We start from the raw sequence: 144179 nt of genomic DNA, 5'->3' as shown, positions 1-144179 counted from the left end.
ATTCACAACCGCAATCACAAAGCCATCGACTTACTTCTGTTCTTAGTCAAATGAATCTAGTTTCTACTTTATATTCCTATTACTGCGAGATCCATCTTAATATTGTTCTCACATCTGCGCCTAGGTCCTCCTAATGGTCGTTTTCACATTGGGTTTACAGTTACAACTTTGAAAACGTTTATACTTTCTTCCACTCTGGCTATATGACCTGCCCATCTGAGCCTCCTAGACTTGATGATTCTAACCATATTTGGTAAACTGTATAATTATCTAGACCCTTGTTAATGCGTTTCCTGCATGCCTGTTCCTCTTGGGTCCGAATATTCGTCCCAAGGTTTCATTCTTAAATGCCTTAAGTCTTCGCAATTCCATCAGTACATATAATCGACCACGTTTTACAACCATACAGTGCAACAGACATGCTGATCGATTTATATATTTTAAGCTTCAAATTTCTTGACAGGATTTGCGACGACAAAAGATTTTGAACTAGATAATAATACTAATTTACTGCTTTTAATCGATATTTAATTTTCTTGTGTATATAGTTTCCATGTGTTAATATTAGAAAAGTAAACACACTGCTGAACAAGACTGTATTTATTTAATAAAAACACATTTACACGCGACGTTTCGATCTTCTAGCCAAGATCCTCATCAGACGTACACTCCTTGGCTAGAAGATCGAAATGTCACGTGTAAATGTGTTTTTATTAAATAAATACAGTCTTGTTCAGCAGTGTGTTTATTTTTCTGATTTTATTTGCAAGACGTATGACTATGACTGTGTGTCAGTGTTAATATTGATCCTAGATAATTGAAACTATCCACTTTGTCGAAAATGTTTGATATTTTCAGGCATACCTTTGTTGCAGTACTACAACTCTAACGAACTTCCATGTGTTTAGTTTACATTAACTCCCATGTGTTGCTTATGCTTATGAGCACTGTTAAAAAATAAATAAAACTTCCTATTGCCTAATAAAAAATAAATAAAGCTTTCAAATACGTAATAAAATATAAACATAAACCAGTGTTAAAAAATAAACAGGACTTTCTGTGGGCTGGTAAAAAATAAACTGGGCCTTCTGAGGACTGATAAAAAATAAACAGGACTAATAAAAAATGAATAGGTGTTTCTGTGGGCTAATAAAAAATGAATAGGTGTTTCTGTGGACTGATAAAAAATGAATAGGAGTTTTTTATGAACTGATAAAAAATGAAAAGGGCTTTCTGTGGGCTGATAAAAAATAAACAGGGGCTTCTAATGCTTAATAAAAATAAATAGGGAAAATAAAAAATGAATTGTGTTTATTTAATAAAAATCAGATGAATTATGGGTAAACTATGTCATTATCGGTCCACAAACAGGTAAAAAAGTCCGTCTAAGCATATAAAAAGTATCGTAAACCCGTATATACCTGTATACCTATCCCAAGGATTAAAAAAACTTCTCCAGGCATACTGGCACCTCCTGATAATGTGTCACAATCCTACTTGATATTGTTTGCACACAGCTTAGACGTAACAAACATTCCAAGTGATGGTTGGACAATGAACTTCTCTGGTTTGATTTCGTCAGTCGCAGTTTTGGAAATAATTGCTCACACACATACGTCGAACCAAACATTGACATAATATTGGCAGCATTTCTATTCAATCGCGGAAATCGACATCGAGGGAAATTCCTATAGAATTCTTGTAAGTTTCTTTTCTGATGGAATTTCTCTTTGAATTCCTGTCGCACACTAAGTCTATAAGTTCCAACTGAACATCAGAAGGAGCGTATTCAATGTTTGTAGAGAATGGGCTGGTAAATACCCTGGAGCTCATCTCCAAACATGATATGTCCTGAAATCTGGTTTCAAACTCGTCCTTAAGGCTAAGCAGCAAACTGAGGTAATGAGTCAAGTCAAGAAGTTTACCGGACTTTTGTAAGGTGCCTAAGCTGGGAAAGTGAACCAAAATCTTGTATTCAAATTGCCGCGCCCAAAGGGATAGCTTCATTTTGAACGCTTCGACGCGATCGCACATATTTGTAATTAGCAGATGTTGACCCTGCAATGAGAGGTTTAGAGCATTGAGATGAAGAGTTATGTCTGCCAGAAATGCAAGGTTGCATCTCCATTGGTCGTCTTTCAGTTCAGGCACGGATTGGTCGTTCATATCGAGAAAAATATCAATGTCGTTTAGTAATTGAAAGAACTTGTTTAACAAGTTCCCACGGCTCAGCCAGCGCACCTCAGTATAATAAGGTATGTCTCCGTATGCACTGTTTAGGTCTTCGAGGAAGGATTTAAATTGGCAATGTCTCAGTCCATGTTTTCTGAGGTAGCTGGTGGTACGAACTACAACGTCCATGACATCGTTCATCGTTACACTCTTTGCACACAACTGTTCCTGATGCAGCATACAATGAATTCCCTTAAATAATGCGACACCCCAACCTCTTGCAGTTTTTGTTTTAGTCGCGCCACGAGCCCTGCTTGCTTCCCAACCATAGAAGGTGCTACATCGGTCGCTACAGAAACCAGTGCACTCTACACAAGGCCTGTAATATCGACACTTTCTTCAACACACGCAAGAATGTCAGCGCCCGTTTTGGTGCCCTTTATGGGTACTATGTGCAACAGTTCCTCTCGAATCTCCAGATCACTATGTACACTACGAATAAAGATAGCAAGCTGCGCATTATCTGTAACATCCGCACTTTCGTCGAGCACCAGGGAAAATGCAATGAACGTTTTCGAAAGTTCCGATAGCTGGCTCAAAACATCATCTGCAAGATGTTTTATGCGTCGCGTAATAGTCTGTCGGGAAAGTGGAACCGATTCGAACTGCTGTATTCGAGATGGACAAAAGTCTTCTGCTGATATTACTATACACTCCTTTATTAGGTGTCCGTCTGTGAAAGGGCGCAACAATCTCGCAATATGCAACGCAATTTTGTAACTCACCCGCACAGAGCCTTCACACGTTCTCTCCCCGTCTTCCTTTTCCGATGCTGCCTTATTCTCTTTCAACTTCTTCAATTCTTCTTTGCGAAGATGTCCCTCAAGTTCTCCGTATTGCTCCACGTGATAAATATTGTAGTGACGTTGAAGGTTGAACTTTTTAAATCCATGTAATGTTTTAAAGCACACTAAACATTTGGCTACACCGTCTTCATCGACAAAGAGATAATCCTCTTCCCACTGCGTGTTGAACTTAAGTGTAGGTGTAGGGCAGCGTCGTTTCGTCATCTTACCGCTTTCAACTCTTTACAACGACTATGCTCCATACTAGTCTCTATAAGCAGATGTACACAGGGGGAGTTAGTGGCTAGATAACTAACGCATTATGTATGCAGATGCCAAAACTGGAAGCACGGATGATAGTAGGCTGAGCATAAGTAGCACTAGTCGCTGTCTGCTATACACTAGTAAAGCTGTTTCGTCATGTACTTAATCTTTACTTTTGTTGCTACTACTACTACTACTACTACTACTACTACTACTACTACTACTAATAATAATAATAATAATAATAATAATAATAATGCTTCTTCTTCTTACTGTTATTATTATTACTATTATTCGGACCAAAGAGGGATGAAAATGGGGATTGAAGGTAATTCATAACGAGGAATTGCATAGTTTACACCGCTCACTTAACATTGTTAGGGTCATTAAGTGTAGAAGGCTCAGGTGGGCAGGCCATGTAGCCAGAATGGAAGAAATTAGAAACGCTTTCATAATTTTAACTGAAAACCCAATTGGAAGAAGACCACTAGGAAGACCTAGGCGTAGATGGGAAGACAATATTAAGATGGATCTAGCAGAAATAAGAGTACAGAGTGGAAACTGGATCCAGTTGGCTAAGGACAGAAGTTTGTGGAAATATTTTGTAAACGCGGATTTGAACCTTCGGGTTCCATAGGCCATAGAGTTAGTTAGTTAGTTAGTTATTATTATCTAAAAGAAATGTTCTAATGTTATTAACAGACAATTACACAGAAGAACTGAGTTCCGACCAAACACTAATATGCCAGAAGGAAATTCCAGTGAGTCCAGCCCACTTTAAGCGTTATCCGAGCAACCCACGTTTCATATTCAAGACGTTGGGAATAATTGTTCGTATCACTCAGTTGGAACGTTTCCTTCCGAGTTTACGTTGTTACAGTAGGCCTACAACATTGTGACTTTCAAAATCAGTCAGTAACTATCAAAGAAAAACAAGCGTGTAGCTTCAGTCGTTGATATGATTTAACATTCTTTTTCACTTTTACCAAGCCACCGGCAAGCAACCAGCCAGTGACAATATATTTTTCATTATTAAAAAGACACTCATTGGTAAAAAAAAAACAAAAAAAAAAAAAAAACACTAATGGTAGTCATTAATGGTCACTCTTAAATATGGAAAATCTCTTTGGCTCTCTTAATATTTTGTTTGATTCTTTGCGATCAAAGTAACTTTAAAAGTGGAGTAAGAAATACTATTCTTCCTATTGATAGTGTAATAGTGGTTTCTAATCTCCACAACCAACCCCTTGCTAAGCCTATTCGTACACACATACATGCATAAGCTAATTTTCTGGAGATAATACTTAGATAATAACAAACAAGTGCTAGAGTATTTTTTTTTGTATCAACAGATTATCTTTTTTCCTAAAAAGCGAAACAACATACCCACACTCGGATTAAGATCTTGATAAGAAAACTGGTTTTCCATTGGACAAACTAGCAAATTTTTATAAATGTAAGCGATGGTTTGGTTCCACCATATCCTTCTTTGACAAAAGGAAAGAAAAAAGAAAAGGAACGTCAATAGTTTATCATTTGATTGCTGTTACAAGTTTGTGTTGTCTATAGTTAACGGTTACCACATTGTAGAGAACACTTTACACTAAATGGCAATCAGTTACCATACATACTTTTTTTATTTGGTAAGCTAGTGATTACCGCCAAGATTGACAACACTTCCGCTCCTCTAAGGACGAAACCCGGAGATGCACGAAGTACGAACAACGGTATTTGCACGTAGAATGCTTGTGAGCGTTCATGCTCGTTCCACTATCTGCTCGCCGTGGCCAGGCCTGCTTTACACTATATGGCAGTGGTTGCCAACTTTTTTGCCTGACGACACGCTACTGAATGCTCACAACAACGCGGAAAATTTTTTGTTTTTTGAAATTAATGGCAATATAAATTATAATAATCGAACCCTTAATGTTTTTATAAAGCACGGTCGTCAATCCCACTGGGGACACCACGGACGTGTCCCCCTAAGCATTGGCGTCTCTGGTACGTAAAATTTTGGTGAGGGGGGCATCAAAGAAAGTGATTTAAATGGTACTACCTAACGCAACCTGTTTATTAACTTCGATTGTATTTGTTACCTTTCTGCTTACATTCACTGACCCCCTAAGGTATATTAAGAACCCGATTACAATCCTAGGAGCAGCGGTGGCTCAGTGGTAGAACGTTCACCTAGTGATGGGCAGTGGGAATATTCCCGGTGGCAAGGAATTAAAAAAATGGGAATATTCCCGGTTTTTTCCCTGGCCTATAAATTCCCGGGAAGGAATTTATTTACATTTCTATACTTTATCTTCTAAATTATAAGAACTATATGACTAATTACTTTATTTTATGATTTACTTCTAGGTTTTAAAGAATTTGGAGATTTAAAAAAAAATAAAATTATCTGATGGTACTTTAAATAACTAATAATATGAGTTTTTAAGTTCCATTTCTATTTGCACTAAAAAGTAAGGTAATCGTTTACTATTGAGGGGCCAAAACTAGCAAAAATATTTTCCCGGGAATTTACACATCACTACGTTCAAATCTGGTGCGTGGGGTCCCGCGTTCGATTCCAGACCCGCCAAATGAACCTTGTGGTGGACAAACATCGTGTGCGTGGGTCTCCTCGGGGTTCTTCCGTTTCCTCCCAATTTATTTATTCCACCATTTCATTCGTTACTCATCATCACCGTCTCCCTTAGCCTCACCGGCATAACCATTTAACGTAAAACTCAGATTTCAATTCATTTCATTTTTCGATTACAATCGTTTGACAACCTGAACATTATATTCCAAATAAATATAATTATTATTATTTATATAGTATTTTGTCGTTTAGTAAATAAATAAAATTAGAATAAAATATTGAATATTTTGTACTTCAAAATATTGGGGGGGACACGTCCCGCTCATTCCCTCCGCCAGATACACCCTTGACCCTAAGATTTGTAAAACGGTTTCGTCATCCCTAATATTTCAAGTATATTAGGCAGTGTTCGAAGTGGAAAAAAAGCAGAGGCGGTATGTTTTATTACAATTTTCACTCGACATACCGGTTATCTAAATGTTGAAATACAGTGAGTGTTGCCTAAAAGATTGCATTTTATTTATGTAACGACTTAAAACCATGAAAGAGCTTTTACGTAGTTACGGTACGGCGAAAGGGAGCATGGGGGTTTTTGTTCCCCGACTTTAATTTTCTGAGAAAAATAAGAAAAATATTCCGTTATGTTGTATTATAAAGAATTACACATGACAATGCTCAAAAGCGAGTTTTTGTATCAACAATTTTTAAATATTTTTTTTGTGGGATAACTCTCGGTCCCCCACTCATCTGAGGGGATTTCAGATCCCCGGAAAGTTCGCTCCCCTCCATAGCAGACAATCCCTTATTCCGCTGATGCTCACATTTTCAGATTTTATTTCAGCCATGTATGTTCTTTAAATTTGGACACATGTTATGGTTTAGTAAGATAATAAGGAAATTCAGCATAATTTGTGTCATGAGGATTAACTTTCTGATAAATGAATTTATTGGGGATGGATGTAAGGAACTAAAATCTTTTCCACATTGAAAACATTCAACTTCCATTAACTAACAATATCAGATCGAATTAAAAGCAAACATCACAAAGATCTAAATGTTATTGATACACTACACTCATGCACACGTACTCACAGTGATATTCAATTATTTGAAAAACGCAAAAACGCTCTTTGAAAATGAAAACAACAGATTTTTTCCCGCAAATACCGGACTCAGTTACGTGTTTCTTTATCATAGTAGGCGCAAAAGAAATCCCGACCAGGACTAGCTATACCATGTGTGCAACACGCGCATTTGTACGGGGCAGCAAAATCTGTCATTAGTTAAATTAAATATTTCTTGTTGGAAACAGACTTCATGATGATTATTAGTTAAATTTACTAAGCTGACCTTCTATTTGAATACTACATTAAGAAATTGTGTTTAGGTCGATTGAAGCTCGATATTGAATTTTATAAAACAAAGTTAACCATCTTTCCACTGCAGGTGTGTTTGCTAATCTTTCACTAAGATAATAGATTACTATTTAAAGAAACAAAAACTAGCGAGATTGTATTTGTAGTGTATAGGCCTTTCAGAGTGCGAGTACGTTTTCACTCCTTTTCGTTGTTCTGTTTCTCTGGAGAAAGGGGGCGGCAAATGATGCTATTGCACAGGGCGACAAACTGCCTAGTGCCGGCTCTAGTCCCGACGAACTCACAACAATCCTTTCCGATTCTAGATTAAACGAGTCGCCCCTTTTTGTTTGGATTCGGCCCATAAAGCAACACAACAAATACGAGTTCTTGTATAGGAGAAACGGGTGAACTTCTTTGTAGACATCTCATTTTAAAAACAAAAGAATGGGAAAATAACACAAAATTCAGTGTTGGCAACTTAGAAATTATTTCTAATAAGAAATTAAATCTTTGACGTGCTAAGCTATTCGTCAATTACTGTGTATAAAAATGGATTTATTAAATTTATATTAGCATCCACTTTGCAGTGACGGCATGTCTTGATCACTGAAAAACCAGAGGCGGTATGACATACCACCGCACACCGTCTCACTTCGACCACTGATCTTAAGTCAACTATGACCCAAAAGTTGTTCAACCATATATCAGTTTGCCACGTCCACAAAACAGTGTTAGCAGTGGTCGAAATGTGACGGTATACGGTGTTATGTCTCTGGTTTTTCATTAATAAAGGCATACCGCCTCTGGTATTTCAGTGATCAAAACATACCGTCACTGCAGAGTAGATGCTAAATACCTTTAATAAATCCATTTTAGTAGACAGTAATTGACGAATATCTTTGCATATAAAAAGATTTTATTTTATATGTAGAAATAAATTCTAAGTTAACAACACCGAAATTTTTGTTATTTTTCCCTATCTTTTTGTTTTCAAAATGAGATGTTTTCTTAATCTAATTTCTATTTCGATGTGCCACACTGAATTGTTTTTCTTATGTATGTATGTATATTCTTGCCTTAAAGCATATAAACATGGACGGCGATTAGGGGGGGCAAAGGGGGGCAGTTGCTCCCACCCACTTTTCTGAAGTGACCCACTGATGTATATAGTTCATTTGGAAATGTAAAGTTATTATATATATTACTGGTTCATAGAAAAGAATGATGCCATATATTTGCCGTTGCATGAGTACGTATTGGTTATTTCTCTTCCCGTGATGTTAAGAAAGCTACAGGAATTGCGTCTTAATGCCACGGAAAATGGTCCAAAATTCAACCTATTGGAGCGCAATAATTCCAGAGCACTTTCATTTCTTCTTACAATGTTGTTATTCAGCCGCTTTGAAACTAATTGAGATAACATTTCGCAAAAAAAAAAAAAAAAAAAAAAAAAGGCTTTCACAAGTTATTCTTTAATTGCATAAGAATTGAGAGTTCCTAAAATGTATTTTCTTTTTTTCTAATAGTAAGGATATTGAATAAAAACAGAGTAATAAGAAACAACTTCTACCTTTTCCATTGTTTTGCAATGTAATATACGAGTGAAGTGGTGTGTTTAGGGGTTTACGAGTGTATATACAATTAGATTTAGTGAATTCAACATAATTCTAGGTTTCAAAATTATTTTCTATAACTAGAGTGTGGAGTGATTCTAAGTATTGTTGAGTTTAGATGTATGCCAAGAAAGTGAAAACTGAACCTAATGACAACGAACATGTTTCGGGAAGCTACAAAAATATTTCTTTAAATGTCGCAACATACGCTCGTAGTATTTACTGTCTTTCTAAGAGTAATAACATACATTTAATAGCGTTGGGGAATTAAAAATATAAGTTGTTCATTAATCCCCGGTTTCAATGTAACTTTTGCAAAACAAGTCTCATTTTTCATTACTATGATTAATATTATCCTTTCCATTTATTTGTTTTGCAAATTTGTTATTAAATAATCTGATCACACAGTTTTTCAGACAGAATTTTAAGATGTTCATGAGGAATAAATCAAATCTCTTATTATACTTTTGTTGTTTAACAATACAAAGGGCTAGTGCCCACTTGCGTTACTATTGTCAATTTCCTTTAAAAAATATGAAGTACGATATACGGTATTTTAACTGAAAAAGATATTATTCTATTAGTTATACAACCTTTCGTCAAACAAAGTGTTAGCATCAACCAGGTAAACTAACATTGATAAACAAATATTCAGATCATGTCTTGCCCACCCACTTCTAACGTCTAATCGCCGCCACTGCATATAAATGTTATGTTTTGAGCATGGACGGATTTAGAGATTGTCTGCTGTGGGGGGAGGATCTTCCCGGGTTTGGAATACCGGCTCAGTCGAGTGAAGGATCCTGAAGTTTTACCACAGCAAATTAATATAAAAACTCGGTTTTTGAGCATTTTCGTGTAAATTCTCTATAGTACAACATATGGGACATTTTTTTCAGAAAGTTGTTGTCGTTGGATCCAAGTCTCGTCATGTGACCCCCGTGACTGCAGAGAAGCTCTCCAAAAGTTTCCAATCATTATGTAGACAGAAATGGAATATTTTTAGGCAACATACCCTCACTGTGTTTGAATATTTAGAAGGCCGGTATGTCGAGTGAAAACCGTAATAAAACATACCACCTCTGCTTTTTTTCCATTTCCAAAACTGAGTGTTTTGAGAAAGTGGATATAGAAAAATAGTACAAAAGTTTCTTTCCAATTATGAAAAAAAAAGGCAGTCAGTTTTTGGCCTTATGAAGGTGAAGGTGATGTAAACTGTAAAGTAACGAACTGTCTTTGTTTAGATAGCGAGTAGCAAAGCGAGTTAAGTTTAGCTTTAGAAAACATAATTTATCAACTAATTTTTAAACTACCGGTATGCATTGTTGAGCTTCATTTACAATAGTTGTAGTGTTATAAGCCTAGGCCTAAAACCTGTTTTCAAAACTTCATTGTTCGTGAGTATTCACTTCACTCTACTTTTATCATTAGGCCTATTATGTTTTTGAATTAGGGAAAGCAGAGGCAAAGTGAATATATGAGGCAAATCGAATAACGTAGTTTACAGTCAATTGAATATAGATTGGAGGAAATGGTTGACCAATCTTATGACGTCATTAGTGGAAGAAGAGAAAGACGTTAATGCCTAATGTCTACGTGTTTTTGTTTCCACGAGAGAGAAGACAATTCAAATTTTGCTTAAAAAAAATCACGGGGTAAATATTTAAAAGTATTTTCCTATTATTCCGTAGAATGTTTGAGAACATAGCATGCATAAATAGTGTGCGGTCTTATGTTTATCATCATATTTGGAAGTAATCGTAACTACGAAGTTCATGCGCTGTAGATATTCGTTTGTTTCGTGTGGCAGTGTTGTGTAAAGAGAATAATTTTAGAAGGGACAAAACGAATAACGATTCACTGCCAAGAGTGCAGAGAAGCATTTGAAGTCCACTGAGTCTACCGAAGCAGGTACTAGTACACTTTCGGTGAAGGAACTACTAGAAAAAGAATGAAATGTACCGATTAAGGTATTTCTGCAAGAAGAAATATTTTTGCTGCTGCTATAGATATACCAAGTACATCTGAAATTTCAGAGACAGTAACTTTAAAAAGGTTCAGAAGAAGACGGTAGTTACCAGTGCAAATTTAGTCATGAATATTATTCACACCCAGCTACAGAGGACTTTATGCAATGCTCTATTTGTCTGTTATGGTTTCACGAAAATTGCATTGATTGTGAGGGTCAAGACTTTTACGTTTGTGATATATGGAAACCAAGCACGTAATGTGATATTTTAATCCCTAATTTGTTTCTTTTTTCAGTTTTTTTTTTTTTTGTCACGCAGATTGTTGTAATTAAAGGTACTTTAGATTAAAATAAACTATAGACATAGAACACTGCCTATTTCATAAGAAAGTAGGCCTATATGTGCTTGAGTTCTATAAATATGTTTAGGTCTAGTGTGTATGCAAGACTTAGATACAATTCCGTATTTAATTGTATTAGACTAACACAAAACGTTAAGCGCTTCAACATTCTTGTATATCAAGCAGTTCGTTTAAGTGGTAATGCAATAGAATATATTCTTATATAAATTTATAGTTTGTATATTTGTCCCTAATAATTTACGAGGGTTAGGTTACTCTTAGGGATGAGTGTTTGTGTGTAGTTTTCTCAGAAACGATGAAGGCTGTTTTCTTCATATTTCATAAATATTTATTAATATTCCTGTAATGTTGCATATATAAGATCGCGTTGGGGAGAATACCCATAAGAGATAGTTTACTCTTGGTGAGTTTTTTTTTTAACGGACTTGTGAACTAAGATCTATGAGATTTTAATATATATATATATATATATATATATATATATATATATATATATATATATATATATATATATATATATATAATATACAAATATTTAATAAATAACTGTAACATATGACACAACTCGTTTCCTTATGGAAAAATCGAGAATGGGTAGTTTTTCGGTGGAAAATTTTCCTAAAATGCCTTATAATTTTATTAATATTTCCCAAGAAAATGTTCCATCAAAAACTTCAGCACGAAATGATTGAAAGTTAGAACCATCTAAACTGGTTTCACCTAACCGAAAGCTTTCTGAAAAACAAATTTCATTAAAACTTTTAGAAGTTATATTCTAAGATATAGTTAATGTCACTCGGGATTTTTTCTAGATACGCCTCTCAACGGGTTTTCGATCTAAATTGCTTACTGGTACTCGAAAAAGATACCGCTTTAACAGCTAAATGATGCTATCTCGATTTTTTTTTCTCTACACACCACTGAATAAATTTCCGCAAAACCACTTTTTCGTTTCCATACACAGGTTTCGAGAAAGGTTCATAAGTGTTTAGACATTCTTGAGATAAATTTTAAAAGCGAGCAAAAATTACTCATACCCGTTTCCTCCTTCAAAAGCGGAATTAAAAAAAAAATGAACTACGTATTCAGTCATTCTTAATAAAAGAGCTTATATTCAGTAACATACATCTCCGAGAGCAAATCCTCACATTCAGCATTTTATGTTTATAAGATTGTTAATGAGAACATGGCGAAAATTTCCCTTTCTTCTCATTTATGAGCAGTATAGTTTTATTGAATTTCACACCTCCAACTCAGGCCCATTAACAGATAACACTAGGGAGGGCGAGATTATGTTTGGGGAGCTGAGTTCACCATACATTCCTGAGTTATACTTCAGTTCAACATACACTCCTAGTTTCTTAAAACATATCCGTTACTTACAAAAAAAAAATGAAACTATTAACGTGGCCATCTTCTTATCTTGGCCTCATGTTTCTTGGATCTGTGAGCTCCCTCGTGCTAAGCAGTTAACGTACTCGCCTTTGGCGTGGGAGGCCCGGGTTCGATTCTCCGCGGGAGTTCATGTGGTTCGGATTCCACTTTAATCAGTAGGTATTCGTCTCATATAGCCTCGCTGCTAAAAGGGACCCTAAACTAAAATCAACTCAACTCTTGGATCTGTATTTTCTCATAATACAAATATTAATTATTAATCACTCTAAATTGTTCATATGCTTATCCTCATATCATTTCTCTTCAATATGCATTTTCTCACAAGACAAGCATTAATTCTGTGGGTGCATCCTGAAGCTGATATGTTACATTTAAAGCATTGTGAAATAAAGAGCTGTAAAGTTTTCGGGATATAATACCTACATTTATTTCTTTGATTAATACAGCACGGTTTCAGTGTTTAGTAAATGAACATAACAAACTATCCACATATCGCTGTCTTGTTATATGCGTAAACATTAAGTAACCAGTTGTTGGAAAGAAAAATGACACCTTCGGCAGACAGTTCTTAGCGTGCATGAACATGATATGTTATATGATAGTGACACTACTCTTGATTGTCACCACTTTCTTCCCATACTAGCGTTTCTATTTCGCTTTCTACGTGTACATCTCTTTCGGAATGTTGACCTGCAGAAAAACGTATTTTCTTTGCCGATGGAGTAACACTCTGATTACCTTCATAGTAGTCTGGAGGAATATAAATTAGAAGCTTTCCCAAATACTTTCGCAGCAGACAAGTTTTCGTCCTAAGTACAGAGCAGGTAAATCCTTGAGACTTGGGCACTGGCCACGCCTGATTTGCCAATTAGTTATATCAGAGTAGGAATACGCGATATGGACAATACCAGGTTTCTCTTTGGTAAGTTTAATTTGGAAGCTTTCTGTAAATGAACTGGTTCACCTTGAACACATTCTTTGCGGAAAACTAATAATGAAACAACAAGAGCACGCAAAAAGCATATTTCTCATCATTTGTGGTACTTGGAAAGATTTGGTGCTTTTTGATGTTGTAGTAATGTCTGCCTACTGATGTGGAGTGAATACTGCTGTTGTAGATCTTTTATTTTCTTTTCTTCTTTAAAATTATTCCAAAATCCCTGTCACAATATAGGAAAATATGACCAAGTAACGGAAAATTGTGTTGTACCTCATCAAAAATCCCTGGTCGTGCACTAAGTGGTACCAGAGTGTATGATATTTTTTTTCTGGCCACCACAATAACCGTACCATGCTATTAGTTTCTTCCTTCCTTGAAATACTTGATTATTATTCTTTATATAGGCCATTAGACATGTAGAAGAACAATAGAAAGAAATGCAGAGATCTTATTAAACGCTCGCAGGGACATGGGTTTAGAAATAAATGCAGAGAAAACTAAATACATGGAAGTGCGTCGGGACCGTAATATGGCAAATTGTGGATGCGTTAAAATATTAAATAATACTTTTGATAAAGTGGATACTTTCAAATATCCAGGATCAATATTAACAGACGAAAATCATATTCACGAAGAAATTAAATTTCGACTAAAAGCAGGGAATTCGTATTACTATTCGGTTCAAAATCTCCTCTCGTCGCGAATTCTGTCGAGAAATTTGAAACTTAAAATATACAAAAAGATAATAATGCCTGTTGTTCTGTATGGTGGCGAAACATGGTCGCTTACTCTGAGGGAAGAACATAAACTGAGAGTATTTGAGAACAAGATCCTTAGTCAAATATTTGGACCCAAGAGGAACGGGAATGGAGAATGACAGAAACTTCATAACGAGGAACTACATAATTTATACGGTTTACCCAACATTGTAAGGGTCGTCAAGTCTAGGAAGCTTAGGTGGGCAGGTCATGTAGCTAGAATGGAAGAAAGTAGGAACGCTTTCAAAATCTTAATTGGAAGACCAACCGGAAAATGATCATTAGGAAGACCTAGGCGCAGATGGGAGGATAATATTAAGATGGATCTCGCAGAAATAGGTTACGAAGTAGAAACTGGATCCAATTGGCTAAGGATAGGAGTCAGTGGAGAGGTTTTGTGAACGCGGCATTGAACGTCCGGGTCCCGTAAGCCATAGAGTTAGTTAGTTAGTTAGGCCATTAGACATGAGGTTACATTTATGAAACCTAGAACCATCTTACGAACCTTGGCTGGCTACATCTTCTGGCCAGTTATGCATAGATGACCTATATACGTCATGCACTCTTTGATTACATGTCCAAAGTTGCCTATAATAGAAAACAACATTTGTGGACATATTGTGGTTTAGGCAGTGCCTGCTACATATCAAAAGCTGTTGTCCATAGGTTGTGAATTTTCTTTTGCAACATGAAAATAGTGTTTCATCTGGGTTTAGATGCCCCCTAGAAAATTTTCTTCGGCCGCCCATGTCTGGAGGTACACAATTTCGCAAATCAGTGGATGCAATGTGGATGTATTCAAACTCCACTGACTTACCCATCAAATTTATATTTTATAAAAATATTCTCAGTGGATACTAACCTGAGGAGAACTACTTTTTTTTTTTAATTCGATCACTAAAGGAATTTATTTACTTATTTTGTTCACCAGGTCTCGGTAATCGTCCGGCACGAAAACTGAAGTTTCTACAAGTGTTTCCCCAGCAAATGTTTTGAGAAAAGGGCCCTCTAGGAGCGTTATTTAGGGGGTAGTTCCTGCGTTTGTTATATACATATATAGATAGAGATAGATATACATATAGATAGATATACATATAGATATACTGTATATATATAAAGATAGTAAGAGCGGGTCTTTAAAATTAGTTAGGAAAGATAATATGAAAATCTGGCATACTTTGCAAGAATCTATCTAGTCTAATATAAATAAAATAATTAGTTTGTTTGTGTGTTTGTCTGTCTGTATGCGGCATGGGGACCAGACGAGTGGACCGAGAGTTACTAAATTTTGGTCAGGGGTACCTTGGCTCAGGCCCCAGATCAATACGATTTTTTTTTTAATTCGAACCAGGTGGTCTCAGGGGGCGCTTACAGGAACATGCAAAAGTGGTAGAAAATGGCCGATATTACTGTCGAATTCATAGTTTTCGCGGTCGCTGAAATAATTGGTGAAACTCTGATCACATTAACTTCCAAATTCACTCTATTCGGGCCGGGTGTCATCGGGGAAGGGGTCGGATACCGAGACAAGTAAAAGTAATCCCAAATGACCGATATTAGTGTCAAATCCATAGTTTTCGCGGTCGCTGAAATCAATGGTGACAATTCCATTAGCGATGATATGCAAATTCAGCTATAATTGAATGTGGGACGGGAGTCAGCACGGTGATACTGAGACATGTAAAAATAATCCAAAATGACAGATATTAGTGTTAATTCCATAGTTTTCCAGGTCGCTGAGATCAATGGTGACACTTTCATTAGCGATAACTTACAAATTCGGCTACAATTGTATGCGGGACGTGAGTTATCGGGGGTGTCAGTGGGCGGTATCCGCCCCCGGTGACCCCCGGCCCGAATAGGGTGAATTTGGAAGTTAATGCGATCAGAGTTTCACCATTGATTTCAGCGACCGCGAAAACTATGAATTCGACAGTAATGTTGGCTATTTCCTACCACTTTTACATGTCCCTGTAAACGCCCCGCTGAGACCCCTGGTTGGATTCCGAGACATGTAAAAACAGTGGCGTATTTAGGGGGTGGCTTCCGGGCTTAAGCCCCCTCCGAAATCTTACTTAGTATATTTTCTAGTAAAGTAAATGAAATATCTTGCAGAAGTTTCTCATTTCCAGGCAAAGACCCTCCCAAAACAAAATCGTAAATTCGCCACTGTGTAAAAGTAATCCAAAATGATCGATATTAGTGTTAGATTCATAGTTTTTGCGGTGGCAGAAATGAATGGTAATACTTCAACAGGCGTTGTCTTCCAAATACTGCCCGCATACGAAGAATGGGTATATTCAGCTGTCTAATATAAATAAAATAAAAGTATGTTTGTGTGTTTGTCTGTGTGCGACCTGGGGACCAGACGAGTGGACCGAGAGTTACCAAATTTTGGTCAAGGGTACTTTGGCCTAGGCCCCAGATCAAGACGAGAAGTTGTGTTCAAATTTCGAACCAGGGGAGTCTCAGGGGGGCGTTTACCGGAATTGGCTTGGGAACCAGACAAATTAACCGAGAGTTATCAAATTTTAGTCACGAATACCTTGGTCCAGGCTCCAGACCAGAGTTAAACGATTTTGTCAAAATTCGAACCAGGGGATCTCAGGGGTCGTTTACCGGGACATGTAAAAGTGGTAGAAAATAACCGATATTAGTGTTGAATTCATAGTTTTCACGGTCGCTGAAATCAATGGTGATACTCCGATCGCATTAACTTCCAAATTCATGCTATGCGGCACCGGGCCGGGGGTCATTGGGGAAGAGGAGTTGAGATATCGAGACATAAAAGTAATCCAAAATGACCGATATTAGTCTCAAATCCATAGTTTTTGCGGTCGCTGAGATCAATAGGGACACTTCCATTAGTGATGATTTGCAAATTCAGCTATAATTGTATGTGAGCCGAGAATTAGCAGGGGGGGGGGAGTGTATACCGAGAGATGTAAAAGTAATCCAAAATGACCTATATTAGTGTCAAATCCATAATTTTCGCGGTCACTGAAATGAATGAGACGCTTTCATTAGCGATCTCTTGCAAATTCAGCTACCATTGTATGCAAGCCGGGAGTCAGCGGGGAGGAGGAGGATACCGAGACATGTAAAAGTAATCCAAAATGATCGATTTAGTCTCAGATCCATAGTTTTCGCGGTGGCGGAAATGAGGGTAATACTTCCTGTAACGGATGAACGATACACATATAATCTTTAAATAGCCCTCACTACCCACAGTCCTGCGAGAACGGACGTCACCCCACTTCCCCCTTTAGAATATAAGAATTTTAAAAGAAGAGAGAAAGGAGAATTCCACTCCCCCTCGGCTGAGAATAATGACGACGTGAAGAGTGAGGTTCAATACTGGAAAAGGCTTATACTGTATGCAAAATATCACTATTAAGATAATCAGGAGAATTTCTACTGATACTTGTAAATGTAAAAAATTTTCTAACAAAATTGAAAATTTTATTATAACAAATCCGAAATGTGATATATAAATAGTAATATAGAAAACATTCAACAATTTTAACAAGCAATAATATCATTAATCGAAATCGCCGTTAGCAAGTAACATTCTTTTTTACCAAAAGTTTTTTTTTTTTCCAAGTGACAAAATTTTCTGAAGTATTATTATAACCAATCGTAAATCCAAATATAGAATTTAGAAACCTATACAACAATATCATCAAAATGTATGGAACTCGAAGTTACTGCAAAGTGGCTTTCTTTGGAATGAAAATGTGGGAGGAAATGATTTCTTAAATATGGGTCAATATGCATGAATTACGAGCAATAGCTCAACTGTAATTCTATAAAATCCTTTCTTTTTTCTTTCCTTTTTCAAAGCGGACCTAAGACATAAATCATTCATTTGAAGTCTCCACTAGCCTTAATATTTTCCGTAATTTCAATATATTAAACTTCCTGACTAGCGACTTTACTTTAGTTTTATCAAGGAAAACAAGAATCAACATGTTTTAACTGAAGGCATAATTCTGCCTACACAAAACCAGTAAAATGAACTATTCAGTTAATTATTTTTACTTTCTTACTTTTCCTTTCGCAATATTTTTAGAATTAAGTGCTTCCAAATATATTGAGTAATAATAATGTCTTCTAAATAATAATCATAGTCAGGAACTGTTATAGTTCTTAAAAGAAGTTAACTAAACTAATACGATTATACGGAAAGAATATATTTTAACGACCCATTTTTTTCCATTCAAAGGACCTAACACTCTTACCTCATTTTATACACTGCGAAGCGCTTCAGTCTTAAAGCCAGAACCTCGGCTGCAACGTGACGTCATCCCGATCGACGACTCGCGCAATCCAACCGAAGGTTATGCAGTGCTTCCAACTCCAAGGGAAAGAACCAACTTAACAGTAAACTGGAGTTTCATCTCACAAAATTTTCCCTTTTAAATTTTTCATTTTATTATGAAACTTGGGTGGGTTACATAATATCCGAGGGTCGGTCAAAAAAAATTCCTAACCATAACAAATCCCAAGTTGAATAATAAAATTATTTCAATACATTACAAATCTTCTATAAATTTTCAAATGCTAACGCCTTCTTTACAAACTTCTACAGTAAATTTTCCAATTCCTTACACAACATACACAAAAGATGATGATGAGGTATTTACAAAATGAAAAGGGTTGACCTCTCACTTTCTCGGACGAGGCATTCCTGCAGGAATAAAAAAATATATACAACACAAAATTTGTTCGAACAAACATCCTAAAATATATAAATAAGTACAATATTAATAATATACTTAACCTCGATTCTCACATCAAATCATTTTTTTTTCGTGTTACCTTATGGGTTAGATTGATTAACTTGTCTCGGTGGAAAATATTTCTTACAGAAACGAACATGACGTTTTATATGAACATATGGTCTTTCAATATTTTCTAGCCAAACTGTATTTGGTGTAGGTTTAGAAATAAGGCGATATGGGCCTTCCCTCTGAGGGGCGATCTTTGGATTGAAATGTTTCTCAGCTGAAATTTTCATGAACCTTTTAACCAATACTAAATCATCAATATTTAAATTAACAGGACTATGTTTTTGACTATATACTTTCGCACTATGTTTCCAAGCGCGTTCAATGTTGTTATTTATATTGACTAATTTTTGCTCTTTATCCTGGTCATCGTCTAAAAGATCTAAATCCATTAACCATTTAACATCCAATGGATGGTAAAATTTCCGTCCCATATAAAGTTCACATGGACTGGTCCCAGTAGTTTCATTCATACTTATGTTAATAGTAAAAGCAATTTTAGATAGTAATTGGGCCCAATTCTGTTGAGACTTATTAATATAAATACGAATTAAATTTTTAACCGATCTCACCGTACGTTCGGCTCTGTTCGATTGTGGGTTATATGGGGAGAATTTTACACTCTGTATACCATAGCTATACAATAATTTTAAGAAGTAATCACTCACAAAATAAGAGGCGCCATCACTTAGGACTTTACCAGGAAAGCCGTATCGAAGAAATAATTCCTGTAACTTATTACAGATGATTTTTGAGGTTAGTCGTCTTAAAGGTTCTAAAAAGACAAAACGACTATAGGCGTCAGTGACAATTAAAATATATTCAAATCCAGAACTACTAGGCAATTTCCCCGCAATATCAATAAACCAGGTATAATTTGGGTGCATTACCTTTTTTGTAAAATATTGACCCATAGGTTTTCGATTAGAATCTTTACAGGTTTGGCATAAATGACAAGATTGTATAAAATTCTTAATGTCAGAGTATAAAGTAGGCCAGGTATACTTTTCAGCGACCTTAGTAATGGTTTTTCGATATCCCATATGCCCACCATGAATTATTGGACAATGAGAATACTCAATGATCGACTGAATTAAAGAATTAGGTATTACAATTTTAAATCCATTATTCCCTTTACCTTTTGTCTTTTTCAACAAGATCTTATTTCTTAATACATACGGAGGAACTTCTTCCTTTCGCTCTAACCTATTGATAATCTCTCTTAATTCAGGATCCTTCCTCTGGTGATCTGTAAGAGGCACATTAAACACAGGATTTTGCCAAAAATTAATGAAAGACAAATTTACTGTTTTATTATGATCTTTTACGACTTCCATTGTATTATCGTCTTTTGTATAGAATTCTAGATGGTTTCCAACCCTTGAAAGGAAATCGGCTATACTATTTATTTTTGACCTTACATGGACTATACGAAATTTAAACCTCGAGATTTTCTCTAACATAGTTCCATATCTCCTTTGTCTTTTATGGTTATTAAGTAACCAAGTTAAACTCTTACTGTCTGTATATACTACAAAGGGATTTGCCAAGTAATACTCAAATTTTTCCAAAGATAAAGAAAGAGCCTTAAGTTCTAATTCGTATATATTTTTACTCCAATCAGATTGTGGAATTGCCCGACTAAACATAGATACAGGTCTAAGATTCCCTTCCGAATCGTATTGGCTGAGAACCCCAGAAAAATGACGCAAAGAGCTATCACAATGTATTACGAAGTTGGAATTCATATCTGGGACTTTCAAAATGACCTGACTACAAAAGGCATCCTTTAATTTTTGTAGGGCTTCATCATGAACTTTAGTCCATTTAAAAGGCTTTTTTACAGATCTTAATTCTTGAAGGGGAGCAATTAACTCTGAATACCAATAAATAAAATTTTGAATAGAACGAGAAAAATGAACATATTCTGTTCACTCCTTTTCTATTCTTTGGTTTTGGTATCTCCTAGATAGCTTTAATTCTCTCAGGGTCTATTGACATGTTGCCATTTTCAAAACGAAACCCTAAATATTTAATACTAGTTTGAAATAGACAGGACTTCTTTTCTGAAATAGTAATTCCCCAATTTCTTAGTCGAGATAATACCTCCTCTAATAGAGCTTTATGACTCTCAATATCTTTGCTAAATAAAATTATATCATCAAAATATATCTCTAAATTCTTACCAATTAACCCTTCAAAGACTTTTGACATCAAATTACTTAAAACAAAAGGTGATAACACTAATCCCATTGGTACTGATTTATATCGATAGATTTTATTTTTTGTCACAAAAGCAGTAATATTTCTACTCTCTTCAGACAGAGGAATTTGATGAAAACAGGATTTACAATCAAGTTTTGAAAAGATATTATTGTCCGAAATACTAGATATTACATTCTCCATGTTAGGAGAAGGATAGCTGTTTACCATCACCTTTTTGTTCACTTCTCCGTATGAAATTACAAGCCGCCTTCTTCCGTCTGAATTTGTTACTAGAAAACAGGGTGATGTGTAGGGAGAATAATCTACTTCCTCTATAATATCGTCTTTTAAAAGCTGGGCAATAAAAGAATCTAATTCCTTTTGCTTATGCGTTGGAAGCTGATAAGGTTGCAATCGAATGGGAGTTTTATCGGCAAGTTCAATTTTGTAAGTGAAATTTTTTTACTCTACCAATTTTGTTTCCAATAACATCAGAATATGAAGTTAACAAGTTATTAACATATTCCTGTAAATTAGAATCACATAGTAATAATTGATCAGGAACCGTATAATTACCTTGAGATTCCTCCGGTTTAGTCTCCGGTGGATGCAATATGGACTGATCAAAAACGAATTCCACTCCTGGATCAAACGTGGTATTAACTCCGCTGTCTCTGGTTACTGAAGTAGATGAAGTCAAACTCTGATTGAAATTACCAAAAGATCTAGGCTGAGGTGTAGCTTTCGGACAACCAAGGTCGCATGGCGGCTTTTTCCACTCACCCCATTCCTAGAAGTATATGCAGAAGCGAGAGAAGTCTGGGCACACAAAAGTTCATCAGCTCGGATCATAGGAACCACTAACTTCCGAACTTTTATATTATATAAATTACCAGCAATGTCTATTATGGCATCGTATTTTGTATGAAAGTCATTTCCAAGCAGAAGATCAATCTCATTAGAGTCCACGATGAAGAAAATTTCACTAAATTGGTGTCTTCCAATTTTAAAATATAGTCTTACTCTCATATCCACTGTATCTTGTACATTTCCTAAGCCAATCGTCTGAACGTTCACCTTTTCTGCCTTTATTCTACATCTTTTTCTAAGTTCATCATAAAGATGTCGAGCCAAATAAGAGTTCGTACTCCCAGTATCAATTAAGCACTTAAAACGCATACCCGTAATGTAAACAGGAATCGCTAACAAATTTTCCAATTTACTACCATTTTGTTTTACGTCTAAGTTATTTTGAGTTAAGTGTTGAGATTCTAAATTATGGTTATGAGAAAATTCCGCCTTATCAAAATTTTTATAGTTAGATGGTAAAGAATTCATAGCTGGAGAAACTAAATTTTTATGCAAATTTATTGGTTCACGAGATTGCAACACTACTTGCTGTTTTGTGTTCTTCGCTCCGATAAAGGAAGATAATTTACGGGGTGGTACCAAGTCCCGTACGCTACTACCTTGTTTACGTAATCGATAATAATCTTTCCTATACCTATGCAAAGCATCATAGTGTTCTGCAGCTAAATACAATTGATTTAAATCGATAGGCATACCTCTTTCAGCTAGAAATTGATGGGCAGAAAACGTTACCATATTAGTGATTAAACTACAAATGGTGGCTTCATCAAAGGACATATCAAGTACGTGAATAACCAATAATTTATTATCTACGAACTCATATAATGAATGATCCTCCCGCATGGGAACGTAGAAAAATAATCGCATGAATTGTGTTCTACCAATAGTGGAAATAAATCGCACCACTAAATGTCTACAAACTGTTTGCCAAGGGGAAGCGTCCCCAATGAACGATTGTATAACCTCTTCCATTTCTCCTTTTGTACGAGAAAGACAAGCTACTAACACAAGATCTAAAGGCAAACCCTTACCTCTGACAATACTATCAAGTTTTAATAAAAACTGAAATGTAGACTCAGTATTGGTACCATCTATTATAGGTAGACTATTAATATCATGCAACAAAGATTTATAGATTCCTTCCGAAGCAAATTTCTCAAAATTTAAATTTAATGAAGCTGTCATATTAAATGGTCGATCTCTATATTTATTTTGAAAGCTCTGACTCCCTCCTACTCTTAAATTAGGCGAGGAATTCGCAAACCGTGAACTGTGTCCCACATTACTTTGTGGATTCACGTTATAATTTTGATCCTGAAATGGTCTACTTTGACCACTTAGTAAAGGTTCGTGAGGATTCACTTGAATATGGGCTGAAGGCCTTAAATGATCAAACATAGGATTACAAAATTCATAAGAATATCCAAGAAATTCATCCCCACTAGAACTTGAAGAATCCGAAAATCTAGACTTTACATGCGTCTCCTTTGACTGTGCCATCCTTACAAGCACACCACAAAATATTAAGCTCAGAGAAACCAAAAGAATAATTACTGCTATTTTTACAACCTTATCAATAATTATTTTCTTATTACACAATGACCTACTAAACCATAAATTTTGTATCCGACCCCGGCAACACTGTATTAAATATTTTACGTTAACATTCATATACAACATTTATATTAACTCAACAAGAAAGGCATAGAATAATGAAAATATGTTATTAAATTTAGAGGTTATTTTCACCAAAGAAATACACAAATTTTTGAATATAAAGGGGAACACCTTTTGCTGGACCTCCCCGAGCCAGACCTCGAAGCCAGCATAAATTTGCCTTTCCAGGGCAGTGTATAAAATTTTATTTTTATTTAAAAATTATATATGTAACGGATGAACGATACACATATAATCTTTAAATAGCCCTCACTACCCACAGTCCTGCGAGAACGGACGTCACCCCACTTCCCCCTTTAGAATATAAGAATTTTAAAAGAAGGGAGAAAGGAGAATTCCACTCCCCCACGGCTGAGAATAATGACGACGTGAAGAGTGAGGTTCAATACTGGAAAAGGCTTATACTGTATGCAAAATATCACTATTAAGATAATCAGGAGAATTTCTACTGATACTTGTAAATGTAAAAAATTTTCTAACAAAATGGAAAATTTTATTATAACAAATCCGAAATGTGATATATAAATAGTAATATAGAAAACATTCAACAATTTTAACAAGCAATAATATCATTAATCGAAATCGCCGTTAGCAAGTAACATTTTTTTACCAAAAGTTTTTTTTACCACAGCGAAGAATGGATATATTTAGCTAATATATATATATATATATATATATATATATATATATATATATATATACTGATCAGAAAATTAAGGAATCAGATGAAAACACATGTAAAACTTCTAACGAATAATGTGTGAACACTGTATCTTGTCTAGTTCAGATTAAAATCATGAAGGCCCAACGTGTAAACGAACCGTTTGGAACATCTGTGCACGTGATCAGTGACGTGGCGCTACCAGATATCATTTTGTAGTGTGGCACTGCCAACACATTCCAGCTCTAGGATACCTTTGTTCTCATTGTGTTTAGTGCGTTACAAATCTACGTAGTGAAATTGCGCAACAACGTGATTTGTCAGAATCGTTGGCATGGCGAGCTGTCGGCAGGTGTGATGCTGATCCGTCACAGCGGGAGGTGGCACATGCCATAGGAGTGGCACAAGGTGTGATTTACAGATTGTGGAATCGATTTCAAACAACTAGAAGTGTTCGAAGAAGACAAGGACAGGGCCGTCCACTAACAACCAAAGCCAGAGACGATCGTTATCTCTTGTTAACAGCCCGTCGAAACCGGCGACAGAATACAACTCTGCTCCCGCGAGCCTTCCGAACAACAGCAGGACGCACAATATCCACTCAAACGGTCCGCAATCGCCTTCGAGAAGGTGGTCTCTACGCACGTAGGCCTATGGTGTGTGTCCCATTAACTGCACGACACCGTGTTGATCGAAGAGCGTAGGCGGAGGAACATCTTGGGTGGGGACGCAATGAATGGGGCAATGTTTTGTTCTCTGACGAGTCTCGATTCAGTGTGGAGCCTGATAATCGACGTGTTTTCATCTGGAGAGAGTGTGAAACACTACACAATCCCATGTTTGTGCGAGAAAGATCCCAGTATTATGGTGGTGGACTGATGATGTGGGCAGGAATCAGCGTTGGTGGGCGTACTGAGCTCCACACCATCCGAAATGGCTCTTTGACGGCTCTCGGATGAGACATAGAGATAAGATCATGAAAACTCTTGTTATACCATATCCTGATGCCATTGGTGATTCGTTCCTTTTCACTTATGACAATACTCGCCCTCACAGAGCTCGGTTAGTGGATGAGATGCTGGATGCTGAGGGTATCGCTCGGATGAAGTGGCCAGCATGCTCTCCTGATCTCATTCCAATTGAGCATGTCTGGGATATGCTTGGCAGACGAATTGCCGCTAGACCAGTAAATCCAACAACCATTCCATAGCTGGAAGTCGCTCTTCTGGATGAGTGGCACAACATCCCCCAAGAACTCATCGATAATCTGATTGAATCCCTGCCACGCAGGTGCGAGGCTCTGTTGGCTATTTGAAGTGAGCATATGACATATTAAAGGACAATCAGTGTTGTTACCTTGCCTGTTTGTGAGCAGTTCGAGAGGTGCACCCATAACCGTCTTGTGTCATGAGCCATGTGAACAAAGTTTTCCGTGCCCCAACACCAGTATGTGCCCCATTTTTCTAGTCTTTCTTAAAGCATTCTTTTTCATATGATATATATGAGTCAAACACAAGCTTATTCATACACTATCTTAAGGTCTTGTGTGATATTTGAGCTGAAACTCTAATTTTTTGATCATTATATACTGTATATATATATATATATATATATATATATATATATATATATATATATATATATATAGTGGCGGATCCAGGATATGATCAAGGGAGGGGTTAAACCATAGTTTTCAGTTTTATCCAGTGTAAAGCAGGATTGAAGCCCATTTTATGAAGTGTATACTTGAGTGTGAAGGGGGAGCCTATAGCCCCCTTGCATCCGCCTCTCTCTCTCTCTCTCTCTCTCTCTCTCTCTATATATATATATATATATATATATATATATATATATATATATATATATATATATATATATATAGATAGATAGATAGATAGATAGATAGATAGAGATATAGATATATAGGTAGATATAGATATATACATGATCGAAAATGGCCTCGAATCCATACTCGCTGAGATGAACAGAAGATGCTGTTTAAATCCACAAATTCAGCCCCATTAGTACTCTAAGGGGAATGATGTAAAGATAATTGAAAATTAGCGATATTAATGTCAAATTCATAGTTTTGGGGCTCCACAAGTTCATTGGTGACAGTTTTGGTGCCCTTTGTGTCCAAACTGAAACGTATTCTCACCGTGCGAAGAACGGATATTCTGCTAGTCTGTAATAATAACAAACGGAAGTTTCACTTAATATATTTCTCGCTACTCAAATTTACTCACTTATGCGGTATATGTGTGTAAAGTAGAATTAAAACGTGTTGCTTTAAGTATTTTTCCGTTAGCGAAATACATTGTATATACAGTAGGACGTCGATAACCCTAACGTCAAAAATCCGAGCGCGGCCCTAGAAGCTTTTTACATTTTGTCTTAACGCTAGCGATAAACAAATAATAGCGTGTCCGTCGACGTTATGTGAAGTTAGTGTTTTTACAAATGTTCATTCATATGTAATTGTTTGTCATCTATTTTTTTTCTTAGGCCTATAAGTTTTAAGTGTGACTTACAAGAACAGTGTTATTTAGAGTACAAGCAGGTTCTTCAGAAACATTAAATGTAAGTAGCCTTCGTACGGTATTGTAATTACTGTATGTACTGAATAACCACTGTATCGATAGAAGAACATACCGTGCAGTATATGTAAGCCTAAATGGCATTTTCTTGGTCATTTTCGAAAATCCGAACAATTTGATAATCCGAACTACCTGTGGTCCCAGTTATTTCGGATTTTCGACTTCCCACTGTATATGTTGCCAACATGTTACAGCAAGTAAGATTACTATCATCAGGCCAACAAATAGTTTTTAAACTATGTTTTCCTGTTTTTGCCAATATTTCCGAACAAATGATTTTTCTAATGGTTTCAAAATTTCCGGAATTTTACATAGAACAATGAAGATATCTCTATGAAATATATTTGATTTAACATATTAACTAAAATGATTCTGTGATTAACAAAAATGATGCTTCTTATAATACCCAAATTTTCCGTTTTTTCCTCAGCTCGGGAAAACGGTAAAAAACTGTTTTTTGCCCAAAATTTTCGTTTTTTTCACAGGCCTTCACAACACTAGTCTGAACACACAGTGTACCGAACACTCCTAACGATGGTGAATGTTAACACCACGACAGCGGCAACTACAACTGAAATGAAAACTTGACCAACGCCACTAGACCTTGGAACAATGGCAGAGTGTTGCATTGTCTAATGAATCCCGATATCTTCTTCATAATGACGATGTGAGGGTGCGAATCCGTCGTGTTCCAAAGAGAACAGCTCCTTGACATCTGTAAAGCGGGACCGAGACAAACAGGCTGCGGTTTAATTATTATTTGGGGAACATTCAGGTGAGCATCCATGTGTCTAGTGGAGCTCGAGCAAGGCACCATGACGGCCGAGGCGTCGCACGCTGCTTGCAGACTACGTACACTCCTTCATGACGGTCATGTTTCCCATCGATAGTGGCATTTTTCGACACGATAATGCACCATGCCACAAGGCCAGGAGTGTGATGGAGTGAGTAGTAGGCCCCCCCGTTGGCCCGAATGACTCATCCTCACTCTCTTTTATGACCGGGATTTTTGAAATTTGTTCCCTTTTACGGCTAAGATGAGTGCTTTGGTATCTCGATTCTGATTGGCTGATAGAGGTCACTTGATGTTAGGCCCCGCCCACGCGGGAAATTTAAATTTCCAAGTCACGTGGTATGACGTCATGAGTCACCCTGCGGGGAAATCTCTCACCCGGGATTTTTGAAATTTGTTCCCTTTTACGGGTAAGATGAGTGCTTTGATACCTGATTCTGATTGGTTGACAGAGGTCACGTGATCTTAGACCCAGGGATATTTGAAATTCGTTCCCTTTTATGGGTAACGTGAATGCTTTGGTACCACGATGCTGATTGGTTGATAGAGGTCACGTGATCTTAGGCTCTGGGATTTTTTAAAAAAAATTCGTTCCCTTTTATGGGTAAGATGAGTGTTTGGTACCTTGAATTTGATTGGCTCACAGAGGTCACATGATCTTAGACCCTGGGATTTTTGAAATTTGGGTATCCTCTTTGATGAGTACTTTGGTACCTTGCTTCTGATTGGCTGATAGAGGTCATGTGATCTTAGGTCCAGAGATATTTGAAATTCGTTCCCTTTTACGGGTAAGATGAATGCTTTCGTACCATGATGATGTTTGGCTGATAGAGGTCACATGATCTTAAACCCTGGGATTTTGGAAATTCGGGTATCCTCTTTGATGTATACTTTGGTACTACGATACTGATTGGAGGATAGAAGTCACATGATTTTAGACCCACCACACGGTGAACAGGTTACATGGAAATCCCTCACTCATTTGTTTCCTTTCATGGGTAAGATCAATGTTTTGGTACCTCGATTTTGATTGGTTGATAGAAGTCACATGATCTTAGCTACAGTCCATGCGAGAAATTCAGAGTGCTATGACGGCGATCCACCCTAGACAGGGATTTTAGAATGTTGTTCCCTTTTTTATGGTTATCCTTAAAGTTCCCATGGAGGGTTCAACCTCCTCCTTAAATAACCCTTTTTTGGTATCATGATATTGTACTGAAGTTTACATTAAATATTATCGTTCTCTTTGACAGATAAGATGATTACCAACTTTCTTACCTTGATGGAGAGACAGCTTGCCTTATATGTTTACGTATGGAGATCATGTCCTTGAATTAGTAGCTTATGTCTCTGAAAGGAACAATGATGAAAGAGGGGTCCATTCTTGTCGCTTGTAGATTTCTTATAACACATTGTTGTGAGTTTAAGCGATTTTTTAAACGCTCAGTAAGCGCTTCATTAATGGAAATAGTGTTGCCAGATTTTCCTTACCTAAACTGCTCCGATTCTTTTCGAAACGGTTCCGCAGAGTGCAAGAAATTTTAAACTAAAATTTTTTCGAACTTAAAAAATTGTAACTAAAAAATTTTAAACAAAATTTTCGAACAAAAAATTTTAAACTAAAAACTTTCGAACTAAATTTTCAAATCAAAAAATTTTCGAACTAAAAGAATTTAAAAAATTTTCGAACCCAAAAAATTTTCGAACTAAAAAATTAAACAAAAATTTTTCGAACGAAAAAAAATATTTTAAAGTAAAAACTTTCGAACTAAATTTTCAAACCAAAAAAATTTCGAACTAAAAATTTTAAAAAAATTCGGACCAATTTTTAAAAACAAGTTTTGAACTAAAGATGTAAACCACATTTGAATATTTTCAAATCAATTTTTTTGAACTAAATTAAAAACCAAATTTTGGACACTAAAAAATTCTTTAATTAATTTTTCGAACAAAATCATGTAAACCAAATCTTGGATATATTTTCCACCTTAAATTTTCAAGATTACCATGATTTGAAAACAAGTGTTCAGGGTTTCAAGAAATAATAAAACATATTTTTTTTTTTACTTGTTGTATTTTAACGAAAGGTATGTGCTCTTCTCATACAATTTTATTAACAATAAATACAGGATCTAGTTAATGAATATTTTGGACGCGTCATCATCTTCGAATCCTGTAATGAAAAAGAAGAAACAACGGATTACTTTAAGAATTTCTTTTTTTTCTGAAACAATAAAACGAGTCAATATTGATAAGAGAGAAATAAAACTTACTCGTAAATGATGGATGTGTTTAGGCTCATCTTTCTCCTCAGGGACCAGCATTTCTTCCACTGATGGATGTTTATGAACTCTTCTGGGTACTGCATTTTTCTTGGTGTTGCTGCTTTATGGTCAAGGTTCCTCCTTGGGTACGAGATGACTACACTTCTTCCACTTACGGTGATGTTGATGGTTTATGATCTCTTCTGGGTACTGCGTTTTTGTCTTGGTGTTACTGCTTTGTGGTTAAGGAGGGGAAAAAAGGAAAAGGAAAAAAGAAATGGCGGCCTTATTGGGTATTTACAGTTTTTTCTTCATCTTCTTCTTTTTCCAGTTCCAACTTCTGTTTTTTAACGTACCCGTACGGAACCGTATCATAAGAATTGAGTTCTTTAAATCGACGTTTTGTGTACTGGATGCTGTACATTTTTTCTTCTTTGCGTGTGACGATGGTATGGTCTTTGTTCCTGCATATTTTATGGGGGATGGTAATGGTGACTTGTCCACGGCATTGATTTGTAATCATTTCCTTTAGCGTATTGAAATTTAATTGCTGTCCTGCATTGTAGTTTAATGTAAATCCTCTAATTTTACATATCTAGCTGGTGACGTTGGTATCTGGATTGTATCTTTCTAAGCTGTAATTTTTCGGTCCTCCACTGACAAATGTCTTGATGTACGCTCGTTGGCCATAAGACTCCATCTCATCCGATAAGCATCCCAAGTACGTAGAAGGTTCAATGGTTGGCTCTCCAGGCTTTTCTGTAAAAATCACAGAATCCGTGTCGAAATATAAAACACGTTCCTGCAACATTTCCAGGTACTTGTACAGTTCCAGACGTGCCTGACATGTTGTAAATGCACCTAACACGACATTGGTGTTTCGGTTTTGAACAGGCACATGTTCATTGTACTCCCAGAACGCATATAACATCGTATCATTGATGGGTACAATTTGATGGAGTTTAATGTCGGGGGAAGTGAGTTTTTCATAAAATTCTTCCGGCCGATCAATAATTGTGGTCTGGCTAAAGTTTGTACGCTGGCAAAGTTTTCCCCATAGAGAGTTAACACAAAGCTTAGATAAACTTCTTCGTGCAGGATTATTTTCAATTTTGGTCGGATCCAATGCAATACCTTCACGCTCCAGGACGGTTTGTATAAATTTTGATTTGTCTTCTTCGGTCACACAGGAACTGGGCCAGCCAGAAGCTTCCATTTTCGATTTCAAAAACGTATTGATATATTCCGTGAACAAGCCACCTGTTTTCGTGATGGGATCATATTGTTCAATGTCATAATCCCAAATTTCAAAGATCTCCACCGGTTGATATCCTAATTCTATTGCTTTCTGAATTTCATATGATACCCAAGTTCCAGTGAGGCATCGCTCTTGATCGTTGTGCGTACACGTTGCTGTAGGGTCTGGGTTCATTTCTTCGGCACATGCAGCACACAGTGGAAACAGTAGTTTCTTGTTGCATCGATAAGGCAGGAGACCATGATAAAGATGGCGACTTGGCAATATCGTCATTTTGATCAGACCATTGACTTTATTTATTGGTGGTATATTTTCATCACCCTGTAGATAAATTCTAGGATGGCCTACAGGGTATTTAGCACACTTATTTATGTAGGAATAAAGCGAAACAATATCGAAATATTTTATTACTTCTCCTGCTTTTTCGTCGACTTGGTGGTACAATTTCACGCAATTGGTCCTTCCTCCAAAAAAGCTATCTCTTGGATTTAATGGTCTGCGGTTCATGTACGGATGATTCTTGAGATACGTCGCCATTGCTGGATTTTGTTTTAAGAACTGTTTAAATTCGCACTCCCATATCTCATGTACAATGTACCCCAATTCACGCAGTCTTGCATTTTTTCGTTGCGTTCGTTCATAACGGAATTCCATGGTGTCTTCTGGATTGCCGTAGATGGGCTGATTACGGCCTGTAGTAATACATACTTTACACCCGTGATAAAAGCAGCCGGCATGCTCGTAGATGTGCTCCTCTAACGTCTCAGGATCTTGGTAGTAGCCATCAACATGGAATTCCGCAATAAACACTTCTTTTTGTCGGGCCGCATGTAAGATTTGTTTTCCTTCGCTTTTTTCAATGTAGGCCAGCCATTGCATTGCAGCGATCGATTGCGTACTTCTCCATCGGTAGCCATGTGCCGGTAGAATTCCAATGGTGTTGGGTTTGAGGAAATTCCGGCGGAATACTAAATTAGAAGCACTGGCAATCGTGATCGTCTCCAAGAAGGGATTCACTTTGGTTTCTGCTTCAAATGACGTCATAAACGAAACGCATGCTTGTCGCAGTACATTGACATCTTGAATACAATAATTGATAATTTCTTTCTGGAAATCAAACGTGTCATTGCGATGATCGGTGTACCACTGCATGAACTTGTTCCTCTCTTCGACGGCCATTTCATTTGCACCATAATACTTCGTTTCTGGAAGTGGTCCAATATATGATTGATTTTCTTTGGTGTTGAAGAAATGCGGGAAGTAGCCTTTGGTTGCGGGTAAATTGAACGCTTTTGACAATTTGCTTAATGCCATAGGTAGGAAGTTCAACGAGTCAATGAATGTCAGATTATTCAACGTTAAACTCAGTATCTTGGTCCCATTTAATATGACGTCAGGTCTCCATTGACATTGTTCTACCATGCTCTTTAGAATAAAATGTCCATCGTAGCCCTTCGAGTTGTGAGCGAGACAGAAAATCCTATTTATATTGGAACGACGTTCCCGCAAGTACTGGAGAAAATCATAAACTGGATCGTCTCCTTGGAAAATATGCTGGCGCTGACCACACGTACTGCAAGACTGCTGGATATTATTGTTTTCAACACATGCATAACATACTTGTTGTGCAACCAATAAATTCGGAACGTGTACATACGTATTTTCATCAATATTCGTGTCCTGCATAGATTCTATGTCGTAGAAAATCAACAAGGCTTTCTTTGCGTGCATGAGTGATGGAACACCGGGTTTCAAGCATTGTCGATCGGGAAGCATGAAACATTGATGTGATCCTGGAACAATCTTCTTACATACATTGCAAAAGATCTCATTACAATCATGAATGCGTTGTCCCTTCGTACAAAAGAATAAACTCTGTAGCATTTAGTACATTGCTTCACCATTTTGCATACAGGTTCCCCATGATGATATGGAGCATTACGATGATTATTAAAACATTCTTCGCCGTAAAATTGACGATTGCAGTCGTTGCACAATATCGACGTTTGGTTCTTGTCGCATAGAGGTCTCTGTAAGCATTTGGAGCATGTTACAGGACAATTTTTCACATGTTCATTACGTTTACTATACTTTTTATGGCACGCTTCACAGTAGAACTTGGTTGCAAAACAAGCAGTTAAAGATTGGATGATGTCAAAATGGCCAGCCAAACAAATTAAATTTATGGGAGTGCGATTTTCGTCGTTGGGTCCCTCGTACATGATGTCATGGCCTGTAAAACTGGTATAGACTGTAATTTTATATTCTTTGAGGTATGACTGGAATTGTCGAATTTCATTTACACTGGCACCATGATCCAAATTCACTCCTGCATTTGCACATAACGCATCGACTTCATCGTCCACAACATGTTTCCAGTGTCATGTTTCGTGCTTGGCGAAAACTCACCCAAAATGGTTTATTGGTATTGCGTGGTGATATTACCGATAAACCAACCATCGCCTCATCGTCGACATTGGCTAATAAATGGTCCAGCATTGCTTGGAAACTATTATGCACGTATTGGATAATATCGGTTCCTACGGGCGGTGCGTTAAATTGTACTTCGAGCATTCTGCCCTCAATGTTAAATCGTCCCCCCGTTGGCCCGAATGACTCATCCTCACTCTCTTTTATGACCGGGATTTTTGAAATTTGTTCCCTTTTACGGCTAAGATGAGTGCTTTGGTATCTCGATTCTGATTGGCTGATAGAGGTTACATGATTTTAGACCCGCCACACAGTGAACATGTTACATGGAAATACCTCACTCATTTGTTTCATTTTATGTGTAAGATGTGTACTTTGGTACCACGATTTTTATTGGGTTGATAGAAGCCACATGATATGACGGCGATCCACCCTAGACCGAGATTTTAGAATTACGTTCCCTTTTATTGTTACTGTACTGAAGTTTATCTTAAATATTATCGTTCTCTTTGACAGATAAGATGATTACCAGCTTTCTTACCTTGATGGAGAGACTTTATATGTTTACATATGGAGATCCTGTTCTTGAATTAGTAGCCTATGCCTCTGAAATGAACAATGGTGAAAAAAGGGGTCCATTCTTGTCGCTTGTAGATTTCTTATAACACATTGTTGTGAGTTTAAGCGATTTATTGCTCAGCAAGCGCTTCATTAATGGAAACAGTGTTGCAAGATTTTTCTTACCTAAACAGCTCCGATTCTTTTCGAAACGGTTCCGCAGAGTGCAAGAAATTTTAAACTAAAAATTTTTCGAACTAAAAAAATTTGTAACAAAAATTTTCAAACAAAAGTTTCGAACTAAAAATTTTGAAACAAAAATTTCAAAAAAATTCGAACTAAAAAATTTAAACAATTTTTTCAAACCAAAAAACTTAAACTAAAAACTTTCAAACTAAATTTTCAAATCAAAAAAGTTTTCGAACAAAAGAAATTTTTAAAAAATTTCGAACCAAAAAAATTTCGAACTAAAAAATTTGAAACAAAATTTTGTCGAACTAAAACATTTCTTAAAAACAGTTTCGAACTAAAGATGTAAATCACATCTAAAAATTTTCAAATCAAACTTTTTATCGAACTAAACTTTTTAAATTTTCGAACTAAACTTTTAAAATTTTCGAACTAAAGTTTTAAAATTTTCGAACTAGAAATTTAAACCAAGTTTTAGAAAACTAAAAAGAAAAATCCTAAGAAACGTTTCTCCGGGAATCGAACTCAGGTCTTTCGAACCAAAGACGTGTATGTTAACCGCTTAGCTATGAATGAATTCGGATTTAATCGTGCTTGGTGGGTTTCGAAAAATGGTCCTTGAAAATGATACACTTATACTTTAAGAAAATAAATCTGACAGTGTAACGCTTCCGTTCGTGGATTAAAATAAAATGCTGATATACTTCTTTGTGTTGACATAGAAGCACATATGACTGAAAATGCAAACGTCAGCGGATGTTGTATCGTATTACTTTAGTTTTACTACGAACGCGTATTATGATTCATGAAAGAAAAAAAAGGAAACATTGATATTTTCTTACGGAATATGAGGAAAATGGAATGTTGTCACAATTTAAGACAGGTAGTGACATGATCCTGGCAGAAAGCATTTTGGGATGATGTCATGATCGGAATTGCGATACTAGATGTTGTAACTATTGAGAAACATGAATGACGTCACGATCGATTGTTACACATCGTTTTGGTTCGTGATTCATGACAAAAGCAGCGTTTTGATTGGTTCGTTGTGATGTCATTTTATAAATTTCCTCGTTTCTGATTGGTTGATGATGGCGACATTTTCGCAGCGACCTAAATAAAAATCTAAATTTCATTTTTCAAATCCTACACCGCTCTCAACTGTGAAGTGAAGAAGATCTGCTTTTAAAAGTGTCTTCATTTAAGCTTTACGGCACCGACTTTTTATTCATTGAATTTGAGGTAAGTTCAGTGAGATTTTATTTTCACACAAGGTTCGAAAATCATTTTTTATTTCATATTTGTGGGCGGATCACGAATACACTGTTTTACTTTTAGTACGAAATATTTAGGCTATGTGGAATTAGTGGAATGGGAAAGTGGGAGTACGAGTCAGGAATCCCCACACATTAAAACTAAGCACGAGAAATGATATGGTTTAGCGTCCCTTCAGCTTAATGTTGAATCTGAGCGCCCGTCGGGAATTGAGCCATGGCCGGAAAATGTGTGCGCTTAGTTTTGAAAAGAATGCATTACAGAATTTTAAAAACTATGCCTGAGAATAATATAAGAATAATATAAGAATAATAATTTTAGTTTAGCGTCCCCTTCAGCTTAACGTGATATTCGAGCAATCACCTGGAACTGAACCAAGGCCAGAGGTGTGTACGTCAACCATTTAGCTTAGTTTTGAAAAGAATGCATGATAATGCATGAGAATAATAAATTTCAGAAAAGGTTTGACAGCGCCCCGACGTGGAAAGCAAACCCACCGAGGATTGAACCAGGGCCTTCCACGTTAGAAGCATGTACGCTAACCACTTAGCCACGAGTGCATGAATATTTGGTTAAAAGTTTACGCTATACAGATTTTGTTTTGACAATTACATATGCGTAACGTTAATGTTTGATGAATCTCTTCAACTTGCAAACGCTTTGTTTTAGTTTAGCGTCTATTCAACTTAACGTGATATTCGAGCAACCACCAGGGATTGAACCAAGGCCAGACATGTGTACGCCAAGCATTTAGCTTAGTTTTGAAAATAATATATGATAACGCATGAGAATAATATGTTTCAGAAAAGGCTTGACAGCGACTCGACGTGGAAAGCAAATCTACCGAGGATTGAATTTGGGCCTTCCACGCTAGAAGCATGTACGCTAACTGCTTAGCCACTATGAAAAAAAAGAGTGCATAATATTTGGTTAAAAGTTTTACGCTATTCAGATTTTGTTTTGACAATTACGTATGCGTAACGTTAATGCTTGGTGGTTCTCTTCAACTTGCAAACGCATCATTTAAAGGACGTTGTGAGTGGAAAAATGCTTACGCGTATTTTATCACATCTCAGCACTGTTGAAACATTCATTCATTTCATGCATTCTTTTTATCACTATAGAATGGTAGGTCAGTTATATGCTGATGCAATGGTCTAGAGTTTGACAGCAATAAAACACACATTTCAGTAACATAATTATTTTTTAAAAACTTTGATTTCTAGTACGTGTGCTTTCATAATGAGATTCTGAACGCCGCCGCCAGGGAATCAAACTCAGGGCCTTTACATGAATTACCTAGTTAAGAATTTATCATGAATGTTATGATTTCCTGTTTATCAGGTGATTAAGATTTTTCTTTCTTTTTTCTTTTGTAGTAAATTCACGCTGCTCAATTCCTTTTTTCCCATTACATATTTTATCGTACCTGTTTGTTTGTTTTCTCCTTTTTTTAACCATGGCCGAATCGGGTTTTACTGTTCGTAATGAAATCACTCGTCATTATAGACGATTTAACATTGAGGGAGAATACTCGAAATTCAATTCAACGCACCGCCCGTAGGAACCGATATTATTCAATATGTGCATAATAGTTTCCAAGCAATGCTGGACCATTTATTAGTCAATGTCGACGATGAGGCGATGGTTGGTTTATCAGTAATATCACCACGCAACACGAATAAACCATTTTGGGTGAGTTTTCGCCAAGCCCGAAACCTAACACTGGAAACAATGTGGGCCTCGTTTGAAAGAGTTTTACAAAGTAACAATGCATTTCTCCTGCACGAACCATTCACCGTTCATTTTCATCGTGTGGATATTCCACGTGGCTATGGCGGTTTGCGGCAAGGAGTACTTCAAAATGAAGAATTGTTACGAAGCAAGCGAGGGATTGTACTACCATGAGCAAAATAAATGACGCGTCTCTTTATTTTGAAGTTTTTTGAAAATATCTCCGTTTTCTTTATATGTTCGAAATTTCGGAAGGTTTACCCAGCAGGACAGGTTAATAACAAATCCGTTTTTAATATTTGTGTTAGATATTAGCTTAAAATAAAGAAATTAGAAGCAAAAAACATTAAATCGACAGAAATCTCGAGAATTACCAACTTTGCTAAAGTGGGAAATTTTCAAGAACGCGAGGGAATTCTGCAGTTCAACACGAAGCAGCGACATCTATGTCATTGAGAGAAGCGTGGATTAGATCTACAAACGAAAATTTTAACGAAATATTTCTAGTATGTCTTATTATATGCATTATCAGCGAACTCCAAATATATGAATCTATGCTAAGTATTAACGTATAGATAGTGCAAATAGTGGAAATTACCTATGGAAAAAGACGAATTGTTAGCCCAATCGTAATGAAAAATCGTCTTTACTGTAGAACAGGTTCAGCTTACGTAAGAGAGCAAATAACTTCGTTAGGTAAAGCAACGAGTTTGTATACCGAAGGTAGACGGTTCGAATCCCGTGGAAGTACTGTTGTCATTTTTATCACTAAAGTTATTTTATTTATTTTTTATTTGGAAAAGAATCAAATTGTAACATATGTGTAAAACTCATGACGATACAAAAAAAAGAGAGAAAATATCGTCGCATTTGCATTAGTGTCTCTAATTTTTGTTTGCAAACAGATTCGTAATTATTTCCCCTGTGCTCACTGATGCATAACGAATGTTTTCCAGTAAATGTTAATTCTAATTTGGAGAATTTTATAGTTTCACAATGTTTCTCACTACATAGTCTTCTATCTACGTGTTTGGATATTTTGATAACAGATTTCCCTATTAAATGTTTAATTTTCTCTATAAATATTTGTCTTAAATTGAAATTTTTTGAATTTACTACATAAGCAAAGTTGCCCGAAGGAGGGGAGCTCAAGTAATAGATATTCTACGTAAAAGCAACCTATTGTAGAATGATGATGCTTCTTACCTTCAGCACATAATCTTAACGTTAGAAAGTCAGAGAGAGAAAAATTCTGGTTTTTCCTCCTCTATGACCACCCATCTTAAACCTCTACACATCATTGTTCGTCTCACATAATTTCGGCTCTCCAAAGACATTCATATTTATTATTATGATTATTTTTATTATTATTAATAATAATAATAATAATAATAATAATAATAAATATGCCACCCTTACATAATGTTGTAACTTTACACATCTTAGTTTAAAGTGCTTTCTTTAGTAATAATTTGAGCAACCACGTCACAAAATTTAAAATGTATGAGGGGGCACGACGTTTTATTTCCCCTCCTCTCTTTTCAGCACCCTCCAACAGAAGGTATATAATTTCTGAGAAGCAGGGCAGACAAAATGAATAAGAAATATATTTAGAGCATCCTTTCCTCCTTCGTGAATGTAATATCACGTAGCATTTTTTATTCTACTGAAGACGACCCTAGGCCGTTATGGTTAGGTAACAAAAGAAATACCTAATATATTTATAGCGCCCCTTATCTGTAATATTACCTCTTCTTTATTTGTTCGAGGCTTCCTTACACAACCAAGGGTGACAAAAAGAATAGGAAAAGTGTCTAAAGATTACAAAAGACTTTATATTTTGTCAGAAACAAGGCAGTATATACACAACATTGCTTTCGTTAACAAGTGTTTCACCCTTGAGTCGCTTATAAAATTATGCAGAATAACTTTTGCCGATCATTGTTCTAGAGGGATTTGTCCAGGATGGTTTGGTGTCGAGCTAATAACGATAAGTATATTTATTTACATCACTGTTAAAGAAATAGCAAACTTTCTGAAAGGAACTTACTTAGGAAACAGATCTTCCTTCTACTTAGCCAGAGCCCACTCTGAAAAATTGCATCTGGCATTCTGAGTGAAAGTTCTATGGGACTATTAGAAAAATATATTCCCGTTTTCACGCTGATGGTAGAATTTCTTAAACAGTTATTGAATTACGTTCGAAGGGTAGGCGTAAATAGCGCCCCCGCAACAATGTGGCGTGGGGACCGCACAAGCTGCAAGGCCAAAAAATATACAGAAAGTACGCAGGGGCGGAGCAGGCCAAATTTTCACACGGGCAAAGTGACTTTTTGGCGGCCTTCCCCTAGTAGTAGCCTATATTTTACATTTTATCATGGTGTTTTTAATAGTTTAAACCAGGAGCGTCATTTCAGATTTTGCTTTGGGGGGGGGGCAAGACCTCTTGATATAAGTAAAATTTCGCGTTTTTCACTGATTTACTACTATTCTAATGATAAAATCTATATACATCTCAAACTCACGGGGGGCAAATGCCCCTCCCTGCCCTCCCTAAATGACGCCCCTGTTTTAAACCCATTTTCAAAAAGAAATCCATTACCTAGGAAAACTTCACAAAGAATATGGCCCGCTATAAACAATACCAACTCCACCCCCCCTGGTCTAGTGGCTAGCACGCCTGCCTTCTGTGGTACCGGGTCCAATTCCCGGCGGATTACTGTTGAACGATAAAAGTGGTTCGGATTCCACTATAATTAGTATCCACATCTCCCTTGCCCATTAAGGCATAACAGTGGAACGCTAAACTCAAGCAAACAAACAAACAATACTTAATTCCCGGCACTCTTTATTCTACATGCCATCTCTCAATTTTTCGATACAGCCCCCTTAGTACTATGAAACTCTCTTCTTCCATAGTGAAATGGAAAAAGATCATATAATTGCCACTACTTTACAAGAATATAAACCAAAAACGTCAGTAGAAAGCACATTATAAAATTTACTTTTTGAGGCTCGTTTTGGTGCCCCGGGCAGTCGCCCGGCCCTTAGTCCGCCCTTAAAAGTACGGACGCATAACTAAGGACTGCGGAGGAGAGGTTAACCTTCATGTTATGCCACTGGTTTGACGTGTTTGAAATGTTCAGTAAGTGATCAGTTGGTGAAATAATTTCGACGGTTACTGATGTTTAAAGTTTAGCTAAGACAAAGCTACCTAATCAAATACATTTGATATCGCGATGTCACAATTTGATTTTTCCTCACATAAAAAAGATAAAAACAATAGTAATAAAAACCCTTACTCGTACTGGGCTCCTAACTAACTAACAACCTAATTCTTACAGACTAGTTGCTCTGACCAACTGAGTTTCGATTTCTTACGCGAAAGAAGTCTGTTATATTAAGAGGCATGCTTTTCATTATCAAAACTGTTCGAAGTAATACGAACATGGCTTAAGAACAGGGACGGAACTGAATTACCACTCGATTGACCTTGAGGGCAAATCACCAAAGCGTAGCTATAAACGTAAGTTCAGCATGCATTTCTCTGGAGTTGTGTTCAGTATTCCTATCTGCCAGTCATGCTTGTTCGTAGGAGTAATATGTTACAAACCTAACCTTTCGATAGAGAATCAAAATTAATGAATTCTTGCCCTTGTGAACTTGGGATACCACCATGTGCAATAAAACTGTCGCGTCTTCTGAAGTGACATTTTATCGAAAATAACTCGTTTTCCTTTATATATCCGAAGTTTTTGAGGGTTTCAAAATGAGGAAACGTTACTGACAAACAAGGACGCATTTAGGGGTGGGTCCAGGTGGTCCGGACACCCCTCTGAAATCCCAACTTCTCTGTAAATTTAGCCTAAATTTAAGGATTATCTTTTAAATTTTATTATAATTTATCCTAATATTGAAGTCGGACTTCTCCCGAAATAAATTACTGCATACGTGCCTGCTGACAATTTTCAACATATTCCTTAAATAAGTAAAATAACTAAATTAGGAGCAAAAAGCTTCAACACGGGCTAACTTTTGTCCACTGCCAATATTGTTAGAACGGATATTAATAGCAGAAACTGCTAGGCAATGCTGAACCTTGGAACTTCACTCCGAACAGCAAGCTTATTATTGAGAACTACATATGAAACATTTTATGAAAACTTATATAGCTTTTACCTGGCATGAAATTATTATATACACCAAAATTCACTCTCCTAAAATGTGTATCTAAACATTGCTCTACGTATCTACGAAGCAATGAAAATTATTTATCGAAATATGTGAGCAGGGAATTCTAACAGCCAGCCATTTTATTTAAATCGTAGTAAACCCTGTAACCGGGCGTTAACGTGAAGACAAAGCTTGGTCCATTGGTAAAGTGTTGGACAGGGGCGAATCCAGGGGGGGGGGCGATCGGGGCGATCGCCCCCCCAGAAGAGGCAACATTTTTTATTTTATATATATAAATAAAACTCTCCCCAAAGTTTGGAGTCCTTAAAAGTAGCAGAATGACAACCCACCGCCCCCCCAGAAGTCGGTCCTGGATCCGCCCCTGGTGTTGGAAGAATATAAACTCAATGTTCGTAGGTTCGAATCTATCCACTCACCATAACATTTTGTTCTTATGTGTAACGATGAAATAAGAAAGAAAAAATGTATAACCGTTAAGACAAAACTTCAACCAAGTCTGAAGAGAACAATACTAAAATAGTAATACAATGACGTCAACCAAAAATTATTTCATGTAGCGTTTGGACGAAATTACAGCTGTTAACAATTGCAAAAATAAAAACAGGCTGTAATGCAGTCTAGACTTCTGAATGCATTTACTTCCTGAAAACTTCCGTCTCGTCATTGGTATGCCGTTAATCATTGTAAAACCTTTCAATTGGAAGTGAAATGACACAAACTAAAACAGTTTTAAATCAATAAATGTCTATGTGTAAAAGTAGGTGTCTTTTATCTGTAGTTCTGAGTTCCTTTTTCCTTGAAGTGACAAATGAGAGAAGAAAGTGTGGTGTTCGAAAAAAAAATCAAATTTGAGATTTCAACGAATTTACACGTATTATAGCCCCTAACACCGAAAAAGTAATTTTTCGATACATGTCCATCAGTTCGTCCGTCCGTTCGCTACACTTTTCTGTGCACTCGCCTAGAAGCCATACCTGAAGCCATACCTCGCCTAGAAGCCATACTTGAACATACCGTAAATTAGTTGAAAAATTTACGGTATGTTCAACTTATCTGCACCAAATTTTAGTTTAAGATTTTCATAGTATTTCCTATAGTTTTTTTTATTTCCCTCCTACTCCCAAAACAAGGGTAGTTTCCTGTACGATGAAAATAAAAAAAAAGATATTTTCTCATAACTGGCTCTAACGATCTTGTTTTCTTTCTTTTTTTATAAATCAATATTTAATTAGCAACCCTATTTTGTGGTATAAGGCATTTATCTAAGAAAAATCTACAAGGGGTAGTTTATACTAAGGGGGTGAGTTTTTTCTCAGTGATTTTCTCAAAATGGACTCAAATGTTTTCGTTCATATTTCATAAATAAAGATTTCATGAATAACTTATCAATATGACATAACTCGTTTGTCCTAAAAAAATGCGAGGGGTAGTTTATTCTTGGTGGAGTGTTGTCTGGGCGATTTTCTCAAAAACGACTCAAAAGAGTTTATTCATATTTCAAAAATAAATATTTCGTTAATAACCGAACAATATCGCAAAACTCGTTTGTCCTGAAAAAATATGCGAGGGCTAGTTTACTCTTGGGGGTGTTTTTCCTCCACGGTTTTCTCAAAAATGAGTCAAGCAATTTTGTTCGTACTCAGAAATAAATATTTCATTAAAAACCTAGTAATATGGAATAACTCGCTTACCCTGAAAGAATCCTCAAGAGATAGTTTATTCGGGGAGTTATTTTTCCCCTCACGATTTTCTCAAAAATTACTCGGACAATTTTATTGATAATTCATAAATAAGTATTTCATTAATAACCCTATATTTTAGTATAAGTCATTTCTATGAAAAACAATAACAACGGATAGTTTATTTTTGGGGTCAAGGTTTTTTCCCCGACAATTTTCTCGAACGACAGGCGATTTTGTTCAAATTTCGCAAATAAATATTTCATTAATAACCAAAAGTATATCTTAACTCATTGTTCGAAACAATTCACAAGAGGTAGGTTACTCCTGACGTGTTCTTTTTGAACGACTTTCCCAAAGTGACTCATTTGATTTTTTCATATTTCATAAACAATGATTGCATTAATTGGTCTATTATATGTCTAATGATAATGTGCTCAAAGTGTGAGTTAGTTTTGTAGTGTGGATTTTCTTCAATCGAAGTTTTTTATTCGATAATCTGACATTCGATGTATTTGAATAATACGATAATTTTATTCGTATTATCCAAATACACACTTCAGTAACAACTGCGGCCTAACACAGTTAAGAAATTGAATTGAAAAAGTTTAGTGCGGTGGCCCTGTAATTGAATATTTTTTGAGAAACTCCCTAGCTTTTTGTGGTAAACTCAGGCTTTTCTTTTTCGAGCGACAAAAGAGAGAAGAAAATATAGTGATTGTGAAAATAATATCAAATTCAGATTTCAACAGATTTACATGTTTCATGGCGTCTACATACCGAAAATGTGACTTTTCGACACCCGTCCTTCCGGTCCGTCCGTTCGGCACACTTTTATATGCACTCGCCTAGAGGCCATACCGTTCAACTTATCTACACCAAATTTTAAACTTAGGTTTTACTTAGTATTCTTACAGGAGCTTTTCCATTTTTTCCTACCACCTAAAATAAGTGTGGTTTACAAACAGCCGAAAATCGAAAAACGCTATTTTCTCAAAAATGGTTTTAACAATTTTGTTTATTTTTCATTAATCAATATTTAATTAACAACCCTATATTGAAGTATCAGATATTTCTCTTAGAAAAATTTACGAGGGGTAGTTTATTCTTGGAGGTGACTTTTTCTCGACGATTTTCTCAGAAAAGACCCTGGCGAATTTTGTACACACTTCATAAATATTTGACCTTACAACATGGTATAAGTCAATTGACTTGAAAAATATATGAGTAGTAGTTTATTCTTGGACTTGAATTTATTCCCAGTGAGTTTCTCAAACACGACCAGTTGGCAACCCTGTATCTCGACAACGAAGCTGAATTCGAAAACTGCAAGAGGACCATTTGTCTCCTTTTGATGTCACGAATCACCTCCCGAAGTTTGTGGACATCTTTCAGGTTCACCCTTAATGAAGCTTCTTTTCGAAAAGTTAACTATTGACTTTAGGCATTGTTTATCTTTTTTTAAATCACAAATGTCGTTATTAATTTTAAGGCAGAGAACTACTTCTGAGAGAATAGATCTTGAAAAATAATTTTAAAACTTAGACTTTTGTTTTCGAGACATTCCAGACAAGACGAGACATTTTACAAGCTATCTCGTGTCCAAAACATTTGCCTCGTATTATCTTGGATGTCACAAAGCGCGTCTTGTCTCTTTCTCGAGACATGTCTTATCTCGTGCGCATTCGTTAACACTTGGGAAGGATTATCTTTCTACTCAAAGCATTGTTTTTATAATGGTTGCATATTTATGATAATTGCTGTCCACATAAATTACAGTCCTTTCAGTTGAATTAATTTTTATTATTATTATTATTGAAATTGCAATATCTAGTTTAACGTTGGACGATTATGCACCTACGCTAAGGGAGAATGATGATGAATGAAATGGTGAAATGAAGAAAGTGGGAGGAAAATGGAAAATCTCAAGAAAACACATACCCATGCACACGGTATTTGTCCACCTCAAATTTCACTTGGCACGAAGTGGAATCGAGCCACAGACCCCCTGCACCAAAGGTCCCTGCAATGCTTTATTATTATTATTATTATTATTAATAATAATAATAATAATAATAATAATAATAATTGAAGCGAGCTTAACGAGTTTCAACCGTACGACTCAACCAACGTTTGGGTGCCTGTTCGTTCGTCTGCTCCTCTCATAAAAGACATTTCATTTTAATGAAACTAGTAAGTGCCTTCTTTTAGCTCTGCGAAGTAACTATTGCTTGGAATATGAATCTGCAAAACATAAGAGGTAAAATTAACCAAATGGTGCAAGTTTCCACTTATATATACAAAACAATTTTGCAATATCAACTACGTGAATCTTGTCCCATAAAGAAGCCGAAACCCCTACACCGAAGAGCCCTCCGAGATTTGATCATTGTCCACACGGACTGAAATTGTCATTTGAAGCCAAGACTTTAATATGAAGCCAATAATTTCTTTAAAATAGACGGAAAATTCGGAAGTTATAAGCATTTTCATATTTTTGCCTTTTCCCATAAGGGAGCCGTAGCCCCCTATACTGAAGACCCCCCCGGAGATTTGATCATTGTCCACTCGGACTGAGTTTGTCATTTGGAACCAACACTTTAATACGAAGCAAAATATTTCTTTAAAATAGACGAAAAATTCGAAAGTTATAAACATGTTAATAATTTTGCCTTTTCTCATAAGGGGGCCGTATTAGCCTACACTGAAGAGCCCCACGAGATTTGATCATTGACCACTTGGATTGAAATTCTCATTTGAAACCAAAACTTTAATATGAATCCAAAAATTAAACTTTTACATCAATTTAAACTGACTGGGTTCCAGTTCCCCCCACTATTGTTTAGTTTAGTTAACTGGTAATTTGTGACAGCTTCACATCATTAAAAGAATGTTTCACTTCCCCTCCCCTCCCCCAGGAGTTCGTGCTGGATCCACCACTGGAATCAATAGACACTCTTCCTATTCTTTTTGTCACCCTTGATTGTGTAGGGGCTCCCTCGTAGAAATAAAGAAGCGGTAATATTACAATCAAGGGGCGCTATATATTAGGTATTTTTTTAGTTACCTACCCCTAACCGCACAGGGCCATCTTTCGTAGAATAAAAAATATTACGTGATATTCCAATCATGAAAGGGGAGAGGATGCTGTAAATATATTTCTTATTCATTTTGTCTGTCCTGCTTATCAAAAATTACTTTCTGTTGGAAGGCTACTGAAATGAGAGGGGCAAAATAAAAAGTCGTACCCCCTCCTACATGGTTGCTCAAATAAGTACTAAAGAAAGCATTTTAAACTAAGATATTTAAGATTTAAACTAGGAAACTAAGATATCCTAGCACCTATTATTATTATTATTATTATTATTATTATTATTATTATTATTATTATTATTATTATTATTATTATTATTATTATTATTATTATTATTTGAATGTTTTTGGAACACCGAAATTTTGTGAGACGAACAATGATATGTAGAGGTTTAAGATGGGTGATCATAGAGGAGGAAAAACCAGGATTTTTCTCTCTCTAACGTAAAGATTGTGCTGAAGGTAAGAAGAATCATCATTCTACAATAGGTTGCTTTTACGTAGAATATCAATTACTTGAGTTCTCCTCCTTCGGTCTACTTACCTTATGTAGTAAATTCAAAACAATTTCAATTCAATACAAATACATTGTAAAACTTTTCCGTAATTAAACATCTAGGGAAAATTAAACATTTAATAGGGAAATCTGTTATCAAAATATCCAAACACGTAGATAGAAGACTATCTAGTGAGAAATATTGTGAAACTTTATAAAATTCTCCAAATTCGAATTAACATTTACTGGGAAACATTCGTTATGCGCCAGCGAGCATATGGTGAGCAGTGAGCACAGGGGAAATAATTACGAAACTGTTTGCAAACAAAATTAGGGACGCTAATGCAAGTGCGACAACAGCATTTTTTCTTTTTTTGGTATCGTCATGAGTTTTACACATACGTTACAATTTGATTCTTTCCCAAATAAAAAAGAATAAAAAAAATAACCGTAGTGTAGTGATAAAAATGATAACAGCAGTTCCACGGGATGGAACCCGCTACCTTCAGCATACAGACTCATTGCTTTAACTAACTGAGCTATTTGTTTTTTTACGTGAACTGAGCCTGTTCCGGTAAAGACGATATTTCATTACGATCGTCCTAACAATTCGTCCTTTTCCATAGATAATTTCCACTATTTGCTCTATCTTTATGTTAATACTTAGCATATATTCATATATTTGGAGTTTGCAGATAATGCATATAATAAGACATACTAGAAATATTCGTTAAAAGTTTAGTTTGTAGATTTAATCCACATTTCTCTCAATGACATAGATGTCGCTGCTTCGTGTTGAAATGCAGAATTCCCTCGTGTTCTTGAAAATTTCCCACTTTAGCAGAGTTGGTAATTCTCGAGATTTCTGTCGATTTAATGTTTTTTGCTTCTAATTTCTTTATTTTAACTAATATCTAACACAAATATTAAAAACGGGTTTGTTATTAACCTGTCCTGCTGGGGAAACCTTCCGAAATTTCGAACATATAAAGAAAACGGAGATAATTTCAAAAAACCTCAAAATAAAGAGACGCGTCATTTATTTTGCTCATGGTAGTACGTGTACAAAATCAAGATTCAAGGTGCCTGGCGTACGCCCTTGTCATTGCTATTGGCCTGAAGGCATACAAGAATGTAGATGTGCAACGTTATAAGCAGTATCAACGCCAATCGAAATATGTTGTGGACGATGAAGTCGATGCGTTATGTGCAAATGCAGGAGTGAATTTGGATCATGGTGCCAGTGTAAATGAAATTCGACAATTCCAGTCATACCTCAAAGAATATAAAATTACAGTCTATACCAGTTTTACAGGCCATGACATCATGTACGAGGGACCCAACGACGAAAATCGCACTCCCATAAATTTGATTTGTTTGGCTGGCCATTTTGACATCATTCAATCTTTAACTGCTTGTTTTGCAACCAAGTTCTACTTTGAAGCGTGGCATAAAAAGTATAGTAAACGTAATGAACATGTGAAAAATTGTCCTGTAACGTGTTCAAAATGCTTACAGAGACCTCTATGCGACAAGAACCAAACGTCGATATTGTGCAACGACTGCAATCGTCAATTTTACGGCGAAGAATGCTTTAATAATCATCGTAATATTGTATATCATCAAGGGGAACCTGTATGCAAAATGGTGAAGCAATGTACTAAATGTTACAGAGTATATTCTTTTGTACGAAGTGGACAACGCATTCATGATTGTAATGAGATCTTTTGTAATGTTTGTAAGAAGATTGTTCCAGGATCACATCAATGTTTCATGCTTCCCGATCGACAATGCTTGAAACCCGGTGTTCCATCACTCATGCACGCAAAGAAAGCCTTGTTGATTTTCTACGATATAGAATCTATGCAGGACAAAAATATTGATGATAATACGTATGTACACGTTCCGAATTTATTGGTTGCACAACAAGTATGTTATGCATGTGTTGAAAACGATAATATCCAGCAGTCTTGCAGTACGTGTGGTCAGCGCCAGCATATTTTCCAGGGGGACGACCCAGTTTATAATTTTCTCCAGTACTTGCGGGAACGTCGTCCCAATATAAATAGGATTTTCTGTCTCGCTCACAACTCGAAGGGCTACGATGGACATTTTATTCTAAAGAGCATGGTAGAACAATGTCAATGGAGACCTGACGTCATATTAAATGGGACCAAGATATTGAGTTTAACGTTGAATAATCTGACGTTCATTGACTCGTTGAACTTCCTACCTATGGCATTAAGTAGATTGTCAAAAGCGTTCAATTTACCTGCAACCAAAGGCTACTTCCCGCATTTCTTCAACACCAAGGAGAATCAATCGTATATTGGACCACTTCCAGAAACGAAGTATTATGGTGCAAATGAAATGGCCGTCGAAGACAGGAACAAGTTCATGCAGTGGTACACCGATCATCGTAATTACACGGTTGATTTCCAGAAGGAAATTATCAAGTATTGTATTCAAGATGTCAATGTACTGCGACAAGCATGCGTTTCGTTTATGACGTCATTTGAAGCAGAAACCAAAGTGAATCCCTTCTTGGAGACGATCACGATTGCCAGTGCTTCTAATTTAGTATTCCGCCGGAATTTCCTCAAACCCAACACCATTGGAATTCTACCGGCACATGGCTACCGATGGAGAAGTACCCAATCGATCGCTGCAATGCAATGGCTGGCCTACATTGAAAAAACCGAAGGAAAACAAATCTTACATGCGGCCCGACAAAAAGAAGTGTTTATTGCGGGATTCCATGTTGATGGCTACTACCAAGATCCTGAGACGTTAGAGGAGCACATCTACGAGCATGCCGGCTGCTTTTATCACGGATGTAAAGTATGTATTACCACAGGTCGTAATCAACCCATCTACGGCAATCCAGAAGACACCATGGAATTCCGTCATGAACGAACGCAACGCAAAAATGCAAGACTGCGTGAATTGGGGTACATTGTACATGAAATGTGGGAGTGCTAATTTAATCAATTCTTAAAACAAAATCCAGCAATGGCGACATATCTGAAAAATCACCCGTACATGAACCGTAGACCATTAAATCCAAGAGATAGCTTTTTTGGAGGAAGGACCAATTGCGTGAAATTGTACCACCAAGTCGACGAAAAAGCAGGAGAAGTAATAAAATATTTCGATATTGTCTCGCTTTATCCGTACATAAATAAGTGTGCTAAATACCCTGTAGGAGATCCTAGAATTTATCTACAGGGTGATGAAAATATACCACCAATAAATAAAGTCAATGGTCTGATCAAAATGACGATATTGCCAAGTCGCCATCTTTATCATGGTCTCCTGCCTTACTGATGTAACAAGAAACTACTCTTTCCACTGTGTGCTGCGTGTGCCGTAGAAATGAACCCAGACCCTACAGCAACGTTTACGCACAACGATCCGGAGCGATGCCTCACTGGAACTTGGGTATCATATGAAATACAGAAAGCAATAGAATTAGGATATCAACCGGTGGAGATCTTTGAAATTTGGGATTATGACATTGAACAATATGATCCCATCACGAAAACAGGTGGCTTGTTCACGGAATATATCAATACGTTTTTGAAATCGAAAATGGAAGCTTCTGGTTGGCCCAGTTCCTGTGTGACCGAAGAAGACAAATCAAAATTTATACAAACCGTCCTGGAGCGTGAAGGTATTGCATTGGATCCGACCAAAATTGAAAATAATCCTGCACGAAGAAGTTTATCTAAGCTTTGTGTTAATTCTCTATGGGGAAAACTTTGCCAGCGTTCAAACTTTAGCCAGACCACAATTATTGATCGGCCGGAAGAATTTTATGAAAAACTCACTTCCCCCGACATTAAACTCTATCAAATTGTACCCATCAATGATACGATGTTATATGCGTTCTGGGAGTACAATGAACATGTGCCTGTTCAAAACCGAAACACCAATGTCGTTTTAGGTGCATTTACAACATGTCAGGCACGTCTGGAACTGTACAAGTACCTGGAAATGTTGCAGGAACGTGTTTTATATTTCGACACGGATTCTGTGATTTTTACAGAAAAGCCTGGAGAGCCAACAATTGAACCTTCTACGTACTTGGGATGCTTATCGGATGAGATGGAGTCTTATGGCCAACGAGCGTACATCAAGACATTTGTCAGTGGAGGACCGAAAAATTACAGCTTAGAAATATACAATCCAGATACCAACGTCACCAGCTACATATGTAAAATTAGAGGATTTACATTAAACTACAATGCAGGACAGCAATTAAATTTCAATACGCTAAAAGAAATGATTACAAATCAATGCCGTGGACAAGTCACCATTACCATCCCCCATAAAATATGCAGGAACAAAAACCATACTATCGTCACACGCAAAGAAGAAAAAATGTACAGCATCCAGTACACAAAACGTCGATTTAAAGAACTCAATTCCTATGATACGGTTCCGTACGGGTACGTTAAAAAACAGAAGTTGGAACTGGAAAAAGAAGAAGATGAAGAAAAAACTGTAAATACCCAATAAGGCCGCCATTTCTTTTTTCCTTTTCCTTTTCTTTTCACCTCCTTAACCACAAAGCAGTAACACCAAGAAAAAAATGAAGTATCCAGAAGAGTTCATAAACCATCAACATCACCATCAGTGGAAGAAATGCAGTCATCTCGTACCCAAGGAGGAACCTTGACCATAAAGCAGCAACACCAAGAAAAATGCAGTACCCAGAAGAGTTCATAAACATCCATCAGTGGATGAAATGGTGGTCCCTGAGGAGGAAGATGAGCCTAAACAGATCCATCATTTACGAGTAAGTTTTATTTCTCTCTTATCAATATTGACTCATTTTTATTGTTTCAGGAAAAAAAGAAATTCTTAAAGTAATCCGTCGTTTCTTCTTTTTCTTTACAGGATTCGAAGATGATGACGCGTCCAAAATATTCATTAACTAGATCCTGTATTTATTATGTTAATAAAATTGTATGAGAAGAGCACATACCTTTCGTTAAAATACAACAAGTTGAAAAAAAAAATATGTTTTGTTATTTCTTGAAACCCTGAACACTTGTTTTCAAATCATGGTAATCTTGAAAATTTAAGGTGGAAAATATATCCAAGATTTGGTTTACATGATTTTGTTCGAAAAATTAATTAAAGAATTTTTTAGTGTCCAAAATTTGGTTTTTAATTTAGTTCAAAAAAATTGATTTGAAAATATTCAAATGTGGTTTACATCTTTAGTTCAAAACTTGTTTTTAAAAATTGTTTCGAAATTTTTTAAAATTTTTAGTTCGAAAATTTTTTGGTTTGAAAATTTAGTTCGAAAGTTTTTACTTTAAAATATTTTTTTTCGTTCGAAAAATTTTTGTTTAATTTTTTAGTTCGAAATTCTTTTGGGTTCGAAAATTTTTTAAATTCCTTTTAGTTCAAAAATTTTTTGATTTGAAAATTTAGTTCGAAAGTTTTTAGTTTAAAATTTTTTGTTCGAAAATTTTTGTTTAAAATTTTTTAGTTACAATTTTTTTAGTTCGAAAAAATTTTAGTTTAAAATTTCTTGCACTCTGCGGAACCGTTTCGAAAAGAATCGGAGCAGTTTAGGTAAGAAAAATCTGGCAACACTATTTCCATTAATGAAGCGCTTACTGAGCGTTTAAAAAATCGCTTAAACTCACAACAATGTGTTATAAGAAATCTACAAGCGACAAGAATGGACCCCTCTTTCATCATTGTTCCTTTCAGAGACATAAGCTACTAATTCAAGGACATGATCTCCATACGTAAACATATAAGGCAAGCTGTCTCTCCATCAAGGTAAGAAAGTTGGTAATCATCTTATCTGTCAAAAAGAACGATAATATTTAATGTAAACTTCAGTACAATATCATGATACCAAAAAAGGGTTATTTAAGGAGGAGGTTGAACAATCCATGGGAACTTTAAGGATAACCATAAAAAAGGGAACAACATTCTAAAATCCCTGTCTAGGGTGGATCGCCGTCATAGCACTCTGAATTTCTCGCATGGACTGTAGCTAAGATCATGTGACTTCTATCAACCAATCAAAATCGAGGTACCAAAACATTGATCTTACCCATAAAAGGAAACAAATGAGTGAGGGTTTTCCATGTAACCTGTTCACCGTGTGGTGGGTCTAAAATCATGTGACTTCTATCCTCCAATCAGTATCGTAGTACCAAAGTATACATCAAAGAGGATACCCGAATTTCCAAAATCCCAGGGTTTAAGATCATGTGACCTCTATCAGCCAAACATCATCATGGTACGAAAGCATTCATCTTACCCGTAAAAGGGAACGAATTTCAAATATCTCTGGACCTAAGATCACATGACCTCTATCAGCCAATCAGAATCAAGGTACCAAAGTACTCATCAAAGAGGATACCCAAATTTCAAAAATCCCAGGGTCTAAGATCATGTGACCTCTGTGAGCCAATCAAATTCAAGGTACCAAACACTCATCTTACCCATAAAAGGGATCGAATTTTTTTTAAAAAATCCCAGAGCCTAAGATCACGTGACCTCTATCAACCAATCAGCATCGTGGTACCAAAGCATTCACGTTACCCATAAAAGGGAACGAATTTCAAATATCCCTGGGTCTAAGATCACGTGACCTCTGTCAACCAATCAGAATCAGGTATCAAAGCACTCATCTTACCCGTAAAAGGGAACAAATTTCAAAAATCCCGGGTGAGAGATTTCCCCGCAGGGTGACTCATGACGTCATACCACGTGACTTGGAAATTTAAATTTCCCGCGTGGGCGGAGCCTAAAGTCACGTGACCTCTATCAGCCAATCAGAATCGAGATACCAAAGCACTCATCTTAGCCGTAAAAGGGAACAAATTTCAAAAATCCCGGTCATAAAAGAGAGTGAGTAGTAGGCCCCCCCGTTGGCCCGAATGACTCATCCTCACTCTCTTTTATGACCGGGATTTTTGAAATTTGTTCCCTTTTACGGCTAAGATGAGTGCTTTTGTATCTCGATTCTGATTGGCTGATAGAGGTCACGTGACTTTAGGCCCCGCCCACGCGGAAAATTCAAATTTTCAGGTCACGTGGTATGACGTCATGAGTCACCCCGCAGGGAAATCCCTCACCAGAGATTTTTTAAATTCGTTCCCTTTTACGGGCAAGATGAGTGCTTTGATACCCGATTCTGATTGGTTGACAGATGTCACGTGATCTTAGACCCTGGGATATTTGAAATTCGTTCCCTTTTATGGGTAACATGAATGCTTTGGTACCACGATGCTGATTGGCTGATAGAGGTCATGTGATCTTAGGCTCTGGGATTTTTGAAATTCGTTCCCTTTTACGGGTAAGATGAATGTTTTGGTACCTCAATTTTGATTGGTTGATAGAGGTCACATGATCTTAGCTGCAACCCATGCGAGAAATTCAGAGTGATATGACGGCGATCCACCCTAGACCGGGATTTTGGAATTTTGTTCCTTTTATTGATATGTACTGAAGTTCACCTTAAATATTATCATTTCCTTTTATGGGTATGATGGTTCTTACCTTATATGTTTACGTGTGGAGATCTTGTCCTTGAATTAGTAGCCTATGTCTCTGGAAGGAACAATGGTGAAAGAGGGGGTCCATCCTTGTCGCTTGTAGATTTCTTATAACAAATTGTTGTGAGTTTAAGCGATTTATTGCTCAGTAAGCGCTTCATTAATGGAAACAGTGTTACCAGATTTTTCTTACCTAAACTGCTCCGATTCTTTTCGAAACGGTTCCGGAGAGTGCAAGAAATTTTAAACTAAAATTTTTTCGAACTAAAAAATTTGTAACTAAAAAATTTTAAACAAAAAGTTTCAAACAAAAAATTTTCGAACTAAAAATTTTGAAACAAAAATTTCCAAAAAAAATTCGAACTAAAAAGATTAAAGCAAAATTTTGTCGATCTAAAACATTTTTTAAAACAAAAATTTCGAACTAAAGATGTAAATCACATCTAAAAATTTTCAAATCAAACTTTTTTTTCGAACTAAACTTTTAAAATTTTCGAACTAGAAATTTAAACCAAGTTTTAGAAAACTAAAAAGAAAAATCCTAAGAAATGTTTTTCCAGGAATCAAACTCAGGTCTTTCAAACCAAAGACGTGTATCCTAACCGCTTAGCTATGAATGAATTCGGTTTTAATCGTGCTTGGTGGGTTTCGAACCATGGTTCTTGAAAATGATACACTTATACTTTAAGATAATAAATCTGGCAATGTAACGCTTCCGTTCGTGGATTAAAATAAAATGCTGATAGACTTCTTTGTGTGTTGACATAGAAGCACATATGATTGAAAATGCAAACGTCAGCGGATGTTGTATCGTATTACTTTAGTTTTACTACGAACGTGTCAGCATGATTCATAATAAAAGCAAACATTGACATTTTCTTACGGAATATGAGGAAATGAAATGTCGTCACAATTTACGACAGGTAGTGACATGATCCTGACAGAAAGCATTTTGGGATGATATCATGATCAGAACTGCGATACTAAATGTTGTAACTATTGAGAAACTTGAATGATGTCACGATCTATTGTTACACATCGTTTTGGTTCGTGATTCATGATAAAAGCAGCGTTTTGATTGGTTCGTTGTGATGTCATTTTATAAATTTACTCGTTTCTGATTGGTTGATGATGACATCGTTTTCACAACGACCTAAATAAAAATCTAAATTTCATTTTTTCAAATCCTACATCGCTCTCAGCTGTGAAGTGAAGAAGATCTACTTTAAAAGTGTTTTCATTTAAGCTTCATTGCACCGACTTTTTGTTCATTGAATTTGAGGTAAGTTCAGTGAGATTTTATTTTTCACACAAGATTCGAAAATCATTTTTATTTCATATTTGTGGGCGGATCACTAATACACTGTTTTACTTTTAGTACGAAATATTTACGCTATGTGGAATTAGTGGAATGGGAAAGTGGGAGTACCCGAATAAACACACGAGATCGAACCCACACATTAAAACTAAGCACGAGAAATGATATGGTTTAGCGTCCCTTCAGCTTAATGTTGAATGTGAACTCCCGTCGGGAATTGAACCACGGCTAAAAATGTGTGCGCTTGGCTTTGAAAAGAATGCATTCAAAATTTCTAAAACTATGCCTGAGAATAATATTGTTCCATACCCTTTGAAACCATTGTTTTAGTTTAGCGTTCCTTCAGCTTAACGTGATATTCGAACAACCACCCGGGATTCCGTACTGGGCCAGAGGTGTGTACGTCAACCATTTAGCTTAGTTTTGAAAAGAATGTATGATAACGCGTGAGAATAATACATTTCAGAAAAGGCTTGACAGCGATCCGACGTGGAAAAGCAAACCCCACCGAGGATTGAACCAGGGCCTTCCACGTTAGAAGCATGTACGCTAACCGCTTAAAAAAAAGAGTGCATGAATATTTGGTTAAAAGTTTTACGCTATACAGATTTTGTTTTGACAATTAGGTATGCGTAACGTTAATGTTTGATGAATCTCTTCAACTTGCAAACACATCATTTAAAGGTCGTTGTGAGTAGAAAAAGTGCTTACGCGTACTTTGTCACATCTCAGCACTGATGAAACATTCATTCATGCATTCTTTTTATCACTACAGAATGGTAGGTCAGTTAAACGCTGATGCAATGGTCTCGAGTTTGACAGCAATAAAACACACATTTCAGTAACATAATTATTTTTTAAAAACTTTGATTTCTAGTACGTGTGCTTTCATAATGAGATTCTGAACGCCACCGCCAGGGAATCAAACTCAGGGATTTTACATGAATTACTTAGTTAATTATCTATCATGAATGTTATGATTTCCTGTTTATCAGGAGATTAAGATTTTTCTTTCTTCTTTTCTTTTGTAGTAAATTCACGCTGCTCAATTCCTTTTTTCCCCATTACATATTTGTTTTACCGTAATTGTACCTGTTTGTTTGTTTTCTCCTGTTTTAACCATGGCCGAATCGGGTTTTACTGTTCGCAATGAAATCACTCGTCATTATAAACGATTTAACATTCAGGGCAGAATGCTCGAAGTACAATTTAACGCACCGCCCGTAGGAACCGATATTATCCAATACGTGCATAATAGTTTCCAAGCAATGCTGGACAATTTATTAGCCAATGTCGACGATGAGGCGATGGTTGGTTTATCGGTAATATCACCACTCAATACCAATAAACCATTTTGGGTGAGTTTTCGCCAAGCACGAAACATGACACTGGAAACAATGTGGGCCTCGTTTGAAAGAGTTTTACAAAGTAACAATTCATTTCTCCTGCACGAGCCAGTCACCGTTCATTTCCATCGTGTGGATATACCACGTGGCTATGGCGGTTTGCGGCAAGGAGTACTTCAAAACGAAGAATTGTTACGAAGCAAGCGAGGGATTGTACGTGTACAAAATCAAGATTCAAGGTGCCTGGCGTACGCCCTTGTTATTGCTATTGGCCTGAAGGTATACAACAATGTAGATGTGCAACGTTATAAGCAGTATCAACGCCAATCGAAATATGTTGTGGACGATGAAGTCGATGCGTTATGTGCAAATGCAGGAGTGAATTTGGATCATGGTGCCAGTGTAAATGAAATTCGACAATTCCAGTCATACCTCAAAGAATATAAAATTACAGTCTATACCAGTTTTACAGGCCATGACATCATGTACGAGGGGCCCAACGACGAAAATCGCACTCCCATAAATTTGATTTGTTTGGCTGGCCATTTTGACATCATTCAATCTTTAACTGCTTGTTTTGCAACCAAGTTCTACTGTGAAGCGTGCCATAAAAAGTATAGTAAACGTAATGAACATGTGAAAAATTGTCCTGTAACATGCTCCAAATGCTTACAGAGACCACTATGCGACAAGAACCAAACGTCGATATTGTGCAACGACTGCAATCGTCAATTTTACGGCGAAGAATGTTTTAATAATCATCGTAATGCTCCATATCATCATGGGGAACCTGTATGCGAAATGGTGAAGCAATGTACTAAATGCTACAGAGTTTATTCTTTTGTACGAAGTGGACAACGCATTCATGATTGTAATGAGATCTTTTGCAATGTATGTAAGAAGATTGTTCCAGGATCACATCAATGTTTCATGCTTCCCGATCGACAATGCTTGAAACCTGGTGTTCCATCACTCATGCACGCAAAGAAAGCCTTGTTGATTTTTTACGATATAGAATCTATGCAGGACACGAATATTGGCGATAATACGTATGTACACGTTCCGAATTTATTGGTTGCACAACAAGTATGTTATGCATGTGTTGAAAACAATAATATCCAGCAGTCTTGCAGTACGTGTGGTCAGCGCCAGCATATTTTCCAAGGAGACGATCCAGTTTATGATTTTCTCCAGTACTTGCGGGAACGTCGTCCCAATATAAATAGGATTTTCTGTCTCGCTCACAACTCGAAGGGCTACGATGGACATTTTATTCTAAAGAGCATGGTAGAACAATGTCAATGGAGACCTGACGTCATATTAAATGGGACCAAGATACTGAGTTTAACGTTGAATAATCTGACGTTCATTGACTCTTTGAACTTCCTACCTATGGCATTAAGCAAATTGTCAAAAGGGTTCAATTTACCCGCAACCAAAGGCTACTTCCCGCATTTCTTCAACACCAAGGAGAATCAATCGTATATTGGACCACTTCCAGAAACGAAGTATTATGGTGCAAATGAAATGGCCGTCGAAGACAGGAACAAGTTCATGCAGTGGTACACCGATCATCGTAAGTACACGTTTGATTTCCAGAAGGAAATTATCAAGTATTGTATTCAAGATGTCAGTGTACTGCGACAAGCATGCGTTTCGTTTATGACGTCATTTGAAGCAGAAACCAAAGTGAATCCCTTCTTGGAGACGATCACGATTGCCAGTGCTTCTAATTTAGTATTCCGCCGGAATTTCCTCAAACCCAACACCATTGGAATTCTACCGGCACATGGCTACCGATGGAGAAGTACCCAATCGATCGCTGGAATGCAATGGCTGGCCTACATTGAAAAAACCGAAGGAAAACAAATCTTACATGCGGCCCGACAAAAAGAAGTGTTTATTGCGGGATTCCATGTTGATGGCTACTACCAAGATCCTGAGACGTTAGAGGAGCACATCTACGAGCATGCCGGCTGCATTTATCACGGGTGTAAAGTGTGTATTACTACAGGCCGTAATCAACCCATCTACGGCAATCCAGAAGACACCATGGAATTCCGTTATGAACGAACGCAACGAAAAAATGCAAGACTGCGTGAATTGGGGTACATTGTACATGAAATATGGGAGTGCGAATTTAAACAGTTCTTAAAACAAAATCCAGCAATGGCGACGTATCTCAAGAATCATCCGTACATGAACCGCAGACCATTAAATCCAAGAGATAGCTTTTTTGGAGGAAGGACCAATTGCGTGAAATTGTACCACCAAGTCGACGAAAAAGCAGGAGAAGTAATAAAATATTTCGATATTGTTTCGCTTTATCCTTACATAAATAAGTGTGCTAAATACCCTGTAGGCCATCCTAGAATTTATCTACAGGGTGATGAAAATATACCACCAATAAATAAAGTCAATGGTCTGATCAAAATGACGATATTGCCAAGTCGCCATCTTTATCATGGTCTCCTGCCTTACCGATGCAACAAGAAACTACTGTTTCCACTGTGTGCTGCATGTGCCGAAGAAATGAACCCAGACCCTACAGCAACGTGTACGCACAACGATCAAGAGCGATGCCTCACTGGAACTTGGGTATCATATGAAATACAGAAAGCAATAGAATTAGGATATCAACCGGTGGAGATCTTTGAAATTTGGGATTATGACATTGAACAATATGATCCCATCACGAAAACAGGTGGCTTGTTCACGGAATATATCAATACGTTTTTGAAATCGAAAATGGAAGCTTCTGGTTGGCCCAGTTCCTGTGTTACCGAAGAAGACAAATCAAAATTTATACAAACCGTCCTGGAGCGTGAAGGTATTGCATTGGATCCGACCAAAATTGAAAATAATCCTGCACGAAGAAGTTTATCTAAGCTTTGTGTTAACTCTCTCTGGGGAAAACTTTCGCAGCGTTCAAACTTTAGCCAGACCACAATTATTGATCGGCCGGAAGAATTTTATGAAAAACTCACTTCCCCCGACATTAAACTCCATCAAATTGTACCCATCAATGATACGATGTTATATGCGTTCTGGGAGTACAATGAACATGTGCCTGTTCAAAACCGAAACACCAATGTCGTGTTAGGTGCATTTACATGTCAGGCACGTCTGGAACTGTACAAGTACCTGGAAATGTTGCAGGAACGTGTTTTATATTTCGACACGGATTCTGTGATTTTTACAGAAAAGCCTGGAGAGCCAACCATTGAACCTTCTACGTACGTGGGATGCTTATCGGATGAGATGGAGTCTTATGGCCAACGAGCGTACATCAAGACATTTGTCAGTGGAGGACCGAAAAATTACAGCTTAGAAATATACAATCCAGATACCAACGTCACCAGCTAGATATGTAAAATTAGAGGATTTACATTAAACTACAATGCAGGACAGCAATTAAATTTCAATACGCTAAAAGAAATGATTACAAATCAATGCCGTGGACAAGTCACCATTACCATCCCCCATAAAATATGCAGGAACAAAGACCATACTATCGTCACACGCAAAGAAGAAAAAATGTACAGCATCCAGTACACAAAACGTCGATTTAAAGAACTCAATTCCTATGATACGGTTCCGTACGGGTACGTTAAAAAACAGAAGTTGGAACTGGAAAAAGAAGAAGATGAAGAAAAAACTGTAAACACGCAATAAGGCCGCCATTTCTTTTTTCCTTTTCCTTTTCTTTTCACCTCCTTAACCATAAAGCAGTAACACCAAGAAAAAAATGAAGTACCCAGAAGAGTTCATAAACCATCAACATCACCATCAGTGGAAGAAATGCAGTCATCTCGTACCCAAGGAGGAACCTTGACCATAAAGCAGCAACACCAAGAAAAATGCAGTACCCAGAAGAGTTCATAAACATCCATCAGTGGATGAAATGGTGGTCCCTGAGGAGGAAGATGAGCCTAAACAGATCCATCATTTACGAGTAAGTTTTATTTCTCTCTTATCAATATTGACTCATTTTTATTGTTTCAGGAAAAAAAAAGAAATTCTTAAAGTAATCCGTCGTTTCTTCTTTTTCTTTACAGGATTCGAAGATGATGACGCGTCCAAAATATTCATTAACTAGATCCTGTATTTATTATGTTAATAAAATTGTATGAGAAGAGCACATACCTTTCGTTAAAATACAACAAGTTGAAAAAAAAATATGTTTTATTATTTCTTGAAACCCTGAACACTTGTTTTCAAATCATGGTAATCTTGAAAATTTAAGGTGGAAAATATATCCAAGATTTGGTTTACATGATTTTGTTCGAAAAATTAATTAAAGAATTTTTTAGTGTCCAAAATTTGGTTTTTAATTTAGTTCAAAAAAATTGATTTGAAAATATTCAAATGTGGTTTACATCTTTAGTTCAAAACTTGTTTTTAAAAATTGTTTCGAAATTTTTTAAAGTTTTTAGTTCGAAAATTTTTTGGTTTGAAAATTTAGTTCGAAAGTTTTTACTTTAAAATATTTTTTTTCGTTCGAAGAATTTTTGTTTAATTTTTTAGTTCGAAATTTTTTTGGGTTCGAAAATTTTTTAAAATTTTTAGTTCGAAAATTTTTTGATTTGAAAATTTAGTTCGAAAGTTTTTAGTTTAAAATTTTTTGTTCGAAAATTTTTGTTTAAAATTTTTTAGTTACAATTTTTTAAGTTCGAAAAAAATTTAGTTTAAAATTTCTTGCACTCTGCGGAACCGTTTCGAAAAGAATCGGAGCAGTTTAGGTGAGAAAAATCTGGCAACACTATTTCCATTAATGAAGCGCTTACTGAGCGTTTAAAAAATCGCTTAAACTCACAACAATGTGTTATAAGAAATCTACAAGCGACAAGAATGGACCCCTCTTTCATCATTGTTCCTTTCAGAGACATAAGCTACTAATTCAAGGACATGATCTCCATACGTAAACATATAAGGCAAGCTGTCTCTCCATCAAGGTAAGAAAGTTGGTAATCATCTTATCTGTCAAAAAGAACGATAATATTTAATGTAAACTTCAGTACAATATCATGATACCAAAAAAGGGTTATTTAAGGAGGAGGTTGAACCCTCCATGGGAACTTTAAGGATAACCATAAAAAAGGGAACAACATTCTAAAATCCCTGTCTAGGGTGGATCGCCGTCATAGCACTCTGAATTTCGCGCATGGACTGTAGCTAAGATCATGTGACTTCTATCAACCAATCAAAATCGAGGTACCAAAACATTGATCTTACCCATAAAAGGAAACAAATGAGTGAGGGTTTTCCATGTAACCTGTTCACCGTGTGGTGGGTCTAAAATCATGTGACTTCTATTCTCCAATCAGTGTCGTAGTACCAAAGTATACATCAAAGAGGATACCCGAATTTCCAAAATCCCAGGGTTTAATATCATGTGACCTCTATCAGCCAAACATCATCATGGTACGAAAGCATTCATCTTACCCGTAAAAGGGAACGAATTTCAAATATCTCTGGACCTAAGATCACATGACCTCTATCAGCCAATCAGAAGCAAGGTACCAAAGTACTCATCAAAGAGGATACCCAAATTTCAAAAATCCCTGGGTCTAAGATCATGTGACCTCTGTGAGCCAATCAAATTCAAGGTACCAAACACTCATCTTACCCATAAAAGGGAACGAATTTTTTTTAAAAATCCCAGAGCCTTAGATCACGTGACCTCTATCAACCAATCAGCATCGTGGTACCAAAGCATTCACGTTACCCATAAAAGGGAACGAATTTCAAATATCCCTGGGTCTAAGATCACGTGACCTCTGTCAACCAATCAGAATCAGGTATCAAAGCACTCATCTTACCCGTAAAAGGGAACAAATTTCAAAAATCCCGGGTGAGAGATTTCCCCGCAGGGTGACTCATGACGTCATACCACGTGACTTGGAAATTTAAATTTCCCGCGTGGGCGGGGCCTAACATCACGTGACCTCTATCAGCCAATCAGAATCGAGATACCAAAGCACTCATCTTAGCCGTAAAAGGGAACAAATTTCAAAAATCCCGGTCATAAAAGAGAGTGAGGATGGGTCATTCGGTCCAACGGGGGGGCCTACTATATGGGTATATTGATGCACCCTTTAAAAATTTGGGAGGGGTACCTTGGCCCACCTCTTTATTTTGGAAATTGCCCAATTTAAACATTTGGTATAATAGTATAAGACCCTAATATATATATATATTACTATAAATTTGGGTGGTCCATCTCGTTCCCTTTCATGGGTACGAAATTGCCAAATTTTAGTACAACCACGTGTTTCGTTTTTGACCTAATTTATTCCCTTGGATGAAGTCCTATTACCTAATATGATTATATGGTCTTGTATAGGGTCCATTTTCTATCATAAGACATAGGTACATTGATGCATCCCTTTAAATTTTTGGGAGGTGTATCATAGCCAATCCCTTAAATTTTGGAAATTTTTCAATTTAAGCATTCGCTATCATAGTATATGACCTCAATATGTATCATGATAAATTTGGGTGGTCCACCTTGTTCCCTTTCATGAGTAAAAAAAATGCCAAAATATAAACAGAAGCAATATGTTGTATCACGTTTTTGGGTTTTAGCCCAATTTATCCCGTTTGATGCGGTCTTATTACCGTATATGTTTATATGGTCATGTATATAGGTTCATTTCATATCATAAGAAATGAGTACATTGATGCACCCTTTAAAATTTGGGAGGGGTATCTTGACTCATCCACTCAGTTTTAGAAATTGTTTAATATAAGCATTTGGTATCTTCGTACAGGTCTTCAATATGTACCACTATAAATTTGGATGGTCCACATCGTTCCCTTTCATGGGTAAAGAACTACCAAAAATCAAATTTCGGAGGTTATTGACCCCTTTGATAAGTATTTAGCACGTTATATGCTTTATTGCCTCTATATGTTTATGTTCTCTTTTAAATTTGGGAATTATCAAATAACAAAATTCGGTAAACGTTTTCTAGGACCCATTGGTATTCCTCTTATGGCCAAATATTCAAAATTTAAAGGTTATTGACCGGCTTTATTATTGAATAAGTACAGGATTTATTACTTTTTTCATAAGACACAGGTGTGTTTGTGTACCAATCTTAAATTTTGGGAGGGGTACATTTCTTATTGTCATATGAAGAATTGGTAATTGTTCTTAGAATTGGGTGGTATCTCTTTCTTTGGGTAAATCATTGTCAAATATGAGTATGATCACGTGATCAGTTATTGACCTATGATGGGATTAGGAGTCCAGGACATTGGTACATTTAAACTTTCTAGGATAATTTGAGAATGCGTCATTGGTTTTGATTACAGCCAAATATATACGTAAGCAATACGATGTACCATGTGATTGACCTTGATGAGGTAGTGTACAGGGATACATAGCTAACCTTATTGAATCTTATGACTCATAGTCTTAAGGAAATACATGCTACAACACTGGCAAAGTTATTGTTGATGCAATTTGATTGGTTGATCACTATCTTTCGTGCAATCTGATTGGCTGATCACTATATTTCGTGCAATCTGATTGGTTGCTGATTTTCAAATTTTTGCTGCATTCAGTTTTAAGTTTTGTTTAACATTTAAAAATCTTGGTTTCGTTCAACATTTTGCACTCACTGATAAATATGATCAAAACCGTTTATTTGTTAATCGAATAGTTAAAAACCGGATAAAGTTTGACGGTTAACCGTGAAACGTAAAATTTTTTTAGTTTGAAAATTTGTTTGAAAGTTTTTGTTTGAAAACTCTTGTTTCAAATTTGTTTGATTTTTTTTGTTTCAGAATTTTGTTTGAAATTTTTTTGGTCAAAATTTTTGTTTGAAATTTTTTTTGTTTGAAAATTTTTAATTTTTTGTTGCAAAATTTTGTTTGAAAATTTTTTGTTTAAAATTTTTTATTCGAAATTTTTGTTTTTAAATTCTTCGTTTCCAAATTTTTTGTTTAAATTTTTTTTGTTTCGATTTTTTTCAAAATTTTGTTTGAAAATTTTTTTCGTTTCAAAATTTTGTTTGAATTTTTCGCTTCCAAATTTTTTCGTTTCAAAAATTTTGTTTCAAAGTTTGGTTTGACATTTTTAAAAGTTTGTGCACTCATCAGTTTTGCATCAGCGTTCGAGTTAGTATTCATGATAACATCATCATGGCTACTTGTCTGCAGTTTCTAAACACACGTGATGTGATGAAATCATTTACCAAGATTACTGATTTACAACAGAATGTACCTTATAGAATCTTAGCTAGCCAAATGATCCCTACAAAGTTTGGATTAAGAATCGTAGTGAAGCTTGAAAATGATAAGAATATAATTTTACCAGCAAGATATTTACCCATGGAAGCATCAAAACAAGAAGAACTGCTGCGTTTCTTAAATACTGGATCTGTATCTTTATGTTACAAAGGATTCTTGGGTCGAAGTCATCAATTTGAATTTAGTACACAGCCAGATTCGTCAGCAATTGTGATGAAATCATGAATTCAAACGTCAGCACATTCCTTTGACGTCAGACATAGTTGTATGAATTTGGTTGGTCAGCATGACGTCAGCAACTGTGATGAAACCATGAATTCAAACGTCAGCACATTCCTTTCCAATGACGTCAGCCGTAGTTCTATAAATCAACCAATACACTGTCATCACACGAAATCATTTGAGCAAGTGCTTTTCGGGAGGAAAGATATGTACTTCTAACGATAAAGAGTTCATCTTCGCAAGCTATTATCCAATAAATATATTTCAAACAAAACATGTGATGATTGGTATCAGTGCTAGAACATTTGAACCAGTGATTCGATTGGGCAAAGCAGAACAATTTGGTGTACAACTGACCTGTGAAGAATGGCAAATATTATGTTCACGAATCGACCAAATGAACGATAATTTTCATGATGAGCTAAATGTGACCATAGTCAAATCATTAGGCTCAAATCATGAAGTGGTGATGCGTACAGTCCTCGAAGAGAAGATGGTGCTGTTACGTAAAAAGAGTACATTCCATGTCCCTCGCAACATGGTGTATCTAACGCAAACGGAATGGAACAAATTCATCAACGTATTCCAATGTGTTAAACATGCAGTGGAAGTGTGCAACAAAACAAGTATATTCCTGAAAAAGTACTATTTTGAAAAATGTGTCATGCATATTGTACAACATGTATCTAGATATTGTGATGGTTGTCAACATCGTTCGTGGGTGCATACCTGTATTGATAAACAGTTTATTTGTGATCAAATGGACATTGAGTTTCCGCCAATTGATATTGCAATAGACCTTAAAAGACTTCAACTAGAATTAAAATTATATGCTAAAGACATACTAGTGCAAGAAGTTCAAAATACATTGTATCGACAATATCCAGAACCACTATCTGGTATGGATGTATGTGGAGTGTAATAAAATGATCCATTTCAATGAATTGTGTTTTTTTCATTTCAAGTACAACCCCATGTTCTGACGTGTACTATTGCACCACAATGTTGCCACAGGCTTTAGTTCTAAACAGTTCCGGTTCTTTACTAATGAGTGCACAAACTTTTAAAAATGTCAAACCAAACTTTGAAACAAAATTTTTGAAACGAAAAAATTTAGAAGCGAAAAATTCAAACATTTTGAAACGAAAAAAATTTTCAAACAAAATTTTGAAAAAAAATTCGAAACAAAAAAATTTAAACAAAAATATTTGGAAACGAAGAATTTAAAAACAAAAATTTCGAACAAAAAATTTTAAACAAAAAATTTCAAACAAAATTTTGCAACAAAAAAATTAAAAATTTTCAAACAAAAAAATTTTCAAACAAAAAAAATTTCAAACAAAAATTTTGACCAAAAAAATTTCAAACAAAATTCTGAAACAAAAAAAATTCAAACAAATTTGAAACAAGAGTTTTCAAACAAAAACTTTCAAACAAATTTTCAAACTAAAAAAATTTTACGTTTCACGGTTAACCGTCAAACTTTATCCGGTTTTTAACTATTCGATTAACAAATAAACGGTTTTGATCATATTTATCAGTGAGTGCAAAATGTTGAACGAAACCAAGATTTTTAAATGTTAAACAAAACTTAAAACTGAATGCAGTAAAGATTTGAAAATCAGCAACCAATCAGATTGCACGAAATATAGTGATCAGCCAATCAGATTGCACGAAAGATAGTGATCAACCAATCAAATTGCATCAACAATAACTTTGCCAGTGTTGTAGCATATATTTCCTTAAGACTATGAGTCATAAGATTCAATAAGGTTAGCTGGGGCCGCGGTGGCTCAGTGGTAGAGCGTTCACCTCTGGTGCTTGGGGTCCCGGGTTCGATCCCAGCCCCCGCCAAGTGAACTTTGTGGTGGACAAACACCGTGTGCGTGGGTTTTCTCGGGGTTCTCCCGTTTCCTCCCACTTTGTTCATTTCATTCATTACTCATCATCACCGTCTCCTTTAGCCTAACAGGCATAACCGTGGGACGTAAAACTCAAAGATTTCATTTCATTTTCATTTCAATAAGGTTAGCTATGTATCCCTGTACACTACCTCATCAAGGTCAATCACATGGTACATCGTATTGCTTACGTTTATATTTGGCTGTAATCAAAACCAATGACGCATTCTCAAATTATCCTAGAAAGTTTAAATGTACCAATGTCCTGGACTCCTAATCCCATCATAGGTCAATAACTGATCACGTGATCGTACTCATATTTGACAATGATTTACCCAAAGAAAGAGATACCACCCAATTCTAAGAACAATTACCAATTCTTGATATGACAATAAGAAATGTACCCCTCCCAAAATTTAAGATTGGTACACAAACACACCTGTGTCTTATGAAAAAAGTAATAAATCCTGTACTTATTCAATAATAAAGCCGGTCAATAACCTTTAAATTTTGAATATTTGGCCATAAGAGGAATACCAATGGGTCCTAGAAAACGTTTACCGAATTTTGTTATTTGATAATTCCCAAATTTAAAAGAGAACATAAACATATAGAGGTAATAAACCATATAACGTGCTAAATACTTATCAAAGGGGGGTGGTCCTATGTACCACACCAAATTTTTAGATTTGGCAATTTCCAAAATTTAAGGGGGGTGGTCCTATGTACTGCTGCCAAAATTTAGGGTGTGGGCCATGGTACCCGTGCCAAAATTTAGAGGTGGTGGTCCTATGTACCCCTAGGTCATTGACCCCGGGCCAAGGTCATTGACGTTTCACTCCGGTCATAAAAGAGAGTGAGGATGAGTCATTCGGGCGAACGGGGACCCCTACTACTATATGTTAGTTCGAAAAAAATTTAGTTTAAAATTTCTTGCACTCTCCGGAACCGTTTCGAAAAGAATCGGAGCAGTTTAGGTAAGAAAAATCTGGTAACACTGTTTCCATTAATGAAGCGCTTACTGAGCAATAAATCGCTTAAACTCACAACAATTTGTTATAAGAAATCTACAAGCGACAAGGATGAACCCCCTCTTTCACCATTGATCCTTCCAGAGACATAGGCTACTAATTCAAGGACAAGATCTCCACACGTAAACATATAAGGTAAGAAACATCATACCCATAAAAGGAAATGATAATATTTAAGGTGAACTTCAGTACATATCAATAAAAGGAACAAAATTCCAAAATCCCGGTCTAGGGTGGATCGCCGTCATATCACTCTGAATTTCTCGCATGGATTGCAGCTAAGATCATGTGACCTCTATCAACCAATCAAAATTGAGGTACCAAAACATTCGTCTTACCCGTAAAAGGGAACGAATTTCAAAAATCCCAGAGCCTAAGATCACATGACCTCTATCAGCCAATCAGCATCGTGGTACCAAAGCATTCATGTTACCCATAAAAGGGAACGAATTTCAAATATCCCAGGGTCTAAGATCACGTGACATCTGTCAACCAATCAGAATCGGGTATCAAAGCACTCATCTTGCCCGTAAAAGGGAACGAATTTAAAAAATCCCTGGTGAGGGATTTCCCTGCGGGGTGACTCATGACGTCATACCACGTGACCTGAAAATTTGAATTTTCCGCGTGGGCGGGGCCTAAAGTCACGTGACCTCTATCAGCCAATCAGAATCGAGATACCAAAGCACTCATCTTAGCCGTAAAAGGGAACAAATTTCAAAAATCCCGGTCATAAAAGAGAGTGAGGATGAGTCATTCGGGCCAACGGGGCGGCCTACTACTGAGTGGTTCGAGGAATACAGAAGCGAGTTCCAAGTGATGTGCTGGCCCCCAAACTCTCCGGATCTGAGCCAAATCGATCACATCTTGGATGTGATTGAACGTGACGTGAGGGCGCATCACCCCGTCCCCGGAATTTACGGGAATTAAATGACCTGTGTGTGCATATGTGGTGCTAACTCTCTCCAGCGACCCACCGAGGAATGTTGCGACCATGCCAAGACGCGTTGCCGTTGTTATTCGTACCAAAAGGTGGGCATACTAACAATTAGGTAGGTAGTCATAATGGTCTGACTGATGTGTGTATATTTTAACTTGTATATTTTGTCTCGACTCGAATTTCGAGACGTCTCGACTCGAATTAGAGTCGAGTCGAGACTGTCTAGTCGAGACACGAGTCGAGACAACACTTTCTCGAGACGAGTCGAGACAGGCTTAAATCTCGACTCGACTCGACTCGTGCGCATCCATAATCTTGTGGTGTGGCAAAGAAATTAACAGCTTCTCTGTTAACTTTTGCAGCATCCGATAACACGAAGTTCAGATCATGTGCTGTTCAGTGAACATATATGGCATTCTTGACATGTTTTTGAATCCGCGTTTGCAAGCCAGAAAACAACTTCTCTTTATTGCTGCTCCATCGTAGCCTTGCTCTCTGCACTTCTTGATTTCAATCTCATTTTCTAATTTGACTTTTATTATTAAATCTGCATAATTTTCTGCACAGTGTTCGTCCATATCATAAAATCCAAGGAAGCTTTATACAATTTCGAACTGTGGGAAATGAAGAAAAGATGTCTTTCTGGCGTCTTCCCAAGCCACCTAATCCTGGCTTATATTTTACATTTTATTATGGTGATATTAGAAAATACGCTCGAAATTTTGTTTTGGGATATTGTTTGGTCGTACCCTGACGTTTGCACCCCGGGGAGTTGTCCAGATTTCCCGACCCTTGGTGTTTGGGCTTGGTTCTGTGTAGCCGCACTATCTGGCACTTGTGCTGTGACTCTTAATCTTGGCAACACTTTTTAACTCATTTTAACTGAGATCTTATAGGTGATAGAATTTGTCATAATTGTTGAAAGCCTGTTGCGTAACGGAATTTTATTTAAAGTTAGTAAAATCAGTAACATAATATAGGACTGACATCGTGTTAATACAGGAGAATAAATTTCTTAATCGCACAGTGCTATAACCTCGACGAGTTTAGAGTAATGGCAGTAATTTGATATGCAAATGTAAGAAACTACGAGCGAAGTGAGCAGGAATTTTTATTCTTGCCATCTTCGGAAATGAAGACAGCGAAAAACTTCTAGCTCCATTTGTATTTATTAAAAACCTGGGGCTCAGCCTAATATACCGAAACGGCATACGCCCGTAGGCAATGCCTACCCTACCTACTCTATTGCTACGCCACTACTATTGGTGTGGAATGGACTATTTTCTGTGAAATTATTATGAAAGTAAAGAACTTTTTTATTTTTTTCTAAAAAGAAGAAACAAAAGAATAGAAAACTGACATTAAATGTGAAGAAAGACAGAAAAGATATCACATTTAAAAGTAATATAGTTGTTTTGTAACGAGTACTGTACTTTTACTATTATGTGCTTTTACGTCAAGAGTCAACTTTTGCACCATTGCACTCTTCTTCGGGGCTCATGCCTTGCTTTGCTGCCGCCAGAAGCTTGTAAGAATTGAGTGTTGCCTTGAGGTGCTGTTTGATAGCACTGAAGCCATCCCAACCGTGCTGTTTGTCGGTTACGTCAACGAGTTAGTATATGCAAGTACGAGCGGGTGTGTGTTAAATCTAACAGGGATTCTTTCAAATTGAATTCATTTTCATTTTATGGATTTTCGTAATTCTATCGCTTGGATCTCTGCTAAATGTCTTTGGCTTTCTAAAACTTCTGGATTATTCATCGAGTGAATCTGTTTCTGTTTGAAAATGTTAAGGCAGCTAGCTAAATTTCTGATCGTTGAGAAGAGAGGAAGATAAGGGCCAGCAGTTGAAGTGTTTGCGGTAAGTAGAGATTTTTATACTTAGTATTTCTCTTCGTTTGTCTTTTTATGGGGGGAGGGTTGTTGTATTCTCCGATATAATGGTCAGGATTTTTATGTGTTTGCTTTTGAGTTAAGCTATTAGAGGAGAAATTGCTTTTCTTGCTAGTTTCGGTTTATAGTTCCTCTTTGGTTTTTGAAGTTAGTACCATTTCAGGTTTGTCAAAGGAATCTTTTGTACTAATTTAGCGTCCCACCTATCTTACTTCAATCTCGAGTATTTTTGCTTAGTTTCGTTTGAAGACTTTCGCTTTAGTTTAACGTCCCACTTAACTTGTTTCAGCTTCTAGTATTTTTGCGTGATTGGTTTGAAAGTTGGTTGATTTAGCTTAGCGTCCCAATTAAGTTGTTTCAGTTGGCACTATTTTGTTTAATGTGATCTGAAGAATTTTTGCATTTGTTTAGCGTCCCCTTAAGTTGTTTTACTTTCTAGTCTTTCTGCGTGATTTGTTTGAAAGTTTGGGGACGCGGTGGCTAAGTGGTAGAGGGCTCACCTCCGGTGCTTGACATCCTTGGTTCGATCCCAGCTCGTGCCGTGTGGACATTGTGGTGGAATATCACCGTGCTCGTGGGTATTCTCGGAGTTCTCCCGTTTCATCCCACTTTCTTCATTCCACCATTTCATTAATTTCTCTGGGGGCGCGGTGGCTCAGTGGTAGAGCGTTCACCTCTGGTGCTTGGGGTCCCGGGTTCGATCCCAGCCCCCGCCAAGTGAACTTTGTGGTGGACAAACACCGTGCTCGTGGGTTTTCTCGGGGTTCTCCCGTTTCCTCCCACTTTCTTCATTCCACCATTTCACTCATCTCTCATAATCACCGTCTCCTTTAGCCTAACCGGCATAACCGTGGGACGTAAAGCTCAGATTTCATTTTACGTTTGAAAATTGGTTGCTTTAGTTTACCGTTCCAATTAAGGTGTTTTATTTGCTAGTATTTTGTTTAATTTGGTTTAAAGAATTGGTGTCGTCCTACTTGCGACAGTCCTATTAACGACAGGAACTGTTAACTGTCCTACGAGCGACCGAATCTGTCTGTTAATTACTCTATGTGTCAACGATTCGTTCATACTAAGATAATGATAGAAAATAAGGTTCTCTCTTCTTTAACTTGTTTCATGCTAATGTGATTTAGAACCTAACAAAATGTACCATGAAAAATTTCGATCCGCCTGAATTTAATACTTGACAATGCTCTCATTAAATTAACAATCTTTTATATGTTCTTCCTAATAGCTATTATATTATATTTTTGAATTAACTTCCATGAATACACTGATTATACCAAAGGGGAAAAGTAACTAAATATTTAGAGTAGCTGTCTGATTGTAATACAATTAAGGATTTCATGTTAAAATGATACGGAGCATAAGTTTAGCTTGAATATGTTATGGCATAAGAAAGAATTAGGGGCGCCCGAAGAAAATTTTCTACTTGGGGCATCTCCATGGTTGCTATATCACGTGTGGTATTTCTGGTTTTTAAAATACGTGGTTTGCTATATTAGGTATACATTTTCTTGAGCCAGAGGGGGCGTCCCTTACTTCCCTTCGGGCGCCCATTGAAAGAGGATATTCACCAGTTGAGGATATCACAGAAATCTAAAAACACGGGGTATTCGAAGAAGTTATTACACAAGTTATACAAATCTGTCCAGGACTTAACAGTTCGTCTAGTTATAAGGGATTATATCAGATTGCTATACGACAAGCTTTTATGTATAAGTCAAAGCAAGGGAGGAAGGCAAATTAAGCAATAAGTTTACGTTGTAGCTAGGGGGAAGGTAGTTTAAAGAATTTGTTTTCCTTTTGGATTGTTTAGAGTGAACTGCATTGTAATTGGTGGCTTTGGTTGAGAATAGCCAATCAGATGTAAGGGATTTCATTTTTTTTATATTAGTCACAGAGTATTAGGAAGTCTAAAAAGTAGACAGTTGGTGAAACTGTTACACGTTTAAGTTTTCCAAAATAAAATATATTGTTACTCTTAGTGAGTAATTAGATTTGAGTCAAGTACAGAAAGCAGAGCTTTTAAAGGAAGGGGATTTTCAATAATTACATAGGAATATATTTTCATAGAAATATCCCTGTTGTCTGATATATTTTATGTCAAATCTAAGTCAAAATTAAGATAAGTAAGGTAAGTTTTATTTGCACTCACAGTAAACGGAAAATATATTTGACGAACAGTATCACTGGCACGTAGAGTGTCCGGGGACAAAAGTCCGCAGGGTGCAAAAGTCCTTTTGGGGGTACTTTTTGTTGGAGTTGTTCAACATTGCTTATGTTACAGAAAGATTAAATGGCGGCGGTGTACTTTTCATGTTCGTAAAGGTGCGTAAAGGTTCGTAATGGATATGAAAACACTTCTTCAGTATCAATATATACTACCTCTCCTTTTCCCGGTATCAGTTATGAAGTCAGCATTTCATTGCAATTAAAACATGTACGAATGGGGCAAAAGTCAGATTTTTTTTTCTGGAGCAAAAATCCGAATGCGGACTTTTGCCCCAGTTCTAGAATTTGTTAATAATTTTATTCTTAAATTTAAACTCCAGTTCCTAACAGTAGACCTATTTAAATTCGTTTGCTACGTAGGCTTTCTTTACCTTAAGTAAAGTTATGTAGGCCTGTATGGAGGTAGATCTTTGAATTTGGGCAAGAAACGCTCAACACTGATTAGTGTACGGATGGCATCAAGGGCACTACTCATATTTCAGCGGTGTAAACAGAGCCTAGGATTAATAGTAGTGCTAACACATACCGGTTTGCTATGCTGAATCCATCTATTGAGGTGTGAAAAATGCTCTTGATGTCATTTGGTTCATCGGTGCTGAGAGAGATTTGCCTTTGCTATTAGAAACACCACGAAAAAATATGGTTTAAATTTAAACATATACCACATCTTTTTCGGAAGGTCAAGAAAAAAAATACGCTGTCGCTTTGGTTGGACGAATGTGTCATGGTTACCTCTGAGCTTACAATACACGTGTTTTTTTTTTTTTTGGGGGGGGGGGAGTGTTGGTAGTTTATATTCTGATTCTTGTCAACGACGAACCTTTGTATATTTTTTCTTCAGGATGGTCCGTAAGTCTTAGTGCAGTAGATTATTTGAGAAAAAATATGATTAAAGCAAATCTGACTAGCTGGGGGCGGACTTGGGTAAATAAGCTACCGATTGATGTCTACGTTGTGAATGGCGGGCATCTTGATGGCAGCTATCTTGGATCCAGGTTATTTTCTTAATAGAAAGGTAGTCATGTATCACATCAATTAACATTGTTTTTTGCAGGGGAATGGAGTCCCGCAAGCAGAAGTTCGTTATCATGTCCCGTTCGAAAGTTATGACGCCCCGAAGTTGTCGGTTTTCAGTTTCCTTTCAGGAAGAGCGACATGGCACTAACGCTGCAAGAAAGACGTGATGAGTCAAATTTGATAGTTTCTTTTCGTTGCAGGTAGAGCGAGATGGCTCTGACGAAGCAGGAGAGAATTGAGATCATCCTAACGTCTGGGCAAAGAAGCAGTCGTGTGATTGCCCAGATCTCCAACGCGTGCCACCTCCAAAGACCTGCAATAAGCTACAACACCGTTAGCTACCTCATTAGGAAATTCAGTGTAACTTGTAATGTTTTCGACATACCACGATCAGGTCCCCCACGAACCGCAACAAATGAGGAAACATCCTCAATGGTGTTTGCTGCGAGTGTGAAAAGTCCGAAGCGCAGCACAAGGTGATAACAGCCGTACCACGTGCTTCCGTGATGAGGATTCTCCATACAAACAAGTGGCAACCTTTGAAGCTGCAGCTTGTCCAGAACCTTTCAGAGGATGATCCAGACCGGCGCATGGAATTCGTGAATTGGACTTTGTTACAATATGACCGAGATCCGCATTTACCAGCCAACATTCTCTTCACAGACGAGGCAAACTTTTATTTGGATGGGGAAGTGAATCGCCAGAACATGCGATATTGGTCGCATGCAAACTCTCACGCGATCAATTCTTGCAAGAGAGTTACCCCTTCTCATATCATGGTGTGGTGTGGCATATGGAACACATCGATCATATGACCCTTATTAATTCCTGGTACCCTAAATGGTGTTCGATATCTGGACATGTTTTAGGAGTTGGCGTTTCCGTTGCTTCTCCGCCCTGATGCCACTTTTCCGCGACATTTTCAGCAAAATGGTGCCCAACCGCACTATGCGCTGTCTGTGCGGGAATGCTTGGTTCTGCATTTTCCTGGATGTTGGATCAGTCGCCGAGACCCTGTGGAATGGCAAGCCCGGTCGACGACCTCACCCCCTGGGATTTTTTATGGGGACACTTAAAGCACCTGCTGTATCAGAAGATTCAGAATGTTGCACACATACAGGGACGTATTCAGGACTCCTGTGATAGAATCACCCCAGATGTGCTGTTATGTGTTCAGGAGAACTGCATTAAGAGATTCCATTGTGTGCTGCAATGGACGAGAAACATGTGGAGCACATCCTGTAGGCGGGACTTTGGGGCGTCATAACTTTGAGAGGGGACATGATAACGCATTTCTGCTTGCGGGACTGCATTCCCCTGCAACAAACAATGTTAATTGATGTGTCACGTGCCCTCCTTTCCTTTTTGAAAAAAAAAAACTGGATCCAAGATGGTTGCCATTCACCACGCATGCATCAATCGGTAGTTCCTTTACCGAAGTCCGCCCTCCACTAGTCAGATTTGCTTTACTCATGTTTGTTTCCAAAATAATCCACTGTACTTAGGGACCATCCTGTAGTTTATCAATACGAGGAATAGCTTTATACTTTGTATGTTTATTGAGTTCTTCTCAAGTGAGATAAACTTATATTTTTGCTTAGTCTACCTTATCTTTTAATACGCAGAATCACTTCATGCTTCGTATGCTCTTTGTTTATCTTAAGATTCTTGTAGAAAAAAAAATAATTTAATAAAAATGCCTTATGTCGATTTCCTACTTCTTGTATTTCAGCGGACTTTTGTCCCATTGCAATAGGACTTTTGCTTCCTATACTGGTGTAAAAGTCCGAATTTGTCCATCCTTTTTTAAATTGCTGTATCTTATTAAGTAATAAATTGGTAGGCTTTCTAGCACCTTCAAAATATAGAGGAATGTTCACTTATACTTCTGTGCGAAATTCGTTATTTTGCCATTATATCATTCTGCTCCAGCGCGATTCAAACACCAAACTTGGGCTTTTTGCCCCCGCTATCTCTACATATTTCATACCAAGGTTGTTCGGATGCTAATAACGCCAGAGGCAAACATATTTTACGAGAGGAAATCATATCTTCGATCGTCTCAACGTAAATGAATCCGTCGCTCATAGGACAAATAACAGTTCCCGTCGCTTCTAGAACTAATTCGAAGAATTCTTGCATTAATTTAGCGTCTCACTTAAGTTGTTTCAGTTTCTAGCATTTTTTCGTAATTAGTTTGAATGTTTGTTGCTTTGGTTTAGCGTCCCATTTAAGTTGTTTCAGTTTCGAGTAATCGTGCGTAAATAGTTAGGTTTGTTAACGGTTCCGTTTGTTTTAGCTTAACACCCCTTTTTAGTTCTCGCAGTTTCGAGTATTTTTGCGATGTTAATTTGATTTGTTGAAAATTTAATATATTTTGGTTTAGCATCCATTTTGAATTGTCAGATTTTTGAGCACTTTTACAACATTAGTTTAATTGTTTCTTTTAGTGAATGTTTCTTTCGTTTTAGTTTAGTGTCTCAGTTTATTATTCAAGTTCCGTGCTCTTTCCTAATTTGGTTTGGTTGACTGAAGCTAGTTTGCTCATTTAAATTCATGAAGGTTGAAGGTTACCCAGTGCATTAGCGTCATTATTGGTTGTTGGGGTTATTTTGCATTCCAATTTGATTATCTTTAATTATTCTTAAATCAACCTTATGAATTGGTCCATTAAAGTTTGTTTGTTGGAATTTATAGTCCCTGTTGGTTTGCTTTGAATTCATATTTTTGATTTGTTTAGATATTTTGTTTCAGATTAATGTCCATATAGGGAATTTTATTGCTCTTGGCCTACAAAAGTTGGTTGGTTTGAAATTTAGCATCTTTTTGTATAGATTTCGAGAAGATGTTGAATAGCTTCCCAGATTAATGCTGTTCAGTGAAACTATTTGTTGGTAGTTAGCATCAGTTTTATATATTTTTTTAAATCCTGCATTTATCAGTTTTCTGGGATTAAATCGTTTTCCTTGGACCTAATTAAATCGCTTTAGCTTCTGTTTATAATCTTTTGTGGATTATTAATTTAATTCGTTTGAGTTCTTGATTTGGAAACTAGCGTCCCAATCAAACATTTGAGAGTGTTAAACACTACTTGCTTAATTTGGCTTGAGTTAAATTTAGTATTTACAAAAAGAGTCGTTGATTGAAAGTAATAATTCAGATGACCGTTTAATGTATGACCAATTTTTGAGCTCGTCTTATTTTTGTTGAGCTTAATAACTTGTAATCGAGTTTTTCCGCCGTTGTTAAAAATCTATATGCCTAAGCATTCATTTGCTAGCTTTACTACGGCAGATCACGATTGCATCTGCACTTATATCTTATTGAAACCCAAGCTGGGCACGCAGGTCAATAAAATATAAGTACCGTAAAATAGAAAAAATATAAATGATTAACTTCAACACAAATATTAACGAACGAGAATTACCCTACAATATAAATCACAACAACCTGGTTAAACTGTGCCAAAAATATAATATTACTAAATTATGAAATACACAGTTAAAATGACACTAAAAGTTTACAAGCAACTTTTGTTTGTAATTTTTTGATCGTTTCAACCTTTCATTTTTAATCCTACTTGATCTCCTTCAACGAAGAGGTGGCTATTTAACTTTGTTAACAAGTTAATGTTTCTCTTACTCACAGTCAGTCTTCGACCGGTCATTTAATCCATCGCTGATACCACTCGGGCCCTGGCGTCGAATCCACTGGACAAAAGATCCACAAAAAGTTCCTGTACTGGAGCCGGACTAACTCTGGATCAGTGTCGATTAATTTCGAGGTCCCGGTTCAGTTTTCCGCTAATAGGGGAAAGCGAGCGTCCTAGCTGGTGCTATTGGCTCCTACTTCACTTCACTTGAGATTTTCATACACTGTTGAGATATTTGTTCTCTACGAATGCGGTGAATATCACTAGCGATAACTATAAAAAATAGCCAATAGCGATTCAGCGTTCGAAGCTCAACCCTTTTAAGAAGAGCACTTTCTCTTAAAAAGTAATACACCCCACTCGCCTTTGTGGGTGCTCTTCAAAGTGACAGGCATACGCGCGTAACAAACACATACTGAGCGTTCTAGTTAGCAAAGCAAGGCTTGTATATGGCCAAATGGGAAAATCCCGATTTTCACTCCTAGAATTATTGTCCAATAAGATTTTGATTATGGAAATGCGTAGGTGAGAAGTGATTGACCCGAAAATCAGACTCAAAGGAACATTCACTAAGTATATTATTATCACGTGAACAGTCCTTGTTACTCGACCATATATGGCCGTAAAAATCGAAGTGAAGCCTACCAACACAAATGAACAAAATACCAAACTGATGAAGGAAGCTTCAAGATTGTTCCTTTTATATACGAGGGTTGGATAATAAAATTTGAAATTAAATCTGTGTTTTCCAATGTCTTTTTAAATTTAAAAAAATGAGCTTCGGCTCGGTTATAAACTGATTGGAAAAAGAATTAGCTAATCTTCAAATTAAGCTATTTGATTTGGAATTAAAAAAAAAGATAATCTGATTTTATCAGTTGACTATTGGCTTACTGATCAATATAAGATTTCAAATTGAAGTTTGTCCAGTCGTAGAGATTTCTGATTGGCAGTGTCAGCATTTTAATTATTCTCATTTGTACTAAATATTTTGTTAGTTTCTAGTCAGCCTAATAATTATTAATTATCAGAATTGTTCCTATTCAATGAATTGAATGGGAGTGGAATTATATGCAAGGTGATTAAAATGTAACATTTATTGTAATTATTTTCAATTTTTACGTGAAACAGTTAAGAAAATAAATTGAATTTAGTTTTTCTTTGAATTGATAAGTTACTTGTATAAGTCCTGTAAAAGTAGTTATTTCTTGACTTTATTTCAATCTCAATATGAGAACCTCACATCAAAAAATAAATCTGTGTTTAGGATCATGGATGTGATACTTAAAGCACCTCACTGTATTCTGATTGGCCGAATCGTCCTTTCTGCTAGCTCTTTACTCCGGACTTTTTTTTTTCTTTTGCGAGATTGTTGGAAGAATTAGATGGTTTCTCACTATTAAGCGCGGGAGAGTTAAAAAGATTCTTCCAAGCTTCTCACCATAAAATTTTTGTATAGCATTTCACTATATTTGTCTTGCACATCGCCATTTTTTGGCATTGGAAATTGTTGATCTGTATTTATAAATTGAGCTCGGATTGTTTCAGTTAGGTTGTTATTCGGTTTGTTAAGTAATCAATTGTTTGTGTCTTTACGAATATTGAGAATTGTTTGGATCTCTGCAACCACGTCAATTTAAGATAGTATTTCTGAAAAAGAAAAGGAAAATAAAATAAATCCTAAGGTAAATTTTGTATGAACGGAAGTTTGAATTTAAAACAAGTTGTGTATTTCTGATAGCAGCTTATATTTGAAGGTCGATCTTTTTCTTCTTTCTTTAGTAATTAGTAGTTAGCGTAGTGTGTACTAGCTTGTTTGTTATATATATTAATCAAGTGTTACGATAATTTAATTTTTGATTATTGAATTGATATTTCTTTTGTGGAAAGATTTACTGCTATTTTTTACTTTTTTGTAACATTTGATCAACTTTTGTGTCTTGAAATCAGATTGAAAATGTCTTCACGAGAGGAGTCAGCTCTTACTCTTTTTTCAGATGATAATCTACAATTTGTTACTATAGATCAGACAGGGTACATGACAAATTATAATGCAATTATGAACCTGACCCCTCCTCGAAGTCACATTTTCCAGTTTTATGATCGTGTAGAAGATAATTCGAGAATTTATAGTTTAGAAGAACCTTTTCCTAGGAACTTTAGTTGTCTTGCTCAATCTCCAACACCAATTCCAGCGGAGACTGGTCAAGTATTAGAGATAACTTAGGTTTTGGTACAAGGTATTAATCAAAATTACTATTTTAGTCATGTTATGCCTAGGCAAGTTGAATTTCAGTTTCGATAGAATAGTTCAGTTGCCAACTCCTGATAGGCCAACGAACAACAATTAGGGCCTTTCTGATTACTATGAGAGTTTCTTTAGTTAAAAATTCGACTCCTATAGGCATGTTTCGGACGGGTAGGCCAATGCCTCATGATCATAGATATTTTGATAAATTGCCGAATAATTTTTCAAATTATGATAATCATGATCAGGGTAATATTGCAGTTGTTAGTACAATTCCGCATTATATTAGTAAATATTCTTTCCAGAAAAGTTTTGAATGTCTTGAATCAAAAATAAAAGGGTTTAAAGTCATTGATGGCAGAAATAGGTTTTTTAGTTTTTGGTGTTCTACTGATAACTGAGAAAGTGGTGGAGCAATCTTTTTTGCCGAATGACAGTTGTCTATAGTACATTGTTAACACGTAGTGAAGGTGATTCCCAAGTAGAAGTACAATATGCCGTCAATAATAACTCTTCATGGGATTTATTTAAATGTAGAATACTTGATAGATTTGCGTCAAATACAGTAAACATTCCTTAATATCTGAAAGATTATTCAGGAAACAAAAGTTAAATGAAGCCGTGGATCAGTTTGTTGGACATTTATTATGCATCTCTTGTTTTGAGATTTAATTGTAGTGATTCCCAACTTAACATCTTGTTGATGGGATGAATCCATCAGTTAGATATAGGATGTACCAGAAACCATTCACCTCGTTCAAGCGTTTCAGCAGTTGTATCAGGTGAAAGCTGAGAATACCAGGAAGGCTCAGCGTCAGTAATATCAGTCAGTGGCGGATCTAGAAAGTAAAAATTTTTGGGGGGAGCAAGTCAGAACCCAGACTATATAGGTGTATTATGAGATCATTATAAATTTTCAAAAAAAAAATATGTAAATAATAGCTTCAATTATTATTGTCACTCACAAAACTAGGGGGTCCTAGGCACCGAACAAGATCCTTCACTGCTATTAGGTGCATAACTCTACATCCATCTCCAAGGCCAAGCATGCAGCCGAAATATGAAAAAAAAAAAACATTCGAAAACATTGCGGTGGTAATCCATTGAAATCTGAGTTTACATTCATAAATATTTTTCCAATGCTTGTACCCACAGCTGCAAAAGAAGAAACTTAATTGTGACGAGAAAGGAGAAACTGCTTAGAATGAGTTTCTGAACAGCTTCCTACGCGAAGACACTGCAACGATGTCACACTGGAATACACTAAAGGATTAAGCTTATATCATTCAATACAACCAGTAAAATGCGGTGACTGTGAAAACAGATTTATCCCAAACTTCACGGAACGACTACGCTATTAGCTATGAGAAATTACAATTTGAATTTAATTAATCAAATTATTTCAATAATTAGTTTGAATGGATTTTTGCTCCATCATTTTAGCCCCTGTTTATTTCTCCTCCATCTCTGCATATATCTTTCCGCTTGATGCGAATGAATGTCTTGTTCTATGCTGTTTCTTTTCTATGTGTATGTGAAACTACCTTATTTTTGGATTGGATTTTTATGCAAAAAATGGTGAAAAACAAAGACATAAATAAAACTGATGCACTAAAAACATACATTAGGAACAATTTTACTTACACCATAATAAAAGTAAGTACGCCACAAGCAAACAGTTTAGACTAAAATTTCAGAGCCAAAACATCACAGGAAAATTTGAGACTATTAATGTCGGATTCAGAACTTTATATTGCTACGAAGCAATCGAAAACAAAAGAAAAAAGAAAAGATACAGAAAAATCTAGCTTCGAAAGATGTTTAGTACAAAGAGAAGTATTTGTAAGGGGAAAGCCTTTTGCCCAGTCTTCGAAAAGAACCAAATGAGAAAGTGGGAAAATTTGGGAACATTACTTTTTGAAATCAGGACATGAAACTGATGGGAAATGCGTAAAAAAATAATCTAACATTGTACGAAAATCGAGCGGGAGCCACAACTTGCGATATCTGTCGTTCTCAAATAAATGACATTAGTAAACTTACGTTGTGTGAACTGATTTCTTCCAATGTTCCATTGATTAATGCTAATAGCTATTCTTTCTGTGGCAAATAAAATAGCAAGAGTAGAAATAATGTCTTTTTAATGACTATTTAACATGGCCTGTCCGATTGCAATGATGTGAATAGACTTTGGGAGAGATGGCTGAAGTTCCGCTCAAATGTAGAAGAGACCATGTAGATTCCAAATTGTCCTAAAATGGATGGAGTATAGTAAAAAACCTCGAAATATGAACATTAATGTCAATGGAAAATGAATGACAAAAATGAAGTCGTCACCTAACTCAAAAACTATACTAAGGAGATGGCTTATTGAAAGCTTATTTCCAAGGCATAATGAAGAGCTTAAAAACAATATATAGCACGTAAGGTAAATATGCAAAGAACATTCTCAAAAGTCAAGTTCTTTCAGTAAAATCAATAATATTGAGAAAGCAGTGGCGGATCCAGGACGGACTTTCGGGGGGGCGGGGGGTTGTAATATTGCGACTTAGAGCTAGTTTTAAGAGTTCCAAACTCTCGAATGGATTTTGTTTATATATAAAATAAGAAAAAGTTCCCTCTTCTGAGGGGGCAACAATTGTCCCCTCCTGTAAGAAAGTATAATGGATTTTCTGAGAAATACCCAGAACGCACCACGTGGAGGTAACGTGCTTGAAATATCACACGTCTGGATTTAGAATCTCCAGACTGGATTTAGCACGCAATGTCAATTTTGAGCCGATCACGTGACGTTGTCTATATAGCAAATCGAATAGCTTCTTCATATGTAATGAACATATTATTGATTTTAATGTTATACATAACAGAAGGGTTGGGAATCACCGAAATGACTACAACCAACACTCCTTAGAAAAAATAAATTGCAAGATGGAGACCTTACCAACTTGCAATCTATAATGTGAGTATCAGTGTATTTCCTTGTATTTAAGTACCGTACATTTTCTTACGTAACCTAAACTTTACAAGAGTTATTGTGGACTTCGAAATGAACAATACAAACTACTTAAAGATTTACCATAATGTTTAAAATGCATGACCTTCGTCGACGAAATAAATATATACTTGTTTAGCATTTATTGCAATTTCGTCTCATCTATTTTCTGGCTAAAAATTCATGCGATTATTTAAAATGCCTCCTGTCCTGCTCTCTAGGTAGCAGACATTAAGTACTACAGAAAATGTTTCGATTTGTATTTATAGTGAGCAAGTCTCTCTCTCTCACACACAATGATAGCTCGTTGGATTATCTGAGTTTTATTTGATAAGGCTTTACACTATATGGCAGTAGTTGCCAACCTTTTTTGCCTGACGACACGCTACTGAATGCTCACAACATCGCGGAAAGACTTCTTGATTTTTTTAAAATTAAGGGCAATATAAAATATAATAATCGAACCCTTAATGTTTTTATAAAGCACGGTCGTCAATCCCACTGGGGACACCACGGACGTGTCCCCCCTAAGCTCTGGCGTCTCTGGCATATAAAATTTGGGGGGTGGCACCAAAGAAAGTGATTTAAATAGTACTAGCCCTACCTAACCCAACCTGTTTATTAACTTCGATTCTATTTGTTAAATTTCTGCTTACCATCACGGAGCCCCTAAGTTATATTAAGAACTCTATTACAATCGTAGGGGCAGCGGTGGCTCAGTGGTAGACCGTTCACCTCTGGTACGTGGGGTCCCGGGTTTGATCCCAGCCCCGCCAAGTGAACTTTGTGGTGGACAAACATCGAGTGCGTGCGTTTCCTCGGCGTTCTCCCGTTTCCTCCCACTTTCTTTATTCCACCATTCCATTCGTTACTCATCATCATCGTCTCCCATAGCCTCACCGGCATAATCATGGGACGTAAAACTCAGATTTCATTTCATTTCATTTTTCGATTACAATCGTTTGACAGCCTGAATATTATATTCCAAATAAATATAATTATTTATATGGTATTTTGTCGTTTAGTAAATAAATAAAATTAGAATAAAATATTGAATATTTTGTACTTCAAAATATTGGGGGGGACACGTCCCGCTCATTCCCTCCGCCAGATACACCCTTGCCCATAACATTTGTAAAACGGTTTCGTCATCCCTAAAATTTCAAGTATATTAGGCAGTGTTCGAAGTGGAAAAAAAGCAGAGGCGGTATGTTTTATTACAATTTTCAGTCGACATACCGGTTATCTAAATGTTGAAATACAGTGAGTGAGTGCATGTTGCCTAAAAGATTGCATTTGATTTATGTAATGACTTAAAACCATGATAGAGCTTTCCCGTAGTTACGGGTAAAGGGAGCATGGAGGGGCTTTGTTCCCTACCCCCCTTTTCTGAAAAAAAAATATTCCGTTATGTTGTATTATAGAGAATTATACATGAAAATGCTCAAAGCCGAGTTTTTTATCAACAATTTTTTAACATTTTTTTTTTTGTGGGACAACTCCCGAACCCCCACTTAACTGAGGATATTCCAGACCCCCGTAAAGTTCTCTCCCCTCCATACCAGACAATCCCTAATTACGCTCATGCTGACATTTTCAGTTTTTATTTCAGGCACTTATGTTCTTTAAATTAGGACACACATTGTGCTTTAGTAAGATAATAAAGAATTTCAGCAAAATTTGTGTTATGAGGATTAACTTGCTGATAAATGAATTTATTGGGGATGGATGTAAGGAACTAAAATCTTCTCCACATTGAAAACATTTAACTTCCATTAACTAACAATATCAGATCGAATTAAAAGCAAACATCACAAAGATCTAAATGTTATTGATACACTCATGCACACGTATTCACAGTGATAGCCAATTATTTGAAAGACGCAAAAACATTTTTGGAAATGGAAACAAAAGATTACTAGCTATACCATGTGTGCAACACGTGCATTTGTACGGGCAGCAAAATCTGTCATAACTATATTAGTTATATATATATATATATATATATATATATATATATATATATATATATATATATATATATATATATATTTGAAACAGACTTCATGATGATGATAGTTAAATTTACTAAGCTGATCTTCTATTTGAATACTACATTCATAAATCATGTTTAGGTCGATTGATGCTCGATATTAAATTTTATAAAAAGGATAACCATCTTTTCTCTGCAGGTGAGTTTGCGAATCTTTCACTAACATAATAGATTATTACGTATTGTATTTGTAGTGTTTAGACGTTTCAGAGTGCGAGTGCGCTTTCCCTTCTCTTCGTTGTTCATGATGGTGATAGAACACTTAAAATTGTAGACTTTTAGATTTGTTTTTGTGGAGAAAGGGATCGGTAAATGATGCTATTGCACGGGGAGACAAACTCCCTAGTAGTGCTCTCAACGGATCGGGTCGGGTCGGGTTGAAGACCGAACCGACCCGAATTGACTGACCCTACCCGGTGACCCGACCTGACTGACCCGAACCGTGATCCGATCTGATTGACCTGACCCGATAACCCGAACCGAGCTGACGCGGTTGACCCGACCCGAGGTGACCCGATTGACCCAACCCGACCCGAGCTGACCTGACCCGAATACCTGACCCGACAACCCGACCCGATCCAAGTCGGGTCGGGTCACGAGTCGGGCCGTTCAATAAAAGGAAATCGTTTAACTACAATGATAAGGGTTGAGGAAACGGGAGAACAACTCTGATTTTTTCCAACCCTTCAACTTTCATTCCAAAATAGGTTCCTATAATTCCGGGACCCGTGCCAGTTTGATTTTTCTTTCTCGGTAATTAAAACGTATTTTACAGTATATATAGTTGCACGTAAGAAGATACATAATATGAATTTTGTAATTTAAAATTTAAAAATACAGTATGATTATTAATTATAAAGTATTAATTTTATTTCATCACTTTTAGCCCAACAAATGAAATTCAAACAATTCGCTCCTGGGTCTTGGTCATCAATACTGCGTTTTATCCTTTGTCTTGCAGTCAAGTCTTGGTCCTGCATTTCGTAGTCTTGGTTATCTTTCATGCTATACAAAAGCCAAGAATGCTCGCCTCATCGGTACAAATGAAGACCAAGTGTGATTTTGATTATGGTCTTTCATACTATCATCATCAGGATCCTGCCGCCTATAGTCGGACAATTTGTCCATGCCGATCAGAAGCCGCGATCGGATTGCCGGTGCCGGACACCGGCGTCTTTCCGCTCGATTTTCGACTGCGACGAGCAAAAAGAGATTCGTTCACCAAAAGAAAACAAAGAGAGTTAGAAGGTAATTTGTTGCTTTAAAATACGAATTAGGGCTTATATTTCCCTCGTATAAAGCTTTCTCGAAACAGTCGGCAGACAGTCGGACGACGACTGCAAAAAGAGACAAAGAGACTGCCGGCAATTTCTTGAAAAACTTCTTCGGCACGACGTCGGCGAAAGTTGCAATAACGCGTACCAGCGGCAAAGAGTCGAATTTTGAAAAATGAATAGAGCCTGTATCTTCTTTAATGATGAAGTAAAAATTGAAACTATCCAAAGGTTTTCCTTGTGGGTGGACACGGCAGAAAGTCGGCATACAGCGGCAAATGATGGTTGTAAAGACATCGAAACGTTGACGGCGTGCCAACCATAAAAAAAGGTAAATGAATGAGAAGAAATGTAGTAAAGGGACTGCACGTAAAGGGTATATGAGAAGTAAATACTTAAGATAAAATACAAGTACGAGAGGATCCTTAATCAACATTTTGGAAGGAGACGGCAAACAGCGGACGGGAACCGCGGCAAATATTGTCGGAAAGACGCCGAAACGTTGGCGGCGTGCCGACAAGTAAATGAGCCGAAAGAATTCCGGCCAACAGCGGATGGACCGACCTTGAAAATATGCTCGGACAGGCGCCGAGCCGCCTTTGCCGCTGAAGAGCCTGATTGCAGAAATCGTAGTCTGGTTGCGCTGCCTGTATGTCCGGTTCGCGTTCTTCATTTGTCACATGGTGATGCAGTGTGGTGAACTGCTTCAATCAAAGTTCGTTGAGGTGAGTTTACAAGTGGGGAAAAAATGTTTATGATAAAAATATTCATTCATTGGAACTGTACCAAGTTGCTGGTTAAGCAAATATCACGAAAGCATGGGATATAGTATCGGAAGCTACATGAGTTCCCGAAGGAGCAGGATGCTCATACTTTTATGGATTATTCATTGAGTATGAAGTGAGAGAGCTATATAAATGTGGTGAGTTAATTTAATATTATGCATATATATTTCAAATTGTCATAAATTTTATATGTTGTGTTACATATGTTAATTGTTGCTGCGCATGAAAAAGATTCGGTTATAGTATCTTCCGCGCACTGGCGTCTCTGGCATGTAAAATTTAGGGGGAAGGTATAAAAGAAAGTGATTTAAATGGTACTACCTAGCCCAACCTGTGTATTAACTTCGATTCTATTTGTTACCTTTCTGCTTACCTTCACGGACCCCCTAAGGTATATCAAGAACTCGATTACAATTGTAGAGTCCGCGCTGGTTCAGTGGTAGAACGTTCCCCTCTGGTGCTTGAGGTCAAGGGTTCGATCCCAGCCATCGCCATGTGAACTTTGTGGTGAACAAGCACCGTCTGTGTGGGTTTCCTCGGGGTTCTCCCGTTTATTTACACTTTCTTCATTCCACCATTTCATTCATTACTCACCATCACCGTCTTCTTTAGCCTAACCGGCATAACCGTGGGACAAAAAACTTAAGGATTTCACTTAATTTTTTATTTAAAAAAACGAGGGACAGTTAAGAAACTGTAGTACACGATTTTCTTTCTGAAATTGCAAAAGTTTACATGCCTTAGTTTTTAAGGTAAGTGGCTTCTCACTCAACGGCAATATATTTCTACACAGTGTACGAGAACTGTATTTTATGTTTACAACTGAAGAGTTACTAGTATGAAACCATAACAAGTGATATTGAAATATGTATGATTACCAAAGCCCGCATGTTTTCACTACCCTCGCTTACGCGTATACCCACCGTCGCTGACGCACTTGTTCCCTTCGAACACACCCCTGCGTGGGCCCACCAGCGTTGCCCTGCTTGACTCAGTTATATAGAATTCGTGCTTTTTAGTGGCCAACTAGCACTAGGGACGGATCCAGGGCGAGCGATCGGGGCGATTGTCCCCCTCCCAAAAGAGAAAACGTATTTTATATATAAATAAAGCCCATTCAAAAGTAGCTCTAAGTAGTAGTATTACAACCTCCCTCCCTCCCCCCAGAAATCCGTCCTGGAACGCCCCTGTCTAGCACAGGTTGGTTTGTGTTTTTGCCCTGTAGTTTTTATGCCCCTAACCTAATGTAAAGTAATCGAACGTAACTTAATCTAATTCAACCAAATATAACCGATCGGAGTACGTTTTTGGAACATTTTTTTTCGATTTTCAAATTGGTTCTGCGATACAACAGTAAATCCCTAAATTTAGGTTAGGTTAGTTTGGATAATTTTTAGATTAAGAGCTCCGGTTTACTGCTAAAGGTGATAACTTGATTTTGTCTTTTTGTGACTAGTTGTTGCATAATAGAGTACAAAAGTGACCCGCAACGTTTTCTTATGGCAAAAGTACTAAATAAAGCGAGGTGGTATACAGGCTGCACCCCTATAATGCAATCAAAAGAACGCTATTTCCAAGCAGAAAACCGTACTCCAGGGGGAAAACATTAGCGCGGTGAGTAGTACACTGAGAAATATAATCAGTAAACAACTGGAGGTTAAAGGACAATTTGCTTGTAAGAACCAGTAAATAATTTTATGTATGCCAGGTGTGATATTTTCATGTCGCCATGTGGAAATATTTTAGAAGCAATAAGAAGAAAATTGGTAAAATAATTATAATTTTTCATCAATTATTCCGAGTGGTGAGGCAAAAGTAAACCTGCACGAACGCAAGTTCGGATTTGTACATGTTTTAAGCCTAAATAACAAAAAGCGAAGATAATTATCTTAGAGAAACGTGGACAATTTCTCATAATTCTTAGTGCCACGACAACGTTTATGTTTTTTTAGTATTCTCTAGTATTTAGTGTCTTTTTAGTAACCTACTAGGTTATATATTGCAGGGCTTGTTTCATATGTGAGCAAAAATTTCCAATTGAAAAAAAAGAAAAAAAAACAGGAGAAATGAAGTAGTGAATAAACGCTCTTGTGTACAGATTTACTTGTGGCGCAATACTAGACAAAACTGTTGAAAAATTATAATTGTTTCAAGAATTTCCTTTTCATTGTCCCCTAGACGGTTTCCACTGGGCGGAATATATTTTACTTGGCATAAATAATATTCAAGGGGACCTCTAGAAGTAATTGTTGAAAAATTACAATTCTTTTACGATTTGCGTATAAATACGGCTTCCAGATATGTAGCATAAAAATAGCGCAAAAAAATCAATCTGTGCTGGGTGGCCACTAAATAGCACGAATGCTATCTAACGGAGTCTAATAGGGCGAAGCTGGTGGGCCCGCGCGGGGATACGTCCGAAGGGAGCAGGCGCGTCATCGATAGTGGGTACATGCAGAGGTGAGAGTAGTGGAAGGAAGTGCGTTTTGAAAATGATCGAGTTTCAATAGCACGTGTTATGGTTTCATATTAGTAACTCTCCACTTGTAAACAAAATACTGCGCAGAAATATGATGCCGGTGTACACGATGCAGAAATAAGCCGCCCGTGGAGAATAGCATGTAATAGAATCATTTTTCATATGCACTCATTTGTTTTATTCATCGTAAAGCACTTGTAATGATTTGACATTAGTAAACCTAAGATACAGTTGTATTACATTGTATGTAATTAAGTTATCTGTAGAAATTCGTTCCTTATAAACATGTCTTTTCATATCTTCCAAAATGTAGTGCACCAAAACTACACCTGCACCAGACTGTCTTATTTTGACTTTTTGCGGGCCGCGGTGGCTCAGTGGTAGAGCGTTCATCTCTGGTGCATGGGATTCCTGGTTCAAACCCTGCTCCTGCCAAGTGAACTTTGTGTTGGGCAAACAACATGTGCGTGGGTTTCCTCGGGTTCTTCCTTTTCTTCCCACTTTCTTCATTCTACCATTTTATTCATTTCTCATTTTCGCAGTCTCCTTTAGCCTAGCCAGCATAAACGTGGGGGGTAAAAGTAAAAGATTTTTTTTTTAATTTTGATTTTATATAATTTGTAAGATAAAAGTCACAGCAAAATAATTTTCAAACAGAATACAGCAAATGTCTCAAACAGAATGACACGAATACCTAATTCCTCTGCCACTTCCTCATTAAAACGTAGTGATGTTCTGGCCGTATAAGTCAAAGCCTTGTCCATATGGATCATCACCTGTTTCGCGTCTGTTAGATACAATTGTGGGATATCTCTCCAGTAGGTAAATATCAGAATGGATTCTTGTAAGTGTTTGGCATCCACTTTCAGGTTTTGTTCGACCTTGCGTATCATCACCGTACCCTCATATCCGAATCCCGTAACAACAATAAATCCACGAGGGAAAATCCCTGCACTGACGAACAAAGTTGCTGCGCCGTTTGCCGTCAATGTCATAAAATTGAGTATTCTGCCCATACAACCAAATCGTGAAGCCATACGTTACAGTTTCGCCACACCTACTCTGCCCACTTCGCGTCACTAAAATAGCAATGTTTCGAGCCAACAATCACGGCGGAAACGAGTGTAGCCAGTCAAACGTACCGGCTCAAACAATGCGTGGTTGTTTTCTGTCTTCATTGAGTTCACAGGATGAAGATTCGTATAGGCAGATCCCCTATTTTATAACATTCTTGGTCACGGTATGTGGTCGCCCGAATCTGACTACCAGCAGTGATATGGATATTTGACTTTCCATTTGTAACCCGCCAGATACTTTTCATACAGTTTCTCTTGCAGTTCGTCTTACGTTCGGCAAAGTGACGAGATAGAAGATGATGTACACGGGCCTTCGCATACTTCAACCTGTGGCCCTTGCAAATGTTTTTGTTCACTGTTGAGGGTACGAATTAAAATCACGTTGAGTCGGGGGGTTTTCTTAGCACTCGATGGATTCCCCTTAGTACTACGGGTGTCACTTTGCTTGCAGGCCTTCTTCTAGTAGTTGTGGTGGGTGAATGTTTCGCAACTGTATCCTGCTGTGTGTAACGGGCCACAATAGCTTTTGCAGTAGTCACCTCGAGTGTTAACCCTGTGGGCCGCGGTGGCTCAGTGGTAGAGCGTTCCCAGGTTCGATCCCTGCCCCCGCCAAGTGAACTTTGTGGTGGACAAACACCGTGTGCGTGGGTTTTCTCGGGGTTCTCCGTTTCCTCTCACTTTCTTCATTCCACCATTTTCATTCATCTCTCATCATCACCGTCTCCTTGAGCCTAACCGGCATAATCGTGGGACGTAAAACTCAAAAATTTCATTTTCATTTTCCGAGTGTTAACCTTTTCTCCTGACACTGTTTCACGATGTGTAGGTACAAAAACTTATACATCGGAAGTTTGAAAAATTAAACAATTCAACATTAACATCTCTAGGAAACCATTAGCGACTACTATTAGAAGTTTTTTGAGAAGAAAAGCTCATCATGAACTTGGAAATTTTAAGCGTTCAACTTCTTAATTTTTGATCTTTATTAACGGATTTCCATCAAGGTAGTAATTCAGCAACAAAAACGACTTTATTCTCCATACATCTGATCCATTATTTAATCGTGGAAAAGGGAGACTCAAAACAGGAGCGTAGTCAAGCAAAATTCGTTTTGTAGCAGTTACAGTGGTGATGTCTGTTCTTGAGTTGTGATTTTGTGCAGATAGTTGCACATTGACTGATACTTGCAGTAAAGTTCTCTTTCTTGTTTAAGAATAGTGACGGTGACAGTGATTTACCATACAATCTTAATGGTGTTTCAGTGGAAAGTACAATGTTTTAATTGCTTCTTTTATAATAAAATAAATGAAGGCAAGCAGTTTCTTAACTTTGATGTGAAGTTAAATGTTTTACGGTATAAGTGATAATTCACAATCTCGTCTTTAGCTCCGAATTTATGACTTTAATGTGAAGAGTTGACTTTCATAACGATTTATGAGTAATCTAAAATACTACTAGAACTATACTTTGTTCAAATATGCTTCACTTTATTCGGTTTAGCTTCAATAAACTTATTACAAGTACCTATTTAACTGGAAACTTAAGATTATTTCAATTCGAACAAAGACTGAAACATAGAAATAAAACTTATAAATAAAACTTTCTATAAACTTAAGCATATGTAATAATAAAATAATTTGTTTGCTGTATATTAAATATGTTCTTTTAATAACGTAATACGGTTTATGTTTCATGTCTTATTCTTTAAATGTTTGAGTCTCTGCTGCCGAGTTATAGTTTTGTGATTTTTTTTTTAACGTTTCTCAAAGTTACGTTCATTCGATTGAATTCTTATTACAGATGGTTTGTGTTTTAGATTTGTTACTAAAATTGACTCCTAAGAGAACATAAAATGTATTTGTTTTGAAACTTTTATCATTTTTGCCCACCTGATCGATTTTACCTGTAGTTTATTTAAGTATATGTGCATTTTATTCGTTACACTAACAAGGTTTTATTTTAAGATGTAATATTTTGTATTCAGCCGATTGCCAATACAATAGTGTCGCAAAACCCTGACGCGTATCGAAGTTCTATTTCAAAGTAATATAATGCTATCTTCACTAAATATAATATTCTATTTTAATACTTCTTTTTGTCTGGTGAGGGACTTAGGGATTTATTGTTTAACTTGCAGCTTCAATGTAATGTTTCAAAGATTTCTCAAGAAACTCCGATTCCTACCATTGGATATACGGCAGGATTTCTTTTCTTTTCTGATTCTCGTTTGGGGTGGCGACCGTACTGTTGTAATAGAGATTAAGCAAAAGTTAACTGTTTCGACGTAATTGAATCCTTCATCAGTGACTATAGTTTTGATTACTCTTACAGGTTTTCTTGTACATTTTTAAATGTTGATTTGTATCAAAGTAACTTATCAGTCTATTCGGTTCTCCGTGTTTTTCGCGTATCACTCTCATAGTAAAGCTGCTTTGTAAATATTTTGTACCATCCATTAAAATTAGATACTATAAATAGCCAGTATGTTTATTAGAGAATTTAGAAGCAAATGACTCCTTCCATTTTAAGAATGAAATATCTTGTTTAACGCCTCATGGTCACGCACTGAGGCTAATGTAGACAGTGATGATGAGAAATGAATGAAATGGTGGAATGAAGAAAGGGGGAGGAAACAGAAGAACTCCGAGTAATCCCTATGCTCACGGTGCTTTCTCACCACAAAGCTCACTTGGTCTGGGATCGTACAGGGGTCCCACGTACCAGAAGTGAAGGCTCAACCACTGATATACCTCGGCCCTTTCATTTTAAGAATGAGTTCTCCATCTAATACAATTATATTTTTCGGAGTCGGAATATACAGGTCCACTAAACTCAAAACAATCCGTGAGCTCCTTCGTGACTAAACGGTTAGCATACGCACCTTTGGCGTGGGAGACCTGGGTTAAATTCCTGGTGGGAGCTCATGTGGTTCGGATTCCACGTTAATCAATAGGTATAGTTTCATATAGCCTCGCTACTGCGAGGTTCGTTAAACTGAAAATCAACTCAAAACAATCCGTGGAACACTAAACTCAAAACAATCTAACCCAATCCAAAGTTTCCACTGTTAGAGATTGGCACAAAGTGTAGACATGTCTATTCGTAACCCTTCTGACTGGCTTTCCTTCAATGGTGGGTGGCTCTTGTGTGAGAGGGCTCGTTTCAGTAGGCCGAAATAGTAATAATTCATAGGTGAGGCATCAGATGTCTTTCACTGGATGCCTATGAACTGGTTTTTATGAATGAAAAGTTTCTTCTAACATGTGTTGAGGAAGATTCCTCCCTTAGAAACAAGAAATGTCATGGCGACAAGCTGTATGCGGCTCTTGGCAGGCCAGGGAGTTGAGCTCTTTATGCCCCAGAGGAGTATCTCACGCCGCGACGGAACTTGCTTCTTTTAACACCCATGAAAAGCCATTTTTAGATAAAGTGAATACACTCTACTAGCACAATTTTATAATGGAGTGTAACTATAGTTTATGGTGCCTTCTGAAATGAGAACTTCCCCTGAGAGACATTAACGTCCAAGTTGAGAACCGGTGCTTTAACTTACAAACGATAAAATTGAAATAATAATCAGTACGTCAAAGGGCCAAAACTTTTTTCTGCTTCTAATGTGACTACTAGCACAAACACGTTTTACACTCAGTTAGCTACTGTGATTTCACTCAAGGTAAATGCACAGTTATGCACCTCGCTGCCCACTAGCTCCGAAGAATGTAAAGATGTCTTACTCAGTTGACGATCTCTGGTCTAGGGCTTAGAGCGTTGGACTCATGTATGTATAGTCCTGGGTTCAATCCCCTGATGGAATACCCAAAATTTTCGCAATCTACCCAGCGTCGTGATGTACACTGGGATCATTTAAATAAAAGACGTATCGGCCATTTGGTCTAGAATTTCCCCGGTACACCTGTTGGAGGCAGGTAACACAATGGGTTGACTACATATTCGTCACTCAGGTAGACGTAGTTCTTGCAATATCTAACATATAGCTTTGAAGCCGGTTCATTGCAACAAGGTCTATTACACTGTGTAGTTTGGTTTGGTTTTGGTGTGATGAAGTATATATTCGATTGTAATAAATATACATGGTGTGCTACCGCCGTACACATTGAAGAGTATATTTTACAAAGCATTATATTTGTTCTATTTTAAATACTTCATTTATTTCTGGAAGCAAGTGGAAATGTTGCTCAAGAAAGACAGAAGTGTTGCAATGGAAGAAGACCCACAGAGAGCAGTAGCGTAGCCAGGATGTGTGTTTGGGGGGGCAAGTGCAGTTATAGGTACATATAGAAAAATTCCAAACAAAAAATATATAAACATAAAAATATATAAAAAATTCAAACATCAAACCACATTGTCGGACCTCTTTGGGGGGTAGGCGGCCCCTGTGGGCCCCCTACCCTACGCCACTAACGGAGAGTATTGACAAAAATTATATGTACTAACATCTTTAAAGATATTTGTGAAGAGTGGTAGAATATATGTGGGACTACTGTTTTTTTTTCTTTTAGAACGGGTGAATTTCATTCAATCATAACATTTGTAAAAAGATTTCCCATTTTAATGCGGTTTATTTCAAATCAAACGGGAATTATGGTCATCACTTACCTTTCAAGCGAATATTGAGAATTACATCCATATTGCTTTTAGTACAGTCGAACCGTCACTCAATGTTCGTTGCAGTAGCCTGCAAAGTATCCTACATGAATTTGCAATTTCTCTTGTAGTGTTAACTCGCAAATGTTCAAGTGTTCGTTGGATTATGGTACACAAAACCCTTTTGTTAACTGCATAGCAGGTAATCTGAGGACAAAAAATCAGGAGACTTCGGGAAATAAGTTCGTAGAAATGATTCGATCACCTAATCAGAGCCATGTGGCATCTGGCCCATCGTTCTGACTGCTGATATGCCAGTGAATATGGTATAATCTTCTCTTTAGTGTCGTCCAATTGGTTTGAACAAATTCATTTAAAATGTCCATGTAACATGCCGCATTCAGTATCCCCTAAGAAAAAGTGTCCAGTGAGGTGACGCGTTGCTCACACTACCACAACGAACGGTGCATAAAATTTTCATCTCTTCTGCGTCATGTGAAACTAACCACATTAAAATTGAACGTCCTTATGACCAAGTGAAATCCACCCATTAAAATAATTATATGAGGCACGTGTTTATATTCTCAGAGCCAATTCCTGTTCACATTAACAATGCCTTTTTGAAAAGTGGAAATGGACTACATTCCTTAATATTTCTGTTGTTAACTTTTTACCTAGGATGCATTTCTATTAGAATATATAAGAGTAAAATATATTTTCTCTAAATCTCTAAACTTTGTGTAGATTTTGGTATTGAATTCAATATTTAAGTTTGCCCTGATGAGGTTAATCAGATAAAATAAAAAGGGAGCATTTCAGGATCTAAGTTATGTTACATAACTGAGTAAGTCCGAAATAATAAGGTTTTTTCAATTTGTTATTCTCATTTTAGTTAGATTAAGTACTTTTTTTCATAACAGTATTATTGTGCTCCATTATATGTAATCTTATTGTCAGCTAGAGTTGTCCGATTCTATAATTCTGGGGGATGGGATTTTCGGCTTTGAAATTGATTTTTGTTTTGCCAATACTACCTTAGTCTCGCTATCCCAGTTTTTGTCGTTGAATTCTTTTTATTAATACTTCATCTTTTCTATGCAGTGTTGTAAAATTTTCTGTATCTCTCTATATTCTCACAATCCTGATTCTGAGCTATTTAAATTCTACATTACTATTTCATAGGTTTGAAATTTTCTTCAGTTGTAAAGACAACTGTTGTTTGATATTGTTCTTATCATTTTTTTTTTTTTTTGCGTGGAATCAGTTAAGAGAGAAAGTGTGATTATATTTCTCAGAGTACAAGCTCCTTAACGGTGAGGTTCAGTACCATCGCCTCCTTTCTTTTCTATCCCATTGATTTGTAAGGGAAGTATTCTTCCTTTTCTTTGAAATGAATAAAATTTTTGATGTTCTGATTTTACTGATTTCTTCTGAATATCTATTTAAATGTTCCTTGCTTTGTCAAAATGATCTTTTAGTATATATAAATATATTATTATTTAAATTAGATGTAATTTATGAATATTGAAAATATACAACACAGAGTTTTATTTCCACAAAGTAAGAGACATTTAAATAGACCTGAAGAAAAATAATAAAAAGTAAATCCCTTAAAATCTCAAAGAAGCAGAGGAAAATTTCCTCGTATATATCAATGGGCTAAAAAAGAAAAATGGCGGAGTTATTCAAGACACTTAAATATGGATAGCAGGAATTATTTAGAATAATATAGCGCTTTTTGAACATTGTAATCACTTCATATATATTGGCTTTTCTGATTTTGCATACTGTATTAAGGCTATCTGTGTTAAAACTCAATGTTATGAAATGCTACAAATTTTTCTTTTTTTTTAAAAAAAAAATAGTAGTACATCCGAAGGTATATTACATATAACTTCTATTGAATGATAAGGTTCATTACATAGGATAATGTATATAAGTTCATACGATGTGCATTGTATTTTGTTAATATAATTTGGTTGGTTTTTAGTGCTAATATAGACCAGAAAAAAATGTAATCTTCCCTTCATTTATTCTCTTAAAGAATTCCTTTAAAACAAAGGATCTTTGCAAAGTATTATGTTAAAACATTTCATTTTAGCTGTAAATGACTTCATTAACCGTTTTTTCTCTATATAATGGGTATGCACTATGAGTATACTGTACATGTGGCTGTTTCACTTACGATATAAAATATTTTCTGACATTTTTCTGTTTCATTGTATACAATTAATGTATAAATCATATAGAAGCGAATTAAATGAACAATTAGTTACCTACTTAATTATTATTTCAACTTAATATGATTTCCACTTTTGAAGTGTAGGCCTATTTAAATAAATATTTAAGGCATAGAGTGAGAACTGATAGCTTAGTCGTTAGAACTTGTGTTTGGTGCATTTCAGTGTTTGGTTTCTACGAATATAGTCATGGGTGTAAGTAGGGGTAAAAGTGTGGGGAATGCGGGTGGGCGCCGTCCCCTCGCTTCCAGGAAATATCCGTGGCATCCCCCCACTTTCTAACTTAATTACAATGTGCAAAGATAGGTACGGGGGACTTCATGCGTCTCCCTACCTTTTCAAATTCACTTTAACCCCTGGGTGCAAGTAAAGCTGTACCCTGGCCAAGGGTGACGATTAGTGATGGGCAGTGGGAATATTCCCGGTGGGAAGGAATTTAAAAATGGGAATATTCCCGGGTTTTTCCCTGGCCTATAAATTCCCGGGAAGGAATTTATTTCCATTTCTTTACTTTATCTTCCAAATTATAAGAACCAAATGACTAATTACTTTATTTTAAATATATTATGATTTACTTCTAGGTTTTAAAGAATTTTGTAAGTTTAAATATTCAAATTATTTGACGGTACTTTATATAACTAATAATATGATTTTTTAAGTTCCATTTCCATTTGCACTAAAAAGTAGGGTAATTGTTTAGTATTGGAGGGCCAAAACTAGCAAAAAATAGGATGATTTACGGAAGAAATGACATGATAGTGATGTTCAAGTAGTCAAGAAAGTATCGAACACATTTTTTTTAGAGCCGTAGGGGATTTATACAAAACAAAAGGTAATTGGAAGTGATTTATGTGAGAAAAGAAAGTGAATTGTTGGTAACGAATATAGAAAACAACGTGCCATGCGGGGCTCTAACCCGCCTTCATTCGCTAGCGCTCGCTCTGCAATGCTGTCTGAATTTAATGTTGGTAACGTAATTTAACGTATGAAACCATAAAACAACCGCATCGGAATAGAATATCGCAAAAAATTAGGTGCAAAAGCTGGCCCCCAATGCTAATGAACAGCCAAAATTAGCAAAGTACTAATTTACAAATGATGAAAAGGAACCATTTTTTAAAGTAATGTAGAATTATGTAGAAATAGAGATGAAGTACTATTAATAAACCCTGAACCACCATTAGTAATAGACTTCTTTCTGTCCCCTCTCTCTGACTCGAATTTCTGAAGAGGTAACCGGATTTCTTTTACATATGAATTAACGTATGGAATTTCGAGAAATAGGTAGAATGAAAGGTCGTGTATGGCAATGTTACGTGCTAAAATATAAAGATAAGTTAGTATCTTGAAAATTTTATGAACATAAATCTGTATGCGCAAATGTTTATAAATTGATGAGACATGTATCTTCTAGCATTTACCCATCTAATTGGTTTATAACATTTATAATTTAATGTGTTTATAATATCAGTAATAAAGTCAAGTTGAGCAAATCCACTTACATATAAATTTAAACTGTTTAGTGGTTTAAAAGTATTAATTTTTTCACACATAATTAATTGATAGAACATACTGTAAATAAATATACATTTATGCGTACTCTCTAAACATAATAAAGTGTTAATAAAGTAACATAGTACTGTTCAGAATATATATTTTAAAGAATACTCTGTGGACAACAGTAATAATATGCTGTGATATAAAAATTAATTCACCTTTGAAATCATAATATAGTAATAGAATGGAATTTTCTTTCTGATTCAACATAAATTCCCGGATAAATTCCCATTTTGGAAATATTCCCGAAAAATATCTTCCCGGGAATTTACCCATCACTACCTGGGCCTTAACAAAGTGGGGCCCGGGTCGGGGATAGCGTCCTCTTTTCCCTTACGCCGCCACTGATTGTACAGCAGGAGGTAGAAACCCTGCTGATCTTAATTTAAGTAATTTACGATTTACCATACGATTCTACGTAAATTTAATTGGGGTCTAGGAGCAACTTCTAGTAGCTACTTCCTAATTTTTCCATGCCAGAGAGACCATGGGCATCCGAAGAGGAGCGTCAGGGACGCTTGGATCACGAAAATGTGTACATAATATAGCAAACGATTTATATTATATACAAGAAATACCATATCTAATATAGCAACCATGGAGAAGCCCCCCGTACAAAATTTTCTTCGGGCGCCCCTCAGAGAGAGACCCATGCTTTTCATGTAGTAGCATTAACGTAAAACGTGACTAAGAAAACAAATTGTGGCTTGAAAGCAATTCTTCTAGTAGTTAACATCTGGTCAGTAGATGGCAGAACAAATAAATCTTAAATAGCCTAGAAATATATGAAAATAGAAAGAAGAATATAATACTATTCTACGAACAGTCTTGGGAAGTAACGTAACGCAAGTAACGCGTTACTTTTTAAGTAACGTTTCCTAGTAACGCGTTACATTTTTTACAAAGTAACTGTAACGGTAACGCGTTACAAATTTTTAAGTAACGTACCTAGTTTGCGTTACTTTTTTCGCGTTACATTTTGGATGAGTAACTACAATATATGTATATTTTTTTCGGAAACAAATGTTTCTTTCCTGTAAGTGAATTTCTCAGAATGGAACAATGGAGCATGAACGATGTCAGTGTCCGACGATTCCTGCACTGTTCGCCTTTTCCCGTTTCGCCTTATGACCTCTACTAATGAAATTTGCATGTAAAACCTGTTATCACTTTTCATCTTAATGTAAGGCGGAACGGGAAATCTCGATGTGCATCTTCCCGTTTCGTCTTACGAACTTTATGTTGGTAGGCTTGCAAATATATTCATAGATACAATTTGATTTATTTATTTATATAACAAAATATACTGCCACTTGCTGCTTTTTGGAAGATGAGAACAGCCTCAGGGAAATAAAGTGTACTGATTGCAAGCACCTGGAAGATTTTGTCTTAGATTTTGGCAGCTCCAAATCAATACATTCAGTGAGTGAACTACGAGTGCAATGATATTGGTAGTCTATTTTACTTTGATTGGTGTTGTTTTTATAAAGATGGAGAACGAAAATATTTTATCGTTTGAACATTTTAAAGAATGCTTTTCTTAAAAGCTGAAGATGATGGTGAACAGAATTTAAAAGTAAAGTGGTGCCCCGGCGGTAAATATTTATCAACAACTAGGGTGCCATAATTAACGACATACGATAAGGGATTAATATGAATAAATTGTGTTCTGATAAGCAGGCCTACTTTATTGATGTAATGTTGATGGTATGTAATATTAGAGTTCTTTTAGATCAGTTTGCGTATCCTAAAGTCCCGTTGATTATAGAGTTTGGAACAACTAGCTTTAAAAAGCATGTATCGATTTTAGAGTTACTGGCAAGTTTTGATTCACCCCCAGTTCATGTGTTCTCATTTTCAGTTGTAGTGTAATGTTTCTCTATATTCTGTATTTTTAATTTTACATAGCAACATTGTTAAGCAGAATAATAATAAGCAACCATTTTTTCTAACATGGGATGGGCACAAGTCAAGCTAAAACTCGACTCGAATCCAAGTCGATTATCGAGTCGAGTCAAAAGTAATATTCTCGAGTCGAGTTCCGAGCCAATTCACTGCTTTTGGCGTCGAGTTTCGAGTCGAGTCGAGTTTGATAAATGGCTCGCTCGTTTTAGCTCGTCTTGAAATCATGGTCTGATTACACTGGAAAGCGAAAGCCATGAGAAATGTAAGCTAAGCAGTAATATGGAATACTCGTAGTGTTGCTCACGAAAGGGGACACTGTTCGCATCTAGTCTCATCTCGATAGCGAGACTACAAGAGATTTTTTTTTTATATAACAAGCTTACCTCGGCTCAGCTTAACTGAGCTGATGGCTCGAGCCGGCTCGCGTGGGATGAACCATCGGCTCGAGCTGGTTGGTTGGGATGAGCCATCTGCTCGGTTCGATTTAACCGAGCGAAGGGCTCTAGCTGACTCGCTTGGGTGAGCTGTTGGCTCGGCTCACTTCTCGGTATGGGTCGATACTGAATGAGCTGTGAGCCGATCTGCTCGAGTCGTTGACAATTCTAAACCCAAGCCGAGCAGTTTTGAAGATATTTGGCCAGTGCCCTATAACTTTTAATAATGTTTGGTTCGAGCCCGAATACTCAACCTAGACCCTCAACCCAAATTCACAAGCTCGTGAACAATGTCCTTAACTCTTAGACTTCACGACTATCGAGGTTGGCAATCAACTACTTTCTTAGTATTCAGATATGAACCGCCTATATTTCATGTGTATACACAGTGTTGTTATAATAATAATAATAATAATAATAATAATAATTTGTAGTAGTACCATTGAATATAATTATATTGTCTATGTAAGATACTTGAAGAGAGTACTCGAAACCATACACCAGATTTGGTTGGACTCGACTCGAAACTTGACCGAATTCGAGTCGAGTTGAAGGAAATTTTTCAAGCCGAGTTCTCGGGTCGAGCTCAAAGATGTCTGTTTCTAGTCGAATCGAGTTTCGAAGAAAACTTGCTCGAACTCACTCGTGCCTATCCCTACGAGTAACGCAGTGTGGTATTTTAGTCAATGGTACATTACATTAAAATGTTCATATAGCTGTCAAGTAAAAATTTGTCCTTACATTTACATAAATCGATTCAGAACGTGCAATAATAAAATAATAATAATAATAATAATAATAATAATAATAATAATAATAATAATAGCGGTAGTAATAGTAGTACGGAAAACTGAAGTAATGATTTTTTTCACATATTCAAAGTTTCGGATCTAAAAGTAACGCGTTAGTAACGCGTTACTTTCGAAGTAAAGTAACAGTTACTTTTTTGAGGCAAGTAACGCGTTACTAACGCGTTACATTTTTAAGAGAAAGTAAAGTAACTTGTAACGCGTTACATTTTTACAAGTAACTTACCCAACACTGTCTACGAAGTACTAAGGAGAATCATTTTTTCTTTTACAGAAGATTGATACTTTCAATATAGTGTAAAACATGCACAAAGCTTATAATATTTATTTTGGTTCTCACAGGACTAGATTACTTATAGGTTATATATATGCAATTAAACGATACGTACGTATGGTTATTATCTAATATCGGTCCAATTTTTGGGGGAAGAAGTGTTGGTTGTAGTCGCTTCGGTGATTCCCAACTCTTCTTCTGAAGTTACAAAGTCAATACTTGTGTAGCAAACATAGTATGAATAAGGCAATGTTTCTGGGATGTGAAATTTAAACTATTCCAGAAAATTTTAATTTTGTATTTAGGGTACTTGGCATCCAAGCAGTTCATCTACCTTCTCGTGTTTTATGATTGCAGTTACACAGTGAAATATGGTGTGTTAATTCAACTAGAAGACAGTGGCGTAATTAACGTCTCGCCTAGTGATGGACATGACGATTCATTTTTGTGAACTGATTCATTTGCTCTGATTCTCAAGGATGATTCGCTCATGTGAATCGTTTAATTTTCTACGTTTTCCCTTCGCGCAATTATTTGTTTCGGTCAAATGAATTGGTTGGAATGATTCGCTCATTGAATCATTTAGCTTTCCGCGCATGCATTTTCCGCAGGTGAGTTATTTGATCATACGAATCGTTTGTCTGCAGCAGCACAATGATTTGCTTGTGACAAAATGCGATCTCTCTTCCTTTTGTCAACCACCTTTGCCATGTGACACGAGCAGCATTGCATTGGGGCCACAACAGTTCTGAAACATGTTTCAAGCTTCATTGTCACTACGAAGTTAGCATATGCTCTTGCTCCCTCGCATTGTTAATTGTTTCAGAATCTAGCATTTGCGTCGGAGCGGTCAAAACTTGAAAGTGTTGCAATCTTCATTTTTTGTTGCCAAGTTCAATTTCCGAGAAATCATGCTTTGTTCAAAGTGATCCATCAGAGACCCGTATACCGTAAATCATATTTAGCCCTCTAAACCAGAACGTTATAGTGAAAAGTTAAATTGAAGGAAAAACTAGAATTTTATCAAGTAACGCATTTTATTCGTTTCTCAGTAAATGATCTGCTTCTTGCTGCAAGCATCGAACATCTCCCATTACCTTCTTACTGATCGAAAAATGTCAAACTCAAGTGCCCTAGTATTACACCATGACAAGCATGAAGTATGTGGACCAGATATACTTCCATCGAGGTACACATCGTTAACAGTGAACGTAAAAAAAGTGTAGAGTAGGCCACGCCCGTATCCACGGGGGGCTAGGTGGCCGCCCCCTTAATTTTTACTGCTCCCCCTAAGATTCTCACGGCAGGCTTGCAACTGTATTATGATAGTGATGAACTATCATATGATTGGATTGCCGCCTAACTTCTACCGGGCCCCCCTAAAATTTCTAGCTGGCTACGAGCCTGGAACAGGCCCGTAGTTAGGAAGGGCCACCGACCAGGAGTGTTAATATCCCCTGTGGGCAACTGAAGCCCCCACGATTACCTTGAACTTCCCCTGAAACTTTCAGTGGTTTCTTTAGATAAATATGTCTTTAAAAATAACCAGTCAAGAATAAAAGCGACAAGGGTCAAGTGAATCGGGCTACGTACAGACCTGATTTATGAACTTTCTCCGAGATAATTTTAGATCAACTGTCTTTCTACCTCTAGCTTCTTTTTATTGTATTATTATGGATAGAGAGATAAAACCCTGAGGTGGATGTATAACTTCTATGTTTTTACTTGTAAATACTGATAGCACTCTACGATAGTGTGTGCTCATTTCCGATATGTAGCTTCTTACATTTTCTTATCCCGAGTCTTACGAACTCTATAAAGGACAAACCGTGTTCATGGACACTAGCGCAAATCCTGGGGGTATGAAGGGAACATATCCCTTGCAACCTTGGAACTGGGAGAGACTGTCCCGGCAATAATCAGATTTGAAATGTGTGTGTGTGTGTGTGTGTGTGTAGTACCGCTCAAAATTTTTCGAAGACTCCGGATTTCTGTAAGCATTTAGTGAGAAGTTACATAGTTTCCAAAGATCCTGATGTATATCATTCTAACGCTTTTTTTTAGCCTACTTTACTTTTCATGAAATTGACATATCTTGCATATCCTAATAGTGTCAGTTTAATTATCTACAATATCGATTCTAGAAAACCAATTCTCGCTATCTATTACCGCTTTTGCTCTTTAATGACTAACGTTAGAACCAGAAATTGTTATTTTCTACCACTTCTGTGGAGAATGAAGTGTATCAACAAACTCGACCCTTGAATTCCGATCTTCTACACTATGGCCAAAATTGTTGGTGATCTATCAAGTATTTCGTGAAGTTTTGTGTCTTAAGCACATTATTTACGGTTTGAATGAGCTCTCTGTCTACGCTACGCTTTGTGTTGGTTACATAAGATCCACTGAAACAAAGAAAACTCTTGATAGAAAGAATGTAATGTTTAATTTATTTTCCTAAACGCTACTGTTTATTTATATAAAGTTCTGAGCATCATCGCAATGTATGGTCTTAAATCCGTCACGTACGAAGGATGACACCGATCATTGAGCGGATTCCTATCCGGGAAGGGAGAAGGAAGGAAGTGGCCTGTATGTTAGGTACCACCTTGGCATTTGCCTGGTATCAGTAAGGAAAATCTCTAGACGCTGATTTGAAAAAGCTGTTACACTTTTTGGACCCAATGTCTCTACTAGGAATCGAACTTGGGACCACTCGCCCGAAAGGTGAGAATGTTAGGAACTACACTACGCAGGGATACTCTAAATGCTACTACAGTGTTCGTTTTACATATTGTAAGATATAAGATAAATAGGAAGTACTTTAAACATATAAATCACATGGCATGGCATAAGAAAGTCACTGATATATGAAGATACGTACTGGCTTGAATTTAAATATTTTACGTCCCTGACCCCAACAAAACTATGCACCCTTTCCCCCTTACTTCTTCGTATTCTGTATGGGCCTAAACAATACACCCGTAGATGTATTGTTTAGGTCCAGGGCATTCAGAAATAAATGCACGGATTACGCTTACCGCCAACAAACAATAGAATCAGTCCCTTCTAGCACCAGTAGCGTCGTAACAAGAAAAATTAATCGGAATGTGGTACAAACATTATTTCTAGCTTAAATTTCTCCTTCAAGGACAGCCTCTTTTACCCGCATATCAAACTACAATATCGATTTCATTTATACACCCCCTGAAAACTTGCTGCACTGGGCCCGTGCCAAAATACGAGCTTGGATGCACTCGAGACGAGAATCGAGGCTGAACACTCTCAAAAACAAGTCAAGAAGTTGATGTCTCGTCTCGAAAATATATGTTTCTATTTGAAGAGCTCTGTATTCTTTCGAATCTCTACACCCCGCCAAGTGTGCTTTGTGGTGGACAAACACCGTGCTCGTGGGTTTTCTCGGGGTTCTCCCGTTTCCTCCCACTTTCTTCATTCCACCATTTCATTCATTACTCATCATCACCGTCTCCTTTAGCCTAACCGGCATAACCGTGGGACGCAAAACTCAAAGATTTCATTTCATTTCATTTCGAATCTCTACACCAAAATCTCAGTCTCGTTTCGTGCGCAGAGGTATACTGACAGAATTTCCACTTCACTATTGGTTTAGTCCCTTTGACTCTCGGAAAGTCTCAATCTAAAGTACTTTTAGGAAATTCTTTCGTAGCTGGGTCGCTTTCTTATGTGTACCTTTCCTGGTGGTAGAAAGTTTATTTAAGTAGGTTTCTAAGTGATATTCGCCTAATTTCCATGAAAGCATTAACCCTTTTCTTACTAAATTTAAATTTCCCGCTGAAGACAAGAATATCAATTTTTTTAAAGAACTGACAGTCCCTGCACGCACATGCCTTGCATAAGTTAAAATATTATAATTTAAATATTTGTTAATTTATATTTTTTAAAGATACAAAAAATATAAAAATACAGTGGAGAGAGAACTTTCTGGTTTAATTTGTTGCAGTTTGTAAAATGAAATCTTTAAATTTTGTGTTCCACGATTATGTAGCTAAAGGAGACTGTAATGATGAGAAGTGAATGAAATGCTGGAAGGAAGAAAGGGGGAAGAAACGGGAGAACCCAGAGAAAACCCCCACGGACACGATGTTTATTCACTACAAAGCTCACTTGCCGCGAGCTACACTAAGAACCAAAATCGTATTTGACGTAGGCCTAAGTAAAAACGTAGGTTACATGTGTATATCGTGTAGGTTTTGGACTTAACGTACAGCAAACGTATAACTGAAAATTATATTTTATACATACTTCCCGTATAAGTGTTCCGAATTAGCGTACTTTTCGTACGAACGAAAAAAAAGTGTATACAGGCGATCAGGATCTCACATACAGAAGAGCGTATGTAACATATGCTGACGTATGTAACATACTTATACGTATATAATACCAGGAAAACTGTTAGATGTCAGACATGCTGCAACGGCATTATGTAACATCTAAGGGCAGTACATATGTATAATATGGATAACGTATGCTCCGTACTGATTTCTGTAGTAAACATAAGGATATCGTATATTTCTACAATATACCGCTGTCCGGATAACGGACTTTTCTCAGTTTAGGATCGAACCAAGGAACCCCTGTATCAGAAGTGAAACCTTTATTACTGAGCCACCACGGCTATCTTTTGCAGTTTGTGTTGAATCGTGTTGAGAATAAATTTTGGCTGAGAACCAGGACCAAGCGCTTACACATTCGCTGGGCCGCGGATTGCTAACTGCTCGGCCCCACCTCCTTCGAGTATTTTTCAATTTCAGTAACTCTCGGTTGATAAAGATTCCTGAACGCCATTTTCTTATTAGTCTTAATCAATCAGATCATTCAGACATAACTTAAAGAATAAACTTGTGCAATTATCTCTAACTTGTCTGTGCATTAACATCATACAACTGTAAGAAATAAGGTATTAGCAACCCTAAAATATGCTACATTCATGTGCGGATATATCCGTCATTGATGTCCTCAGCTTTACCCTTTTATACAAATATATTCGTCTTTGGAACCCTTTGTTTTACATTTTTATGTGGATTTATCTGTGTTTGGTATCCTTTGCTTTACTTTTTGTATGGTTATATCCGTCTTTGTATAATATGCTTTACTATTTTATGCGAATATTCGTTATTGGCTTTCTTCGCTTTACTTTTTGTACGAATATATTCATCTTTTGTATCCTTTACTTTACCATTTTTTGCGGATATTTTTATTAGTGTTTTTCGCTTTACGTTTTATGCGGATATATCTGTCTTTAGTATCATTTGCTTTACTTTTTAAGGGAGTATAATCATTCTTGAGAGACAAAAGTTTTAATAATCAAAAGGATGTAGTTAGTCATAACAAAACCAATCATAATTAAATATCTTGCCCAATCATCAGCTCCCTGGAATCTAAGTGTGTCTGTATAACTGATGATAGATAAGTTTATGAGAGATATTTGTGAGTGAAGCTTTTGGTCTTGTAATTGTTGAAGTAATTAAAGATAAATGTATATATAAGTAGGTATATTTGTTAGATTTTATTGCATTGGTTTATATTTACCTTAGACCTGCAACCCAATAATAAAATACCATGTTAATAATAATCGAAAGTCTAATATTTATATTAAATAGGCTACTTCAAGAAGAAAATAAATATTTATCCAGATAGTAATATATATATATAGACACAGATTATTAAATCAACATGTAGTTTGCAATACGTAAGGTGTATTAGGAAATGACACTGAGGATGAGTGTGGAGCACCTGACTAATGGTGGAAAATTGAAATGAAATGAAATAAAATCATTCCGTTTAATATAACATGATTATGTAATTTTAGGCTAAGGGTGACGGATGATTAAGGCAACTGAATGATGATGAAAGAATCAGTGCAAACGGGAGTACTCCGAGAAAACCCACGGACACATTCTTGTCCACCACAAACTTCTTAGAGGGGATCGAACTAGGGACACCACTCACCAAAAGTAATCGTTCTACCACTGAGCCACCGTGTCCTACCAGCTGATGGTGGGTTAGTCGATCGTCCGTAGTACGTTAGACGTGCACAGCAAAAAATGAGGTGTTGAAATAACACAAAATAACTGCCATTTTAGCGTGTTACTTGTGTGTCAATTCAACACCAACTTTTTTTTTTTTTTTTTTTTTTTTTGCCGTTTACCCGGTTAAAGGGTTTTGCCCTTTCTTCGGAGGAGTGAGGCATAAACATTTTGGATGTCATAATATTGTAGTGGGTCTAAGTTATATGTCTTTATTCATTAATTATTAAATAATTCAAACATACAATCAACAGTAATATAAATCTAAGGAACTATGAATGAACAATAACAAAAATAACAAAAAGTAATATGTGCCGTAAATCAGTATATAAGTGAAAAGAACAACAATAATATATGTACATGAAGGCTAATAAACAGAAAGAATGCAAGTAACGAATAGAAAACATAATATATAAACTGAAGAGAATGACATGATGAAATGGTAATGAATAAATTGCACTAGACGCCACATCACTAGGTTTTGTTAGCAAACAGATGGAGTTATCTTCTGTTCCTGGGGCCACTCAGGAACTGATGAAGACAGGGGAGGCCCATATTAGTTGGTAATCACTGTGCGTATGATGGATAAATATGAGGTGATAGATGACGTGGATGATAAATGGCAAATACATCAGGATCTCTGTTGGCAGGATCCAACTGGAGATGATACAGTGTCATATAATGTTGCAGCGGAGAGTCCAAGTATCGTGGGGGTGCATCGTTGTCTCGATCGTAGAGAAGGATGTCCTGTAGCATTTCATGGTGTAACTCAAAACGTGTAGTAATGTAGCGGATTCGAAGTCGTTCCAAATGTGGGAGTAAAGACGGAAAATCAATAAACTTGTACAGGAGCCTAGTTGGACTTGGTAACCTAATGCGATATGCTAGCCGCAAGACATGCCTCTCCATGATACACAACTTTAGATAATATTTGTCACAAGCGGAGACCCAAGCCGTATGACCATAAGTTAAGGTACTTCTCATGAAAGCTTTGTAGGTATGGAGGACCGTAGGTGGTTTTAAGCCCCAACTTGTAACAACTAGCCGTTTAAGCAAATTGAGTCTGTTCTGTTCTTGAGCGACAACCTTCTTAAGATGTGGGATCCAAGATAGTTTACTGTCAAAGACGATGCCAAGGTAAGTCAGAGTCGAATGAACCGGAACTGGTGTATGTTCTACATCGAGACGAAGTAAACTCGGGTTTCGGTACACTCTGGAGCGTCTTCCTGGTGGTAAAAATACAAGTGAATGTGTCTTCACATAGTTAATACTTAATCTCCATACATTACACCAGTCGACAAATCTATCAGTAGCAGGTTGCATAAGTCGATTAGTCTGCTGAATAGTACGGGCTGTTGAAAGAAAAGCTGTGTCGTCAGCAAACTGATAGATTTGGATGTTGTCTGGTAAACACCAACCACATCACCTTCGGGGCATATCAGACATACCTCGGTACTGACTGTAAGTATTTCCATTGTTTTTTATTATTTGGTAGGAGCAAAGCTTTGCGAAACATATTTTGCATTTATGGCAAGTAACTAATAACATTCTATGTTTTCTGTAATCGGCGTATTAATATTGTTGTAGATCTGTGAATCATCTGGCAACAGTTACACAGATAGCTGTGCTTCCATCTTTTTTTTTATCTGTTATTCTTCTTTCTTAGCATATATGAACATAAGATGACAGAACTGTTGCCTATGTAACTGTTGTCAGACGATTCACAGGTTTACAACAATATTATTGTGACCGATTACAGAAAACATAGAACATTAATCGTTACTTGGCATAAGTGCTGAAGATATTTCGCAAAGCTTTGCTCATATTAAAGGATAAATGCTAATGCAAATTCTCCCAGGTAGTAACTTCTTATTTCTGATATGCTCGGAAGGCGATGTCTTGGTGCTGAATTAACACACAAGTTACACGCTAAAGTGGTAGTCATTTTTGTTGTTTCAACACCTCATTTTTTACAGTGTGGTACAATTGAACAATATGTTGAAAAGGACAGACATTGGCAAAGCATGATTGGAGACTTCTCTGAGTTTGAAAGAGGCTAAATTGTGATGTATGGTTAATTGGTGCAAATGTAAGATGGTCAGATCTTGCGAGGAGCAGTGTCCAAGGTCACTTGTAAATTTTAGAACTTAGACTCCCGAGAAGATATCATCCATCTTTGCTTATGGAACGCAGTGCTACATTGAATGATGCATAGTGCAATATCTCTATGGAAATCATTCTAGACCCTTCATTCCACGACGAATCATGAGTATTCAGCAGGCGGACGGTGATATCACGCTATATTTATAAGGGAAGTTGCACTTTCTTCAGGTGTCTCAATTGTTTCTATAAACATCTGTTTTATGTAATTGCTATTTCAATGTCAAAACTTAATACTTCTTGTTTCTTCTAGTTTCAGGCCAAATGATTGCGCAGTTGAAGAAATCCCTGGGAGTAAATAGAGACTATGGACTCAATGTAAATATTGGCATGAAAGGAAGATTTGTGGCCGCAAAACGTAAGCTTCTCTCTTTATTTTCAGAATTAAAGAAAAGATGTTCCAATCAAGATGACTCTACGGTACAAAGAAAATGGGTTGCACAGAAAATTAATAACATATACCCAGTCCACGATAAGTCAAGTTTGCCCCCCTTAATGTGTCTTGATAGACTTAACCTTAGAAATTGTCTCCGTGTATGATTTTGCCAAGTGTAAATTCTAAGTCATGCTCTGAGTCCAGCCCGGATTCGATTCCCGGCGGGAGCTCATGTGGTTCGGATTCCACATTATTCAGTAGCCCACGTCTGATAAAGCCTTGCTGCATGTTAAACTCAAAATGAACTCAGCTTCGAGTCCGGATAGCCTTGAAGTATAAACCTGTATATATATATATACTGTTCCATAATTCATGTAATTTTGTAAAGCACTGACAAAAGATGAATTGTTCACACTATTAACGTGAAATTTGGCATTCTTATTGGGAAATGTCTGAAAGTTTCAAATTTTAAAAGTAAATAAGAGAAAACTACTGCTTAGGCACTCTGTTGGGAGCGTACACACAAAAGTTTATTTTCCTTATGGGAGATTCAATGTTAAATTTTGCAAGCAGTTTTCTTCAATAACTATTGCTAAGGATTTCGGTACAAATGAGTGTTATTTGATACAAAATGCAATGACACTCATCCGCAATGCTAGTGGAGTTATTTCAAACATTATTTTGGTTAAGATTCCCCATTTGAGGGGCAAGGAGCATAAAAAAGTAGTGGGTTGAATGTTACCAAAATCCCAAATTTTATTTTAGGAACGTCAGCAAGCGTAAGATTAATAACAGGTGTCACAGAACTAATCTTCTGATGCTCCTTGCATGTGCCAGTGATATCGGGTTGTAGCCCCTCTATAAAAATCACATAAAAATGGTCATAAATATCCTCAGCAGGAACATACGGGAATACATTTTTTTTAAAATTAATATGAAATTTGGTGTAATTGTAGTAAGACGTTATGCGTTCTGAAAACTGGAATGTTAATTTGATAACGACTTGCCTTAAGGGCACACAGGGGTCGTAGCATAAGCATTTGGAAGTTAAGAAAAACATCAAGTTTTATTCTGGAAATGTGAGTGAGCGTTAGATTAACCATAAATGTCGCAAAATTAATTTCCGATGCTCCTTGCATATGTTAGTGCTTGATATGGGGCTACAACTTTTTCCAAAAATCAGAAAAAAATACCATTATTTCTTTAGCAGGGACATACTTGAAGAAACTTGTTTTTTATTCGTCACGTAATGTGAAATTTGGATTTATTCTATTAAAACGGTACACGCTTTTCAAATAAGTAATGTTATTGTAAGGGGTCAAGTGCTAACAGGGGTCAAGTGTGCGGAGGGTAATTTGGTGCTTCTGCAGTGTACAGGGGGTAGGGCATTAAAATTCCAAGTTTTCTTTGGGTGTGACAATGATCGTAAAATTAATGTTATGGCGCACAGAATAAATCATCCAATGCTATTTCCATGTGGCAGTGAGTGATATGGGGCTACAGACACATTTGAAAAAGCAATAGAAATTCATGATGAATGTTCTTACGCAAGGACCTACTGGCAGAAGCTAATTATTTTTCATAATTAATGTGAAATTTGGTATTATTGTTGAAAAATGTTCGTTTAGAGAAAAAGCTGAAGCGACAATAGAATATTACTCATGTATGGATCTCTTTTAGGGAGGAAAACTCAAAATTTCATTGATTTAATTGGAGTTTTAATGTGAAATGTGGGAAGCAGTTTTCACTAATTATTGTTTTTGCTTGAAAAATTAGCAGTTTTGGTTGGAAAAGTAAACATTCCTCCCTTTGTTCCTCCCCTTGCACCAATGATGGTACATGCGTCTCTAATTTTTCTTACAGCTTCTTCTTCTCATTGAGGAACAAAGCCGGCAAGAAAAGTCCAAACTTTTCGCTATGAGCGTCAAAATAATTGAATATATCATAAACGTAATGCCCGAAATCTACTTCCATGTGCCAGTGGCCATTTTGGGACTCCAATTCCCCCTCAACAGACCCAAAATTACTTTTTTAAAAAAATACACCACCTTTTCTTATTATCTTCCATGCTCTTTTTTGCCCATTCAAATGCAGCTCTTTTATTTTCTTCCATGCTCTTCTTTGGCCTATTCAGATGCAGCTCTTTTATTTTCTTCCATGCTCTTCTTTGGCCTATTCAGATGCAGCTCTTTTATTTTCTTCCATGCTCTTCTTTGGCCTATTCAGATGCAGCTCTTTTATTTTCTTCCATGCTCTTCTTTGGCCTATTCAGATGCAGCTCTTTTATTTTCTTCCATGCTCTTCTTTGGCCTATTCAGATGCAGCTCTTTTATTTTCTTCCATGCTCTTTTTTGTCCATTCAATTGCAGCTCTTTTATTTTCTTCCATGCTCTTCTTTGGCCTATTCAGATGCAGCTCTTTTATTTTCTTCCATGCTCTTCTTTGGCCTATTCAGATGCAGCTCTTTTATTTTCTTCCATGCTCTTCTTTGGCCTATTCAGATGCAGCTCTTTTATTTTCTTCCATGCTCTTTTTTGCCCATTCAATTGCAGCTCTTTTATTTTCTTCCGTGCTCTTCTTTGGCCCAATCAGGATGCAGGCTGAGAGACGTGTGTTTAAGAAGCATTGAAACACTCAACTTCCATGTCCTTATCATACGTTGGCGTCCTACTCTAAATTGATTTCAAACAATGTCAACATCATTTTGTTTTGTAAAACACCCTCTAATTCTTGGCTTAACTTCTTGTTCATCTGCACTGACAACAGTTTCTTATCTTTTCTTATCGCTATACACCAACCATTTACTACTTACCTCTTGATAGTTCAATAGGAATTCATGTCTGTAATCAACACCTAGGTTAGACCGATTTCTTCGGAAATCATAGTAGTGAGGTACATCATAGTAGTGAGGTACATTTTATCAGAAAAATCTGCAAAAAGCAACAAGATCTCCTGTAGATAAAGAACTCGGACTAAAACTGTTCGACGTGCAAATTAATCGTTTCTACAAACAGATCCACAGCAACTATTTTCACATTGTCCATCTTGCATCTTGAAAAGTGCAAGATTTCCAAGCGTATCTACAGAAGAAACAAAAAGACTCGTGTTGTTATCTGTTACTAGTTCACCGCGGATATCCCTTCCTCGTCGAAGCTTAGGTTTAAATATTAACAAAATTACGCTACAAAGAATTTTAAGAAACTTGAAGATAAAACCATACAAAATCCGAATAGTATCTGAGTTGTGTGCTGGTGATGATGATGATGATTGTGTTTATTTCTGTAACTGGTTCATTCAGAAGTTAAATGAAAACCCTAAGTTCTTGGTTCAAGTTATGTTTTTTGACGAAGCCAAATTATTCTTAATTGGTTCAGTGTCCTCGTTACATGCAAGATGCTGGTCATCATGCAGCCGAACCTGAGATCAGAATTGTCAATAGACAAACGAGGAATAAGGGTTTGGCGTGGCATAGCTGCTACTGAGGTGATACTATCTTTCTTTTTCGATGAAAATGTGGTAACAGCATCATACCAAAAACTACTAAGAGGGAAGATATTTGCCGAACTTGATCATTTAAATTTAGGTCAAAGTGATAAGTTATTGTTCATACAAAATGGAGTACCACAATATTTCTCAAGTACGACTATAAATCTTTCGAGAAAGATATTTGGGGAACGACTTATTTCTATAGGCTCAAGTGTTGAATGGACATCAAGAAGAACAGATCTTATATCATACATTTTTCTTGCGGAGATTCCTAAATCGAATTGTCTATCAAAAGTCACGTGACAATGTAGATAACTTGAAACAGAGAAGTCTCCAAGGTATAGAGATGATTACTGAAGATATGTTGGAAAATGTGTTCATAGCGGCTGTAGTAAATTGCGTTAATTTATGTCTTGCTCGTTCAGGAGGGCATCCTAAATAAAAGTAAGTGGACTTTATCTGTCTTACGTTAGATTAATGATATTTTTGAAACTTAAAGCTAGACTAGACTTTTGATTTTTAAAATCTTACTTTTCATTAACTTTTTCTCTGGGGTTCCTGGGAGTGCAACATTTTTTACTGCCATTTTTCTATTTCGAACTGGTTTTGCTTAATTCTGCAAAAACTACGTAAGAATTCTAATTCATTTAAAAAAGGCAAAATTCTTTGATTATATTCCAGTTACACCATAACAGCAAAGCTGTTAAACTGACAGAAGATATTCATTTACAGTAGATTTGAAATTTTGAAAAAATGAAAATATTTTCCTGCAATAATGACAAATTACATATTAATTATAAGATATATCTACCTTCTTCTCGTACGTCCGTGCTAAGGATATTTATCGTGAATTCTTTTGTAATTTTTGTAAAGGGGGGATGTTTCCTCACATCAGTCACTGGAGCATGCAAGAAGGATCGGAACACTAATTATGTGACATTTGTGATTAAACTGACACTCATTGCATTTTGAGAATAAAACTTGAATATTTTTAATAATAGTGCAGTCGCTTGGCATAAAAATATTTCTATTCTGGATACCAGTATGAAACTTGGCACATTTATTAATTATAACATGTTGAATGTAAATCCGCCAGGACACAAAACCGATTATCACCCCGTCGGCCATAATTCAAGATGGCGTCCAAAATGGCGGCACAAACTGAAAATACTCCAATTTTGCCGTTCTTCCGGCCAGTTTATATGTTCATTGGCATGCTAAATTCAAATAACGCGCTTTCACAAATATTAAGGTAATAGATTTACAAATATAAAGAATTATGGCATATTTACATCCATTTTAATGCAAAACTAAACATGCCATTTACTGTAATAACAACGAAAATATCGTTTTTAAAATTTTGAATGACGTGTTCAGACCTTATAGTTAACACTTAACTACAATAATACCTTTGGATTTACTTATGTGTTTTTAAGTAATCTCATGTTGTAGAACACTTATATTATAGGTAATAAATTTGATAGTTATCCTCCCTCCATTAGCGAGTTCGGCAAACTTCGCAAACCATCAAGAAAGTCTGACATTATTACCTGTTTATCTTCCGATGTTTGTGAGAATCATGGCAGTGGCTGTAGTATTTTATTTTGCTCGGCTATTGTTATAGATGGTGCTGTCCTTGTAGATTCTCTTACTCCAGGCTCATCTAAAACATTTGGAGAATTTGCAACCAAAATATTTCGACCTGCCGTAGAATCTCACCTGCAGAAATTTGATAGAGTTCATGTAGTATTTGACAGATACTTGGCAAGAATCGTAAGGCTGACACTCGTTTGAAACGAGGTTCTGGAGAAAAAATATTAATCAAAAGAACAACACCATTCCCAAGGGCATTTAGGAAATTTTTGCAAGTTGATGAAAACAAAAAGAAGCTTTTCCACTTCCTTGCTTCTGAAATTGAATCACTGGAAGTTGGTTGTAAGGTTGTTATTTGCACTGATCAAGACCTCATAATTTACGTAGGATCCTACCATAACAACAACCAACTGTCTCCTTGTTCACATGAAGAAGCAGATACAAGAATTCTTCTACATGTGAAAGATGCAGTTTTATGTGGCCACAAAAATGTTGTAATTTCAACAATAGATTCAGATGTAATAATAATTGCTGCAGCGGCTCTGAAGGAGTTGCAGGCTCTCGATTTGCAGAACTTGTACTTTATTTACGGTGTTGGGAAAACAGAAAACAGTTTTCACTTCGTGAATTGTTACAAAATTTATGTCCTGAAACTTGTGAAGCATTGCCGTTTTTTCATGCTTACACGGGTTGTGACAGTATTTTCTTTTCATGGGGTTAGTAAAACTAAAGCTTGGAATGTGTGGAAGACATTGCCAGAACTAACAGACGTCTTTATTCGATTGTCTACCTCATTCATTTTATCTGATGATGATTTTGATGTGATACAGTATTTTACAGTGCTTCTGTATGACACAACCAGCGCAACAAAAACAGTCAATGAATGCACAAGGATACTTTTCACACAGAAGAATAGATCCCTTGAAAATATACCCCTCTACTGAAGATGCTTTAAGATATTACTTGAAAAGAAAAATGTTTCAAGCCAGTGTTTGGAGACAGTGTCTACAGTGTCAGCCTGACATTCCTGATGTTACCGACTGGGGATGGAACGTCTCAGATTCCCCACCATGGCTTACACCATTATGGACAGTTCTTCAAGAAGTATCAATGAAGTGTTCGGAATTAACCTGCTGCCACTGCAAAACAATGTCTATGAACAAATGCAAATGTCAAAGCTTGAACATGTAGTGTACCGCCTTATGCTCTTGTGATGGACAATGTATACATTGAGTGAGTTATTGATAGATGAGCCTTAAACAAGCATTCCATCTCTAGTACAGAACGATTAGAATATAATACTCTAAAATTGGTCGCAATTTCATTTAAAAAAAAGAAAGGAAGGAAGGAATATTCATTAAGGTTACCTTCTTATTTTAGTAATTTTCGAAATAAAAAAGAATAGATTTGAAACACACTTTTGTACATATAATTTTATTTTTAATATTATACTCGATGATGATGATGATGATGGGTGTCCTGTCCGAGGGCAGGTAGTTGGCCTGAAGGTCCCTGGGCAAGGTGAACCCATGGTTGTCTTGCCATTGCCTTCCCTGGGATGATGATGACGTTCTAAGGACGGCTCCTGCAGCTTAACGAAGGATCCGAACCACTTGTGTCCCCACCGGGAATCGCACTCGGAACTCCTTGATTGCAAGGCGACGAGTGGAGCCACTCATCCACCAGGGACACTATATTCTATTTTAACACGCAATAATTTAGTAAACGCTCCCATATTATTTAATTTTACTCCCTTCACTTTCTATTTATCACCCTACTGCCAAAGAACTTAATTGCAATCATTATCCCCCTCCTTTTATAGAAGCTCATATGATTTGTTTCCCGGTGGTTTTTTATTGTGTATTACCATAGAAATAACTATGCCAAATTTTATTCTGGTATCCAGAAAAGAAATATTTTTATTGAAATTTGTACCAAGCGACTGCACTATAAATATCCACAACCTTATCCTTTGCCCCAATACCTTTTTACAACGATAGCGCCAAATTTCACATTGCTTGATTAAAAATTCGTTTCTGGTGTCTCGCTGCTAAGTATACTTACCGTGAACTTTTTATGTGATTTTTAGAAGAGGGCAGCCCCATATTAGTCATTGACAAGAAGTGTCGGAGCATTAGGGTCTAATTCTGACTTTTGTGATTAACCTGACCTCACTGGCATTTCCAGAACAAAATTTGGAATCTTTTAAAGATCCACCATCTTATGCTACGCCTCCTGTGCCAACCCTAAGGCAGTGTGTTACCAAACTAACATTCCAGAGTTCAGAACGCATACCTTTTTACTAGAATTACATCAAATTTCACATTAATTGATGAAAAATGTATTCCCGTATGTCCCTGCTAAGGATATTTATGGTCATATTTGTGGTTTTTGTAGAGGTGCAATAGCCTCATATAAGTCACTGGCACATGCAAGGATCATCGGAATATATTATAGATTATGTGGTATTTATGTTTAATCTGATGCTCACTGGCATTTACACAACAAAATTTAGAACTTTTATAAAGATTCAGCATCTTAAGGTACGCCCCCCTCCGGTGGTGCGTTACCAAAATAACATTCCAGATTTTAAAGCCGCACCTTTCTACTACAATAACAACAAAATTTCATATTAATTGACAAAAAAAGAAAAAAAGTTTTTCCCCGTATATCCGGATAGGGGGCTGTAGCCCCATATAAGTTACTGGCACAAGCGAGGAGCAACAGAATATTAGTTCTGTGGCATTTGTGATTAATCTTACGCTTGTAGGCGTTCCTACGATAAAATTTTGGATTTCATTAACACTCCACCCACTACTTTTTATGACCCTTGCCCGCCAAACTATTACATATTAAATTATAAAATGATTCTATAGTCGTGTCAACCTCACAATAACAGCTAAGGAATGTCCAGTCAGTATTTTGAAGTTGAAAATAGAGTTGTTTAATATAAGCTTTTCTAAAATTATATGTGCAGATATTACTTTTTTTGTATATACCTAATAATTTGCTTAATTTTACTGTTATGGAAAATGCTGGGTGGTACACATCCTCCTTAACTAAAGGAAATATGTCCCTAGTGACTATTACGCTGTCTAAGTTCGAAAGTACTCAATCTAAAGTTTTTCCAAGATTATTCCTAATATTATTAAAAGATGCTTTATTGTACAAAGACATAAAATTATGCAAGCATTGATATTTGGCTGAGGTATTCAGAAAATTAAAATATGTGCCTGTGATTTCTGGTAAGTTAAAATCACCAAATAAGAGGATAGTGCAACTTGGCTGACATTTTGACTCTATACTTTGAAATACCTCTTCATTTTGCTCTACCTTTGAATTAGGTACAAACTATACAATACAAACATACATGGTCATTTTATCAGTTTGAAATCTTTGTTAATATACAATCTGTACTTATTTCAGAGCAGTCTATAGCAAATATTTATATTTTTTCAGCACAGCTAGTAACACTCCTCCTCCCCTTTGTTTCCCTGTTTCTTTTAGATTTCTAAACACTTAATATCTGTCATCAAAGAGTTCCGTGTCATAGTTGTCGCTTTTCAGTCAGGTTTCACTTATTCCAATTATATCGTAGTTTGATGACAAGCTATTACAATAGAAATTGTACGTTTTGGACCTCACAACTCTTGCATTTTAATAAAAGATATTTAGGAGTGTGTTGATGTCTTTCCTTGGTATTTTCAACTTTCACTTCTTGCAAGTGACCAGATATTTCATGCTTCACTTCCTTACCTTTGCTTAAGACCTCTCTTTGTCAGGGTATCACCTTCCCCCCTCGGCCTCTCGTAACTGTCAATCTTGTGTTTCTCCTGCATATTTGAGGAAATGACGCATCATCACCTGTCCTTGAACGATGATCCATTTGCATTGTTTCCAACTCACTTGAACCACTGTGTGAAGAAAGTTCACTCTGATCACACACATCACTAACACTTTCGAGCTCTTCTAGCACAAATGGTTTATTATCAATGTACACTTTATCAAATCTTAAGAAAGCGCGCTTACCTTCTTCTTTGGCTTTTTACATGTGCACCATCAGCTTCTTTCTCACTTCACGAACACGCGCGGAAAAGTCCTCAAATATTATAGTGGGAGTCCCTTTTGCCTTATACGCACTTCTTAAAGTTTCTAACTTCCGTTTATATGACAGAAATTTCACAATAATGGGCCTATTCCTGCCTCTGCCTAGTCTATGCGCTCGCTCAATATCTTGTTCCGAAAGTTCAATTCCGGGGCGTTGTTGAACAAACTGTCTTACTGCATTCTCACAATCCTCCCAAGTCTCATATTGTTCTTCCCTTGCAAGTTTGCAAAAATTAGATTGTTCCGTCGCGAAAAATTCTCAAGCCTATCTATTGTATTTCGATTCATTACAATTTCTGCCCTAAGTCTTTTATTCTCCTCTTTCACCTCTCTTAACTCACTCAGCACACCTTCTAACCGTTTACAAAATTCAGCTTTATTCTCGCACAGGTCATTCATCTTCCTTTCCATTGTCTCCAATTTTACGAACACATCCTCCAGGGTTAATCTCTAAACCAGCTATGACTAGCAGAATTGAGATAACTACTCCTACAAAGAATAAATTAACGTTACTTCGGAAATGTATGCTATGGGGATGGCAACACTTCACACGAAACCTCGCGTTGAAGACTCCAACACTAATTCTAAAATATTCAAGCGACACCCATGATTTCACGCTTCACCGATTCATGGAGCACCTACAAACACCTCTTACTTCAGCGACAGGGGAATTTAAGGGGATGAGTCAGGGGCCAGCCCCGTAACCAGCCCAAAAACTTAGGGGGGGCCCGGCTGAAGTTAGGGGGGCCCGATCCAACCATATGATAGTTCATCACCATATTATAGTTCTTTTGCAAGGATACAGTAAAACTTTTAGGGGGCCAGCAAAAATTTAGGGGGGGGGCGGACCCCCTAGACACACTTGGATACGGGCCTGTCAGGGGCGTATCCAGGGCGGTGTTCTGGGAGAGGCGGTGGGTTCTAATACTGCTACTTAGAGCTATTTTTAAGAGCTCCAAATTCTGGGATGGGTTTTATTTATATATAAAATAAGAAAGTTTGCACTTCTGGGGGGGGGCGATCACAACGATCACTCCTCCCCCTGGATCCGCTCCTGGAACGAGTAGAACACCAGAATTCAATAGCAAATTTCGACTAGATAGAATCTGTAATATTTTCCATAATTATTTTTAATGACAATAGATAGTTTTGCTCAGCAAATAATTAGTGTTTATGTACTTAGAACCATCACATAAGCGAATGGAAATATTCTGCGTAATCACTTACCTGTGAAGTTTTTTTTTAGAGCTATACAAATAATTAGTGAAAATGTCCATAGTAATGTTAAAACTATTCTTCTGATAGTTGGATAAACTATTCTTCTGGTGGTCGTTAGATGGGAGCACAAATAACTTCTTTAATAATCTTCAATATTTTAAACCAGTGAAAAAAAGTATAACGTTGTTTTACGAAGTTGGAGGGAAAATATTTTTGTTCTTGACAAAAGACCCACACTTTTAAAATAATGTGAAAATTGTTCACAGTTTACACTAAGTATAACGGGGCTCGCTAGAACTATTTGTACAAAAGGGTATATATATATGTTTATAAACGTTACACGACATTAGTAATTAATACAATAATTCAGCCTTTTGTTGAGGAATACGGTTCGTGTTCCTTACTCAATGACTCTTTTTCAACAAACTCATACTTGTCGTTTAGCAAGATATACAATGTTACATTCTGCAAATCCCTTACAAGGGTCTGCCTTATCACCTTTGCTTCATCTTCTATATTTAGCAGATATGCCACCATTGCCGCCAAACACACACATTTTTTAGTATGCAGACGACACTGCATTTCTTACATTAGGACGGACTATTCATCGTATAAGTACTGAAATTAATGCAGCAATTCAAACTTTTCTCACCTGGTGTACGAAGTGGCGTCTGAAACTCAACCCAGATAAAACACAAGCAATAGTCTTTCTCCCGCAAAAACGCAGATCACGGGTACATCGAAATCCTTCACTACTGAATATCCAAGCGGATAACATGTGGGTTCATCCAGCTAAACATGTAACATATCCGAGAAATATTTTTGACCACCACCTCACTTGGCGCCCTCACCTTCAGAATGTAATACAGAAAGCGTATAATAGGATTAATTTCCTCAAACGCCTCACGGGTACTACTTGGGGACCACGAGCTAATACCGTTCTTAACACCTACAAAGTATTCTTACGACCAGTCCTGACCTACGGATTCACTGCATGGATAACCGCACTCCAGCGTCATTATGAAAAACTGAAAATACTAGAACGACATGCCATACGAATGGCCTACAGAATAAAACTTCCTAGTCCTACTCAAGATATATACGAAATTATGCCTTTTCCACATCTTCTGTTCCATCTTGAGCTTTACGGATGAAGTATATTACTAACCCGGCACCCCTTACTTCTCCTCACAATGCAAACAGATATCCCATTCAATCCACCTCGCAAACTACTGGATACACCTTTGTCGCTACTCTTTGCACTTTACCGCTATACCCTACCTCCAGATCATCCGGATTTAGACGCAGTGGCAGCTTTTTCATCATCCCTCGTTCCTCATTACATAGCACCTTCATTCTCTGCACAATAAGAACCTCATATCTTACCAGGGCACCGTTTGTCTTCACCACGTCCAAAGTTGAACAGAACATAACATTCATCTGTTACACTATCACGTATGTGTTGGGTTGTGACAGTACACTTCATGTTACTCTTTTCATTTACTTCTCCCATTTTTCTTTCTTTTTCTTTTTTTCTTTTTTTCTTTTTTTTTTTTACAATGATCAAATAAAATAGAACCTGAATAAAATGATGATTAAATCCCATTTAATGAAAATAAAATAGAACATCCTGCTCCTACTTTACGAACATCTCATAGCCCATCAAATTATAACTGAGCTCCAATGAATTATTTGCATAATCTCTTACCACACAGAAGGCGCAACCTTCTAACGGCTGCTGGCTTTTCGCTGGCATAGGAAAGAAAAAAAAACACGATTCCACTAATAAATACAATAATAGAGCTTCTTCTTGAGGAACACGTTACATGTTTCTTACCAGTGTTGCCAGAGCTACTGATTTTGCACTAGTGATGGGAATTCTGATTCCTTTCTGGTATTCGATTCCTTTGCATTCGTTGAGTGAAAGCAGGCACGTAGCCAGGATTTCGTAATAGGGGGGGTCCGAGACATGAAATACTGTGGTTCACACCAGAGTTCGATTATTCTAAACTAATTTACTAGTAACATATATTGGTTCGTTTAGTCAGGATTTCGTGATGAGGGGGGGGGGTATGATATGAAATATTGTGGTTATCACACCAGGGGCCTGATCAATTTAAACATTTTACTAGCAACATATATTGGTATGTAAAGACTTTAAAATTATGACATGTTAGTAAGGGCGCCTATTTCTCTGTAAATTTGGGGGGGTTCATCCAGATGCAGAAGGGATATATGAAGATTTTAGGACAAATTGCATTCAAATTATGTCAATACATTGTATATTCATAAATACAACAAGGGGGCCCACATGACCTTTGGGGGGCCGGCCCCCCTCGGCCCCCCAGGATCGGCGCCCATGCATGTTAGTAAGTATTTTAGTAACAAACTATGAAGAAATCTCGAATAAAAGAAAAAAATTTTAAAAATTTTACAATATCTACCTTCCTTCTTTTGTTCATCCAAATATAACAGTTTTCCTTTCATTATTCTCTCAACTATTTAAAAAAGTTAAAAAAGTATGTATCCAATAATGTCTTGTAAAATATTTTATAATATCTGCGTTCCTTTCTCTGTTGAATCAAATGTTAACAGAACTTGCTTTCCACATAACTTTTTTTTGTTTTATTATTCCGTCAATTACTGTCTGTTCCAAATGACAAGTTAAAGGAGCAGTAGAAAACCTTTTCTGAAATAACATGTCTGATACTGCAAGGATGCGATGACGAAAAATTATTTTTATTTTTAGCTTTATTTTTATCTTTATATTTTATCTTTATTTTTAACGCTGATTCTTCCTATTTCTTGTTTCTTTTTGTTTCGTTCTTCCTTAATTTTTTTATTTCTGGTCTCGAAGGGGGGGTCCGGACCCCCCGGACCCACCCCTTGGCTACATGCCTGGTGAAAGGAATCATAAAAAGTAACGACTACTTTCGTTACTTTGATTACAAGGACTCATATGTCCCTGTGAATCCCTGTACTCAGTTGCCTTTTGGTTTCTTTCCCTCAGTTCTGATTACCCGTACTCAAACACGTCTTCAAAAGCTTGTTCATCGTTTTCGTCAATGTATTGTTTGGCTTCGTAGTAGTTCGTATATCTTTGGCAACATACTATTCATAAAGCAATCAAGTATAATTCTGCTTCGGGTGAGTGAAAGGGAGAAAAGGAAAGAATATTTTTAGGCAACTGACTTTTAAAAGAAAATAGACCTCCTGTTTCATCCTCTTTAGAGGGAGTGACACCTGCGAGCGGAGGAAAATAGATGTTTTCTTTCTTCCTTCCTTAATGAACACCCAACGTAGAACTGCCATAAGTTTGATACTACTATTGTGAATAACTGCGGGGTGGCTAAATAAGACAAAGAATGAAGGGCTGTGTTTCACTGTATTTTAATATACCGTACTTTTTTTAAATAATATTGTTGGTTATTTACATGAATTTGAAGTGAATTAACATAATATCCTTCGAAAGTAAGAAAATATCGGGAAAATAGAATGAAATTTGAGATAAAAACTGTGGAACGCAAAACTTTCTGGCCTCCACTACAAATCAAGCCTTTACAAACAACAGCTACAAGCAGTGTGCGGACTGCTTGAAGAATACCGGGCACCCCCGGAAAAATTAAATTCTTTCGTCACTAAATAGAACTTGGGTTCTGTTCTTCCTAAATAAATTAATTCGCATAAAATTACTGACTACAAGTGACAAATTCGAAAAGGTTCAAAAATTTAAAGTACCGGTACTTTCTGCGCAAGAATTGTAAGAGTGGTCTCGCATAGAGTAGTCGCTAACACTCTCTCGCCTTTGGTGCGAGGGGTCCCGCGTTCTATTCCCGGTGGGGACACTCGGTCGAAAAAATGTAAAATCTTTCTGAGGCCAGCCATCCTGATCGGATTTTCCTGGGTTTTCCTCATTCACACCAGACAAATGCTGGGAGGGTATCTAATATATAGGTCCTAGGCCGCTTCCTTCCTTCTCTTTCGCCCGGTTAGCCGAGGACGTCATCTATAATACGTGACGGGCTGACGTAGCCATCTATGCTGAAAGCCCAGAAACCTAATTCCTAATCCTATAATCCTAAGGATGAAATAGAATCTTTGAGAGACGGTAATACGTTGAATCTCATGACATTTTAACATATTTTTTTTTCTTTTGTGTGTTAGTTTGTCAAGAATGAAAGCAAATACTGGAATGTGAATAACCATAAACATAGATAATGGTGTTATGCACCATAAAAGATGCAGAAAAGTAACCATTAGCTTTGATATCTGTAGACATTTGCAGTGTTAAAACAAATTACGATTCAAAAAATGTTTTCCTTTTTTTTAAAAAAAAGGAAATTTGAGGGAAAATGTAACGAAAATCCCTCTGTCACGGGAAAACTAAGAGGATTATGGAGAAAAACTGATTGCAGATTCAAATTCTACGTGTAAAGTTCTATTAGTGTCAGGTATTTTCTTCCGTGTGCCAGAGAAAAAGTATTTTTTTGTCAACTAGAGTTATTAATCGTAGGTGATTTTTGAAATTCAAAGAATAAGTGTTTTTCCTGCACTTAAATTTTCATTTTAAAGAAAAAAATCTTTTTTCCTTTTCAATACATAATTTCACAAATACTACAAAAGTGATATTGTGAACTTTTCAGACGCGATTTACAAATATTGTTGAATACTTGTAAGCTTACACGTACGAAATCTTATATTAAAATAAATTACAACATTTTGGTTTCCTTTTTCCTCGCATGCATATTTCAAGCGTACGTTTTGATTATTTTCCATTCTAATGAGGTGTATAATGGGTAGGTTTTGGTGCAGGTTGTCCCGGGATACAGGGCTGCAGAAAATTGATCCCAATCGGCACTCGAGCTCAGTACATTACATTTAGCGAAAAGTTATAAAACTCCGTTTATAGATCCAAAAGTCCCATTTTGCTTTATAATTTTCCACGTTATATTATTTACAAGTTATAGTAATAGTAATAAAAATATAAAATGATACTATTTGAGCTATCCTGTATATAAAATAGTTTGAAATTATTTCCTTAATCAGAAACAATTATATTTTGTTAACAGAAATGTAGAGTCTCCATCACGCCTTTGTCCCAGTAACTGTACTGAACCTAACGGTAGTAGAGAATCTTCGTTCTGCACACATTTTGTGTGGAATGCCTTGGAAGATGATTGCTCCTCTTTTGGTATTTTTCTTTCTTTCTTTCATTATTTTATTTACCGGTTTCGTTTACCAAAGCTTCTTTATATTCTCTTTGTTCGTGTGCTCCTGAGAGTCAAAAAGTCTGAAGAGAAACTTTTTGATCAACACCAAATCTTGTCGGGATGAAGAGGATCAAAAGTTGGAAACATGTAATTTTCAATTTTAGCGTTCTTTTCAGTGCCGATGCTATATGAGACGTGGACCTTGCAACGTTTTAATTTATTCCGTTTTTCTTTTTACTTCATTAATGTCACATATGTTTCCTGGTTCATTTCATACACTACAATTGACTAAATGATTTAATTTTAAGAGATTTAAATAAAAAGTATTTTTATTACTAAAGATAACGAATATATTTTAACAACTACAACAATTCCTTTATATATTAGCTATTATTTGTTCTTTTTTACGTATATCATATCCTTTTTCTTTTTTTTAAACTAGTGCTCATTTTCAGACACTTTTTACTTCGTTCGTGTTCTATAAATGACTTCCGAATAAAGCGAATTACAAAATTTATACTTAAAACATAATTTCGTAAAGAACCATGGATTTAATTTCAAACACGTCATATACTAAATTGATTGTTACATGTTACTTACATTTAGATCAAACCTCGTGTAACATCAGTTTACAATAAGTTACAAGAAAAATATATTACATTTTACAAAACGTATTTGATCTCATGTGTTATAACAAAATAAATACACTTTTTACATATAAGAGTTATTAATATAACACATTTTATTATTTCTTTATTATTCTCATTCTGTCAATACACTATTAAGTTATAGGGCCTATACCTTCGCACAAGATAAAGTACGTGTGTATTAATAATGACAAATATATGGAGTTTATTGGAGACAAATATATACAATTTGAGGGATATTAAGATGTTTCGACTTAATTAGTTGACGAAATAAATCACATAGCACGTACTTGTTCATTATCATAATTATAGATTAATATATGAGAATAATAATATTCGGAAACAAAAGATGACTACAACCATCACTCCTTTCCCAAATAGGAAAGCGAACATTGTGGTTGCATTTTAGTATCATACACCGACGCTTTGTTCAGATATTAATTCTGTTGTTTAATTATCTACAGTGAGCTCCAAAGTAAATACTAAAGACTGTAAACAGGTATCATATTGTATGAAAAAATGTCTGCCTTCCTTCCAAAACAAAAATATTTGCCTTGATATGACAGAAAATAATGTTAAATTCTTTTTGTAGTATTAAGTATTTAAAGCTTATTCAAAATGTCACTTGTTCTTCCATCTAACGACGATATATTAACTATTTGAAGAAATGTTCTCATGTCACAATTTCTCTTTGCAGCAGTAATTCATGTAGTCAGGGTGCCAAACGGAAGAAACACGGGTAACCTTTGTTTGTGGTATGGCAAAGGTTTTATGATTGGATTTGATAGTTTAGTATGTGTGGATTTCGAAACCGCTTGATGCCAGTTTGTCACCCGTGGCTAAATTAGCATATTGTAAATGTAAAACGATTTCTGTAAATAAGGTATCATTTTCTGTTTCTTCGGATCAAGGAACTCAAAAATGACTCCATTTCTTAAACGAAGCTAGAGAAATCTAAATATTCAAGATGGCTTCCAATAACTAACTAACAAACTGACTAACTCTATGGCCTACGGAACCCGGAGGTTCAATGCCGCATTCACAAAAGCTCTCCACTGACTTGTATCCTTAGCTAATTGCACCCAGTTTCTACTTTGTATGCCAACCTCTGCGAGATCCATCTTAATATTGTCCTCCCATCTGCGCCTAGGTCTTCCTAATGGTCGTTTTCCGATTGGTATTCCAGTCAAGACTTTGAAAGCGTTTCTACTTTCTTCTATTCTAGCTAAATGACCCGGCCACCTAAGTCTCCTACACTTGACGACGCTTACAATGTTGGGTAAGCAGTATAAATTATGTAGTTCCTCGTTATAAAGATTCCGCCATTCCCCATTCCCATTCCTCTTGGGTCCGAATATTCGTCGCAGAATCTTGTTCTCAAATACTTTCAGTCTATTTTCTTCCCTCAAAAAAGCGACCATGTTTCGCAGCCATACAGAACAACAGGTATGATTATCGTTTTGTATATTTTAAGCTTCAGATTCCTCGACAGAATTCTCGACGAGAAGAGATTTTGAACCGAATAGTAACACTAATTCCCTGCTTTCAGTCGACATTTAATTTCTTCGTGAATATGATTTTTCTCTGTTAATATTGATCCCAGATATTTGAAACTATCCACTTTATCAAAAGTATTGATTAATATTTTAACGCATCCATAATTTGCTATATTACGGTCCCGACGCACTTCCATATATTTAGTTTTCTCTACATTTACTTCTAAACCCATGTCCCTAAAAGCGTTTAATAACAGCTCTGCATTTCTTTCTATTGTTCTCATATCATCCTCTATTAAATTTATATCATCAGCGTACGCATAACCTGGTGAACACCGTTCAACTCTAGGCCCTGGTTACTATCTTTGATTTTCCTTATAGCGTATTCCAGAACAAAATTGAATAATAATGTCGACAACGCATCTCCTTGTTTCAGATCATCATCGACGTGAAAGCTCGTGGACAAAAATTTTCCTACTCGGACTTTACTTTGGGATTCATTTAAACATATAGTAATTAATCTAATTAGCTTTCTCGGAATTCCAGGTTATGGAAGAACGTTGTATAATGTTTCTCTCCTAACAGAGTCGTACACCTTTCTAAAATCAATAAGTAGTTGATGTATCGGGATATTGCATCCCCACTTTTTTTCGAGTATTTGGCGAATGGTAAATATTTGGTCGATAGTTGATCGATTTCGTCTAAACCCGCACTGATAATCTCCAATAATTTCATCTGCGTATGGGGTCAATCTTGCTAATGGAAAATTTGAAAGGATTTTATAAGATGCTGACCCAGGAGAAATGCCTCGATAATTATTACAGTCAGTTTTGTCGCCTTTCTTGTGAATTGGAACAATGTTTGATTCTTTCCAATCTTGTAGCCATTCTTCCTTGTTCCAGATAAGGATAATGTACCTTGTTCCACAATTTTAGCCTCCATCTAAAATTAACTCAGCCGTAATTTTATCTACACCCGGATATTTGTGTTTCTTTAATTTCTTTATAGCGGTTTCTAGTTCTATTCGCTTGGGTTCTGGAATATACGGTTCTGCGGTGTGTATCTCCTTTCTCCACGCATACTAGTTTTTGGTTGTGTGTTAAGCAATCGTCAAAGAAATCTTTCCATCTATTTAAGATGTTATCCATATCAGTGAAAACTGTACCGTCAGATTTCTTTAATATATAAGCACGAGGTTGATAGCCTTTCTTAAATTCGCTGATCCCCTTATACATGTCCCGGATGTTTTTATTTTTACTATTATCTTCAAGTTCCTTAATTTTAGCTTTCAAAAAATCGCGTTTCTTTGTTCTAAAAGTTTTGGAAGTTTCCCGCTTGATATCTGCGAAATTTTGTGTAGTTATTTCATTCGGCGTAATTTTGTCTGTTTTCTCTTCTCTGCTACTTTAATGCATTCCTGGTCGAACCGTGGTTTGTTCCTACGTATTTCCGCGTGTCCCAATTTTTCTTTTGCTGAAATTTTAACGCTATCTCTAATTTCAATCCAAGTATCTTGAATACTATCGCACTCCGAATCTTCTAAAAGCGAGAATCTATTCGAAACTTCAATCTGGTATTCATCTCTTACCTGGCTCTCTTCTAATTTCTTTAAATTAAATTTCTCCGTTTTCGGACACAGAATATTACCTTTATTCAACGATAATCTCTCTCGTATTATCGCTGCTACGAGGTAGTGATCAGTGTCACAATCAGCCCCTCTAAACGACCGACATCAATTATTCTAGATTGCCTTCTTCTATCTACTAAAACGTGATCAATTTGATTATGTGTTTTTCCGTCTGGTGATGTCCTATTACTACCCTTTGTCTTCATACTTTGGGGTCTGGATATGTTGCTACAACTGCAAGGCGTGGTGTCATACGCAATGTGCCGAAGAAGAACAAAGGAAAATGTTTACTTGTGGAGTTTTCACAGCAATCCAACAACGGCATGAAAGAAAAGTTCCAAGTTAGAAGTTTACTGTTTTCTGTTATGTAAACTGAAGTTTTCTTTTTTGTACTCTTTTCGTATACAATAGGCTAGGACTATAAACAAGGGTTATTTAACGATTTTTTTTGATTAAAAGAGAGCATTCGTGTTATTATTAACAGACCGTTCAAGAATGTTTAGTTTTGATGTGATTATTGTTACAAGAAGAAGGTATTAAAGACTCCTTATTTGTGTTGTGTTTTCTTAAAATACGTTGAAGAGAAACTTGTTGCTTCTTATATATAGACTAAGTATATGACTTTATGAGTATGTAAATCTATCGCTTACATCATCTACATTTCTGAAATATTATGTATACGAATTGTTTTCTATGTTTTAGTACGACTTTACAATTGTATGTGGTTTAATTCACTTAATACATGTGGCCCTATTCACCGTACGAACGGCCCTATTCACCCAGATATGTTAGGATCATCAGGGCCATTCGAGTATATGAGTATATATATATATTTGTAGCATTATACAATTTTTGAAAACATTAAATGAAATCCTTTAGTTTTACGTCCCGCGGTTATACCGGTTAGGGTAAAGGAGACGGTGATGGTGAGAAATGAATGAAATGGTTGAATGAAGAAAGTGGGAGGAAACGAAAGAACTCCGAGAAAACGCACGAACACGATTTTGTCCAACACAAAGTCCACACGGCGCGAGCTGGGATCGAGCCAGGCAACACAAGCAACTGAGGTGAACGCTCAACTACTGAGCCACCGCGCCCCCCTTATACAAATTTTGAAGAAAAAAATAAATTATGTTAACTTTGAAGTAGAGATATGGTATATTATAATTTTGTAAAAAAGTTCTTTATAGCAGTACAAGTCAATTTTCTTGAAAGTGACTATATTCACCCCAATCCACCCTACGAATGAAGGTGAAGGCCAAAATTCGTGGCACCATCCAGCTGTTGAATGAAAATGAAAACTAAAAACATAAAGTAAAATCTGAACAGTTCAGCGCCTCTTTCGAAATTTACAAATATTTGATTGTCAAGAAAATGAAATGAAATGAAATCTTTGAGATTTACGTCCCATGGCAATGCCGGCTAGACTAAAGGAGACGGTGAAGAAGAGAAATGAATGAAATGGTGGGATGAAGAAAGTGGTTGGAAACGGGAAAACTCCGAGGAAACCCCCACACACGGTGTTTGTTCACCACAAAGTTCACTTGGCGGGAGCTGGGATTGAATGTGTGACCCCAAGCACCAGAGGTGAACGCTCTATCACTGAACCGCCGCGTGGCTATGGAGACTAGATTGAACTCTCGAGCTCTGAGGAAGGCATCAGTTGCGGCTCACAGCAAACCTCTTTGCGTGGCTATGTAGACTGGATCGGACACAGAACCTTTATATTGCGGGAGTATGGCCGTTATAGCTGCTACACATTACTGGCGTCTCTTTATGCTGAATCATTAAGTCCAGACCTCGCTTTAGACGTTCAATCTTATCTATTCCGAAGTCTCGAGGCATTGAACGTAGTGGAGGAAAATTAAGTCTTCTCAATGATCGATTTGTGATGCCTGTTAACCAAGAACTCGTCGGAGAACCTGCAGCATCCTTGCTTGACCGTCAAAGAACAATCCCCATAACCTCAAAACCCGAAGTTTAAATACTTGTTTGCTGTTCTTGATTTTCAGTTCACAAGCTACTTTCTATGACTACATTATACTTGGGAAGTTTGTTTTCAGTTTATGTTCCGTGTCTTAATACAGCCACGAAAGCTTTCCCAATGGATTGTTGTTTTCTTATAGGGAAATACTTTGTTTAATTTTGGAATTAAAAGTTTTTATAAATTTTTCATTCTCCCAGTAATTTATCTTACTAATCCTAAGTGACCATTACATATGCATGAAGCATGTGTGTAAATAATCCCTGGTTTTATACCTTCTACCGTAATTAATGTTAGCCGTCTAATGGAAGAGTTCCCATACGTGCAATGTTTACCTTTTCTTAAATGACTTGTGGTGCTTTTGAAACACTGCTCCAGTTACACAGGAAAAGAAAGAATTGACTCGCACGAAGCACTTGGTTGCATTTCCAGGCAGCAAGGACTTACTGTAGCAGCAAACACCGAAGAGTTCCAAAAGGGTTCAACTGTTCTGCAAAATTTGTCTCAAGGACAGAAGTCAAGTGTATTTAATACACACACACACACGCACATATTCCATGATGCAACTGAAAAGATATTTCCGTCTTTGTTTCTACAGACAGCTACAACAGAAAGGATTTAATAGTAGTGTACACTCACGATCAAATATTGATGCATCTACATATTGTTTCATCATAACTTACAAACGAATTAACCAGTAGTTTGGATCAGCTTTTGTCACTTTTCACAAGAGGGCTCCACTTTCATTAGTTAGGATGTTCTAGAGACCACCACATTTTGATCCTTTTCAAAGGCAAATATATATCACACAAGTAGAACTTATAATAGTGTGATATTCGTACCTAATACGTCACTTACTCCATATGATAACCCTTAAACGGAAGCGAAATTTTATTTATTTATGGAAATAAATAGCTAGAGCAATTGTCTCGGCCTGGTTTGTTTTGGCGGTCAATCCGTTAGCATCCTAACGAGTAACGACGACTTCCATCCGTCCGTTAGCACACACGATAACCTTGAACCAATGCGATTTTTGAATTCTGCCTTTTTGTATGATTATCTAGGCCGAATTGATAAACAGAACCAATCTGCTAGCAACTTAAGAGGTACCGTTGACTTACAAGTACGTACGTCCGTTATACCACATAATAACCTTTAAAGGGAACAGAATTTTTCAATTAAGTTCTTTTTTTTTTTAATAAATAACTTAGATTATTATCTCGACCGAGTGCTTTATTGGAGTCAAACCATTAATGTTTTGAAAGGTACCGGTAGCTATGCGTATCCAGGTTTCTAGGATTGAAACAGAGGTAGTAGAAGTTACACTTCTCGCCATTAAATGACGGCAAACATCGTCTCGTGACTGACATCTGTTGGACAAAATTAAAGTTGAGTTGATTTTGAGTTTAACCTCCAGTTTAGCAGCGGCTATATGAGACGTGGACCTACTGATTAACGTGGAATCCGAACCACATGAGCTGCCACCAGGAATTGAACCCAGGTCTTGGAGAAAATTGCAGCTTGTAGTGCATGACTCTTGTTAGTCGCGATCAGAGCATATTTTATTTTTAAAATAATATTAGTTGAAACCCATTTAATTTGCTATTGGTATTATTAAAAGAACATACATATTTTTAAATAACAGAGCAGACAATTATGTATTTTATAATAATACATCTACGGACTGTTTGTGGTTTGCCGAAATTAGTTTGAGAAACACTTATTTATGCTATTGTATATGGCATTATTTACCTGTGCCGAAAAAAATGAATTAAAATCGACCCACTCATCCAAAATTACTAAAAAACAGAAATATGCCAGGCCGGTGGCCGAGCTTTTTTCATTCACTGATCTGATGAAAAATTGAGATATATAGCTCGTTCTTTGCCAGGGTTAATAAAATAGTAGATACTTTAACATCCTGTAGAATATTAATTGTTGGTGATTTTAATATTCCAACTATAATAGATTCAAGTTATATCTTATTACTCGGGGATTCAATATGTAAAACCTTTCAAATTTCTTGGCATTACACGATCTTCGCTCTATAAATGATGTAAAAAACAAAGATGATAAAACTCTTGATCTGGTTTTAACAAATATGAGTGAATCATGTAATGTATATACAAGCGATAATTCTATGGTATTTGCTGATATATTACATCCACCACTACAGCTTGATTTACAAATTAAAAATATGAGGCGGATTAAATTGAATGATAATATGTTAAAATACAATTATAGAAAAGCAGATTTTTATAATTTTTATAAAGATTTGCAAAAAGAAAGTTGGGGTGAATTATACACTTATAAAGAACCAAATGGTGCAATAAAATATTTTTATGAAATAATGTTTGATTATATCGATAGTCATGTACCGAAAGTGAAAAGCCATAAAAAGAATTTGTACCCGGTTTGGTTTACTTCTGAGATTATAAGTCTTTTGAAACATAAAGAATATTATAGGAAACGCAAACAACATTCACAGTATAACTTGGAAAGATTTTTAGACCTGCGCAGGAAATCTAAGAAGATGATTAAAAAAGCTTATTCTTTATACATTCAAAATATAGGGAATAATATTAATAGAGACACAAAACACTTCTGGAGTTTCATAAAAAATAAGAAAAGATGTTTACAAAATCCATCTACTATGTTATATAAGGGTGAGTTATTAAAAACAAATAAAAATATTGTTGAGGGTTTCACTCAATATTTTCATAGTGTGTATGATGAAAGATCTTCATTCTACAAATGGAGCACCTCGAATATTCCTTTAATACCTCACTGCCTGGTTATAGAAAAAGTGAGTGAGGAAGAATGTAAGGAAGCAATAAAGAAAACTCGATCAACAAGATCCAGTGGTCCAGATAATTTACCATCATATATTTTTAAGGGTTGTGTAGATGTTTTGGTAACTCCTCTTTGCTATATTTATAATCTCATTTTGGTTACTGGGTGTTTTCCTGAATGTTGGAAAATTAGTAAAGTGACTCCGATTTATAAATCTGGGAATCCAAAAGATATTACAAACTATAGGCCTATTTCATTAATATCGATGCCGTCTAAAATATTTGAACACATATTGTACAGTAAGATATTTAATCATGTAAAATCATACATAGTAGAGTGTCAACATGGTTTCTTACCGGGGAGATCCACTACTACGAATCTAACTAACCTTACGCAGTTTATTTTGGACTCCTTGAACGGAAACAGTTGTTCTATTGATGTAATATATACCGACTTTGCGAAGGCATTTGACAAATTAAATCATAATATATTGCTTAACAAATTAGCAAATTTGAGCTTATCAGAAGCGTTATTAATTCTAATTAAATCCTATTTAAGAGAACGTGTACAGTTTGTTACTTATAATGGGCTGAGTTCAGATAGATACGTGATTCATTCAGGAATACCTCAAGGGTCTAAACTGGGTCCACTCTTTTTCCTTTTGTTTATTAATGACTTGCTTGGCGTTATAAAATATTCCAAATGTCTGTTGTACGCGGATGACTTAAAAATATTTCGGGCAATAAATAATATTGTGGCAGTACCCGACTTTTATCAGAATTTCATGTATAATAATTTTATTTTATTGATCAATTTTTATTTATTTTATGGATATCGGGTTTTATAAAATAATGAGGTAAAGGTAAACAACTGTTAAGAATCGAGATTAACGCAAGCTGATGCAAATGTATTATTTAATTGTCAGCAAGATTCAGTAAACAAAAATGCACAATGGAGAGTCTGCGAATGCAGGAAGACAATGTATGTAATGCGTTAACTCCTACATAAACGACATTCTGTAAATCATGAAAAGTAATTGTAATCTGTTTGTGAACATTTCACACATTCACGGATATGAGGAAATTGCCTAGAATCGGGAAATCGGAGTGTGTCGAGTGTTGCAGTTTTTGAGTCTTGACACGAGGAAAGAATTTGTTTTTCCAAATGAAAGGAGGTCACACGTGCCGAACAGCCGACGACGCCAGAGAATTCCAGAACGGAGGAGTTGAACAAAACCAAGAGACAGGAGGTCTTCGGGAGAGAAAGTGAGAGATAGAGAACCAAGAGAGTGTCAGGTAGATAACCAGGAGTTCGAGACAGAGGAGTTCGAGTCAGAGAACCGTGTGTTCGATGGATATAGAAAACCGTGAGTTCTATTGAAAGAGAAGTCATCGCGATCTGGATGGAAGCATCAGCTTTTAGAGGAGCTCCAGTATTTTATTAAAGAAGTTTTACGATTCATCTAGAGCATTGGGAGTGAGACCAGACTCAATGCTAAGCAACAACGCCTGTCCATAGAGGTATCAACTTGGCGATACTGGATTCAACTCGTCAACACCGAGGTCATCAGCGAACGTCATCTGGAAGAGAACTGAAAGGTACGTGTTTCTCCTATTCAGGATTCAATTGCTCAATGCTCGATAGGCGATACTCGTCTGGCAAAGTTTCCGAATATCCGTAATAAAATTCACAACATCTACATTCATTACATTTTACTGAATAAGAAATACAGTTGTTATCTAGTCATTGAAGTCAATGTTTTATTACTAGAACTCAATCCTCAATTGGTATGTGTTAAATTTATAAACCTCTCGCATATGAATTTGAGAACTTGCCCACTCATTCTAGATGGTGAGTGAAGGCGCTCAGCTCAATTCAATTTTGCATCCCCAAATTAGGCACGAAGTGAGCTGGGTTGTCAATATGGAAGACGCAAAGAAATTGCAACAGGATCTTAACAGTTGTTACAAATGGAGTATTGATAATAAATTACAATTTAACGTTAAAAATGTTCTATTATTACTTTTTCACGACAGGGTAAACCAGCTCAATATAATTATAAAATTTACAATGAAATATTACAAAGATCAACACAAATTAAGGATTTGGGTGTTACTTTAGATACAAAATTAAAATTTAATCTACATATTGATAGAATTGTTAATGAATCCTATAAAGCTTTAGGATTCATAATTAGAAATTCAAAGGAATTAAACAATGCAGAAGTGTTAGTTAAATTATTTAATTCATTAGTCAGAAGTAAATTAGAGTACGCTTCATTAGTATGGTCCCCCTGTTATGATAAATAAGGAAAATTGAATCAATACAAAAAAGATTTTTAAGGTATTTATGGTACAAGAGATTCAAAATCTCTGCGTATGATATGAAAGTTAACTATAGTGCTATTCTAAGGGAATTTAATTGTACGTCTCTGGTGAAAAGGAGGTAAATAATGCAACATGTTTATCTGTTTAAAATTATTAATGGTATTATAGTTAATCAAGATTTTCTGGAAATGTTAAAATATAGCACTAGTAGATCTTTAAGAGTACGATTACCATTTGTTATACCTAAATCTAAAACAACCCCCCATAAAAATTCACCACTTGTGAGACTTTGTAAGAATCATAATGATATTATAAAATCTGGAATAATCGTGGATTTTACGATGTCTTTGGAAAAGTACATAAAATTGATTCAATTGTTTTTGAACCCTGCTTATGTAATGCAATGATTATGTTATTACATTCAAACAAGAGAAAAGTAGCCTGCATGAATGTTGCTATTTTAGACTTTTTTCTTTTTTTCTGTTCTTTTTCTAATATTTATTTTAATCTAATAGATTATTTAGCAATTTCACAATTGTATATTGAATTTGTATTCACCTGTTGTAATTGGAGCAATTGGCTCTGAAATAGGTGTGTGTTAAATAAATAAATAAATAAATAAACTGTGACATAAAAACGAATTTAACTTTGAAATCATAATATAGTAATAGAATACAATTTTCTTTGTGATTGTACATAAATTCCCGGAAAGATTCCCATTTTGGGAATCTTTGAGCGAATTTACCCATCACTAGCTCCACTCCACCAAGAACGTGCTCGACGAACCTCACTTCAGTGGGAGAGCGCTACAGTAAACGCATTGCGGAGTATGGCCATATATTGAAAATCCTTGTTTTTCTTCAAATATTTCACTAGTTTTGTTTAAAGGCAAGTTCAAACTTACTTCTAGGGTACGGTATTTTTGTAGTCAATATGTGTGAATAGTGAATTTAGAATAAACATAGGGTTAGTACTTTGTTATAATATTTACGAATGCCAGTCAAGAACAAAAAAAAATCAAGATGGCCTGATTTGGGGTAATAGCACTCATGAGCACAAGAGTGTGTGTGATTACCCCATTGAGTGAATAATTTAGAAGTAATATTCTAAACGTTAACCCTAGGAAGACGGAGGTATCATCTGTCGAAGGAGGGGAAGATCAAGTTTGCCCGCATTTGTAAAATCCATTTTGAATTCCCACAAATATTTTTTTTTAATTTTTTCATGACTTTTGCTAATAAATACGAGTTTTAAATTTATATTAAAAATTATTTAACACTTGCTTCGTCACTTTTGAACATATATGTTTAAATTTAATCTTCCTGTAGAGCCTCCTTGCTCATTGTTGCACGAAAAATAAAGAAATAATGGCTCTAAACCGTTAAACCAACTCGGAAAAGTATTATGCAATAACAATATTTTATGTTCAGTGTTTTATTTGCTCTTCTTAGAATGTCCAGTTGTTACAACACTGCTGCCATGTTATAAAGTGTATAAAGAAAGAAATTATTTTTAATTTCTTTATTTTCAGATAGGGCGAAATCTTCATCCAAGGATTACAGAAAAAGCAAAAACTAGACAGACGACCAACCAAAGGCGACATTAGACGCTGAGAAAGGGTGCAGAAAAATCCGAGAAGTTACCAGATCTTTTGGTACATATGAAGCTACTGTTAGAACAAGATTAAGAAAAGGATTTTTTGGTGGACCTAGAATGGGGAGAAAACGTATATTTACGCAGTAGCATGAAGGCGAAATCAAACTCCATATCATGACATTGTCGAACCTCTTCTATGGCATTGCTTTAATGGAGCTTCGTCGAATTGTTCTTCAATTTGCAACACTAAACAAGTTATCGAACAATTTTTGTACAAAAACTAAGATGGCTGGTAGAGATTGAGCTGAAGCATTTTTGAAACGCAATCCACAAGTAAGCATCAGAAAACCAGAAACAACTTCTCTACTGAGAATTACGGGCTTCAACAGAAACGCAGTGAACATTTTTTTTATACCTACAGAAAACTCATGGACAAACACCACTTCCTTCCTTCTAGGATTTTTAACATGGATGAAACGAGAATCACAGTAGTTCAAAAACCTCAGAGAATTCTTGTTCCTAGAGGACGAAAACAAATTGGAGTAGCAACAAGCCTAGAAAGAGGAAGAAATATTAAAGTAATCTGCGCAGTGAGTCCAACTGGAATTTACGTCCTTCGCTGTTTGTTTCTCGAGGACAAATGAATTACGAAAAGAAACGCGAATGACAACATGAATCATTATACACGTCTTCAAAAAATGGGTGGTCAAATTAAGACACTTTTATGTTCTGATTAAAACACTTTGTACAAATTACTAAACCATCTTTTCAGGATCCCATTTTTCTCATTATGGACAATCATCAAAGGCATACGTCACTTTCTCCGTATGAGTATGCGAAAGCATTATGGACAATCATGCTTTTGCTACCAGCACATTTTATGTAGTGCTAAATTGCACCCTTTAGATGCTTCAGTATTCAGTCTTCCCAAAGGTGCATGCAACGATGCTTGTTATTCATGCACCCACCGACATCCCTATGAACAAATTGAACTTGGTGACATTCTTAAAGATTTTAAAGTGGTGTTTGAGAAAGTGTGCAGCGTTTAAAATGCATCATCAGACCTTGAAAAGTATTTCCCTATGAATCTAGATTTTTTATAGATGCTGATTTTGCTGCAAGTGATCAGTGCTGTAGTCAGACTGAGGAAAATATGGACGAATACTTTGCTCATGATGCAATAGACTCGGCGAAACAAACATTTAGGGACGTTTCTGAACTTGCAGTCGCTGGGCCATCAAGAGAAGTCAGTAATTCCGAAGAATCCTCTGCTATATTCCCGTTACCAGCAATTTCTCCAGTTCCTAGGCAAAAACCATCGTCAATGAAGCAGAGAGGAAGGCACCAAAGCTCAGAAATTCTAACAGCAACGCGTCGTAAGGCTCTTCTCCAATAAAAAGGAGCGAAAAAAGCAAGTACGTTTAGGGAATATCATCATAAGGAAGGTTTAACAAAGAATTAAACTAAGAACTCAACCGCTGTGTGCTATTATCCACAACTACAAGGTCATTGCACGCAGTGTAAGGTTTCAAATTTCTATCTGCTATCTTATAACGGAGAGTAATTATACAACAGTTCAGAGTTATTTCATAGTATAGATATGTAGGTATGTAGGTATTCATTAGATTCCTTGGTGCTTTCTCATTTCTGTTCTCAGCAATTAAAAAAACGCGTGTCATTACCCCCTTTTCCCCTACTATATTACATAATTTCCATTTGCGAAATGTAACATAAATCCAAGATGGCTGAATTTAAGATGGCCGCCGCTGCCACCATAGACCCTTTAAGTTTCACCGACACTTATAGACACCCCATACCAAACGACATTACGATTCCTCACATCGTTCGACTTTTATATGGGTGTATCCAGGTTTCCTTTATCCTGTAGGCGTATATAGGGAAACTAAAAAAAATTCTTCGCAAAGAATTCGCAGAGGTTCCTTCTGAATTTCTGTTACATTTCACAATATACTTTTTACGGTAAAATAATCGAAATTAAAATGCTATCTTGTGGTCACATACAGAATAAAATTACAAGAGTTTACAATTATTACTGAAAGTTAATGCTGTCATCCATCTCGAACATGTTAAAAGCACATAAGTACTAATGTCTGAAAAGTTTCATTTCTTACCGATAGTATGAACCGCAAATTTCGATAGCGGCCCTCCAAGGGGATTTCTATACATAGTCGTTTTCTCAAGTTTAACAAAAAAAAAAAAATCCAAAATAAGCCTCTTGAGAACAGTTCTTTACGGAAAAGAAAAAATAATGATCGCTTTTAGCTGATGCAATTGTCTGTTCTAGCAGTTTTGAAAAATATTTATCGTAACATAACAATAAAAACTGCTTCCCTTATATGTAAAAATAAATAAATAAATAAATAATAAGCTTGGTAAGGCGAGTGTACGGGGCGCCAGAATCTCTAGCTACGCCTCTATCCCAACCCTCAAACGTCAAACATGCTGAGTCCTATGTATTTTTAACTTTTTTTTTATCAATGTGCATTTTATCTAAGAGACATTTTTCTTTTATCACATATTCTTTAACAAGGATAGGGTGTCGTGAAACCTGAGAAAGTCATGAGAATGAAAGAGAAAGGCATAGCGGGAAAGTGTTTTGTAACCCAAAATCTAGGCACTTTTCCTTTTCATTGCACCCCACGCTTCAAATGTAAGTTTGTTAACATCTAGAAAGATCTTTCAGCATTTTCTTCATTTTAGCAACGATTCCACTGCAATTTCAACACATATATTTAATTGAACAATGTGCTCGTGAATCCCTCAAGAATCTGTATATCATGCCTACTTATTTTCTGTGCTGCTATGAATAATGGCAACACTCTAACGTAGTACTCAATAGAGATGGGCAGATCGAGTCCAAGAATCGATTCGTTAATGTATTCGATTTTCTGTGCTCGGTTTCTCTGGAATCGATTCTGTATTCGGTTTTATTATTCTCATTCAGTGGTTTGCATTGATGATCCTACTTTCAGAAATTCATGTGTGCGCTTTCTGAATTCGATTCTGGATCGGTTCTGTATTCGGTTTTATTATATGCTCAATCACTGGATTACTTTTTTGCAGTGTATTCAACAAGCCGCGCACACAGAACACATTTGTGCTATTCATATACCAACTGATGGAAAACTACTCCTTACGCAGCGTAAAGAGCTTTGACTGAATTCGTTAAAGTACCGTACAGCGGCGTAGCGTAAGGGAACGCCGGTATGCCCTATTAATAAGAAAAAGTACGTATTTCATTATATATAAATTGTTTGCTTCTAATTATCACAATTATTTCCACTGCAATCTTCTGGCACGCTCTCTCGACTTACTTTGACAAGAGGAACCTACGCATGCGCGTCGCTCAGATGCACATTTTCTGTCTTTCCTCCTGTCGTATGCTATTTTCCTCGGGCTTCCAGGCCTACTGAAAGCATCAGGGTTTTCGTCTGCTTTCTGTTGAATGCGCATGCGCAATACTTCCCTTCTCACTCCTTCTCATCCCTTGCAACCCTAGATTTGCTTTAGATATACGCTTTCATATTCAAGTATTTCCAACTGTATATATTTTGAACTAAGCTATAGTTTCTGAACAGAACGTACGAGCCCTAATATAAAGGAAATAGAACAAAACGGAAATGGTTAGTTCAACACATTTTTGAAGCATGCCGGTTATGTAAATAATAGTATTAAAATAGTTATGCCTTAATCGTAACTAAATGCATCGTAATTGTAATCTTCATCGTAAAGGAGCTCACAGACACAGGCATAAATTTAAAGCATTCTGTAGAATTACGGTCACCGATCTGGTAGGACAAGAGAGCCACCACTCCCCGTCACTCGCAAAGATTGAGCCAGGGCCCTTCAGTCACTGGCACAAACCTCGGGGACCATAAGGGAAACATGTTCCCTACAATCTTGTCCACCCCCCCAATAATCCGATAAGAGATTGTGATGATGATGATTTCTGTCCGACTGCCACAAAGGAAACTGATGTCCTTTGACTTGTTTCATTTTTAAAAAAGAATCGTATTCTTTAATATTTCATTGTCATTAATTATTAGTAGTCTATTTTCAACTATTTGTTTAATTCCTGTAACAATTCCTATAATGCTATTGTGGTAATCATAATTTTGCTCAGATAAGAGTATTGTTGCGCCAAATATAGGCCTGATTGATTTTCTTTCATAGTTTTATGGAAGTCATTATTTGTATGGTTATAAAACAAATGTCCTAAAATTTTAATATGGATCATTGTGGATGCGTAAGTAGAAACATGTCAATTATTATTATGCATATATTCACATTTCAGAATATGCTCACGGCACTGAGTTGTAATAATGATATGTGCCACTATTTCATCTACATCATTTGGTATA

The 144179-nt window shown here is 36.5% G+C and overlaps 1 protein-coding gene and 1 long non-coding RNA gene across 2 annotated transcripts; one reads left to right on the top strand and one right to left on the bottom strand.

Moving 5' to 3' along the window:
- Positions 1-2540: 2540 nt before the first annotated feature.
- Positions 2541-3242, bottom strand: LOC145682350 (general transcription factor II-I repeat domain-containing protein 2-like). Its single transcript, XM_081753924.1, has one exon. The coding sequence runs from the start codon at positions 3240-3242 to the stop codon at positions 2541-2543; it is 702 nt and encodes a 233-aa protein (XP_081610050.1).
- Positions 3243-71087: 67845 nt separating this feature from the next.
- LOC145682026 (uncharacterized) lies at positions 71088-142852 on the top strand. Its single transcript, XR_014130881.1, has 3 exons — positions 71088-71439; positions 111591-111695; positions 139733-142852. It is a non-coding gene; the product is annotated as an uncharacterized LOC145682026 (long non-coding RNA).
- The last annotated feature ends 1327 nt before the right edge of the window (positions 142853-144179 follow it).

This window comes from Thermobia domestica, chromosome 3 (genome assembly GCF_964235325.1).
Source record: "Thermobia domestica chromosome 3, izTheDome1.hap1.1, whole genome shotgun sequence".
NCBI lineage: Eukaryota > Metazoa > Arthropoda > Insecta > Zygentoma > Lepismatidae > Thermobia > Thermobia domestica.
The sequence above is the reverse complement of the archived record's forward strand: the minus strand, read 5'-3'. Positions and strand labels throughout refer to the sequence as shown.

Coding starts and splice junctions, on each gene's coding strand:
- LOC145682350 (XM_081753924.1), bottom strand. CDS start 3,242: ATGACGAAACGACGCTGCCCTACACCTACACTTAAGTTCAACACGCAG.